Source organism: Scatophagus argus, chromosome 7 (assembly GCF_020382885.2).
Source record: "Scatophagus argus isolate fScaArg1 chromosome 7, fScaArg1.pri, whole genome shotgun sequence".
NCBI lineage: Eukaryota > Metazoa > Chordata > Actinopteri > Scatophagidae > Scatophagus > Scatophagus argus.
Genome location: NC_058499.1, coordinates 10668171 through 10809411, shown reverse-complemented (window position 1 = coordinate 10809411; position 141241 = coordinate 10668171). Strand labels below are relative to the sequence as shown.

Sequence of the window (141241 nt, the reverse complement as noted above, 5' to 3'; positions counted from 1 at the left end):
AGCTGTATGCCTGGAAGCAGGTGGCACGTTTCTTACATCCTGGCTAAGAGGGATTAGGCCTCTGAAGGGAGAGGGAGCATATTTGATTAGCCTGTTCAAAGGTTTTGGAGGATGGAGTGCTGTTCATGTGATTAGCCAGGCATTTGGAGCCGGGCTCCTGATTTCTGTAGAAGTACGTTTTGTAACATCTTGCGAAAGACAAAAGCGTTATTTTAGCTCTCTGCCTCCCCTGGAATGTGAATAAGCTGGTCAGACTCTGCTCTCACATGTGCACACGGTATGACAGCATTATGAATTCATGCATACTGAAGAGCTTTAATGGATATATTTTGTAGCATATCATCAGAGTAACTGCCAACTGCTACTCACTATAGTTTTTGCTGTAGTTATCTTTGACTGTAGCTATAGCCACCATTAGCTCAGATCACGGGGGAGTCACCCTGGGCAACAGGCTCAGCTTTACAGCCTCCCAGTGAACACAGCTGGACACCAGTCTGGGACCAGACAGCCTCCATGACTGGCAGTTAGACAACAGTGGGCACAGTACAGGTGGAAGCCACCAGTTTCGTCGCAATATGATATTATGTTGCTTCCTTGAACAACAATTTAATATGATGACATTTTCACATCTCACCTGCTTGATTGCAGTCTCGACCACACCAAACCAAGATCATTTTGGTTTTATTTTGGTTATGCCTCATTTTAATGAGGTGTGTATTATGATGAAATTAGAAGGAAATTAATCTGTTTATAGTTTGGTGAAAGAGAGAAACTTGAAACTAGTTGTATTTTTCTGTTTCGTAAGGAACTAAAACGAGCTAAAACTACAGAGGGACAGGACTGGCTGGGGCTAGCTGGTCAGCATTGTGACATCAGTAGGAACCTCTATGCCACTATACATAGACGTCTTTGACATAACGTGTTGTTACTCCATATTTTGTAAATTTTCAACTAAAATTCTGGCCATAACATATAAATTTCACCTTTAATCAGGGGAATGCATTTTTTGTGATTTGTTCATCAACAGCTTCCCAAGGTCTTAATCTGTGTTTGTGAAGTTTTCAGACAGGTTATATAAATGAGCTATACTATAATGTATAACCTATAGTGCACTGTACACTTAGACAATACCATGCTAAAATAAATTTCAGTTGTGTCACATACAGTTTATGAAAAAACCTTCCCATAAAAAAAAGCTTATGGGCTTATAAAATCAAAGACATGGGGTGTTGGTGCATGTGTTTGCATCTCTGCATTTGCAGGCAGAGTGGATTGGATGATTCCTGTGGGTGGAGGAGTCAGGAGGTGACCCACCAGCCCACACACAGCCCCTCCCTGGAGGAGAGACTCTCCATTGAGCTCCAGGAGCTGCAAGCCTACAGGGTGGGTGAGCAGCTAAAAAGTACCACCAAATAGGATGAAGTTATTGGGTAATGTTCCGTTGACTCGGCTTCAGATTGCTAAGAACATATGATCTGTCTGGGTCAAATTTTACTAAATTTCTATGGCTCAGGTGATTTTAGATACCAGCACCTTTTGAATTTGAATTAGTATGCGGCACACTAAAGGCTATGATTAGTTTGATTCAATCTTTCTCTGTCTGATGCTCAGGCATAGATTTGTCTTTTAAACCCTTAATTGGATGCAGGAGAGAAGGAACAGGGTGGCGTTTATTTCCGTATTTGTAGTTACAGATGCATAAAACTGTTCTGAATGCAGTGCTCTGGAGCATAGCATTGTTACCCTCACTGCATACTGTTAATGCCGTGCTCTCAAAGGAGTTACCAGCACAGGACTGATATGTGATATTGCAGTCAGTTGAGATCGTGGCTGCAGTGCAAGCACTCAGTCGTAAGATTATAAGGATGTTAAGGGATAGTAATACAGTTAACCTTTCAAGTACTGACGGAACAACCAACATCAAGAGACGAAAAATGTAATCACATCACGTGTGTCCGAGAAATTATTATTTATATCCATCTAATTTGCAACAGGAAATATATTTACAGATAAATAAACATTACATTTACAGGTGATGTTTAATTGACTGAATGTAACACTACATTTATGTGACGCACCAGATTTGCAAGCAGGTAACTGACGTGGATGGCAGGCATTCAAAGTGCAGGACTCTGACTCTGACTCGATTCGAGTCCAGACTCTGGTCTGAGGTTAGGTATAGGCAACAAAGCACTTAGAGCTGAGAAAAGATAGCATTTTGTTTACTTTTAGGCAGCAAAATCAAAGTGGCGATGGATAGGGAAACATCATGTTTTCAGTTAGACAGCAAAACACTTGGGTTGAGTTTAGAGTAGTTTATTTTGTTTGTGTTGTTTTGATTTGTTTGGTTAAACAAATTAAATGTGTTGTCGGTGAATATTTTAGTGATATCAATTTATTTTGTGGCTTGCCACATGCAGTAATTATTTACATTTCCTTCTATGTTAACAGAAATGTGTATCATGAGCGTAACGTTTCCTTTACAAACATATTTGCTGTTGCATATAAACGTAATTTCCTGGACACAGGGCTGTGACATTGACATATGTGTCTGTGAAGTCTCTGCCACTGAAATGAATTTGGAGGTGAAATGTTGGGCTTATGCTTGTGAGAAACTGTTGCACTTGACTGCCCCCTTTCTGGACGTTAATGCGACATATTTCCCTCTGTGGTTTGGAGGAAACATTGGCAGCAAAATATGTATCTATGTAAAATAGATTGGCTCGATCCACTCCCCGGTCCAGGAAAAGACTTTAGCTTTGACGATAATTGTTGAGTAAGGGTGTGATCGTTCGCATGATGTCTGCCTGTTAGGTGACAGAATAATTACACACAGGGCTAGAATGGACTCTCAATGAGCGTGATAGCAGTGGATGTGGAGGGAATACTGATGGCCCAACAGAGGCAAAGCGATGTTTCTGAAGCCTGCTCCCTTTGTTCGAGTTCCTGCTTTATTTGCCTACGTCTGCCTCCTCCTCTTCGCGGCGAAGCAAGCTCATTGGAGGACAGCGACGGTCACGAGTTGACAATGAGGTCTGCAGCATGACAGATTTCTAACTGTTGCTAAGGTATTTTGAATGGTTAGTTGACCATTAGAAGGGTTCGTTTGCTGTCCGTGGCATTGAATGTGATGCAAGTGTGAAATCTCAGGATTACTCCGTATCCCATCAGCAGGCCAGACAGTCTACACTATCAGTCGCTGTCTGGGGATGTTGATGCTTTCAGGCAACATTTGTTATTGAGATTTGACCTGCACCGTGTTGGATTTCTTTATACTGAACGTCTTCTAAATCCTCTGCCAAGAGAAATTTGGCGACGACTCCTGCTGTCTACAGATAGGCCTCTTTTAAATAGAAGCAGAGAAAAAAAGCTCAGGTTCACCCACAGTTCAGAGCTCATATATAGGGGAAAGCTATTTCAGTACTGCAGACAGAGCACATTGTTGAGCACAGGAGTCAGAGGAGCTTCCTTTAAAACCTGCGTCTTATTGTTTGTGCTTGCATCTGTAGTATTAGTCAGAATTTCTGCATTTCTGGGAGCTAATGGTTTTTTTTTTCATTTCTTTTTTGTCTTTACTTGTATGGTATCAAAAATTATGTTCCATGTATTAGATGACTTACTGCAGATTAATTTATGCTATATGCATGTTTTCTCTTTTACTATTTTATTTTATTTGCCTTTATTCTGCAGAGAAATCCTCATTTAGCTCAAAAATCTCTTCTTCAATGTAGCCTGAAAAAAAACAATTTGTTACAGGCAAACGATATAGGACAGGTGACACATCTTTACCTTCAGTGATGGTGCTCATTGTGGCTGATAGTCATCATCTCCACCCTGTAGCCCTTGCACTGTTACCATTTGGAGTGAGTCCATATGAGATCACCCCCTTACACACAAAGACACACACTCTGCAGTCTCTTCCTGGATACCTCACTGGTGCACAGAAACATATTCAGTGCATGTTACTGCGCTGCACTGAAGATACTAAACATTTTACTTACCCTCCACCACCTCTCTCCTCCTCCACCTGTCATCTGATTGTGTGGCAGATCCTTACTCTCCATCTGTGTTACTTCCTCACCTACACACTGAACTAAAATAAGCTCAGTCAAACGCCGTCAGCACTCGTCTCCAGCTACGTCTCTGCTCGACTTCCCTTCTCCTGGTACCCTATAGTTTAAATTTAGGTTCACCTCAGACCACACGCACACACACACACACACACAGACACCATCATCATCATGTCTGACTATAGAAGGGCGATGAGAGCCGCTGGCCCTGTCTGCGATTCTGGGGGAGCTCATCACGCTGGCTCTGAGTAGCAGCATGAGACTGAGCTGCCTGGGACTGTTGGTATTGAGCAGGGAGAAGAGCCCCGGGCACAATCCATCAAAAGGAGCTGTTTGCACTGTGGGAGTAGACATGAATAATCCATGCTTTCTTTACCCTTTCCTCTGTTATATGCGTATTCTGTTACATTCTCGGTTGCCTTTTCTTCAAATATCCAACAGCTGTATTTGTATTAACTTTTTTCAGTGATGATTTTGGAATATCTAGACCATATCTTTAAAGTATTATTTATTTTATTTTTTTTTTAAAAAGAATAAGAAATATCATACGCTGAGTAAATCAATATGTTAGTGGAATCTTTAATTAGTTTTACTGAAATCAAGACTTCGGTGATATTATCTGTTAAAATAAAGGATTTTGGGTCAATATATAATATATATTGTCAATCATCACCAGATCATCAGCAATTTGAGACGAAAGATTTTTCAAACATAGTGTGACTAAACCTCTGTTTTTAAACTAAAACAACCTGCATATCTCAAATTTTCTTACCATATTTCTTATTTCACAGTCTTGTGTCTGTGGACTCACGATTACGATTCTTCAAGATTCAAATGAATATTATTTCTGTGCTACTATTATAAGGGAAGTAAGTCAAGGTGAACAATCTCCCAGGGTAAAGGACTGCAGTCACGTGCATTATGAGTTGAATGCCCCTGAGGTTAATCTTTACGACTGCTTTGTGTGTGTAACTTTTTGCGTTTGCTTTGTAATTTTGCTTTCTGTTAATTTATTCCTGGTATATGTAATACGACTCACCAAATGTACTTTTTGCATGTATATTTACAACACAGTGGTAATCCCTTGTGCTATAAAGACTACTGAAAACACAATAAGGTAATTTAATACAGTACTAGAAACTACAGTATAGATAAGCAGCAAGGGAAAAAAACAGCAGAAATGAAACTCTTTACTTGGTAGATGAGTTCATACAGCTTTGGTCTTATCTCCTCTATACACTTACACTAAACAGCAGTAGTGGTGATACTAATGATACATTTCTATGTAAAGGCCAGTATTGCTGAAGGGAATAATTCCACTGCCTCAGTGTTTGTGGTTCTTGGGACTCAAGTGCAGGGTCAGCTACAGCAGGGAGTTGAAGGACTGCCAGTGGGCCGACTGGTTTCAGGTTAAATCAGCTTAAAGCCAGCTGAATACGGTGCGTAAAGAAGAGACTTTATGGATGAATCGGGCTTTGGAGGCTTTCTAGTTTGCAGTTTTTTTTATGATGGTCATAAACATTGATTTGTGCGGCGCTGATAATGGAGGACCCTCTTGAGAGCTCTGAGCTATAATCACTGTTTGTGAAGCCCCCTGGTTTGAGTGTTGTTGTTTTTTTTTTTAATTCCCCAACGACAGATGCTAGACTTACTGACCATCAACACTATTTCTTGCCAGGTGAATTATGCAGTGACTGCTGCTGCTTAGGAGATTTCATACTATAATATTGGATTATAGCTTAATGGACTACTGCCCCACTGTGGCAGTAATATTGCTGTGCCACATTGTGTCTGTTTCCTTCCACTCTGTTTCAGTCCCCCCCACCAAAACAGCCTCACCTCTGCTTCACTGGTTTTGAAGTGAGCACATGTTTCTCCGTCCAGCATGAGCTAGTTATTTATTCTCACACCCATATTTCCCTCTGTTTAGCTGATAAATGGATTAAATCCTCTGGCGGTGATGAATATCCATTGCAATGCGAGAAGGGGTTTATGGGCTCTGGATTTAAGCAATTATAATGTCGACAAATCATTTTCGCTTTAATTAGATCTTCCAATATCTGATAAGATACCCGATCTCAATTTTCCTCTTTCACAGCTCTGTGCCAGCAAGATGAAAAAGATGCTAACTCAATCAAGCAAAGTGAGAATTTGATATTAACTGAATCTCTCTATTGATCTTTTGCCCGCCAGGTGGTTTTGAATAGCAGGAGTTTAAACGCCTGCATGTGATACTGCATAACTTAAAGAGACTAGTAAAGATGTGCCTCGTTTGCAGATTGGACAGTTTAAGGGATCTGTGATTTGCACGCTCTCCACCTCGTCCTGCTCAATAAGTCAGTCTTGCTTTTGGCGCCCCTGCACACAATGGAAAAGCCCAGTGCTCGATGGTCTTCTGCCCACCGTGGAGATATTGTCCCTTACTAAGAAGGTCAGTCAGACAAAATATCCTCTCTGCTTTTATTCTGCCTCAATGAGCAGTATAATCAATATGCTCAGGCTGTATTCTGCAGCTGGTGGGTGAAGCTGGGCGCTCCTTACAGAGAGGGCAAATGCACACCAGCATGGGTACATCCTGTAACGCACTAATGCACCTCAGGGCTCTGACAGCAATTAAGAGAGACAATGGACAAACGTCCTGTGCATTGCAGGCTGAAAAGCTTTAATGTGTGAAGCAAATGTGGGCATGTTTATGTTGTAAAAGGAGCTGCCATTACCGATTAGACCCCCTGTTGAAGAGACATTTTGTCACCAAGGTTACTTCTGACAAATTTTTTGATAGTTTGAATCATTTGACATTTTGGGAAATCCCAGTATTTGGTTTTGATGGGCTCTCACGTCTCTATGCTAAATATAAAGCTACAGCCTTAGCTTAGCGTAGACTTATGGCAGGTGAATTTCCTGACAAACTGCAATTTTTCCTTCTTTCCTTCTAGGTTATTATATAGAATTAAAAAAACAAAACTAAACAAAATTCATTTATCCACCAAAAGATCCAGAATGGTTTCAGTGTTTATGCTGGGCGAAACTAAGCTACGTAGGTGCTAGATGCTCTGCTTCATATTAAGTGTACAGATATGACTGTGATATCAAGCTTCCTGTCTAACTCTCGAAAAGATAGCAATAAAGCACATGTCCTTAAATATCAAACTATTACTTTACAGACTTTAACGCCCTTCCCACAAAGTAATTTCAAAAAGGAAAACAGATTTCCTTTACAGTATTCTGCACTAGAAGTTTCTAATTATTAGTAAATCTGTTTCATCTCACTTTTCTGACACGTGATAATGACAATAGTGAATGAAGAGTGTGGAGTCTTACACAGCATCACTGGTGTGACAGTCTCATTTTCAGACTGGGTTATGTATGTGAGTCTGTCCTGTCTGGACGCAGCTTTTCCATCTCAGTCCCCTAATAATAGTAAAGCTGTTGCCAAGGTGCAAATGGTGCAACTCAATGTTTTATTTATTTTGTTCGCTCAAATGGATTTTCTAGCTGAGTGTCAGAAGCTTAATCTGTGGCAGGGATGGCGGTCGACACCCACATGTTTTCATTTATGCCTTTTGTGAGTGGGGGTGGCCATTACAAATTCTTATTATTCTGGAAATTGAGGAGCAATTCTCTATTTCCACAGAAGCCATGTTTCCATCACTCAGTTTAAGACATTTAGCGGCAGCTGAACATTTTCTTTTTTTTATTTTCTTGTGTATGGAGAACTAGTAGTAGTATACTAGTATAATTCTTTAAATATCTAATTCTTAACATATATATTATTAATGATAAAAATGCAATAATAATGTTGTAATTAAAGTATTTTTTATGTGTCATCTGGTTTTTGATTATCATGATGCTTTCCACCCGACGAGCATCAGGACTGGCTTCAACCACATATTTTCCACCCTCTTGCCCTCCACACCTCACTGCACAGGGCTGACTTCAGGTATGCTTGTTGTGCTCTTTTTGGCCCATTTTAATTGGGTTTCCCCCATGATGTACATCCAAAAAGACGACAGGATAATGTTTCGAAAAGCCTCCAGATCAAATCAAACGCTCTGTGTTGCTCTTGATGACTGTAACTGAGAGAGGATGGGCAGGGCATGGCTCCCATCCCAGAGTCGTGGCGGGGAGCTGGAGTCTGGAGAACCAGTATGTCTTCCTCTCCTCTCTCAGCTCTGTTTGTCACTCGCTATCACCGTCTGTCACGCCACAGAGCGCCGTGGCCCCACACTCTCCTCTCATCACATCTTTCCATCCTGGCCATGATGGCATAGCCCTCCCTCAACATACTCAGCACCTCCATAGAGAAACATGTCATCCTTTTCTTTTCACATGGTGCTAAAAAGGCCTCACTCCCCCTAAGGGACCTCCACTCTTCCTCTGCCGATCGATCTGCTGAACCTTCGCCTTCATTCATTTACCTATCTATCCGTCTTCCTGTCTCAGTGCCACACTCTCTACCACTCGTATGTACACTCAAAGAGGATGTCTCAGTAGCTTGTAATCAATATGTCGTGTACCTCTCTGTTTAGAATATAAATAATGAATATTAGTGCTTTTACTATGGATACAAATAGCTGGACATCCTGCTGTCTGTAAAGAGCGGGATACCTCCCACTGATGTAAATATCTCACTTTACAATGTATGCTGCCTGTTTGGATTTTGCTTCCCCTTGCACTTCTCTTCCAACTCTTCCTTAGATTGCTTTTTCCTCTGCATTCAACCCCCACATGAGGAGTATTGATCGTTCCAGTGGACTAATTATCCTGCTTGGCCTTGGATGTCTCTGTGAACTGCAGTCAGCCTTTGATCGACATGTCTGGTTGTTTTACCTTACCTTTTAAAAAAAGGAAATAAGCTGTCTTGATTACCAAACCAAGAGTGCGTTGGATTTTGACTCCTGATCTTTGTAAAACAGGTGTGACACCTTCTTAAATGGCCCGTCTGTCTATTTGCAGTCACTTCCTATCATAGGATGGGCTCTTAACTTGGCTGATCAGCACCTATGTGTTTGTGTGTATGTATGGGGCCACTATTTACATATGCATCCATGCATATGTGATTGCTCTGTATGTACATGTGTGTATGAGTATGTTTGTGTGTGTGTGCATGCACTCGCATTGGGCAATAGTGCAGGTCAGTACATCCTGCTCTGCCACCATCTGTGCTCAGGCAGGCAACAGGCCACTTCATACACACTCACCCTCTCCATACAGCCACACAGCTCTGTTTCTGTTTGTGTGTCTTTATAAATATCAAAATTTCTCCTGTTCTAAATAACAAACATGTAGATTGTGCTGTTAGGATTGTGAAGGGAAAGCCAGCCTGATGCTAACACGCATTTAACTATATTGTGGTATGAAAGTACAGATGATATGATGATGTACAGATTTCACTTTACAATTCTGCAGCCTGGATCCTTTACATTCGTAGCACAGTGACAGATGGTCACATGGAATATTTTATATGTCTTGTCTCCTGTTGTGAAGTAATTATTTGCATATCACATTTTTTTTTAATTTGTCATGGATTAAATTTGATGGATTAAGTTATTGTGATGGTAGACATTAAAAGTATTAATGCTATCATTAAATCACCAAACATGTTGAAGCACTGGTGGGATAATGCTCACCAACACCCAGAGGAACCCCTGACCTTAGTTACACATGTATTTGCCTTACATTACAATTCCAGATACGTCCTCCCACTAAATGTATTTCCGTGATTAGAATTTCAGTTCCATCCGTAATTGCCAGGAATAATGGTAGTAGATTGGGAATCGATAAGGATCTCTGGAGCCAGTGTCACTGGTGACCTTTGTCTGCGCTGAGAGGAGACTCAGCCAATGACATTTTAAGCTCAAAGGTCCCCATGGATAAGCACTCATCAGGCGGTGTGTAAATGACACTCTTGGCAATCTCTGTGTGTTTCTAAACAGTGGTCCACATGGCATAATATATAGATGCGCTGAAGCAGCCTGCTGTGTGTGTTCACCACGAGCCGCACCTTTATATAATAGCATGTGGCAAGAAAATGCTGTGAAAGGGTTAGAGACAGGTCGCAGAGAGATGCAGACATTGCAGACATAAATAATTTAGTTGTTGGACAGTAAGCATGCAGACCTGCTTCATAAGCCCTAATGAGCTGCAACATCTGTCTGTCATGGGCAAATATGACCCTTCTAGCCCCTCTCCAGCCCAGTCCGTTGGTGTCCCTCAACCCCCCCCCCCTGTTTGGCAACCTTTCCTCACCCGCAGGTGCCCTCCTGCTCTGCGCTCTCTCCGAGGCTTAGTTGTACTCGGTATATGAGGATGCACACCCCAGAGTCAGTACCATCTGCCAGCTCCCCTCAGGGCGCCAGCCAGGTGCCGGGCACGTTCTCACCCCAGCTATGCCACAACAGCACTGCCTGCTGGGATCAGCCTCGCTGCGCCAACTGTTGATCATTGTGTCCTCCCTTTCCCGTCCAGAGACTCATTATTAACCCAGGGACAAGATCTGCTTAATATAGATTTACAGCAGACTGATGATGAATGTTTTAATTTTTGAAGAATTCAGATATTTTCTTGAAGCTGCAGTGTGTCTTTTTGTGCATTGCCTTGATCTTCCTCTGTGTTTGCTACACGTCTCCTAGGATGTTTCCCTCGAGATGCAGCCTTGGTGGAAGCACAGCAACATTTATTTATTTATTGAATGGGATGGTCCCACTGCTTAATGGAGCTGTTGCTCTGTTGTTGGAGTACTACTCCAAAACCTGGGGAGTAAACATGGGGAGTAAAGTCAATCAGTCAGCGAAACTGTTTCAAATCAAAAATGTTTTTAATGCATCCCAGCAGGGCCAAATGTTTTTTAAAACAGGGCAGAAAGGGAGCAACATAAGCTGCTTAATTTCTCATGATTCACTTGGTAGTACTTGCTTCTGTACAGTTCTGTTCACGTGTTCAGTATGTGTTGTTAAAACAACACTGAAATAAATCATCATGACAACAACCATTATTTGTGTCTCTTGTTGCGCTCAGCTGTCAGTACTGTGTCTCATTTAGTCAGAGTCCTGTCACAACCAGTCAAAACACTGCGATATCGTCTTACCTCTTCGTTTAATATGTTGTTCTGTCAGCAATATCTACACCCAGTGGCCATTTTATTAGGTACACCTGTGCATTCGGCAATTCTGTCATTTTTGTGATGCCAAATAGCATCAATTTTTTGACACTATCATAGATATTAAATTTGTATGTTATATTAGTAGCTCACTGTATAAATAGAAGTTAAATGTACACTCTGTATAATGTATGCAGTATCCAGCACAGCTCGTTTAGTGCACACATCACAGCAGGGCTGTTGTACTGGACTGGTCACTGAGCTACGGTGGATTTGATCACCGCTATATTCCTGCATTGATACTTTTATACTCCTCCTCATTTTATCCCTGTGTCCAGTAGAAACTTGTATGTTATAGTCCACAGTGCTCTGTGTTCAATTTGAAAAACAGTATTTGGTTTTTTCTACTTTGTTGTAAGTCAATTTCCTTTCATTTCTTTCCACATGGAGCCCCTCACATTGTGTTGGGGCTGCTGGGGCCTCACTTCTCAGCTCACTTACTAAAAAAATTATGTGCGCCAGTTGCCTGGAGAGGGTACTAAACATACTTTATTGCTCTTTAATAATTGCTTTTGAACAGTTTTATTTTAATGCAGCCCATTTTATGGAATCTGAGAAAATACCATTTATAAGCTCCTTGGAGCAGAGTGGCAATCTTGGATGTAATGTGTTTTACCACCAACGTACTGGGTCTGTCTCTTTCCTGCTGTTTGGCTCCTCAATGAGGCCTGATTCATTGGCAAGCCATAACCATGTGATATTAATAGATCTCTTCACTGCCAGGATGACTCTCTTGTGTATTATGTTCCTAAGTGTTATGCTCCTGGACAGTGATTCTCAAAAAGGTACTTCTTGACTGTCACTCCAACTTTATATTGCAAAAGAAGGTGGATTTGTGTTCCTTTGCACTGGAAATGTAGAAAATAGGGAGGCCTTGGTGTTACTGTGCAAACCTCGCCCTGTGCTCAAGGTCAAAATCTATAGCTGCACGGAGGGGCCTTCATGCATAATGTATACAATATAGCATTCATTGCTAATTAGCACTAACAGGAAAGGATGCCCCCTGATTTCCTCTGATTTTAGTCTCATTTGCATAAATATAATGGGACACAAGAGAGTGTAAAGCCCAACGTCTGTCCTCCCCAAGGGGAGGAGGAGAGGTGTTACTGGGATCTGGGTGCACAAGTGATAATTGTGAGAGAGCTGTTATTCTGACGCCCAGCTCATAAACTAGCTGGTGTGAGGGGAACAAAGAGACTGTGGCTAGTAAACAAATGTACCATGAACCTGAACTGACTGAACAGATTTGGTAAAATGTGTAGCTCAATTAGTTTGTGTTTAGGGTGCTGGTAGAATTTGCTTTTTAGTTTGACAGGTGGACATTTTCTACTGTTTTAATAGAAAGTCGGCGAATGAAAGCTGGTTTTAGAGAAATATGGTAATTGCTCAAGATAAATGTCAATGCTTATGAGCACAGATTAAGATCAAGCACCAGTGATTCATCTTTCTGTAGAAATGTAACAGGCTATGATAGAAAACTCTTTGTTGTGCTACCTAAAAGTGCAAATCAGAAAAAGAGGTTGAATAATGATGGTGATTTGGGGGTGGGGTTGAGGGGGTGATGGTGGAGAGAACGGTGATACATTATTCACAGGGATGGGAGCCTTAAGTGCCAAATTAATTTTTTTTTTTTTTTCAAGTTGGATGACAGAATAAATGGGCGCTGTCAGTCATGCAGTAAAGTGCCGTGCATTCATTTAGACAAGTGTTATTGCTGCACTGGAGCAATACAGTTTTAGCAAAGCAGGCCAGGCCGGTGGGCGGAGGCTGTGTAATTATCTCTGCTTCCTATGATGGCAATGATTGCTAAAACAGCCAAGTGGTCCCAGAGCACAGCAGGTGTGACTGTCAGGCTGCAGGTTGTGCACATGAGCAGTCTGGGTGGCTGTGATTGAACAGACCAGTGACTAGGTTTAGTTTTTGCTCATCTGTGATGACAGTAGCACACTGGTAGCTGCTCGTGCAAATGAATTAGATTAAAAGAAAATCGCGTGAGCTTGATATATTGCATGGTGACTAATGTAGCCATTAAAACCAAGTCTCTTGAGGGATCAGGCACCATATATCACATCATTCAGCCTCAACCTCAGCCCACTCCTGTACCTTCAATAAAAGCATTAACACATTATTTTATTTTTCATCTTGCAGTGTTTCACATCTCTGTATATTGATCTGAAAAATATTTTGAACAGAGTAATGTTGACAGGTATGTCGTGGCACTGATTACAGCAGACCAAGCAGATGTTCCCATTTTTTTCCTCTCTTTCCGTAATTGCTTCTGAGCAACTCTGACGATGTGCAAATGCAGAAACACAGACAGACTGCTGTGTTTCAAAGGGATGGCAGAACGTTTAATGAATACTAATGTTGCTGTATCGTATTTATGTCTGACATTCAAAAGAGTGAAACGCTCTGCTTATTCTCTGTAATCCAGAGGAAACTTTGAAACATGCAGGACTTTCAGTGTTGGGAGTCAGATAGTGGACATGACAGATGTTTGCCAAGAGATATGGTTTCTATTGATGCTCACACACAGCTTGGACAGACAGAGATATTTCTTCTGCTGGTTTATTTTCTCATCCCTGTGTCAGTTTGTATTTGTGCTGCAGTGGCTGAAATACTGTGGACAGACAGAAGCAGATAATAACTTTAACAGAAGAGAAATTTTAACTAGTATGACTGTTATGCACACAAATTAAACAAATACACATGAAATTTATATATATAAAAATGCCTCTTCAGTAAGTAGGTCTCTACATTGCAAATACTCACTAGTGCATCCTAACAAGGGTGCATTTTTTTTTATCTATGATGTTGCCTCACTTCAGTCCTCTCAGAGAGTCAGAAGAAGATCTGTTCCTCCTCATGTGGACACTGTTTGAGATGATCAACGCTTACTGACTAATGAGGTGGATTCAGTAGGGGCAAAGGGTTGGGTTGAACGTCTTTGTCAGACAGGCCTGCAGCCCCCTTCTTTGCAGCCTTCTCCCAGGGGAGGCCTCACAGACTGCCTAATTGAATCAAGTACACATGGCGCCTCCCCCTTTCTCAGCTCGGCCCCTCCCCGTACGAGGGGAAGAGCGAGGAGGAGAGCTCTCGCTTTGATGCTTTTGTTCTCTTCAGCACCATGGACAGCGTCAGGGGGACTTTGCTGCAACTAGTTGCCTGCTGCTGGATGAAGAGGCACATCTTCAATGCAGCACTCTGACAGTCAGTGTCTGTGCAGCTGTTCTTATCACACTCTGGTGCTGAGGCAGGAGATTGGTGTGTCAGGTGCTACAACAGCATAAATTATTTGCCCAATTTTGGTAAGAGGGAGCTGGGCCCAGCCAGGAAGATCGAAAGGTTCAATAGCCCATTAAATCTGTATTTGACAGAACACAGAGTAACATCCCTACAGTATAATTCATGTGTCAGTGGGCAGGTGGTTCAGACAGCCAGAACAAACAAATGATCAGAAGTCAAAGAGAGGAATGTGTGACTACGCATAGCTTAGTGTCTTATATTTCCTCAGTGGCTGTCTGTCTTCTTCCTCAAACATGCCCAGACACAAACCACATGTCCTCGGTGCTCATCGCAGTTCAGCACCCTCATTTCGGAGACACAGATTGAAGTTGTGCTTCAAGGAAAAGTCTGCTTATTAGATGGCCTCCAGATGCCAGGTTAATGAATGAATCCATTTGTGAGCCAACACTGAAATTGCAGGATACAGAGCAGAGTCTTGCTGGGCTCTGCCTCTGTGTGCAGCCTCATCCTGCTCGCTGGGCTGATTTCTATAAATGTCATATAGTGTGTTTATTTACATAAACGTGTCTCTTGTGCTCCAGTTTTTAAACTTTGATCGACTCCCTTTAAAGGGTATCTGCTACAGTGCATTATAATAGTATTTTCTATGTTGGGTTGAATTTTAAAGCAAACCAGTTATCTTACCAGGTAAACACAGAGAATATAATACAACTGTTCTTAAAATGTTAACTCTTTTACAGCACTTCATCTTGTGTAATAAGTCATTTAAATTCATTTTTCAGCTGTTACTAATATGACTATAATAATATGATAAGTGATTAAAATAGGCAGGCCAGGGTTGTCGTCATCTTAAATTTGGACCATCTATTCACAAGCCTAAGATATTCAATAAAAATAAGATCATTTGTGATGTTTACATGGCTCGTAAGTATTTTTACTCGGCTCCCTTTCCAGTCATTAACCTAATCATTAAGTTATTCCCGGAAAGCACTATTGCAATGAACTTGGGTCAAATATGTCTGAGAGGCTAAAATGTAATTGTGGGGAACAGCTGGATTAGTCCAGGCCGTGTATATCCGCCCCATAATGATATTAGGTAGGAGTCTGGAGAATACACCTTCCAGCACACAGCTCTGGTTTTGCTGAGCCACAGGAAGACTGGACAGAGATAGCTTCAGTCATACACGGTACAGGCTCTCTCTGCCGGACTGCCATGTTAAGTCAGGCACCGAATCTCTCATTTCAAGCATATCAAGGTTACATAAGCACTACAACTAACATGAAATAATTTCTTAATCATGTTAGTACTGCTGATTTCTGTGAAGTCAGTATGGAAAATGTCCAGGAGTAATGCAGTTAGTGTGATGGTATTAAATATCCATAATCTCTATCGACTGCTCCATGCACTCTCCCAGTGACTGTACTGTCTTTGCTGCTTGAGGCAAATCAGGAGGAGGGGTCCTTCATATTGTCCCTCCCAGGCAAGAGCACCACACCCATCTCTCTGCTGCCGTAGCCTTAGCGTCATGTGTTGTCTAAATTTTATTTTTTTTATTAGCTACAGCACCTCTGCTTATTAAATGCAACATTAACACTGTTAACAATTAAAGTTATTTTAAAATAGATTAATGTTGATGTTGTTGACATGTGTTTTCTTTGTGCGTTTTGGATTTATAATAGTAGAGTTATGTGTTTTAAACTACATATCGATTGTAAATCTACATGGACTTTCAAAAGTCTTTTGACTGAGACTGATCAATATCCACTCTGAGTACAAATTTCAAATTCATCAGGCCTCCTTATATAGTATTGATTTTGTGCAATGGCTGCCTTGAAAAGAATCTGATTACTCCCCCCCCCCCATCAGTCAGAACAAACAGGAGCTTGATAGCAGCAGTCAGGTAGATTTGCTGTGTATTAATACTTCAGCTTTGTCCTTTGGCGATGCATTACTGAAAGGCACAGATATATAGGAGGGAAGGAAAGAGAAGAATAGCATTTCTATAAATTCTCCCTTTTGTGTTTTTTGTCTGTATCATTACCACGTGTGTGATTGTCAAACTGCTCCACTGCAATTATTTCAATAGTAGCAGTAAGATTGTGTGAAAATCCTTTATGTATTTTTTATTGGCATGGCTGTGTTACTCCCTGCAGGCAGGACCTCAGGTTCAGATGCAGCCTAATGTATGCAGTCCTACTCCAGCAGCCGCTGCAGCAGTACAGTAATTTCCGAGCCCCCCGCCGCTGGGCTCTGTTGTGGTTTGAGAGTATTGCAGACACAGGGATGGGAACTGTGAAACTGGTCCTGAATAGTAATAGCTTTGCAGACACTTTCCACACATTGCAGCTGTGCGGTTTGGACACAGCAGAGTGAGCTTGCATCCCCTTACAGAGGCAGGCTCTCAGCAGTTCTCACAGACACACAGAGGGAGGTTGTTGTCGGTCAGTCAACTGACAGGAATGAAATGGGGCCACAGTGACATCTAGTGGCTTTGTGTTGTCACTGTGAGGCGTGGCTTGTGATCATCTGGTTTTGTTTTGGTGACTTTGACCATTAAAAACTCATTATCCAGTGATGATGTATTTTCCAGTACACTAATGTGTCAGAAAATATGGGCTGGGTTTTTTACTTATTCATTTATTTATTTTTTATTGCAGCAAAACCTGTAAAAGCTTTTTTTTATGTGAAATATATCCTTCTTATTGCTATGACTCCACAACCTTGAACATCTGGCTTCTTTCTTTTCTCCCATGCTGTTGTGATTCCCTTTTCTGTTTTTTTGGGGGTTTTTTTTAGGCTCTTTTGTTCCACAAATTGAGGACACCAGGCCAACAGGCGCGGGGTGTTGTGCAGTATACATAGGTCTTGGACTGAAATGTAGGCAAAACTGAGGTGATACAAGGTGGCCTTGACAGACAAAGGCAGGAAGGCTAAAGGAAGACTCCCAGGTGTGTGTGGGAGGAATGTGTGTGTGTGTGTGTGTGTGTGTATGTGTGTGTGGGGGGGGGGGGGGGGGGGGTTTGGGCAGTTCAGTCTGAGTGTGAGTGGAAGTGAATGAACATAGAGGGTCATCATAAGCTGATATACTGACAAAAAGACATGGAGGAGCCCCAAGGACATGTTTATTGTTAGTGTGAGTGAGAAAAATGCCGTATTGACTATTCATGTAAATTTACAGTTGATTTATACCTGACATTATCACATTCTTTCTATATTTAATGAACAGCAAATTGATGAAGACAGCTCTTTCGGGGCTTGTTTACTGTTAATTCCTCAGTTGTTACCTTGTTGTCCTGTTGTTCTCTGATAAGGGCGGAGCGGGTGTGCAGGGAGCTCCTGGGCTCCCATCTGGTGTGCAGGTTGGGTTGGGCCGCTCTGTTTGAAGTGCCATGCAGAGGCTTGTATCTGTATTCTGCAGCTGGAGCAGACCATGCAGAACAGATTTTAAAGGTATTCTGTTATTCCCACCTCAGCTAAATATGTAACCACACGTTTGCCTCTGAATGCAGATAGGCTGCTGCTGTCACTTCACAATGAAGCTGTTCTAGCAGTGTCAGCTATTGTCTAGCTTGTCTTGTAGCAGCTCAGTTCCAGCTAATGGCCCATCATCTGTCTATCATCTGTGGCTGACCATCATGAAACCTTGAATGAATAGCCCAGCGTATCATTAAGGATCAGAGTGTTGTCCTGCACAAAATGGGGTTGGAGGGTTAATGTCTCTATTTTGTGTTCTTATCTGATTTTCGAAATGCAAATTATGTACCTGGAATGCACAATATCCTGTTAGCTCTCCATTTCTTTGCTCCCCGCGGTCGATATGGAGCTAATGTAAGTCTTTAACCCTCTGATGGACCCCTGGCTAATGCCATTAATTCCTTTCTACACATGATAAATGGTTTTTTTCCAAGGTTGCATAGAGGCTTTCACTGATGAATACACACCAAGCAGCAGTCTAAATTGCCATCTTATCCACAGTAATGTATACACTGGAATGGGAACAATTTATGCGGTCATTATTCGAGTCCATTGACCCTTTTCTTTAGAGCAGTAGCTCCACTGACCCATATGGGATAATTGAGATGCAGGTCATGGGCTTTCAGACACAAAGTGTTTTCAAGATATCCATCTCCTGACAGGATCTGGGGTGGAGGTTGTCGCTTCTCTCTCAGCTTTGTAAGTCACATCGGTTGACTTGTCTGACCTCAGACCCATGTTTTCGGGAAGAGGTGTGTCCCTGGGTGTTGACATCATTGCATCACTTGTCTGTCCTCTGATGTTAATTCGATCCCTCTGACAGTCCTGCCAAAATAGGAATGATGTATGGCACAACAGGCACGCCTACCACTCCCTCATCAATCTTCATGCCCTTTCACAGCCTCAGACACATTGTGGCGTGCTTTTAATTTTAAGCTATGATGTTTATTTCATTTGGATGTGCTTGTTTTTAGCTGACAGACATTGCTATAACCACCCAATATAAATATAAAATAGATTTTCAACAACAAGCCCCTTGAGATCAAATGATCTTTCCAAAGCCTCCTGGAAAGTTTGCTGTTACAGTTTAGTTTCAGATGCTGTTGCTACACTATGCTAAGTTTCATACATATCTCCATACCTTTCACTCTTGGGGGTCCCTTTTGGGTCCAACAACATTAGCTTTTTGATGTTTCTCTAAAGTATTCCACAGCAAGCTGGCTTCGCTAAATGTCAACTGGTCTGTAAGTCATTAAGCTCCGCTTGTATAGCGTTTTGAAAAGGTCATGTGCAGCCGTGGGGAAAAGTAGTCACTGATACTCAGGGTGCATGGATACCAGCCTGCTGCTGGCAAGGCTCTGGGGCTGGTTTAGATTGCTTCCTTGTCCCCAGAGGCTTAATCATGCTTGCTGTACATGTTTGCTTCTTTGATTAGGATTAGGGAATTCTTAGGAAACACAAGAAGAATTTATACTGCAGTAAATATAAGTACATTTGTACATAAGCAGAAACTGAGTGGCCTTCATGTGCTATACACTTAAAAACCACAATGTATTTAAAAATCTGTTTTCAATTGTAGGTTGGCTCAGTTTCTCTGCATAAAAATGGATTTCTCTGATATCATTTGGACATCACCATTTGGATAAAACAGTAAAATTGTTGCTTGGACATTGATACATCGGTATTAACAATCTACTTTTAAAAAATGTCGCAAAAATCAGTCGCAGGGAAGCTGCTCAACAATTACTTTGATGTTTTGATACTTCACATTTATGATGATGTGTTGTGAGCTGATAATACTTGTACTGTGCATTTTAGATGTGCATTTTTGCTTAAATGTGTGAAATTGGTGTTGTTACTGTTATCATACATAAAGTGAAAGATCTGAGCACCCCTTTCACCCCTGACTAAATAGTTAAATTACAGTCCTGGAATCTTAAATGCTTCTTAATACCTCTCAAAACCCTTCTTCCATTCTTCCATTTTTGAAGTTTTAAACTTTACTTTTGGGGCAGAATCGAGGGTCTGAGGACAGAGGCCGTCGTTCCCTGTACCAACTGTAAAGCCCACTGAGACATTGTGATGTGTGATTCTGGGCTTTATAAATAAAATCGACTTGACTTTGATGATCTTGCAAGAAAGGCTATGGTTCTTTCAGGGATTGGTGACTATAATATGCTGCAAGTTCAGTATTACAAGTTAGTGTTAGACATAAGAATTATTCAAAAAGTTCAAACAGTTCAGAAATACTCAATACTACTGTCAATAATTCTGAGAAGTGAATGTGTGTGTGTGCTTTGTTCAAATGTGGAGGTCATGTTTTAGTTGTTTTTTCCACCACCACCACACTGTATTTACTGTGTTTGCACTCATTCACCCACACTGTTCATTATGCTCAGGGCCGACCCCGCTTTTACGTGCTTATCCTGTTTGTTTATGGAGCTCTGTGGTTTCACAGCAGCATAACCTTAATTGACAGACGTTGATTTACTGATAATCCTTGGCTTTGCTCTCACGTTGGACCTCATAAGGAGCGTCATTGGCTGTCAGCCTCACGCGTCCTTGAGTCAAAGCTGCGAGTCGCCCTTGACACTCAGCCCTCTCTCTGCCTCTCTCTACTGCCTCATTTTAAAAACCTTTATAACCACAGAGCGGCTCACTGCAGTCACTGCAGATGTGATTTTATTTTGCTGATCGGGCACAGATATGATTACATACAGAGCAAAATGTCATTTTCTCCAGGGAGCCCTGTAATTACATTATGTTTTTGGTGTCACGAAATGCATTTTAGTCACAGCCGGTTGAAAAGCAAATTAAATTTAATTTTGCAAGTTTCGATGTAATAGCATGTAGAGCCCAAATTTAGATGTTTATTACCAATTTAGCTTTAATTTTAACTGGGATTTTCCCAGATATAACTTAGTGCTACAATTAATGAAGGATTCTATTGCTTGCTAAATTCTTTGCATTTTAAAAACTATATTTAAACCTGAAGTTTAACTTAAAGGTCCTCTTTGCATATCTTAATACTAATCTATAATAACTATGAAACTGCATTATCTTGTCTCATGTTATAACTGCAAGTGTTTCGCTATATGAAGATGTTGCAAAACTAATTATAAATAATACAGTATAAAGGAGGTTTATATGGAGAGAAAAACAGGAGGCCTGTAATGGAAGCTGCATAACTGTTGTTGATTAGCAGAGACAGACAATTGTATAAATCTGGTCACAGAGTGTATAAATATGAGCAATTAAAATGAAAAAAGAAAAAGAAAAAGGGAGAAAATTCTTCTTGTTGGAAGCAGTAGAACCATTTAACTATTGCTTCTTTCTTCTAATTCCATTACTCTTTGACTGAGATCTCCACAGACATGAAAGAGGAGCTGAACAGGCCTTTCCTGTGGTGAAGAGAGTTCAGCTGTATAAACCACCTCTTCCTCTTTTCTCTGTTTTTTTTCCCTCCTTTCCACTTCAACTGCCAGCACTTTTCCAATATCCCTTGTACCTCCGTGTCCATTAGCACATTTCGAGCGTTTCTGCTCGGCTTGCTTTGGCATGGGAGGGTTGAGAGGGGATGGTTATTTTACGGGAAGGAAGGAGTGGGAAGATGCTGTGGTCAAATGTGGGAAAGGGAAAAAAGGAGTGAAGTCTGGGTCAGATGAAGGACTGAAGGGAAAACATGAAAGGTGGTGCACCGGAAAGGTGGAATGTGTGGATGTGGAGAAAAGCTCCTGGGAGCCTCGCTGCTCTGGCAAGCTAATTGAAGCTCTGTGTGGCAGCAGACTCAGAGCTGTCACTCCAATGTAGAGCCCATTTGCTGCATTTTGCAGGCTGTGTGCTGAATTCTGATGATGTTACAGAAAGACAGATCGGCAGAGTGTCAGTGAGACTGCGCGCACACACACACACACACACACACACACACACTGAAGTGGGACACACATCCCATTTCCCTCCCCACCTCTAAACAGATTATATGTAACAGGGTCAGAGCAGCGACAGCAAGGCCCAACATGTGAATATGAATTATTTTGTTCTGAGGATTTTGTAAATTTGTCAGCCAATCTCATGCATGATAATGTGATATTAGAGTCCATGGCAAGTGTTTTCAGTTGTACAGGTTTTCCCTTGTTGGATTAGAGGAGATTATGTGTTCTCACAGAGCACATAGCTGCAAGCATCCAGTGAATTATTCATCATGAATTAAAGCATATTTATTGAACAGGGTTTTTATATGTGAGGCTGTAACTCAGATGTTCATGAGTATGATCATCATTAGGCTGCTGAATAAGATTTAATTACCTGCCAATTTTGAGTTGATTGATACTACGCAGTTTTTAGAGATCTCCACATTTAAAGAAACATTTATCAAAGAAATGATTATCTAGAATATATTTTGACATTTTCATCAGAGTTGTTTTTCAGTGCACAGTCATTGCCTTTTAAAAACACCTGTGAAAGGGCAGGGCAGGTTGCTTAATGCACTGCATTATTGTAAGGTTTAGTGAGTTCACTATTTGCCTCTCTTATGCGTTCAACATGACTTAAATATGTAAACAACAGAACATATTTTCATAACCAAAAATGTCACGATGGTGTGTAAAACATAAAAATTAAATTCTTGGTGAGTAAAACTGTTTGCTGACAGTGATTTTACAAAGAGTTCATGGGTCCATGTAATAATATCCGTTATACAATCGGATGTTTTACAAAGTGCTGAACCTCGCCTCATCCTTGGTTGTGAACTGCTGAGACTTTCAAAACCAGCCATGATCCTATATCACCTGTTCGCAATGAACCTGTTTACCTGTGAAATGTTCCAAACAGGTGTTTTGAGCAGTCCACAACTTGTGTGCTGGCATCAAATTGAGAATAAGCATGTATTTATGTGAATGAGGCAGGACATTTTTCAGTTTGTATATGTCAGTTGAGTATATGTCAAAAAGGACTGACAAATTCCCACACTGACTTTTATTTAGGTTTGTGAATTGTTTCCACAAGAGGCAGATGAAGTACATATGGACATTGTAAAGTGTAAGTCTTCTAGATTATTGATGACACTTTCCCTCTCCCTGCCCCCACTCTTATCATTCAGGCCCAATCCGATCTTGTGCCATCAACAATCGTCTGCCCAGCCTCCAGCACTGATGAACTACTCAAGCAGGGCAGTTATTGATCCACGCTATTGAATGTTCCGCATACGTTTGCATATAAGCATGTGCACAGGTTTAACTTTAATTGGTGTATATAGCGCTGGAATGGAAACATGCAACAAGCACATGCACAATAATTACTTCAAGCACACGTGACATTTATAATGGCTAAAATGAACACAGCCATGTGATTCTGAAGCAATTCATGATGCAGATAATCCAATGGTTTTTAAATGGTTAGTTTTCCTTAAGAATTATGAGAAATTTCTTCGCCACAAATTATTTTTTGACAGATTGTTTGTGTATACTTTGTTCTGTGTTCCCCAAAACAATCTTCTTCCTCACCTTCCTAAAATTCAACTCCTGTTGCTGAAATGTATTGAAAATATTTTTGTTTCTGCACAGTATGAGTGATTAGTGATTCTGAAGACTATCTGAGTGAAGCTGGGAATTAATACTCAGGGGGAGCCACAGGTGCTGCACAGCGTGTCACTTAGAAATCATTAGCCAGTCAGTCGCCATCAATCTGCTTATCCAGGCTAAGACAGAATTCATGAGGGGGCTGGTATTTATGGAGCAGGAACCTCCCTTTGATTCCATTGATTGTTTCATGCTGCTTCCAGGCATAAACACAAGATTTGATTTTGTTTGTCATGTGCCAAGATACAAAAGCACAATGGTGGCAAAAATACTCTGATATTTTATTTAAGTAAAAGAAGCAATATCACAGGCAAAAATACTCTGATTCTGACATTCAGAATTCCTCTTCAGTTTAAGAAGCTTGAGCATAAAAATACACTTGAAGTACCCAAATTTGTCATATCAATTATGTATATTCATCCATTTCAAAATAATGTTATACTATTGGATTAGTACTTTAATGTTGCAGCTGACAAAGTTGAGGGTAACAGGCTCTCCATATATGTTTCAATATCAGAGGGCTATTTGTATTATTACTATTAGTTTTAACTTATTTAAATCTTTGCTTATTTGACTTTTGGGGGAAAATGTTTCCACAGGAATGTGGACAAAGAAACTTTTTTTTTGCTTAAGGGAAGTTGGTTTATTATAAGGAAGGCAAAAACTATACATTCAAATAGTATGTGTATCTCAGCACATATTTACTGAAGCAAAAAAAAAACAACATTATACAGAAGTGCAGTAATTAAATAACTATTGCAAAAGAGGATTTTAGAAATGGCACATGTACATGGTTTTGTTCATTGTTTTGCTTTGAGCTCAGCTAAATATGAAATGTGATACTACAGTCTTTTGTACATAAGAGGAATCGCTCTCATCAGCCCTTAAAGTCACTAAGGTTTTTGTTGTGGTTACAGGTTGATTGTTCCAACTTGATGACTGAGCGTCAGCATTCACTTCCACCATCAGTTACGTGTTGGCTCTCCTGACAAACACATTTTTCAGTTGGATGAAGGCCTCGAAAAAAGCTAAATCACTCAGCAGCCCTGCAGCTACAAAGGTAGGCAGTGACATTGTGGAGGAATTAGTGTTGGAGGGAGAGCTTGTGGGAAGATCGTAGATAATGACTCTGTTTCATGTCATTTCTTTGAGTTTGTGCTACCTGGTAACCGCGATCATTGAGAGTGTACAATGTACACGCAGGGCTCGTACTTCAAGGACTTTAGAGCTGTTGACTAAGAGCCCTTTTGTTACAGAGTGGGTACTGTGCTGTGTGCATAGTGATGTAACAGCCTTTATATTCAAGCGATGAACAGGTAGAACAGGTCGCATTCAAGCACAGCGAGCACTGAGAGGTCGTAGCTGCAATGTTTTTTGAACAAAAGCTTTTATTTTCTGTAGAAAAAAAAGATTTAAGTTTGCCCACATGTCAACAACATTTCTGCTTGCCACAAGCTGAGGTTGAACTTCAATAACATTAACTTACAATACAAGAATAACGCAGACTAGTTTGGGATTTTTTTTGCAAGGAAACTGTGCCAATCAAAGATATAGAAAGCATGTATTTTTATTTTCATTGCATTTACTTCTTTTTAGGAGAGAGACCTAAACAGAAATAATGAATTTCTTCAGCAGATTTCTGAAAAATGTCATCAGTTAAAAATCATGTTTTCAAACAATTCAGTTCTCAGAAGAATATAGTACCTTTGAATCAGTGGATGAAGTATTGCCTACTGTCACATTACAGATAGCAGATAGAATACAGCGGTGGAATGTAGCTAAGCTGATAAAGCTGGTATTTTAAATTATAAAGAGTCTATGGGGTCTCCAGGTCCACACACAGAACAATGTGGGGATATTAAACACAGTGTCTGTCAAGACGGTTTCCAGCTCAGAGTGGAGATAGATTGCACGAATGAAAACAATATAATTTGTCTTCGATCTCCTCTGTAGCTTCAGAAGAATGGAAACGACTTCCCAGCCTACGATGCCCTGGCACAGATCCTACCAAAACACCACAGCTTCTCCAAGGGAGCGCAGATTGAACTCCACAGAGAAGGCCAAAACAAACAGGACAGACCAGCTGAGAGGCCAGAGGCTGCACAGGACAACAAACCCAACATAAACCACACGTATCAAGTTCATCATCCACATAAACGGTCAGACAGACAATCTCATGTTATTTTAACATGACTTAAACCAAGATTTTTATGGATTCATTTCACTTATGAGTTTATTTATATTACATTTCGTCATGCCTTAGACCCCCTCTGCAGAACTTTGAGGATGATCCCCACATGGCAGAAATCACTGACCTACAAACTAAGGTGATTAGATACAATCAATACCTAAACTCTTGAATCAATCAGTGAAGCTGCCCACACTGTCATGTTTGGTTAGCGAACGGAAAGGGAAGGCTGACGGCTATTTTGATAGTTTCACCTTTTTCAGTGAAAACATTTCATGATTCAAGCTTTGCCAATGGGCAAATAGGCTTTGCTCCTTTTTCTTTTGCTTATTATAATAATTGGATTTCATTTTTTTTAATTTTGAGGTTTGGACTCTTGGTTGAACAGACAAACATTGCGGATGTGTCACTTTGGACTCTGGGAAATTGTGACAGCATTTCTCACTTTTTACAGAATTTTTACAAACCAAACAATCAAACCATTAATGAAGACAATAATCAGCTGATCGATCTGCATTTTTTAAAAAAATCATTAGTCGCAGTCCCATACAAAATAGTTTCTTGAGGCTGTTTTCTGGAAGTCATTTTTACTGTTATTTTTAATAATTAATAATTTTCTTTCTGAGTTATTTTTACATACTTATGAGGCAACATTTTCAGTGCTGGATTTTTGTATAACAGAGCATTGAGACCGTATGTTAATAGTGCTTTTACTGCAGTAAAGAATCTGAAAGCTTCCTCCATCACTGGAACAGATTAACATTTCTCATTCTGATTTCATTCAAGGAGATTTGAGTTGATGAGGCTGAAATTTGTGTTAACATCCCAGGGTGTTAGTTATGCATATCCTGACATTTTTCTCCTGTAACTGCTAGTTGTTCTTCAAAAATTCATTTTCTTGTTCATTTATTTAATTTCATTTAAATTCACTGCTCATGCCTGTTTATAGGAGATTGAACTGGAGTTCCAATCCAGTAAGATTTTATGTTCATTTGAGTAGATTTTGAAAAAAATGATAAAAAGGTGGAGATCTGGGTATTAATTGGATTATTTCATAGTGACAGTACACCCATTTACTGTATAATACTGTATATACATAAACATAATGATAATGGTTTGTAAAAACCTAATAAAATATTAGCCCTAACAGTCCGATCCAGCTGTCTTCTGTCTGTGACACACTTGTCCTAAAGTGACAGGATGCGTGACAGCAAGGCCACTTTAATGTCTTTAAAACACAGAGAAGGGAGGGAAGCTCCAATATTCACAGGCAGACTCGCCTTTCTATTTCTGACACATGATGGGACTTTCCAGGCTCATCATGGAGAGCCGTCCTTCCCATCATGCCTTTGGGGCCCCCCAGCAGAGACACCATCTCATCTGCAGCCATGATTGTCACCTCGTCCCTGCCCTTTCAATTAGATGCTCAATTTCACCCTCGTGTCCCCTGGGAGTCACAACCACACTATCCAAGATTGCAATCCCCTAATCGTTGCCCCCCCACCATACATGCAGCTGGACCCTGTTTTCGGTCTCCATTCAGTTCTGTCTCAGTGTGATAGAGGAGAATGTGACAGAGGAAAGAACAATCAGCATATACATGATAAGACACACACTCACACACACACACACAGGTCCTACACAGAGAAATGTCTTGATAGCAGTATGATTCCTCGAAAGCCGCTGTGATGGAAGCTAAATTCAGTGAGAGCTTTGGTATCTTAATGAAGGGAAAGAACACAACAAGAATATGAAAAGAAAAGGCAAAATGTAAGATTCTAAAGAAAGTTTTTTACAAAATTCAGTGTTTTTTATTCTGTCTTGCTGAAATACTCTCATGAATTTGTCATGAGTTTTGCTTCCACAGTTCAGCAAACAGGCTTTCACAGGAAGGCAGCTCAGTGGATGCACGACTAGGATTTAACTAAAACCCCTGGTTAAAGCGCCCATGACAAAAGACTTAAACAGGACAGGGTGTTTTTGTCCCTTTGGATTTGAGGAGCCAGAGTCATGAATTCGTTGTGCCCAAACCTGAGACAATTGATAGCTGGAACATTATGGCATAATGTTGTCTTTCGCCTGCAGTTATGTCCCATTTCTTACGTCATGTTCTTATCCCAAACCAAGAGAAATCAATTATTCATTGAGACACTGAGCATCATGACAAACTGCACATGCAATATGTATTTGCTGCTGGGATGTTTTTTGATTCTCTTCGTAACAGACATGTCTTGTTGACTTCAACCAGGGGTCGTATTTTTTAGCCATCTGCACTTCAACCTTTACTATCGATTTTGATGGCCTTCATTAAACTGAAATTGGTGCAGTTTCTCTATGAGCTCCCACTTCTGTCCACATCTCTCTCCATCAGGAGGTAGAAAACTATCGTACAGCCATGACTAAGATGGCGGAGGACATCATAGCGCTGAGGACACACGTGGCGACGTTGGAGGCAGAAAACAGCCAGCTCCGCATCGATTTGTCTCTGCACCGAGACCTTGGCCGAGACCTGCTGGACGACACGGACGTTGACGTCATGACCAAGGCTGAGATTGCTGACCGTATAGGTAAGCCTCAGCAGAGTGCTCTGCACCCTGTTTTAAAGTGACCCTGGACCAAAAAAAGCACTCAAACACAGTAATTAACATTCTTTCTGCTCACCACGTATTGAAATCAAATGTAGCAAAATGTCAGAAAGTTTTACTATTCCGCCAATAGCCGCACCTTCAGTCCACGTTGTTATGAATTTAAGGCATTTCATTGGCAGATGAAGCAGTGATGTGGAATGTGTCTCACTGTGTGCTGGCTAATCCTTGTGAGTGAATGTCTTTTCCCAAGCAGACCGTGGCGTTCTATGATAAGACAGCTCGTTTAGGCCAAGGACCCTGATAAGCTCTGTGGGTAGTGCATCCCTTATCTCCTGAAGGACAGTTAGTGACCCTCAGTAAAAGAATGTTTCTGAAGGTCCCTCGGCTGGCATTAAAGGGACTAGATTTAAGTCCCGTGATCCAACAGAAAATCCATTCGAATTAAAAAAGTTTTAAAGATGGGACTTTTTATCGCTACTGTTAAAATGTCCGCCCTCAGAACTGGTTAATCATTCTAAACATGAAAAGTAACTGAAACTCAAGCTGCAGACTTTGTCAGCCAAATATTGTCATTGTTGTAGGTGAACTGTCCACTGTCCAAATTGACGAAATAACAAACACAATCTGCTCTCTTGAAGCCTCTTTGAAAGTCAAGCTGGCCAGTGAGACCAGTAAGGCTGTCTCGCAAAGGGACAGGATCCAACAGCTGCAGAATGACCTGATCAAGGTTAGGAAATATGTTAAATAAAACTTAAATAATTCATGTCACTGTGTATGCATCGTTCATACAGTTTACTGTGTTGTGCAGAAGAATGACAAGGAGAAGGAGCTGCTAAAACTTCAGAGAGTTCAGCAGCAGCAGCAGGCAGATCTGCAAAGCTACCAGAGTCGAGTGGCAAAGATGGCATCTTTGGAGGCCACCGTGAAACAGCAGGAGAAGGTGAAAAGACTCTGAGGTCTGCTCTGCAGTGTCTGGTGTAACTATATGATTTCACACCAGGGAGTGCTCCTTCCTCTGAATAACAGCTCTAACATTATATTGTCTAACGACAATATCTTTTTTTTGTCTTTTGTCTCATCCTAATTTTTCAGATAATTGAGAAGATGAAGAAGGCATTAGAAAGCAAACTCGCAGAAAAGAATAAACAGAGTGAAGGAGAGAGAAGGCAGGTGGTGAAAAATCAAAGAGGTAGGTGGAATCAGTGAATATGAAACAGAAAAAATGTGTTCACAGTAACATTTGAAGTGGCCTCTTCATGCTGCGTAGGTGAGACCAGCCACAGGAGGGAAGAGGCAGAGTCGGTCATGGCAGCAGAAAACGCTCGTCTCAGAAAAGAGCTGGACAGGATTCAGCAGCAACCTGCCCTGGTTGTTACACAGCAGTCGGTGCAGGTGCTTCCACACATTTGAGCCAGTAATAGAGAACGTGAAAATGGCTTAAATCTCACATGAGATTTAAGGAGCAGAGGACTGACTACAGATCAGTCAAGATTTCATGTCTTGAGAAATATATTGTAACCATTGTCTTATCCAGATGTTGATATGAAATTACACAAATCTCAAATTGTCATGTGTTGTGTTGCGTCCTCAAAAGACAAAAGACGAACTGCCACTCAGGGAGAGACTGTGTTTACTGGACAAATTGGAGAAGGCCGAGACAAGAGTCCAAATACTGGAGGCTCAGGTGAAAATTGCCTACAAGAAAAAATAATGTGTTGCTCTTGTACTATTGAGTCACTGATCAGTTCTTCATTCATGGTTTCATGGATGTTTTGCCTTCGTTTGCATGTATTACAGCTGGAGGAGAACTCTAAATTGTGGGGGAGAGAGAAACAAGAAATGTTGACCAAACTGAGTGAGCACAGGCATGGCTTTGTCCGAACATCCACCGCAATCCTGCATAACGTCACTTCTGTCAGTTGAGTGTTGTTAGTCTTTGTTTAGCGTAAAATGAAATGCTATATGTAATCGTTTTACAAAGCATTTGACATGGCATGATTTCTGTTTCTTGCAGAGGTCTGTCATTGTGTCAGAAAAGCAGACAGAGGAAGCAAAAGCCTCCAAAATGACCTGCAAATGAACTATACATGTGTAATGAAATGACATATAAGAAAACATATTTTCAGTCTGTTCTATTGTTTTATTCATCACTGGTTTATACAGATAAGTATTTCAAAATACTTTTGCCATATGCACATACAATAAAGGTCCTGTACATTCGACTTTTCAATCTTTTGTACACACAGACTACACATTTTCATCAATACTCACTAAGTAATATACATATAATTAGTTTAGCCATTAGTTCTAAAATTGCTGAGGTAATTTGTTCATGCACAGTTTAGCTTTTTTCTTTCCTAATGTTTTTTTTTTTCTTGTTTTCCATCATCATCTGATCAGATTTCATTTAGTGTTTGAACTGCAGTGCTTTGTGAAACTCTTTACAATTAACTGTGATGAAGGGATCCAGTCGTCAGCCTCATGCTTATCGTGCAACATAATTTCCTGTAAAACTCAGTGTTATCTAGTTGTATCTAGAGGCTTCAAAGTCAGTATTATTGGCTTATCTGGTAAGAGAATGAGCTCAAAAGTACTCTGCACTTCCACATGGCGCTGTTTCTCCACTCTGAAGTTCTCAAGCATCTGCAAAGACAGAGGATAATGCACACAGTTAATATCCTATGCAAATAAGTCACAGAGTACAGTGAAAGTTGGCTCTAATCACTGTTATGTCTCACGTGGATCAGGAAGATTTGCATCTCTGCCTCAGCTATTCTGCGTCCTAAGCACTGACGGGGGCCAAAACCAAAGCCCAGACTCCTGAAGTAGTGTGTCTCTGTCCTCAGCCAACGCGAAGGCTGATATTGCTCTGGACGAAAAAACACTTTGGGGTCTCTGCCCATTGCATACAGGCCTAGCTGGACCAGAGTCTGAACACAAACATATGAAAACACAGAAAAGAGTCTCAAAACTGTGCTAAACTGGCTGTTCAGTTTCTATAACAATGCCCAAACACAGATTATTTATTTTTTTTAACTTACCCCAGCAGGGATGTGGTAGTTTTGAATAATGATATCTTCTGCAATGTATCTTTGCAAGCTCACTGCAACCGGGTGCAACCTGAGGGATCAGAGTCTCTTAGTGACAGTAGATGGTAGAATTGCAAGAAACAAACTATTTCCTGTGCACCTCCATTTTGTTCACCTCAGTGTTTCCTTCAAAGCGCCTTTGACCAGTGGAATCCGTTTCAGCATCTCCAACATGTCTCCCTGGCTTTCGGCCCGAGCTGCGGCCACCTCTGCTCTCAGCTCCTCCTGCAGGCTGGGGTGCTTGGCTAGTTCGTATAAAGTCCAGAGCAGCGTTATAGAGGTCTGAAACACAAAGAGAAAGAGGCTCTTTTAAGAAAGCCAAAAATCATGGAAATACATTACTTTTGCCATTTTTTTTATTTCCTCACCGTATCAACTCCTCCAGCCATTAGCTCAGTTATGCTGGCCTTGATGTCTTCAATGGACAGTTTATCCAGCATGAGCAGGCTAGCCAGGACTCCTGGGTATTTCTTAGGAGTGCCAGTCTCCTGCCGTAACTGCCTGTAGATATTTTGGATGCAACGGTCCGCTGATGCACCAAAATTAATAACAATTCATCAATTAACTGTGCCACTGTACCAAATCAATATTTAAAGTGCTCATTGTGCTTCACCTCTGAGCCCTACCTTGGTTGAAGATCCCATCCCAAGCCTCCACATGGTCACGCCACACCTTCGCTCCAATCTGCCTCAGCAGACTGGGAGGTATGTACAGCATGGGTGAGGTAGTCTTAAACATGAGGGTTATGCAGTCAATGAAATGTTGAGCTTCAGGGTCAATGTAGTCCAGCATCAAACCTAAACGCTCCCCATACAGCACTGAGCTCACCGCTGTGGAGGACACAGCAAAACACGGGACAAAGACAGTCAATATGTAAGGGGGGGAAAGGGTTGCTGGCCTACAGAGTGAGTGAAAGAAATTATGCTTGAATACTGAGAAAGATTAAAGCCAGTCTTACACTCTAGTGCATATTTAAAGAGTTCTTGAGAAAGGTCAGTGGTCCATTTGTTCTGGCCACTTCGCTTTATCTTTTTGTGAACTCTGGCCACAAAATCCTCGCCCACTTCGTTCAGCAAAGGCACAAAGTTTTCCAGCACCTTTGGGGAAATCACCTCCTTGTTGAGAATCACACGGTTTGATCTCCAGTCTTCTCCATTCCTGTGGAAAGATTGAAAGTATCTGTCTCAACACAGAGTTTCATACACAAAGACAATCTATTATGCTCTACTGATGTTAACTAGCAAAACAACTGGCAGGCACAATTTTATAACTCAAGTTAAAGTATTTGTAAAACATAATTTTTACATGTCTCAGCAAATCACGGAAACACCTACTTTAGTAAAACTCCATATTTGCGATTCCTGTAGTCTCTGTAAGATGTCCAGGCTTCCACTTTCAGTCTTTTAGGATAATGACCCTCCGCTTTGAACAGGATAGCAGCGTCTTCAGGACTGATGATATTTACACTTTCATAATAGCCTATTTTTTCTCTGATACACAGACAGTCAGGGGGGAACAATGGAAATAAGGTGTCAGCTGCTTGTTGTTAGAAAAGAGGACCCTGTGGATTATCAGCTACAGATATATTTGAGGAACAAAAATGTTTATATTTAGACCAGAGTATAGTTTCCCACTAGTGACACAAGTAAAATTCATTTGTTTTGTCTACTTATGTTATTGACTTAAGATAAGGCACCAGACGATTAGCGTCATAGTTATCATTTTTACTTAAGATTTATGCAGACTGTCTTGCCTTCCATACCTGTAAATGGGTCCAAATGTGTTGAAATTCTGCAACATTATGCGGTGAAGGTTTCTGAAGCCATCCATTTTCCAAAAATTGTACAAGCTGGCCAACCCATTCTTCCACAGTCCAGGAATCTCACTGAAAGGCCTGACGATGCTGCCGCTCTCTGAGTAGACATGTCTGACCACCGGCAGACTGCTGCTGCAGCGCACACCTGTTGTTGTCATTGCTTCCATCCAGGACAGGGGCAGCATCATAGGGCTGCGCCACACACTCCACCTGGCCATCCTAACAACAAAAAAAAACACTCACTCTGCTCTACTTCAGCAGCTGCTCTGGCTCTCCCAGGGACATTTGGTGCAAAACAAGGAGGCTGGTCTAAATAGGCAACCCCCCTGCTGTGCTGATCAAGGCTCTCCGATTCAACTTTGGAGATGTGGTTTAAAAAAAAAAAAAAAAAAAGAAGAAGGCTTTCAAGTCAGGTCGGGTCAGAGGAGTTTGAATGTCTGGAGACAAAGCTTTACATTGATGGAGAACACTGAAACTACCATCCACCAAAATGTGTACTCAGTCAGCCCCAGGTCGAGGACTTCTGAGAGACCAGGTCATGAGACTTCTGAAAGTTTGTTGCCTTTCTAAACAAGCATTTGCTTTAATTTGTAAAGAGATTTGTGTGAGAGAAAATTCAGTTTATTCAGTTTATATTACAGTACATACATTAAGAAAACTTTCACTTTACACTTTAAGGATTTAACATTATTAAGGATTTAATAAATATTTAGAAATGCTACTGTGATCACTATTTCTTAAGGAGTTTTATGAGTTCTTCCAACTTCATGGCAGTCTTAATATCTCCCTGGATTTTAAGTCTGCCACTGGTGTAAGCGGCAAACGGCCGTAGCTCACCCTGGAACAAGGCCAGAAGGTCCATATCACTCATACTCAGTGTCACATCTGGTTCTCTGTACAAGGTTCCTGCTCCAGCTGCACCACTACCTACAGAAGAGACACAGAGCAATGATAGATATAAGATATTTATGTAACCATAGCTTTGAGCATAATTAAACAGTTTGCATTCAGTTGCTGGATTTATCTTGAAGGCAATGCTCTTGTGGAGTATTTGTGGAGTATTCACAGGAATACATCAAACATCACCTTGGCTCAAATCCACATAGTAAGTGCGATTCTGTCCATTTTCAGAACTTATGTCAAACTGGAAGCTGGCCCCAATCTGGCAGACCAAAGTTTCAGAGAGCAGGAGCTTGACCGCATCGAGCAGCTCTTCAACAGAACCTGGTGTGGCCACAACAACGTGGGGTACACTGCTGAGCTCATCTGTAAAAGTTATGCTGTCTTCTGAGGAGCAAAAGACAAAGATGTATTGCACAACGTTAGTATAATGGGCACATGTTAAACTAACAGTGTGTGTGGGGGGGGGGTGGGGTCTGTGTGTTGGGTTCATACCTTGTTTATGCTGTGAACTGGCACTGTGGCCCAGAAAGTGCATGGCCAACTGCTGAATGGGGCCAGTGAGGCCTTCCAGTCCAGGCACAGAGGGAGGCATGATGAGGGGTCCAGAGGTGCCATCATCTGGAGCTTTCAGTAGAGAGCCCAGGGTAAGCTCCACCCTATCCACCTCCAGCCCCCAGTGCCGAGTCAACTCATTTATATCCATCTGTACAGAGCAAGACAGGGTGTAAGTTTTACGTACTATGACAGAAAGGCAGCAGAGAGGAGCTCCAGTGTAGTCTCACCCCGAGATATTCTCCCAATTTAACTCTCTCAGTTTGGATCTCCCTTGCAGTCTTCCTGGCCAGGCTGTGGGTCAAAGCATTCTGTGCCGTCATCCTGGTGGAGGCATTAAGGTCCTGGACTGATACTACTGACATGACAGGGTTCCAGATCCTAAATTGAATGTCTGCTCCCACTGATAACACACCGCCATCCTGTGTAGTCACCTATAGTATATACAAAATTGCATTTCATAAAAGTGTTAGACCAAACACTGGCCATGTAACATTTGTAACAGTTCAAAGAATATAAAGCTGGAACTGACAAGTCATATTCACTGTGTAAGGATGAATATACATTTAGAAAAAGGCTAAGCAAAGCAAAGACGTAGACACAACACTGAAAGCAAAACATTGTTCGACTGGTCTCCCAGGATTAGTTTACTTTCTCCAGTTTCAGCTTCACAGAGGGAAAAGAGTGCCCCCTGCAGGACACAGTAAATCACACTTTGTCTTGAAGTTCACCAGTGAGCCGGCATGATTCAGTAAAATCACACAACTCTACAGCAAACATCTAAACATCTTCAACAGGGGCAAGAACTACAGTCCTCCGTCCATGCAAAAATATATTAAAAAGTTTATCTGAAGCTTTCATGAAGCTTCAGTTGTCTGAGTTAAACACACCAAATTGTTGTTTTCCAGTATAAGCAAAGTGAATAATTCCAACTATCAAAACTTGTTTCCAAGTCCACATGGGAACCTGATAATTATGACTTCAACAATGAACCTATCCTTTACCTTTTTAAAAATTTCTCTGGTAAAGCTGTAGGAGAATATGAGGGAAACTGCTCATGACCACAGTTGTCTGACCACAGTCTGCATTTTTTGGCATTTAGGGACTTGAACAAGTTGTCTATTACAACAGCTGACAGAGAAAAGTGGTTTACCTGGCAAGGAGGGATGTTGAAAGCACGAGTACGCAGGTCTACTCTCTGCCACTGGTCAATGAGGGGCAGCACGAGAACAATACCAGGGCCCTTGGGAGGGCACACTCGACCCAGACGAAAAACTACTATCCTCTGGTAGTTAGGCACAGTCTATGAACAAAATGAATCACATCTGTTTGAATTTATTCTCATCAAGTGAGTGGACATGTTGTTGGTGTAACTGATGAGACATCATTTCAGCTTACTTTCAGGACAAACCATCCTGTTATAGGAAATGTTATAAAGGTGCAGATGTAGACAAGGGAGATGACAATCAGATTGCAAAACCAGGACAGCCATCCTTGGGAGGTATCTTAACAAAAAGAAAGAAAAAAAAAGAGTATCAGTCTCAGTCTGAGCCTTTGTACTGCGTTTCACCTGTCTGCAAGAAAAATAAACTGCTTTGTGAAAAATGAAATTAAAGATAACCCAAACAACTGAAGAGCTAATAGGAACACGGTGACATCTGTCGGTCATAAAGGGTAAAAACACTCATATTTAGACACAGAAATCGGTAAAGTGGAATACTAATTATATTAATTAGACTATTTGAAGCCACTTTGTTAAACTTAATCCCACTGCCTTGCCCATCCTTAAAATAATTTATTACGACAGGACTCTAAATAATCATAACTGCTATAGTTAATGTAAGTGTAATTAACTGCTGTTTTCTGCCTACCAGTGAAGTCATTTTCAGAGACGTTGGGCATGTTGTCAAAAGAAAGTCCTTTATGGTAGCCGGGCTCGGTAAAGCCATCATGATCGACAAACAAGCCAGGACTCCTCGTACTTCTTGGGTCCCTCTGAGGGAGAAGCTGATACGACTTGCTAAACATTGTCTGTAAAAACAACAGCCATTTCTTTTTTCAGTTCATATTAATTACCAGCTGTAGATCCTAGCCAAATTCGCCTAGTTAACGTAAACAAAATAGTTACGTTTATTACTACAGCTTTAGCTAACCAGCTAGCGTAACGTTCTTCCGTGTTTTGTTCCAGCTCTTCTTCTGGGTATTTACTTACCAACACATCTGTGAACGTGGTCATTACCGCCACCTAACGTTAAATAGCCGAAACTGTAGGGACTAATCCAGGACATAGCCCCAAGTTGACATCATCCATGGTCTCTAACGAGTATTTTAGTGGTCAGGTTTTTACTGTGCTGACTGCACAGTGAAATTTATTCTTTTCTTTTTTCCTCCTAGGCCAGGAAAAGTTCCTCCAACAGTATCCAGGAACCCTGTCTGGAAAGAAAACTGCTGATCCTATCTTTTAGTAGGCCTAAGCCTCTTTAGCTGTGATGATTGTTGTCATATTGTCCAGCAGACAAATCAAATTAGATCCAAACCAGCACTGTATTTCTGAGTCTAATATTGATGTTAAAGAGTTTTTAGAAAATGATTGTAGAGTCCTTTTTTCACGACAAACATCCAAAAATATGGTTATTAAATATTGGTGACCGAGACATGTTACTAAAGAGTGTGACAGTATGTAACAACAGTCTTATTGCATACTGACTAACATATACAACATTACCAATATATCTGTAACACACAATAAGTAGCTTAACATTAATAAAATGACCGGATGTGATCTGCATAGTGTCTGTTATTGACTTTTGTGTTGTAAAACCAAATAAAGAATGGAAACAATGACCTAAGATGAACATGCTTGTCAAATGTAAATAAAACAAAATTTCTGTATTTATTTGGGACAAATGCTTACACATGAAATGCATAGGCTTATTTTCATATCTCACTGTGATAAAAATGCTTTTCCATGCAACTAACCTACAACTACCAACAGAAAATAATGTATTTCTGTGGTTCTTTACAACAAAATTCATGAGGAAAATAATGACCACTTAATCGCTATGTGCTTACTTATTTAAAATGGCATAAATACAAAATATACAGCAAGCCAGCATGTTACTTGAGGCCTGGTATAGTATGTTCTCTTAGCGGGGTTTCCCTTGACGTGTGTTTAGTTTTTGAACATGTCACACAGCAGCTTCTCCATGGGCGTGCTGCCAGTGGTCCTGTGAAAGAACAGCTGCTCTATCTTCTCAGAGCTCACAAAGTGGAGGGACGGCAGCAGAAGTAACAGCCTCCCAAACCTTGATGAACAAGAACAAAAGGGAGTGAATTTTTACATGACTGTCTCCAAATACTCAATATTTTATGTATTTATGTTTGAAGATCTTTGCAGTCTGTCAGAGTTGCGGCAGGCTTACCTGGCACTTTGGTTTGGGTATACTGAATGGATGTGCTGGCCTAGCAACACCTGTGACTGGTCCTGCAAATTCTCCACCTGCCCTGGGTCTTTGAGGCTGCTTGTCTCTGTGTCAAACAGCAGATATTAGTTCCAGTGTCCATTCAAAAACATATAAACGTTGGTGAAGGGATAACTCATTACCTGGTTTGAACAGCACGATGGCTTTCAGGCAGGCAAACTCAGTAGGGTCAACAGCCAAGGCCTTGAAGCGATTAAACACCTCTTCCAGAATTCGCAGGTCAGCTGTGGGCAAGCTGATCTTGGCTTGTTGTGTAGGAGAAAGATCTGGTAGAGACAGAAAAGGACAGCTGTCCATAGGCAAGGACCACTGGACGGCATACAGAAGAAACATCTCACTCCAAGCTTCCTCAAGGAGAATCACCTGCAGATGTCACAGAATTTCATGTCATCAGTCTCACACAAGGTTTACGTGTAAGTAAGCCAGTTTAGTAAATATACAAAAACATATTTCAGTCAGTCTCACCTGGTCTCGAAATGGCAAGTGAGCAAAAACAGGCAAATTTTTTGCCCACTTGACAGACATGAAGAGGAGTCGTGCAGATGTCTCATATATGCTCTCTGAACATCTGGAGGCGTATGGGGACATATGGCTGTCAGAGGGAGTCCGATCTCTCTCTGAATCATTGGTAGTCACATCAATATTCTCCTCCTCTGTACATTAGAAAATGAAACACATTCAGGTGATTACACTGCTGACTTTATAGTAAATAATTCATGACTAGTATTGACGTAAGACGACTATAAATTTCTACAGCTTATTGTGTTATGTTTAGAGGCAGAATTAGCAAACCCTAATCATTCTATGTGACATGTGCCAAGTACTTTCATTTTAACTCATAACTCAACTCAAGTCATAGCATCTCACCATCCTCAGGCTCCAGTTTTGCGCAGGTCTCTGCAGTCAGCAGGCTGACCATAAAGCGGTGGTTATTATTTGGGTTGCTGCAGGTGGTGGCAGAGGAAGTGACAAGAGGTCTGCAGAGTACTGAGGAGTAGGTGTCTGAGGAGACGAGCTCCCGTGTGGTGGCGAGGTGCTCCTTCTTTGTGTCCACGCGTATAGACTCCAGACTGACATGTGCAGTGCTTCGAGGCTGTCGCTCGTTCTGCACGGCTGCCAAAAGCACAGGTAAATAATACATCGTCTGAAAACAGTCAAAGCAGTGTATGTGCTGATAACATACTCTGCACAGTCAACCTATTCAGAGTTTCCTCACCATCTTTATTCATGCCAGCTTGGAGACACTTCTTCAGTCGACAAGCTTGGCACTGATTCCGATGAGCCTTGTCAACAGGACACCTGCCGGTCCCAGCCTGACACCTGTGATATTGACAAAAAGAACACATTTCTGTATAAACATAAGTGCTATATATATTAAAAAACAAGGACTTACTTGATACTAGCTGTAGCTCTCCCTTACGGTAGGTTTGCTCACCTGTAGATGAGTCTTCGCCTCACACTGCGCTTGAAGAAGCCACTGCAGCCGTTGCAGGCGTAGATGCCATAATGTTTACCGCTGCTTGAATCAGAGCACACTTTACAAAGCAGGCCCTGGCCAAGCCTTTTACCTGGAACTGAACTGTTTTCTGTGAAGAACCAGAACCAATCCAAACATCATTTAATGCTCCAAGAGGAAGCAGATAAACTGAAGGTCTAATTGTACATTTGGGTTTTTGACTAAATCATTTATTTATTTTTCTGTCTTTCTTTTTCTAAATTGTATATGCAGTACACAAAAATATTTTTATGTTGTTTTTCCTGACGTTATACTATTCAGAAAAAACACAAAGTTTTGATTTTTGATTTTGTTGTCATTGATTAGCACGTTGGGTTTTTTTTAGGCTTTTCATATTACAGTAGTTGCGTATTAGAATAATTAATTACTCACCTGCTTCAGTCCCATCTGTGAAGTCGTCAGAGTTGTCAGGAGAAAACACATTCATTCTGGTCTTGTGGAGGTCCATTCTGAAAAATGTTCTAATATCTGACCTTCACTTAACAACTTGTTTCAGACAAATATAAGATTATTCCCTGTAGTATTTCCTCTTCTGCTTTAAGTGATTTTGGTGTAGTTGCTTGGCTGAATCAAAGCATTTTTTCATGTGATGCTCTGGCACATACTGATGCCCCCAAAACACAAAAAATGAGGAATTTGAAATTGTTTCCACTAAAGCTTAAAGTTAAAGCAACATCACAGAATTTCTCGGGAATGCTCGATGATATTGATCCAGTCCTGTTGTCCTTTTACTGGTCGTTTCTGATGCAATAGGAGGTCAGTAGAGTTACTTCTTGTCTCCTTCTTTCCTTGCCAGAATGAATGTGCAAGTCTGAGTCGTCTGGGCTCTTTCTGAAGGAAGACAAGGAGATTAGCACCAGGCGCTGTGTAAGCAAATGCTGATTTGTCATCCTCTTAATCTTTACCGTCTCTAAGGGTAAATCAATCAGTCACACCACATAACCACATCCAACAAGGGTGAACGCTGAAAAAGAAAAGGACCAATGTACTATCATAAATCATCACCTCTCGTTTGACACTTTATTACTGCTTTAAGATATTTTGAATAATTTCTCTTTGTTGTACTACACAACCCATCTTCTGCTGATTGCTCCAGAGGGAGATTTATTTTCACATCCAGTACATCCAGAGATGTCTCATCCGAACTCCAGGCTCTGTAATCTAATGGAGATTTATCATATGGTGTGAAATCTAAAAATAAAAAGTAAATAATACAATTGTAGTATTGTTAGAAACAAAAAAAAAATGACAGTAACGCATTTAATATTGTTGACAAAATAATACTGCAGTGATCTGCAAATTCTTTCTCTGTCATTCAATTCGCTACTCATTGACTAGTTAAAGTTTACTTGTTATCACTGATCAGACTGTCACCAAAAAAGACCCACAGGAGGCCATTCTGCTAACTTTTACTTTTGGATACAAGTGCAAATGAAATTGTGTGCACGTCTGTTTAGGTGTGTAAAATACAGATTTTGTTGACATTAATGGATATGACAAGAAAGTTTAAAGTAAATGTACACAGGCAAAGATGCCTGTTTTTATTTTTATTTTTTTTAATTTTTTTGGTAATTGACTATTAGTTGCAGAGAAAGGACACAAAGCCAAAGGAGTGGACTCAGAGTGTGCGAGCTTTGAACAGTGAGTGCTAATGGGGAATGAGCCAAAACTGTGTGACGAGAGCTAACCAACAAGAGATTCTGCCACAAAACATTAAATTATTTGTGCCACTGTGAGTACAGTTGTGCTCCTTGCCTTCCTGTTAACAGTGCAATGTGGTTAACAGGGTAGTTGAGATTTTCCCTCTGTGCCATACTATCCTTATCAGTGATACTAACAGCCTCAGAAGAATACATCCACTCCAAATCAGCAAAGTAGCTTACATGAAATCCGGCCTCCTTCTTGAAGGGGGATAACAAAAGGGGGTGTTGAGAAAAAAAAACAATTAGTGCAAAGATTGAGGGAGCAGCAACAAGTTGACCCTTAATTCCTTTCTTCTGCCATATGGTGACTTTTCTCCAGAGGGTTCGTCTGCCTAATTAGTGACCCAGGTACACTACTAACAGAGGCACACTACAATGGTAACTGTTGTGATTATTGCATACGGTAAGCAACATCAAGGCCAACTCTGTAATCAGATCAAAAGTAGCAAAGACACTAAAGATAGTGATGCCCCATGTCCACAGATTGTTTCTATCAAGTCTGCAATCCTTTTTAAGTCACTCTTGATTCTGAAGAAACAATGTGGTACTGACAACAGAGTTCTTTCTGTTAGCCTAAACTGGTGTATAAAAGGATTACAGACTAGTGGCTATCTGAATGTAGCACATACACACACACACACAAAACTGGCTGACAATTTGGGAGTGAGACTTTCTTTCAGCACAACTGACAACACAGTGAAATGTCCCAAAGGCAAAATACTAATCAGAATCAGATCAGAATTCCTTTATTAATCCCTGGAGGGAAATTCTTGAATAAAAAAATGATAAGAAGAATAAAATAAAACAGAGGAAGAGTGCAGTATCTGAGAGGGATTTTTCTTTTATGAGTCTGTTCTCTGTTTGTTTGCTGTTTTTTTAAGGAAAATGCTGCATCATAAATATTAAAATTTTAGCTCAGATCAGAACACACTGAAACCGCATTTAGTGCACGTTGTTACTATGTAGAAATGAACTCCATAATGACCATAGTTCTGCCACAGGCCTGTTACTTTGTATCCAGACTGGCTGTGAAGCCATTAAAATCAGTTTCACGGGGTTCGAAACTGGCATCAGCTTGTATTCTGGTTGTGTTCAGTCAGACAGCCACTGAAGAGAAATGTGACATTTGACATAATAAACAACCACTGGAAATCCCATTTGCACTGTAAATGTATATTTACATTCCTCTATTTGCTTGGTCGCAGTAAGAATTTACACTGAAAACATCATCTCAACCCCCTCTGTGGCTAAGCCGAAAATACACATTTATACTGACCTAAGCGGTATTGAGCATGTTAATCTGGAGTATCATATCAGATTACGTAACGCAGGTGTTACTCACATGTCAGGTGTGAGCTGATTATCTTGTTCTTCACACTATTAGGAAGGAAATTTGCCTCTAAGGTGCACGCTCAAAGGTCATCTTTGAGGATGAACTTTAGACGCTCATTTCAACTCTGAACGTGATAAGTATCAGTGATATTATGTGTATTGCCTCAGTTGGTTTGCGTAAAGCGAAAGCATAATGTTCACACTTTACACCACAGGCATGTAGTAATCCGTTCTGTCTTTTTGGCTGCCTGACTCTCCAGTTGTCAGGACGGGTTAAGATGCTGCTGCCATCAGCAAAGTGCTACTTTGAGATTTTGCCTGACAGGGATAACTGTCACGTTTCTTCACTCCACAGCTCTGTGATTGTTGAGCAGATGCGACCAATCTTTAGCAGCCTGCTGCCATGGGCCAGATGGATGATTATGTATTTAGTGAAAACATTTCTGATGACAGGGCCCTGACAGCGACCCGTTTCACGTCACCGATAAAACCCTCGCTCAGTCGCTTGGCAGATCAGACAGATCAGCTCCTCATTAGAGTGCTGTTACCTTTCCACATATTTTCAAATGTACATTGAAGGCACATGCACTAGAGCAGGCACAAATTTGCAAGGTATAATTTTATTGTCCTTCAGGTGATGCCCTTGAATGCCAGTACACAAATCTTTGTATCAGTATAAGCAGCTTTTTGATATAATCTCCTTCAATGTCAGCTATCGTCAAAGAGTGAGATTAACTTTTAGATTTGTTGCTGTCGTCTTTATGCAAAGGAAGCAGGTGTCTCAACTTTGTAAGACACACAACATGCCATAATTGATCATGTACTTTTTAATTATATTTAATTTTGAGATTTTCTTTTAAATTGTTGAAACAACCTAAAAGAAATCTGGTTTCCTTCGCTTCTCGCACTTTAACTACCATCAACCGAATCAATAAAAACAGACATTTAATTATGCTAATCTACTTTTAGAACTATGGTAAAACAATGTATCTAGTTGTACAACCTCTGGCATTACAAAACCAAAATTGGACAAAATCTTCATTGAAATAATGTGTGAAAAACCTGTTTTGGTACAAACCTAATGGTTTATGAATGCTTAACCATTTAAGTTAAGCTTTGCTACATTCAGTTCAGCATTTGCTGCTAACCCCCCAAGTCTGATGTAGTGGAAGGATTGAGATGTCAGCACTATGGCCCCAACTCCGCCTCGCCATCTGCTGCCATTACTGTAATCCACACAATGAGGAAATCAGTTGTCTCAGTCCACATCAAACGTCTGGTCAATCCAACAGGTAAATTAACACCACAGTGACTGTAAAACCCATGTGTGTTTTGTGCTGTCCTATGATATTCTCAGTACATATTAAAAAGAGAGCCCAGCATGCCCTGAAGCACTAATGAAGCAAAAATCTTTATGTTTGAAATAAGATTTGGATTCTACTCTCACTGACAGCAAAGTAAATTATTTAACACAACTCAAGTCACCACACAAGTGCTTCCAACAAACCAAAAATCAGCTACAATAAAATGTCTCGGCCTACATGTTCTTTGATAGAAGTACGACAGAAAGTGAAGGCAGAAACTGGTCCCTCTCACTTTGCTGAGATATCCAGGAGGTTTCACGTAACCAGTCACAAATTAAGATAATTATTTGTGTCTTGTGAAGTTTAAGTCATAGTGTAATCTCAGCTTCAAGTATGGCATGATACATTTTCTGCACTTGTATCGAGGTTCCAGATGGTGAGTCTTGAAACTTGTCACTTTTGAAGGATAACATCTTAATCAACACTGTCTATCCCGGGCTGGCCTCTAGGGGGAGACAGACGCCACTTGACTCTGTTTTCAAAGTGTGATCTCAGGCCATGCAGCTGTTGAGAGCTGATGTGTGACTGGGACACTTACAAATGAAAGTATAGTTACAGTAATAAGATTTTTTTGGGGTCATATCCATCTTTAAAATTAGACCCAGTTTGTTTTCCCTGTTGCTCAAAACAGTGTCAGGGAAAAATTTAAGATTGAAGCTTTGGTTGACCTCCAGAGGAGAAATTTATTGGGTGCATAAATACAGATAAAATAGAGAAAGTAATAATAAATAAATTGGAGGTGTGACAAAGAGTATAAGTAAAAATGTACAATTACAATTAAAGAAAAATGTAAAACAAAAAATAGATCAATATATGTCTTTATCAGAATCTTCTATGTGTATGTTCACACATACAAGGAATCTGACTCTGGTCACACTTGCTCTCAGTATCTGCATAGAAAGACATAAAACTATAACAAAGTAAGGACAAATGAGAAGTACTAAACAGACAAAGGAACAATACTTTGTACTGGGTGGAGGGAGGATGGATGAAAGTGTACATCATTTGCTTTACAGTACTATATACAAATCCCTTATTTACATATTAACAGTTTAATAAAGTGATGGCCTGGGGGAAGAAACTGTTCTTGAGTCTGATTGTTTAGGCACACGTACAGAGGGGAGAAGTTCAAACAGGGTGTGGTTAGGGTGTGGTACGCCCTGGAGGTGTACAAGTCCTGGATGAGGGGCAATTTGGTACCAGTGATCTTTTCTGCAGACCTGATTGTCCATTGCAGTCTGTCCCTGTCCTTTTAGTTGCTCAACCATACCAGACAATGACACATGACTGTGGCACTTCTATTTAAATTAGCAACCGCAATATTATTATTTTTCACTGATTCTTTTTCTCTCACTCTCAACGTGTGGCCATGACATGAGGTGCATCCTGCCCTTTATATCACTCTAGAACGTGGTTTCTGCATAGAACCTGCTGGACCGAACACTTGGCAGGCACACAGCGAACTTGTAGGGTTATATGATATTTTGAACTTTGATAGAGCAGGGACTTGTCTTGTCTCTCTTGTCTTGTTTTGCTGCTGTAGATTTGGTTATTGTTACTTTCATGACACCTGCAAGCCTAGGAAGAGGTCCCCTCTTCCCAGTGAATGTTTCCATTATTCAGTACTTTCCTTGTATTTTAACTGTTCACAGAAGGGTGTTTCCATTATTCAGTACTTTCCTTGTATTTTAACTGTTCACAGAAGGGTGTTTTCAACTTAACCCTTTCATTTTTAAATACAGTATTGCTGTTGTTGCTGTTACTACCTGTTCCTTTCTTTTTTCCTTTCTTTCTGAGGATTTTCCCAGTTTTTCCCAAATAAAATGTGGAGTTCCTTATTTGTTTCTGAAGGTGAAAATGTCATATGTTGATCAACTTATAGAACTCTTTCAAACAAACAATGTTTTATAGCATATTTTGCTATAACAAAAATTAATTTGACTTGAGTTTCTTTGTTTAGTGCGTAAGTTCTGGGTTTCCTCTGTAGGCTTTTTTCCTCCACACAGAAGTAATAGATGGACAACCTAGAAAGCTGAAATTCCATTAAGTGTGATAAAGGCCATGTGTTTATTTTTATTAGACTGGAAGCCTATCAAATCACAGTATGCGCAGGGACAAAGAGAATTGGTATAGGATTTTTTTAAAATAGCTACAATAACAGCTATTTAAAAAAAAAAGACATTTTCTCCACACCAACATTATCTTATTACATTTCCATGCAAGACAAGAAGGTACAGCACACAGCCAGTATTAATATTTAAATCTAAAATGTACATTCTATATTTGTCATTCATTTGCTTCAATTAAAATTCAACATGGCATTGCAACACCTGAGTTCCCTCTAAGGAGGGCTTTTGTAAACGCGTCTATATTGTGATTACTTTATATGGAAAAAAAATCATATTACTCAAATACTTATTCCAAAAAATGATAATGAGAAAATATAGATAATGAGATAACTCCCTGAGAAAGCAGTGCGTACATAATGGTATTTTACTTAACACTTGGGAAACAATACCACTTTAAATCCATCACACAAGATTTTTTTCCAGAATCAACTAAAGGTAATTGCTGTATGAAACTGAATAATTCAAACATCCTCCAGAAAACTCTTGCAGTGTTGATCCATCCAATATCCTCAAATATCCTGGTACTCGTACTTGCAGTGTCCAACATACAAAGGCTCTGCTTGGATGCCACGCCTTGAGAAGAAAGGCAAGCAGAAATATCACAATGTGATAAAGTAAACATTATAAGAAAAAACCCAGTATTTTGTTGAGGTATGAAAGCATTAATGTCTTAAAAGGTTCTGGTGGCAAGAAAAAGTACCTCAGGAGCTTGCAGCGAAAATTCTGCAAACGAGGAAATGCCTGGTCCACGCTGGATGTCTGTTTCTCATCACTCCACAGCCTCTCTGCTGCAGCACTTGCTCTTGGCCTGTGATTTCACCAGTGATAACCAGTGATTATACTGAATGATTTAATTCAATTGTTGCTGCGCTATCTCAGGTTGTCTAGATTGGTGATGTTATTGTAGATATGTTTTCAGTCTCCTACCAAAGACGTGGAGTGAGATTGGCGGCATCAACATATTCCCCCCACATGCAGACCTCACCCCCTATCACCAACTTCTTCTGTTCCTCGGTACCTGTGAATGAACGGTGAAAATATTTGCTTCAATAGCACGATGTGTAAAATAAACTGGCAATGAGTTTACTACCAAACAGAACCTTCACGTCAAATTTTCCACACCACTTCAAGTCAAAACTCAGCAAGTCAATCTTTGAATCAGCCCATATAACTAATCACCAGCACTACACTGAGTCAGTTATAATAGTATGTGATACTGTGTGGCTATGAACACACCAGAAAAGTTCTGTGGTTTCACAGTGTAGTAGCTGCGCCAGTCCTGCCCATAGGAAATATGGTTGATGTACCAGGGAGCAGCCAGCACAACCCTCATGCCAGCTTGGGTCATCCTGCTGAGCTCTGCTTCATATTCAGCTGGGACGCCCTTCCAGATGTGCAGCACTGTGTCCTTAGGAATCTGAGCAGAGTGACAAACAACATGCTGTCTTGTTCTTCTGTGCTATGTTGCTACTGTTCTGTCTGCCTGCTGTATCTTTGTATTGAATAATCTGTTTAGAAGCTGTTTTCTATTGATAAAATAGACCAGTTTAAAAAATCTGTAATGATCTTTTACCAGTAAAGGCAAGACATGCTTCACCAAATTTGTAAACCTACAGTAAGAGACAAAGGATATGAATTTTGGATTCATTAAATTGGTTTTCATGATGCAAAAGCATATAGTGTTCTTTAAAACTAGGCTGTTAACACACTCTTCAGAATATCCTTTCTCCAAAGTGTCACCATCTTGGAACATGCTGCACACACTACATGATGGAGCTAACCAAGGAGAATATAAATCTAGAGGTCAATGGTGAGGACTGGAGCATGTATGCGTGACAAGATCAAAATCAAAGAATTCAAAAGAATTTTCCAATAGGCCGCAAGTTTTTATAGCTTGAATATTTAGTAAATCAACAGAATGGCAAAAGGTTTTTTTGGCAGTTCATCTGATAAGCAACCTAAATGTAAAACATCTATAGTCAGCAGACACACATCTGTTGTTCTTTTTTGGTTTGCCTTTGATTTCATCACACATGTTAGCCACAGGGCTGTACAGCATTGTGAGCATGTGCCACAGCACCTCTCTGTAGCTGTGTCCCAATACTATACTGATGCTGAGTACTATTTGTTATGTATTCACAATGTAAATATGAAAAAAAAATTGATTTCTATGCACAGTACTTTTTCTATGCCATTAGTATACCATATAGGATCGGGACACAAAATGTCTGCAAAATTGAGTAATGGACAACAGCATCACTGCCACCTACTGCTGTATCTACAAACAGAAAATTCCATGGTGCCGTAACAGTCAAAAGGAAACCAAGTTTTATCTATAAAAAAATTGTTATCAGAGACAAAAACCACAGCAGAAAGTACAACTTCAAGCAGCCACAGCACACAGGTTCTTTTCTGACCCTTGAAGGCGAGGGGCCACACAGTGTAGTAACGGGCCCAGTTGTGTGTGGGTCCTGGCTTGTCCAGATACCATGGAGCGGCTAGAATCACCTTGAGCCCTGCTTTAGCCACTCTGCGCACTTCACACAGGTAACAGCCCTCTCTCCATACCTCCACCACTGATAGAGAGCTACGCTGCAACACAATGCTGTAGACTATCAGACTCACATGAAGTGCTTGATACGTTAGCTCGTCTTTATGAAACAATGTGCTGTTAAAAAAAATGTATTTTTACAAGATGATTTTTTTTTATTATTTCTACCTGAAAAAGCAAAGATATTGAACATATTAGAGGATGTTTAAGAAACATTCTGCAATTTTAAGTTTATGTGAATACATGTTGCAAATTATCCCTTGGTTCGCTTTGATGTTTAGCTCTGAGGTCTAAATATTCATTTTCAAATATTCATAGCCAAACAAAAGTATTTTGAGTAGAGCTATAGAATCTTGAAGTTTTCAAATGAGCTTTTTTTTTAAAAGAAAATCCATTACATGATCTGGGATGTCTTATGTGCATCAATATGGAATAACAATATAAATATCTAAAAAGCTTCTAAGCTTACATGAACACAATTTGTTTTGTTTAATAGCAATATTTGCTGGGGTGTACTTACTCGCTCATGGTAGTCAAACACATCCTGCCACACAATAGAGGTCTTGTTAAGAGCTGAAGTAATATTCACAATGCTGGAAATAGAGACATTAAGACATTTGTATCATTAAAGTATTGAATGCTGCGTTTACCCTTTCTATTCCCCTTTACGACTTACTTTTCTATGTAGAATGCTTCCAGTTTGGTGAAGTCTGCTCCAAATCCCATCTTCTGCATGAAAGCTCGGACATCAGGATTAGATTTCCTTTAGAAACAAGTAGTGGAAGTTATTTATCAGTATGCATTATGTTGATTGTTTATGCACATTTTTAAAGCTTAAAGTTCAAAGGGTCAAATCAACAGAATTGGACTTCTACATAGATATCCATTAAAAGTAGATATTTTACTTTTGAACTGAATCCACTACAAGATGATGATGACAAAATGTGCTCAAATCACGAAACTGCCAAATCATGGCAATGTTGAGTAGCCAATTAACCTAATGTGCATGTTTTTGGGATCGGGGGACGAGGCTGGAGTACCCGGAGAAAACCCACACGGGCACAGGGAGAACATGCAAACTCCACCCAGAAGGGCCCAGACCGGGATTCGAAACTTCAACCCTCTTGCTGTGAGAAGACATTATGAAAATTGTGGTAACAACATCAAGAGATTATAACTAAAATCATATTTAGATCAACACTTGTTGCAAATCTATGAAAGCAAGAGAGAAAATTAGTTTGTGTGTGAACCAGTGACGCATGCTCCAGCTACCTGCAATACACCCACGCTTTTGCAGGTTTGGCCTTAATGACTTGTTGCTATGACAACAGATGAGTTCAGATTCATTTTAAACATCTTCATCATGATAAGTGAGTTGTCCGCATACAAAGAATGGGACATGCTGAAATCATTAATCAGCAAGAATTTAAATGATGTGTCACATTTCAGCTCACCAGCAGGTGAAGTCCACCTCATCCCCTCCTAGGTGGATATAGTTATCAGGAAACACTGATGACACCTCCTTAAATAGTCTTGCCATGAACTGATAGGTGGAGGGTAACGTTGGATTCACAGGACCAAAAGTACCTGAAGGGATGCTCCCTCTGTAGCAGTGAGTCAAGAGGTCGGGTTGTCCTGAGGAACAGATGGTAATCAATAAAATACAGTTTTGTTTACATATATCTCTTGATTTGTCTGTTGAGTGCAGGCGCTTGTTGCTACTCGTGTAGCCATTAAGAGTCTTCCAGATATAACGTCAGTCAAGCTCAAGATTTGGGACATTTCCATTTAGAGTCTTGGCCTGCCTGCTTTGCAGACACGGCCCCTGTTAAACCAAACCAGGCACAATGCCAAGTACTTAAGATGTTGAACATCGAGAAGCTGAGATCACTTACATGAAATCATTTATAAGTAAATGCGTCTTGTGGGTTCTGACTTTTACCTTTGCCCCAAGATTTGGTGTGGCCGGGTGAATCAAACTCAGGAAGGACCCTTATTCCCCTCAGCCTGGCATATGAGATCACCCTTCTCACATCTGACTGTGTGTAGATGTGAGTCATCGGATGGAAAGCCCCCTGAATCAGAGCCAGAAGCCTTTGTTCAGAGTGGATGCAACTTTCAGAATTTTCCAACCTCATGAAGGAGGCCAAGTTAAATAAACTATGATAATGTAAAATAATATAGTTAGAGATAAAACAGTTTTATCGCCTGAAATGTGGATTAAAATGTTTAAACGTTGTACAAGGTAAATTACAATGAATGTGCAGAGTCATAGTGCACATGATTTGAGGTACTTCTTGTTATTTAAGGTTGGCATGACGTACCTTACTAGAAAGATCTGGAAAAGTCCCACTCTGGTAAGGGAAGGAGGGATCATCGACAATATGCCAATGAAACACATTGAACTTACTGTAGGCCATTGCATCCTAAAAAGAAAAATGTATGTTAATACCACAGATGTGTGATAAATGAAACAGAAGGCAGAGGTTCATATTATGTTATCTGTTTATTACCAGGGTTTTTAAAATTGTCTGCACAGGTAAATAGTGACGTGAAGTGTCCAACAAAATTCCCCTGAACTGAAAACGGGGGAAGTCTTCAATCTCAGTCTTGTTCACAAAATACTAAAAGATGAAACAACCAGAAAAAACGTTACTTGCTTTTATTGATCCATCCCAAACATCAATCAAGCTCTATAAAAACATGTTACTACTGCTTGTACAAAAAAAGAAGTAATGACTAATGAGGCCCAATAAATTTGAAAAATTCTGACTTACTGAGCCAAAATCATCTTGATACACCAGCTGACTGAAGGTTTCCAGACCTATGCTTAATCAGAAGATACACAGTGTATACTCAGCAATCATTATAATCTGCACAGATAACAGTGGGATACTTAAATCAGTTATTAAATGGTGGGTAGCATAAGCAATCATGTATAATTTGCTAAACAGGCTTTAATGGAACATAGCCTTTCCTTTGCTAACTGTATTTGCTGTATTGTATTTTTGCTCACACGTTCTTATTTTGTTTGTACGTTTTTCAATAATGTATCGGCTACAATCACCTCTTACAGCACCCCACACGGTTTCCGCATTGAGAGATGCTTGTCCGCCAGAGACATTCAGACTGTCTGGAACACAAATGCGAGTAAGTTAAATAATGCATCTAACTCTACCGGTTGGGTTGCCATTGTTGCCAATGTTATGTGCAATGAGCTGGCTCAGATAACTGTGTTGATACTTACATCTCTCGGAAGATTCCTCATTTGGGTAACTCTCACAGTCATCATGGTCAACACTGATGTCAAGTGTGAATGGCTTACTGTCACTGAATCGCAGAGCACCATTTGCTGTAGGCCATAAAAGTGAAATTATTAGACACTAGATGCTGCCTTTAAGTTTTATAGAAGTGCACCGTTGCACTTTCATTTTGACAATGATACAGCAAAACTGTGGGCCATTGTCATTGGGCGGGGGAGGGGTTTACAGTAGGTAAACTTTCACTATCTGACTGATGAACTGCTGTCTCTACAAAGCCCATTGATCAAATTTAAAAGCCAACGGGACAAACAGAACATTCAAAGAACAACAGCTAGCCCTTTGCTCTATTTGTTTGTCCCTTCATAATGCTGTCTCACACATGCAAATTCCCAAATCATCTACCCTCAATGCTCGGTCTAGAATTTAAAAAGCCAGAATTTACATTACATATAATTTATATATTCTATATAAAATTAAAAACTCTGATCCTGTTTAAAGTATGATATATAGACTAGTGCTGTCCCAATATTTAGGTATCAATATAACACCTGAATCGGACTACCTTCGTGAGTGTTTTGTCAGTATGACCGCACCTTTCACCCCATAAAGGTTTAAACTCTCTTGTTTAACCACAGTCTTAATTCCACCTCATTTTATCACCTACCAGAAGTGTGGTCTGGAAAAATAAGAGAAAAATATCGCTTGAATGCAGCATCCAGAACAGAACAACCCGGTTGTGCGGCTGATTGTCTTCCGTAACCAAAATAGAAAGCCTGTGAATTCAGTGAGTATCGCTCCGCTGAGGAAGTGATGGCCTGTGGTAATGGCCAAACTCCCTCCACTGTCTGCAGTACAAACTGGAGTATAATTAATAATGGTAAATACAACTTTGGACGAGTATGTCGCCCAGAACTAACCATATACATAACGTCCATGATATCGGATGATACTGCACTGTCAAACTGTGCTGGTGTCAGGTCAGGTGCCTCACGGCACGCAGTCACATGATCACATGGGAGCCACAAGGTGTGGGTGTTGTCTTCCCCCCCCCCCCTAATTAAAAGGTGAAATAATTGTTGTTTTTTCCATATAATTCTATATTTAATTATGGAAGCTTATTCTGTGGGTTCATTTTGTTTTTGTATAGCTTTGCAGTTACATAATTTCAACAGAAAATTGTTGGAAACAAAAAAAATCACCACGTAGGCTAGAAAATAAATGCTTGCTTGAAAGCATATTCGCTGATAAAATATGACAGTCATTTCTTTTGACTTTCTCAATCCAACTGCAAGCGATGTCAAAATCGTATAGTTCGGCTATTCGTCGTCATTTTTGAGTATTTTACAAGTTACCGTTGGAAGCCCCGTAACTTGTAAAGTTTCAGTTGAAAAAACACTCACTTTTTAGCTTGTCGTATTTTAAAAACGTTTTGAAAAATATCAATGTGAAAACAAAAATGTGTCATATAAAAAAAATATTTTTGACATTTTCTTGTACAGCCCATCTGACGTAAGGCCGGCGTCAGTTGGTGACGCTGTGCCTCTTTGTTGGCTTAGCAGCGGCGACGTTTTGTTGTTATTTTCGCTGCAGCTGAAAAACAGGCTCGGATAATTTTGATTCTCGTATTGTTCCGCAATCAAGATTTCACACACTCTAGACCTTTAGGTGTGCTTGTCACAAGTTGATAACCACCCTAGGAATGGACTCAGACGAGGGTTATAACTATGAATACGACGACGAAGAGGAGGAATGTAGCGAGGACAGCGCCGAAGAGGAGCCCGAGGACGACACCCTGGAGCTCGGAGAGGTGGAGTTGGTCGATCCCGTGGTGGCCGGTGGAGAGCGAGATGAGTGCAGTGAGACTGGTGGAGGTGGCCACGGTCCTGGTGAGGAAGAGGAGGAGGACTACCGCTTCGAGGTTTTGACTGCCGAACAGATCCTCCAGCATATGGTGGAGTGTATCAGGGAGGTCAACGAGGTCATCCAGGTAGGTATTTTGGCATGTCAGTGTCAGGAAAAACCGGGGTCCAGATTTGGGTGAAGCGTAAACAGGCCTTGGACATTAGCTTAGCGGTTAGCTTTGGAGGAATAGTTTACGTACTGGAAGTTGGCAGTTTCACAACAGTGATAACATTTAGGTTTTTTCACGTAGAATTCCCTTTAACTGTGCAACACTTAATATGGAAATATGGGCAACATTAAATGTGTATATTTAATAATCAGTTTCGATACATTTTTCCAGGAAGTAGTCTAATCCCTATTGAAGTTGCCAGCAACGTTTGCTAAGCTAATGTTAGCCTGCAAGTTAGCTAGCTTGCTTGCTAACTAGCCAACTGCAACCGTTAACCTAGCACCTCACCGGAAAAGCACAACGTTAGTGTCTTTAGTTCTAGAATTAAAAAACTGCCAACTCCTCCTAGACGGCAGCAGGGGTTTGTTATCCAAGGAATAAAAACTGTACGTTACAAAATGTGTGAACTAACATAAACGTTGACGTTATTGTAATGTTAGACGAAAGGCTTGGTCATCGAGTTGCTTAGCAAGTTATATGCTAGCTTATTTATGTTGACGTTCACAAGCTATCTTATCATGACATACAAAATAGTTTGGATGGATCACACGAATCAACGTCATAATTTGGCAAGAGCTGTATTTTAAATTAAGTAGATGGGGTAAACTCAGTGGAGCCCTTCGGCTTATCGTCAAGTTGGGCCTCCATTTCCTTTCAGTTATCTACAGTTGGGTAGATAATAAAAAGGAAAGTGGTCTTGATAGACCTGTCATCATTTGCGATTGTAAAAAATAGCGTTGCATTTTATACAAGAAAGTGTCTTTGAATGTCATAATTTCGCCCCAAACGACTGCATATTCCAAAATGGGGAAACCAAAATGGTACGGTGGATACAGTACAGCGGCATGGCAGTTGTTTCCACAGCAGAGACAACTGACATGGTGATTCTTCTAAAAATAGTATTTAGGTCTACCTAAGTATACATAATTTTTAGGTTTTGCTGCACCCGCAAATAATTTTTCCTAAGTAGCCTAAATGTTACCATCATTATTCTCCTTATTTTTTATGTGGAGAATAGGCTAGTTGGATAGCCTTCACATGTCGAGTGAGACTGGCTTTGCCAAGGCTCTGAAGACACCACAAAGGCTAAATTACAAGTAGCCGATGGATTTTTGTCATCCGTAGAATCTTCGTAGACTGTCGGAGATTAGTTAATATTGTCTATGAATACACTGAGAGATATTTCCAATGTTTTGCCTTTCCCCATGTGTCTTCCCTGAAACACCTCGCGGTATCTCAGTGCAGTTCAACAGCACCACGAACTACAGTCTCTTAAATTAGTATAAAACTGAATGAACACCCCTTTAAAACAGTATCAATAAAAACTATAATAAAGGTAGTATTCATTGCAGTTCTCTTGTATTAGACTGATTTAGTTTGGGTAGGTGGATGTAAACTGGAAACTGAGTATATTTTCATGCTTTTTCTTGTCATATGTTATTGATACACTCAAATGAATGTCATGCTTTGTTTCATTGAACTATATCCAGCTTTAATTGCATGTTCAATTACAGTGTTTATCCAGAAAGTGTTATTCTTTGTCACAGCTCAACCTCTTTAGGTGACAGTATGTGTGTTCATGTGGCTGTATGTTAGTGAAGCATTGTCACTTCATTTACACAAATAATATATCTTCAACTAACAGGTTTTCTGCTATTGCACACGTTATTGAACACTGTACTGTAATAATGTTGTGTTTGAATTTCCCTGTGATTTCTACACCTAATTACATCAGGGTGGAGTGAAATAAACACTGTATGTTTGAAGAGGTACATTGAAACATTTCACTTATCTAATCTTGCAATTTGCTGAGAACAGTCCCCAGTGCTTTGCTTAAACAGTGGAACTATGAGACTGTACAATAACGTACTCAACCGCACTCTTGTTCCAGTCTAAAAAGGGAGGTTTGAAATATAATATGTAGCATTTGTGCAATAAAATGTCTAAAAGCTATCGGTCATTTGTTATATTTGTTGTTGAGCCGTTTACTTACGTTATTCCTAAAGAAATCCTTTATTTAATCACAGTAACAATGATTAATGTGACTTCTGCTTTTAATGTGGAGCGACTTTTTAAAAGCTGGTGCATTGTGTTCTCTGTACTATACGGCTCCCAAAAGCTAACTGCATTCAAACACAATGCAAAACAACTTTTTGTCCTTTGTTATTCAAGGGAATTTTCCTGCTGGAGCCCTGTCATGAGTCTGCTGGCTACAAAAAAGAAAAAAAATTGGATTTTTCTTGACCAATAGGATGTTACTGTTTCTCTAACAATGCACACAGACATATGTGAATTTGTAAATATATAGGTGTGTATGAGAGCACATACTCTGATCTAAAATTTAGTGAAACTCTAGTTGTTTTTACCCCTCCAGACCCTTTTCTTTTTAATCGCTGTACAGTCTCTTTCGCTTAAGAAAGCAGAATTGTATATTACAGTTCATATTATCTGCAGATGTTTTGTTTTAGATTAAACATTTTCAACTTGATGAACTTCAGTGATTAGTTTGCATTTGTTTGCATCTTTCCAATGACTTTTCAAGCCAGCTTTAAATTTGAAACTTATCTGCTTTAGCACATCATCACTGCTGTTGCAGTGCTCTACAGTATGGTGCACGTCTATGGAGCCGTCCTAAGATATGGACATTGTGGGATCAGTGTTGCAAATATAAATGCAGATTGGATTACATCAGAAATAGGGCTGATGTTTGGTGGTTTTTTTTAAAAAACTATATATTGGCATTGTCCATAATTTATCTAGAGGTTTGTGATGTCATAAACATTTTACCTGTGATATGTCTATAGACACAGCATAGCATTTCATATGGAATGTAATGCTGGGCTTCATTGCCTCCTCTTGAGCAAGTACTGTTAACAGAAAAAAAGAGAAAATGAAACTCTTCTGCAGTATAATACAATCCAGTAGAAGGACCAATCGGTTTTTAACAGTTTCTTGATTTGGTGTCGGAGAGGAGTGGGCTTCTTTGGCTGCAGTTTGTAATGACATTTTATTTGTATGTAAGTTCTTATGACTTGAGAGTGTGGTTAATTTTCAAATTCAGATTTATTTATTACTAACCATTTTTTGCTCCTCTAGAATCCTGCAACAATAACACGCATCCTTCTCAGTCACTTCAACTGGGATAAAGAAAAGCTTATGGAAAGGTAAGAATGACTTCAGTGCATTCTGTCTTTTTCTGCCACTTTTAATTTGCTAACTAACGGCTATGTTAGCTGAGAATATACTGGAAGGGCTCATATTTTTGTGCTTTTTCTAACACTGTGATTTTCTTTTTTGACTCAATTTATGCAGGTATTTTGATGGTAACCTTGACAAGCTTTTCTCAGAGTGTCATGTAATTAACCCCAGTAAGAAGCCTCGGATCCGTCCTCCAATCAACACTAGATCATCGGCACAGGACATGCCATGTCAGATCTGCTATCTAAACTTCCCCAACTCTGTGAGTACCATTATGACACAAAGTTGTGTTGGCCCAGGTGAATGTATATTCTGGTCTAAATTGTGAAGTTACAATAGGCATTTTGTTGAAAATTGTTAGACAAAAAAAAGCTGTGTCTTGACAAAATACTGCAGTGGCGATTTAAGGCATAGTTTACGTTGCACAGGGCAGTCCCTAACTGAGGCTTTGTTACAGATGGTGACATTTCATTCTTTTACCATTAGAGGTTGACCGATTCATCAGTTTTGCCAGTTAACTGGCGTCAATAGAACATTTAAAAACTAACTTAATAGATGGAACTTGGCTGTAATTTTTGTGTGTGACGGTGCAGCTTCCATCAGACATGCAAGGACTTAACGTCACGGTTTTGCATGGAGGCTCCATACACAAAGTAAAAGTAATCTCGATGTGGGACTGACATCAAGTTCACTCCAAGATTGTAGTATCCAGAGTAACGTGTCAACAACTTTGCTATGCAACTGTCCCACAGAGATAGGTTCACAAGCAGCACTCCAGCATCAAGCAGCATGACAATCCATAAAGAGAGCACAACAAAAGTTGCATCGACTGTCCTTGTCTCTGTTAGTCCTATATGTAGTTCTATGTTGTTATCCTGATCATTTTTTTCTACCAGCCCACAGTTAGAAGAAAAGGAAGGCACCGTATGGCAAAACTCAGAATTCTATAAACACTGCATTTTTAATACTTAGGCTCTAAAAGTTATTTTATTGCAGTGTTTTTAAAAATAGTCATATCCAATATGCATACATTTTGTTTGATAAAAAATACGAAATATGTTACTCATCTAAAAGTCAACTTAGTTGGTGAGTCAAAAAGTTATATCCAAGTAATATATTTACAGTACAGCAATAACTCCCATACAGTCGTCATACCAGCGCTTATGGGAATGCACTGTTTTTCCACCTTTAAGATGGCAACGAATATAGTGTGTGAAAAGGGTGAGAAACCCAAGAGAGGACACTTGCTGTTCTGTTAGATGGTGCACCTATTTTGTTATCTAAAAATCTAAAATCACATACTGGGGCAACAATATACTGGTGTTGTTAGGTTCAGTGTAAAAAGGAAAAGCTGTAGTAATGACGGTGTTTTTTTGTGAGAGTGTTACAAGATCTCTCTTAACGAGGGTCTACTAACACTCAAAGAAAAAAAATTAAACCCAAATTTAAATGAGGGTACTGACTGTGTACCTTTATCAACAGAAAGAACTTTAACATCATGGAAAGACAGATCCCTACCATTTATTGAAATGGCAGAGTATGTGTAGTTAAAGTATATTGTGAATTGTCTAAATATTATGAAGGCCAGGCTGGTAAATGTTTTGGGAATGGTATTAAGTTGTTGTTCAGGGAGAAAACAGAGTGATCCAGATGATTTTCATCTAGAATATATTATTTTTTCCTCTGAATGGCCTCACTCTAAAGGCTTTAACTTGCCAGGTTAGCAGAAGTACATATGCTTAAAACGGTGTGGTGTCTGGTTGATCATATTTACTATATGTATACTATACATATATACTATACTTCCTCTTACAGTATTTTACAGGCCTTGAGTGTGGACACAAATTCTGCATGCAATGCTGGGGAGATTACCTGACCACCAAAATCATAGAGGAAGGAATGGGACAGGTACCAGCTAATATTTGTTTTATAACACAAGTCACTGTTAGTATATTATTAGCCATCTAAAAATTTGCCTTGTGTTTTGCTTTCTCAGACCATCTCTTGTCCTGCTCATAACTGTGACATTCTGGTTGATGATAACACAGTCATGTGAGTATCTGTCTGGGCTTCTATTTGTTTTGGTATCTCTTTGCGCATCGGTCAGTAGAATACGTAGGTGCAACTGATCCCTTCTGGCAATGAAAAGAGCAGGAAATAAATGATTTCTCGTTTTTGTTTTTTCAGTTATGAAAAACATGAACTGTGACATGAACTGTGGACACAGACAGACACCCTTCACTAACAAACTACTACTAATTATTGCCAAAACAGCTTGAAAAGTCAGTCATACAGTTTTATCAAATAATAAGGAACTCAGACTTAATTATTAAATCCAAATAAATTGAAAGTCAGCACTGTGAAATCAAACATGCTTTTCTATTTATGCTATAGCTTTTTGTGCATTTAACAGGAATAGAAACTAAATTGAAAGAACTGGATAAACAAATAGCCTTTTAAGTTTTTAATGTAGGGCCATCTTGTTACATCTCCACTTTTGTATAATGTTGATGCTCAGTCTGTTGTGCAGTGAAATATACCTCCATATTGAAAGCATGGACCCTAATCTCCTAATGTACCAGCTGTTAAGCTGACAGTAATTGTCTTGACCTACATTCTGATCTGACCAGCTAGCAAGACACCTAACCCTGATCAGTTTAGGGTGTAACACTGCAGAAGAATATTCATCCCATGTCGGTATTTTGTTTCATGAAATTAAATATTCTCCCCATGAAATGACACATAGGTAGTAACCTGTATTAATTAAAATGGTTAGTCAATAGTTGGTCAATTTCAGAAAAATGAATATTTTTACTGTAATCTGAATTCACAATTTCATTTCTCTCAGTTAATAAATGATTTGACTTCTCCTTTAGGCGCCTCATAACCGATTCAAAAGTGAAGTTGAAGTACCATCATTTAATTACAAATAGTTTTGTAGAGGTAAGCTTTGAGATTTTTCACTCCTTAACAATATGTTGAAATGGAATATAAAGTATTGATTTATAATGCTGAGCTGTTAGGTTACCCTGTGTTCACAACTTGAACAAACAGGAACCTTCTTTGTACTTAAGCGTCCATGAAACTATGAGTTTATATTTTTGTCTCTCATTACTCTTTTAAGTGCAATCGACTGTTAAAGTGGTGCCCTGCACCAGACTGCCATCATGTTGTCAAAGTCCAGTATCCAGATGCCAAGCCAGTGAGGTGTAAGTGTGGCCGTCAGTTCTGGTAAGAAATCTTTTTAAAAAAAAACAGTGACTATTGACTAATGTGAACTAAGGGTTACAGTTCACTCTGTAAGTTTAATCATAACTATTACATACTGTGTGAATTTGACTTCTTATGCCTCCTATTGGTGCAGCTTCAACTGTGGAGAGAATTGGCATGACCCTGTGAAGTGTAAGGTAAGCCAGTCGGGAATTAAAGAAATGCCAACCTATTTCTCCAGCATCTTGAGTGAAATTCTGTTAAGATTAGCATTCGTTGTCAGCATGATTATTTTTTTATTCTTATTCAAATCCTTCTGTAGTGGCTGAGAAAATGGATTAAGAAATGTGATGATGACAGTGAAACTTCGAACTGGATTGCAGCAAATACTAAGGTATGGAATCAAAGTGGCTTAGGCTATATTCACACTTGATTTATTAGGAGGAGTCGTTTACTCAAAACTGGGGAGCATTTGAACCCAGAGATCACTTTGTTTAGGTATGTGTGCACACAGCAGTAGCATTTGCATGTGAGACAGAACAAGTAGGTCAAGATAACCAAAAAACAGGGTGATCTCACAGCTCATCTCCAGCCTTGGGCATTCATCAATCACTCACCACAGGCAAATTTTTCTGCCAGTCCGGGGTGGAATCAAACCGGCGACCCTTGTGATCATGAAATTGTTCAGGAAGCAATGTTATAATTGATCTTTATAATCATTACTGTACAAGACACCTTTTCTTGCTGTCTCTGCCTGTTATTTATTTTTCGTAATGTGGATGATTTGCCAGCACTTTGTGACACCATAAATAAATATAAATATATAAATATACACATCAGAGGTATTAAAGTACAGCATTAACTTGTGTCAATCACCAGAGTTTGTTTTCCCCGTGTGGGTCCTGATGGTGACAATCACGAAAACTATCGGGTCAACAAGTCACCTATCAGTCTGTTTACATCTGTGGCTTTGTAGTCGGTGTGAACAGGAACTGCACCAGAACTGAACTGCAACACTAAAATGAAACCACAGGTGTGAATACACCCTTTGCTGTGATGATCATATAAACACATAAACATTTCAGATGTTGAATTACTGATCATACTGAATAGTAAGATGTAAGACAAACAGTGTGCCTATTTTTCCTTCATATTTTTACGCTGACTGTGTCAAGTGTTGACCCAAATGAAACAGCTCATTTGTTTGAATTGCATTTCTCTGGTCCCAAGTTATCAGTCCCTTATTAATGTTTCAGACCCACCTTTAGACCCATGTCATTTTTAAATTTCTTAAATCAAAAAATTTACAGACTTTTAAATAAGTTTTTTATGAAACTTAGACAAATCATTACTTCTTCTGACAGGAGTGTCCAAAATGCCATGTCACCATTGAGAAAGATGGCGGATGCAACCACATGGTTTGTCGAAACCAGAACTGCAAAGCTGAGTTCTGCTGGGTCTGCCTGGGTCCATGGGAACCTCACGGCTCAGCATGGTAAGAACCAATGGCTTATAAAGTAATTGATTCTGATGGTGTCAGCTCCACTCTTTCCTGCCATTTCATGTCTAAAATACATATTCAACATCTGCAATGTTACAAATTGCATGTGAGAAAGTATGAAATCAGAAAATACTTTCAGAAATAGTAATGTGTCTTATGGTATTCTGGAAAACATTGTTGATGGTTGTGACCCAACTGGTATTTCAGGTACAACTGCAATCGCTACAATGAAGATGATGCAAAGGCAGCGAGAGATGCTCAAGAGGTAATAAATTATATATATACGTACACATACATATGCATAAATAATATATATATATATATTATTTATGCATATATATATACACACATTTTAGAACCTTTTGTACTAGTGTTGACTAATAAATCATATTTAATTGTCATCACCATATAAACATGCGCAATAAATATACTCACTGTAGGTGAGAGGTGGGGTCGCCAGTCACTCGCAGGGCTGACACACAAGACAGACAACAACTCATGCACACACTCGCACCTCGGGGCAATGTAGAGTTCTGTGTAATGTAATGTGCATGTTTTTGGGGTCGTGGAAGTAAGCTGGAGGACCCACGAGGACACACAGAGAACATGCAAACTCTGCACAGAAAGGCCCAGACCTGGAACCTTCTAGCTGTGAGGTGACAGTGCTAACCACTGCACCACCGTGCCAGTGAAATATTTGTATTGAAGTTGCAGTACTATATAACTTTCTTATAAAAGGTGATGGCTGAGGAAGAAGAGAAGAGATAATTTGACTGCTTGAATAGTTGTTTATCGTTTATTTATTGCAAGTATCCAGTTTTGAGGAATGTTATCGTACATCTGTATGCCATTTTATTTATGTTTTGTATGTATATGATGCTCTTCTTCAGTGTGCAGCATTTATCTATATTTGCCACAGGTGAGAATATAGAATTATGAGAATGTAGCCCATTTCAGCTAATCATACAACTGACAGTTTTTCATGTAACCTGGCTAAGTTTATGTAAAAACAGTTGACTCATTGGGGTGTAAATAATACAGGAAATGGTCCTATTTTGGCTTTATTTGCTGAAATACCTGCAGAATACAATTTAGACCTTTCATTATATGTTGCTGATGATTAAGTTCTCAGTGTGTTTGAAGTTTTATGGTCACTTACAAGTCATGTAGTGTGCTTGAGCTAAAACCAGCTCCATGCTGTGTGTGCAGCGCTCCAGGGCCGCCTTGCAGAGGTACCTGTTCTACTGCAACCGCTACATGAACCACATGCAGAGCCTGCGCTTTGAGCACAAGCTCTATGCTCAGGTCAAGCAGAAGATGGAGGAGATGCAGCAGCACAACATGTCCTGGATTGAAGTGCAGTTTCTGAAGAAGGCTGTGGATGTGTTGTGTCAGTGCCGCTCCACACTCATGTTCACCTACGTCTTTGCCTTCTACCTCAAGAAGAACAACCAGTCCATTATTTTTGAGGTATGATAAAAGAGAAAGTGTTGGCTCAGATGTCATGAATGTGAGCAGATGGTGATAAACAGTTTTTCAAAGTAGTTATGATGTGAAATGTTAATATTGTCAGTAAACCGCCATTAAATAAGGAATTTATCCTTGTACTAGAATTTTGTTCAGGAAGAGTGTTTGTAGTGCCACATCAAGGCAGCACTACATGTGCAACAATAACGATCTTCTTTGGCAAACATTTTCTAATCATAGATACTTATGTCATTCTCAGATTACAGGCACTTTTAAAATTTTAAACAATTGCAAAACTAAGTCTTTGCACGAATAGACACTTTGTCAAACACAAGATTAGAAATAAAAATTATCTTAGTGCATCATATTACATCATGCCACCCTTTGCTTTCTCTGACACACATCTCTCACCATTTCTTTGATTCACACACAGTGTGATCACTTGGTTGTTACGTGGTTACTTGAGAGATGGCTGAATGCCAAAGACTTTTGCCAGCAGAACTAGTTCACTGACAAAGGCTCAAAAACAAATTAGTCATACTATTGTTGTTAGGGGCTTCCTGCAGTCTGACCTGGATCTTGGGTAGGTGAACTACTGAATTTTAGGGCACATTATCATGAATAACTGATAATGATAATAGCCATAATTTATTTTCTTTTGTTCATCAGAACAACCAGGCAGACCTGGAAAATGCCACTGAGGTGCTCTCTGGCTACCTAGAGCGGGATATCTCCCAGGATTCCTTGCAGGACATCAAGCAGAAAGTACAAGATAAGTACAGGTCAGTGAAGGAAGAATTGTAATCGCTGCCTAGTACTGTTATGCTGTTGTGTTCTTGGACTCCAACAATGTTTGCTGTCTTTACAGATACTGTGAGAGCAGGCGAAGAGTGCTGCTACAGCACGTGCATGAAGGCTATGAGAAGGACCTGTGGGAGTACATTGAGGATTGAGGACACGTCCCAATGCAACGGACTCTTGAGTATCTTGACAAACTAGAGCGCTGATGCAATTTAACAGGGCAGCACGGGCCTTCTGCCGCCTCTCCTTTGGCAAACCAACCACTTTTGCATCGTTTTTTTTTTCTTGGATTTGTTTAACAAAATCTTCAAAGTAAATTATATTTAAAGAAAAGGTAGAGTAATAAAAAGAAAGTGTACTACAGTATTGTTAGCAACAGAGTGGAGTCTTGAGAAAGCAGAAAATCCATCTTAAACAAATACATCCCTTTGGCTTGTATTGTAACATCTTCCCTGAACTATTATTATATTTTCCTGTTTTTTCTTTTTTTTTTTTTTCTTTTGCTTGTGAATCTTCTGTTTTGATTTTGACTTATGTTTTCCCATTTGTGTGAAAATGTTTTCAACACAGCTTTAATTGTCCTGGCCATGTCTGCAATATGTGGTGAGATCCTTGTCTGGGTGGTTGAATGTTGATAGGCTGATTACAAAGGGGCAAAGACATTTCAGGGGGGAAAAGCCGAAAAAAAAAAACATCAAAAGAACAAAATAGAAAGTCTGTATTTTTCAATTTGTAAATAGTCCATATGCATGGAAGTTAAAGAGCAAGAGTGGCACGTGTTTGCATAATTTTTAAATTTTGAAATATTTATTCTTTACCAATATTGAAAAAGGGTGTACTTTTGCCATGTAGGTTGAGTCTATGTACTCCCTCTACAGTGTGTGGGAGTTTGGAGGTCTTTGGCAATAAGGCATTCGCCCTATCATCCCCAGTCTCTTCAGAGCAGTGCACAAGTTACACCTTATCAGTAACTCTAAATGGGGACTGATAGAAAGAATTTCTCTTGGTTGCCATGTGATCAGATGAATCAGATCAGTGAAAAGTGCACCGAAGAGTTAGAAAACCAAGAGCAGAAACATTTTTACAGTTCAAAGGTAAGGTAGAATGTTCCGGCCCAGTGTCCCTCTATTCTAACCTTTTGCCGTACCCCCTTAGTTGTTTTTAGAGGTGTTTAACATTTAAAACACATTACTAATTGTTTGCAAGAGCCAAACTGAGTGACATTCACTCTTTTTCTTTTTTTTTTGCTCTCTTTCCCGACGTGGCTTGAGGTAGCCCTCGTAAAGCTCGGCTTGCACCTTGGGGATTGAATGAGGATAATAGAATGTACTGACAGCACAGCTTTGTAGTGCTGCTAATTGGGCTGGATCACTGTCAAACAGAGTCAAGCATTTGCCTCTCTCTTGCAAGGAAATCTTGGATGGCATGGGGTTGATAGTGGCCATGCCTCTTTGAAGAGATCTCTCACCTTGCAGTGAGACTGAACATTGCTTTTGAACCAAGCGGCACAGATGGACTTGTGTGATCCTAAGGCAGATGATGAATATAGGGCGAACTTCTAAAGGTTATAGGACTGTTTTATAACGCTGTTCTGCTTTTGCATTAAAGACTATTTTCGCACATGGGTTGAGGAGGATTCGACATGGAAATGTCAGTGCCCCTCCAGTTTTTGCATTGTTCAATGTGGTGGTTGCACTGGTTGTCAAGCTCTCTGCTTGTAAATGCTCGTTCATGTCTCAGTCTGCAGTATGGCAGTCTTCACACGGTTGAGTGGAGGGGACATGAATATACAGGCACTGATGCAAGTCAGATGATGACACCAAAGTGTCAGCTTTCATTAAAACGCATCCTTTAATCCAGTTTCAGATATTTGGGGAATTCTCGCCCACATGCTTCTTATGTGTTCAGACTTATTATTTTATCCTAGCAAATTATGAACTGTATTGTTTATTTGAATAAATGTCATGAGAAATCTCATTTTTGGGAGTACTGTGTGAGTCATTAGAGTAGGTTTGGTCTCAGTCATATTAATTACCCAGACATCCATGATGCATTTCTGCGCTATGTATTTTGCAATGTAGTGTCCTACAGACCTTTGCAGAGCTGTGTCTTCCAAAATCGCTTGCAAGTTAATTTGGTAACTTTCACTGAGTAATTTTGATTTTAGGCAAAATGTTAGCTTTTATGCACCACTTTTACTTGCCGATTGTATGATACAGATCAGGTGGTTGTTTGTATGTCACTTTTGAATTCATTTTTTCTCAAGTCACAAACCAATGACGACACAAGTTGAATGGATAATAACAAAGGTGGGCTATTTTCTCTGAGTTGTCTTGCAGGTAACACTCCAGCTATAGCTGTGATCATAGACTAATATCCTCTCCAGGGCTCACTCTGTTCTCATTGTGTCTGCTAGTAGTTCATAAACATTTCAACATAACCTTTGAAGTAACAGAAGCAGCTACTTACATTAAATTGAGACATCCAAAAACTTTTAATACTTTTCTACATATCTTTTCTTTATGCTATCAAAGGTGTTTTATTTCCTATTAGTGTAAAAATGTGGGAAAAAAAATAGTTGTCTGTTTTTGGAGAAAATATTAAAGTACAAAATGTTACAAACATTGTTCTGGCATGGGTGGTTGTTTGAAAATGGACGCAATGTTTTTGTTGTGGCAGCAGTTGGTTCCATTCGAAAAAAAACCCAAACAAAACAAACTTTTCCCCTGTACTCAACATGTAAGCTGTGTTTTAACCATGTCCTTAAGAAGAGAAGCCAAACCCACCACTGGAAATGCAATTTTCAACTTAACATCTCTTTGGACAGTTTAAAAGGGAACGTGCAACTACAAATTCTGCCACAGGATGGGGACAAAGACACGCATTAACTGATTTTTCAAAACATCTAATTTTCCATCCTCTAACTACTGAATTGAGAAGGTGTCGCTGGTAATGATTAGGGGTTGGAATTTAGGAATTTAACTTGGGAACAAAGAAGAAGTTGTACAATGTAATCCCAAAGGGGGGAAAAAAAGAATCACCACAACCATTTATTTAATACAGCTAAACAATGAAAACAACGTTTTAACATTTCACTCTGCATAAGTGCAGTGAAATGATAGAAAAAAAATTTAAAAAACATCTGACTTGAGTTGAACGTCTTAAGGTTCAGTGATTACTCACATGGGGACATCTCAGACTTTGCCATTAAAAGACCTCTTGAGCAGCTTGGTACAGAACTACATTAATGCCTATCTGACTTTCAGGTATACACAGTAAAACACCAAACACCATCTTCAGCGTAAAAATCACTCTATAATGACATAAATTTTGTACTGTTACTTTAAACCTATATACATATGGCTGGCACTGTTTGACAGTAAAACCCATTCAAAAATGTCCTAATGTCATTTGCTGGTTTCTCTTTTCTTAATTCCAAAAAACTATCTAACAGTCACTAATATTAATCAGAATAACTTGTCTTACAAGTGACACAACTAACTTTATGGTTACTTACAATTAGAGTGAGGGGGTCACTTTTTTCTGATTTTCAAATTATGCAAAGTTGTGGCAATTCTGTCACATAACCAGAATCCAATTTGTGAGTAAACATAAAAGTCATTGACACACACACACACATATATATATATATATATACACACATAAAAATAAACCACCCTGTAGCTATCAAGTGACAAAGAATATTTACCCGACCTCATTACAAAACAAATATCCAGTCCAACTTCATTCCTGAGGAAGATGATTAGACAGATATTAGCCTGTTGTTTGCAAGTACAAAAAGAAATCATTAAAACTGTCATTGCACTCAGTGATGTGACAAAAAAAAACTTGCACACATATTTGTGTGCAGAAACTAGTCTTCAATCTTGAGCCAGCCTTTTTTGTAGTCTATCAGCAGCTCCAGGTAATACTTCCACTCTGGCTCACTGTCATACCTGACCTCAAATATAGTCTTCAGAGGGTTGGTGTGGGCCTCATGGACACGCAGCACTTCTCCTCTGTACCACACTTCTGATTTGTCATCTTCTTCATACAGATGGCGGATCCTCTTTCCCACCAGGTCTGGGTAGTAGAACCTCATGACCCTCTGAGCTCTCTGGACAGCTGAACGCAGGACCCAGCGCCTCCTGTGTTCAGCGCTGTGGCAAGCAGACAAGTAAGGGCAATATTTTATCTTTAAGAGTGATCTGTGTTTTCTTTTAGAAGAGCGGCTAAGGGGTCTTAAGGTGTGAGAAAAGCCTCCTGTTCTCTGCCACCTGTGGGCTACTGAGGGCGTCCTGCTGTGAAGGTCCATCTCATTGCTCACTTCTCCCTCTCTATCATCAGTCTGCGAGAGGGAAGAATCAGCAAATGTCCCTGAATCTGAGACTGCTTGGTAGCGGGCCTTTTTTCTGCCTAGACCTTCGCTAAACATCCTCCTCAGTTTGAGAATCACACCTGAACAACTGTTTGACTTAACCAGAGATTTGACTGGTTCTGAGGACTGACTAACGGGCTGCAGATTGGAGGATTCTCTTGTCTCTGAGTCACTGGGACAAGGAGATAGCTCGTCCAAGATTAAAGGACATGTCCATGAATTCTCGGAAGTGGTGCATAGTGGAATGACTGAAGAATTCCCCTCTGAATCTATCTGGTCTTTTCCTCTTTTGTCAGTCCCTTCAGACTGATGGCCACTCCCATCACTCACACCTGCAACATCAAATGCTTTATCCTCATCTGACAAACTGTCGTCCAGAAACATACGTCTTGAACGGCTCTTTACCCTACGTTTTGCTCTGTTCCTGTTCAAATTAGATTTTGCTTCTTTGTCCTTCAAGTGTCTCAGTGGGTGCGACTCTGCAGGTGAGGCTGGAGAGGCAATGAGGTCATAAAATCCAGGAGTTCGGCTGATAGTCTCCTCACAGCCTTTGTCTTTTTCTCTGGAGGCAGGATCATCCACATCTAATCCTGAAAGACAGGGAATCTGGTGATTAGGGGAGGTCAACATGAATAATAATGAAAAAAAATCCCAGTATTCCAGATATATAAAAATGAGGTTACTGATGGACTGGAAATGTAAGAGTTTAAAGAATTCATGGAGTAATCAGAGAACCATAAACAAGCAGATGTAAGGAATTCTGACTCAAACAAATATAAATTCATTAATCAAGCTAGCAACCACTCCATCACCTCCACACAGGTTGACAAATCAGTGCTCCCGTAGTGCCTATTCAGCACATAAAGAACAACAACGAACTACTGTATAAAGATCAGCAGACATGGTGATTGAACAGTGTGATCCTCCACCATGAAACACCATTTCAGCAGAGACAGACGGCTGTGGGAGTACACACGAAAAAGGCTGGGGAAAAAGTCAGCTGCTCCAAGGTGTTAGGGTATGTTCAGATGTCAAACTATGTGAGCAGTCAATAATGCCATAAGAGAACAGAAAGTCAAATGCACAAGCCAAATAAAATGACAGTTGTTAAAGGACTAAAAGCGATTTAAATGACAGGCCTGAAGATATTCTATATGTTTGTTAACGTCACCAAATTCCAATGAAAAGACAAAAACCAACCCCTATTGTTTAGTCCCACCCCTCTCTATGACTAAACACAGATGCATGTTGAAGACGATGATCTGCATCTTCTGAAAACATGACCTCCTCTTCAACTCGAAGGGTTGCTGCGGTTAATCTCCCTGTGTGTGGCAGGCTGTCACTTCCTTCCTCTGATAATGTGATGAACAACCTGCCTCACATTCCTTAAGGTCCACTAATGCTATCAAAGAGAATCATGGAAAAGCACAAATAGCCCAGCTCAGTGCCCTTCCCTCCACCCACCCATTTAGTATGTGTATACTAAAAAATTATCATGCAGCTTTTTGTGATTAGTTAATTCAATAAGTTAGCATAAGGGTCCTGATTTCTAATCAGAAAAAGCAAAGAGTAGAGATTAAGGGACAACATAAAAAAAATAAATATACCTGGGCTCTCTTTTGGACATCAGGTGAGGTTGATTCTGTAAAAAATAAATGGATTTTATATTGAATATTTATTGTTGGTTGTGATTCATTTCTTACAAAAAAAGGGCCGCTAAGACTGTTTGAGGGGACACCATGATACAGTAAACAGTCAAAATATGATACTTCTTATTATCCAGAAGAATCAAAAAAAAAAAAAAAAAAATTCGTACTGTCCACTCATTGGGGATTTTCCAAAATCTACTTAGAAAGGCAGGAAATACTGTTGCAATATCACTGTTGTTGTTCAAATGATCAAATTGGAGATATAACATTATCATGTGTCCAAAAAAGATTTTATGGAAACAGTATAATGAATTACTACAGTGAGTCCTGTGATCTATCACGAATAACAGTAAAAACAAATGACACCTAAACCTTACCTTTCATAAGTTATTTTATACTTTTGATTCATGACTGAGGTGAAAAGTTGATTATTTAACAAAACTGTTGCTACCTCTAAATTTATCTGGCTTGATAATACTAGAAATATCATAAATGCAATTTTAAAGGGAAACTAGATTAGACTGTCCCAGTAACTCAGAGTAAGCACTTACCCAGATGTTTGCAGACACAGGTGTAATACAAAAGGTTGATCACGTCAGCATAGACGTCGGGCAGGTGTTTGAGGGACATGAGTCTCCTAAGCCTGGAGGAGCACGCTCGTTTATGAAGCTGGATGAGGATCTTTTCTTCAGAGAGCGTGGTGGGCCGGAGCTCCACTTTGTGTTCTTGCAGGACCTGGTTGATGAGGGTGCCCTGGACCATTGGAAACAGCAGCTCCTTCACTACCAGCATGGGGAGGAACACTGCCCCCGCCCGCATGACGTGTGGAAAAGGACAGTGTTTCTGGGCAGTGTACTCTCTCAACCTCTCGAGGAGCTTATGGAGTGCTGACTTTATCTCCTCATTGAGCCACTCCTCTCTGGCTTTTATCCCCAACAAACAGGACACTTTCTGGACTTTGGTTGAAGGAGCAGATGGTTCAGTCATGTCTAGCTGAGACAACCAGGTTCTGAGCTCCTGCTCTGAAGAGGCCTGCACACATTTGGACACTAGCTGGTAGAGGGAATGGTGCAACTCAAAGAAGTGCTTGCGGACTGGCATTTGAAGCTCTAGTTTTGGTGTACATTCATTTGTCGGCTGCACAGGTGGCTTCTCTGGGGGTTGAACAGGGCTAGAGTGCTTTGTATCACAGAGAACAATATTGTAGGTGGAAAGCTTCAGACAGTGTGGAGGAATGTTTTTGAAATCTAGTCTGCGTTCAGGTGGTTGAGGTTCAGTAATGGATTTGGGTTGTTGGGTCAACACCTGTTCAGGCGGTGTGTTTATATCACTGTGAGGAGATGAGTTCATGCGTGCAGTCACTTCACCAGGTCTGGACTCATCTGATGTCTCGGTTTTATCCGTTAATGATGGTTTCCTTTCAAGTTCATCGGGGTCGCATTTCTTTATCACCAACATTTGCCCACTGTTGGATGAAGCAGTCTCTTCAGGCTCTTTTTTGATTGCCATTTCACTGCAGTCCCTCTGACTCACAGGCGTCTCTACAGAGTTATCGGTGTCCGACTGATCTTCTTTTTCTACTTTAATATTTTTAGGTTCAAGGACTTCTACAATAGGCTTCTCTGTTGGCGTATTAGCATAGATTTCTTTGGAAACTTGACAGGCATCAGACTGCTGTTCATCTGGATCTTGTCTTTTCTCTTTGATGTCTGGCATGATTTTGACTTCAAGCTGCTCAGACAACTGGATGGGTCCCTGTGGTACTCTGCCTGGAAATAACACGCCAGAGGCCTGCAGGTATGCTTGGTAAGGTGCCAAACTGAAGACATTGTCAATAACTGGCATAGGAGGAGACTCACTTTTACTTCCTCCCTGTACATTCTCCATTTCTACCTTTTGTCGTTTCTTAAAGAGTTCCACTTCACATAAATATCTATCCTCTTCTTTTATTTTGATGGGTGAAGATGAGTGAGAATTACTTCTCTTCAAACACCCTTTAAGAACTGTGGGGCCTGAACTAGACAATGGGCCACTGTGTTTATTTCCTGGTTCAACAGCGGGCAAATAATTAACTTTTCTAACATCTGCACTACTACTATGCACAGGTGGGTTGATTCGATCTGAGCCCTGATGGGGTGACTGGGGCAACTGTGCCGCTGGGGAAACAGGAAGGTCTTGTGGCTGTTTTGGGCACCTAACCTGGGTTTCACAGGAGGAATAGTTCAAGAGTCTGTCCATGTTCAAGCCAGTTGATGGAAGGACAGGTCGGTGTACGTGCAGGCCAGTGAGTGGGGGAAAAAATCTGCTAGATTGTATGCTGGACGGTGGGATGTTAGGAAGGCTTGCGTGTCTGGTAGGACTGGTTTGGTCCACACGCTGGAATGGTGAGTTGGTGTGTGACTGACCAACAAGCAGCCTGATGTTGGGGTTGTCTTTGTGTAGCTTTGTTGTAGAGGCATTGGGGTGATCCACACATTGCCTGGATGGGGAAACATTCATGTGATTAGAGTGCAAGCTAGGCGATGCAAGTAGCCTTTTTAGGGGTGGTCTGATGTGGCTTGCATTCAAAGTAAATCGAGGAACTCCATAATATGGATAGTCAAAACCCCGCATTACGGAATGATTTTGCAGTGTTTCAGGGCTAGGGAAAGGCAAAGGAATTTCACCATGAAGCGACGGAGGCACAATGTAATGCTCCCGGGGGGTTGAGATTGCGTGTTTAAGAATAACCGAGACATCTTCTCTCTGCTTACTGCTGATATCTTTACACTGTGTCCTGTTTTCTACCTCTACATGTGCCTGGGGGTAGTAAAACATTGGGTGCTGTGTTATATGACCATATTTGGACATGGGAGAATGTTCCTGATAAACCTCTGAGGTCATATGCTCATATGTATGATTGGAGGGGTATAAGCTAGGGTAGCCTCTGGGGGAGGTCTGCTGACTCTGTTCACTTAAAGAACCAAATAGTGGTCGAGTCAGGGTGCAGGGGTAACTGTAGCTTGGCTCAATCATAGCAGGCAAAGTCCTTGTTCTACCAGGGCTGTATGCCTCCACAGGCATCCTCTTCAGTGGTTCTGCGCTGGGTTCAAACTGTAAACCTCTCTGTTGCGGCAATGCGTTCTGTGCTTTCCTCTGGATGGGTATTCTTTCACCATAGCGAGCATCACTTTGCATCCAATCATGCTCATACAGAGTGTTTGGTATCCTCGGAGAGCCACGTTCGAGGCTGTATCGTTGTCCTATCACACAACCCGGTTCATCACAGCATGGGTTATGTCCATAAACTGGCTTAGGAATAGCTAAGTAAACAGAGTGTTCAGATGGGGGAGATGAAGTGCCACCTCCATTTTTTTGTTTTCCAATCACTACTGACGTAGCACCTACAGGACTGCTGTTACCAGGACTTTTATTGTATAATGTAAAGCCCTGTTTCACTGGGGCGTGATGCAGAGATGAAGAATGAGAACTGCCTTCTTCTGAAGAATTGCTGTCTTGCCTGTATATTATGTGGTTTTCTCCCTCTCTGCCAGAGAGGTGACTCACAGGATTTCTGCCATCCAGCAGATACATCTTTGAGCTGCTCCAAGGAGGAATGAATCCTGCTCTGTCTTTTCCTCTGTTGTCATAAGTCCCGCTGTACTGCAGCGTGTGCTTACCCAGGAAATCAGACATATTTCTTGGTTTTGACAGTCCTGTGGGTGCTAGGGTCCTATCGAATAATGGCATCTTGCATTGAAACTCCGGGTTAATGAGGTTCTGCATCGACTGGCTGCTCATCATGTAGTAACTTTGTTTTGACCGTGCAGGGATTTGGCTCCAGACCTGAGAATATAAAAACAACAATTAAAAATCTGTCTTCATTAATTAATTTCTATGAAAGATTAGTTAAAAAGATCCATGTTTTTAGCTAGTTCAACCAAACTCCCATCAGCAGAATACAGGAAGAGAAACACATAATGGAGTCAATGTTGGAGAACAACTAGCTTGAGGCATCATCACATGTATGTCACATACACCCTCGTCAGTTGATGCACACTGATGGAAACAAAATGCAACAAGTGGCAAAGAAATTAAAGTAGGAATGTGTGGGGATGATCTATAACTTCACACTCATGCAAGAGATATTAGTGAATGACAAAGGCCAAGAGCCAATGTGACCACTGCTGTGTTGCAATAAACAAACCAGCCTGCGTGGTGCAGCCTCTGACATTACCAGTTATGGTAATGATATAATATCCATGTGTGACTGAAAGCGGTCTTCACTTCAAGGCTGCATATATGAAAATTATGATGGGACTAGATGACTGTAATACTGTTATCTGACTCATATTCAATGCACTGTGGTCTTAGTACTGCTCATTTGGATGTCAAAATGTGTCATCACCATCACATTATACATATATGTGTATATATACATACATATAGTCTATTTATAATTTTTTGTTCTTGAAAATAATGTGAAATAAAAAAAGCATCAAAGCATGTCAACTAATCAGTAAATTAGCTTATCATAAAAATAATCAGATGTAAATAAATACATTTAACTTTTCTGACTTGAGATGCAGAAGGTTCCCTGTTTTCCCTGCTTCTTCTCAAGCTTTCTGCCCCTCGAAGTCTGTGCCAGATAATGCAACATGTGACATCCCTGAGAGCTTATGAACAATACACAGATTTTTTTTTATTTGTTATACTGTTTACTGGCTCTATCAAGGTCTATTAAAGCACCTCAAAGACACATTTAAACGTTTACTTTTATCTCACTATTAAATCATGATATCAAGTTAATAATGTAAGAGAAAGAAAAGCAGCAAATCCTCACCACTGAGAGCTGTAAGTAATGTGAGCTCAATGAGCTAAGAAAAAATGACATAAATTAGTGATAAATTATCAAAATAGTTGCTGATTAATTTTCTGTCAATTAGCAGATTATTTAAAATCTAATTTGGAAAAATAACCAGTGAAAATGCCTGCTAAATCTGTGTTGTATATTGGATAGCAATAATGTGAAGATGTTCAAAAAGATCTCCGCTGACACCTTCTTGCTTGTAAAACAAGTTTAGTACAAAAAGCTCAGCATCAAATTAAGCACGCGCATGTGAGAGGATCCCGGCCAATATGGATCACTCTACATAAACATCTCGAATCACCTGCTTATATAGGTTGGTTGTTTACATACAAAGGGGAGGATAACATCTGGAAATTGACCAATGACCTTCCCAAGACACTGAAAGAAAGGAAATTCCATTTTCCTGTGTAACATATACCTTTGGAGCCGAGGTCATACATACCAAGAGGCCCCAGAAAAACATCACTCATCCTAATCTCCAGATACTACACCTGCATGTGCCCCTTTCATGATAAAATCTCTGTATACATAATGCCTAATTCTGGCTTTTCCAACCGGCAGTATAATTCACCAACTACGGCCGATGACCTCACGACATGTGATGAATATATAACTTTTGCCACACAGTGCTCTCCAGGGCCAAACATCCCTGTCAGCCAAATTCAGAGCACAGCCAACATATATTGAAACAACTAGATCCATTGAACGCATCTAACAAACTGAGTGAAAATGTTTAATAAAAATAAAAATGACTAATTATTCTCACATAGACGACATATCTGTGTAGGCTGAGATGAGCCCACACGGGTTACCTTAAGACCAAGTCAGCCTCATGCAGCAGCACACAGACCCTAACAGATGTTATCACTTCATCCTGTTGACACCTTTCGATTAAGTACAAAGCGATGGCTCATCTGCATATAGCGAGGAGAAATGCAGTTTTCATGTGCGCGAAGGAAACTGCGGAGGACGATGTTCACGGACTGAAAGCTGCACACTCTGAAGCGTGTGTGTGTTTGTGTGTGTGTGTGTGTGTGTGTGTCGACACTCTTAGATCCGTAAAGCAAAGGTGATGGAGAGTTCCGAGAGCTAAACAGTCCAAATTGCTGAGCTTCAAACCACGTTGGAAAGGAAAGCTATTTAAAAGCTACAGGCTAAATCATTTAGATCACAAGTAGGGTCTCTCAGGTCGTAGAAAAGTTCACATGACACGGGGACACGCAGGGGAAAAAAAGCAATAGTTTCTATCCGGAAAGCTGCTCATAGTAACCAATAAAAAAATGACTCAGCTCACACATAAAAACGGAACTTAAACCCTGCGAAAAAGTTTCTTTTTTCTTTCTTTCGCAGTTTCTTTTGCCAGGCAGGGAAGTCATCACACACACAAACATATTTTTTATACGGGATAAAGGCCATTACCTTTTTGTCCTACCTGCAAGAACTTAATAGGACGCAAATAAGATGGAAATTAAATACGCTCAAGAGCTCGATCACAACAGTGCATGTAATTTCCTTACAGGCAGCGAAAGCGACGTAACCCACGGTTCAAGTAAACCACACTGAGAGGGGGGGACAGTTTCAAACACTTCAGGTGCACTGATTTGCCTGCGATAAATAGTTGATAATCTGTTAAGGTTCCTTAAAAAGATACGCTTGTGTGCGATCCGCGTTCATTTGGACATTTCAAGGTTGAGAAGTAAATATGTTTTCTTACCACGCTGCTGTGGTGACAACAAACGATTTCCACAATGACTCCATGAAACACAACTTCTAAGAAGAGAGGGGGGAAAGTCCTCTTCTGTTGCGTGTTATTGCACTCGGTCAGCCCGGATGTGCCAGAATTTGACCCAAATGAAAGCCTGCCAAAAGGTTGAAGCGGCTTGCCCGAGGTCCACGCGGCTTTTCGAGAAGTTAACAAACTGAAAAAAAGACAAAAGGGAGGAGGAGGATGGTCTTTGATCAATAGGCGGAGTCACACCCACTGTCTATCCATGCCTGTGTTTTCTACATATGTAGGCTAACGTTTTCCAGCTGGCCACTTTCTCACTTTTATTGGCTGTGTCTAATAACCAGTTGCCAGCTGGCTGCTGATGTCACCTTAAGTGAACTCATAGACTTTTTACTCATGCGGCGAAAGAAAACGCAAGAGTGTGTGTTTGGTGCTGTTGATTTCTGTAGCCTGATTTGCACAGTCCTCCCTGTAAATACCAAACCACTCTATGGAAGTTAATGTAAGACATCTTTTTTTCTTTTTTTTTTTTAATTTGGTGCTCATTCACATACGGTTTCAGAACCTGATCTTGAATTATTTTTGGGGTTCACCGTTCAACCAGCACAGCTTTTGAACCACAGAACCAATGAACCAGTGAACCACAGAGAGTTAAGGAAAAGGCACTAAGTAAATAAAATAACAACATAATGTAACTTATGTTGTGAAGGAGTGCTGCAGCTCAGAATCACCACCAGGTTTCCTTACCTAGTTAATGGTTGACTACGTTTGACCAAAGTTTAAATCGGGTCATCCATTACCTTGGGCAAGCTGTGTTTTATCTCTAGTAAAACCCTGTAGTAGTGTAGCATTACAAAGCAATTCCGATGTGCGATTTTTAGCAGCATGAGTTCTTTTAAAAAAGATCATTCTAGTGAAATGCTGCCAGTCCAACATTATTTTAAACCTAAATTCTTCCACTTGCTTGTTTTACCCTGTGGATGAGTTCATTTCTTGCTGCACTTGCATCATACCAGTCCCACATCACCTGCGAACTGGAGGTTTATTATGTGCATCCTGTGGGACTGCCACAGTTTAGTCTAGACAAGTTGGTGGCTTCCATCAGTCCCTGTGGTCTCGCAGGTAAAGAGGCACTCATCAGGGGGTTTGACTGAGGAGAACAAGCAGGGACCATTCCCCACGGAGCTCTTTCACATCTCTCCCATTTCCAGTTACCATGGCATTACAGCTTAAGGCTAACCAACATAAAGCGTCAAGGGTCTAACTGTGTGCTGTATGGGTAAAGCAACACAAATCTTCAAACATACAGGGTGACAATGATGCACTAAAGACATTTCTGAATATTTTACTCTGTTATTAGAAACCTGTCTATAAATTGTCAAATCAAACATGATGTTATAAAATTAAAAATTATTTGTTTTTCTTTTAAAGAGACACCCTTACCTTTTATCTCCGACTGCATTGTTCGCAGCACTCTGCTGTTAATGTTTCCTTCCTTCCGTGAGACCTATGTTAAATATCTAATATGCATAAATACATAATAATCTGGAACAAACATTTAGCAGATAACTTCAACTGTTTCTAAGGCAAACAAATTATATCGAAAATGGGTTGTTTTTCCCTGGGGCTATCAATATGGGTAACATTTTCAGTTCAAAGAGTTCATGTCGTGTATAGAAGGAGTTATGCTGTTACAAAGAAAAGTAAAATAGTTTGTTAGTTAACTGTATTTGTTCCATGTGGAGCTCAGATCTTTTTCACCCATAGCAGTGACACAAAACATAAAACAAATCACTTTTACCATAAATTATTTATATTTTGAATGACGGTGTAATATGTATGTAAAGTATAATTGTAAAGTATACCATCTTGAAGTGAATGCACAAGGTGTTTACCACTTTTAAACATCTGAGAGTCAATCAGGTGAGTTGTGGTGACACATGGAGTAGAGCAGGTGATCTCTCAGGATGTCTGATGAAACACTGCTCCAGCTCCACTCTCCCAGAGGACTGAACCTAGACGTTGAGCCTAGAGAGTGTATGAGTGGCAACCAAGACACACATACTGACACAGAGAATCATATGATGAAAAATATGAAAAATATGAAGTAGCTACTCCAGTATTTTTAGCTAATTAAGTATATTAAGTCTAAGTATATTCTGGTACATTATAGCCAATAAATAAAAAACTAAATACATTTTCAAATTCACTATGATGTCATGAATCTCTTTCTATATAAATTTAGGGTTATGTTCAGTTAACTTCAGTGAATTCTTATCTGCGCGTCTTACGATCTCCATGGGAATACCTTATAAACTGAAGTTAGTAATATCTGAAAGTATGAGTGATCAGCGTCAACACATTTGAACAGTTCTCTCAAATTGAGATTAGAATGATAATAATAATTAGAAAAATAACTGAGCCAAACATAGTACTATATTGTTTAAATAGCTCATATACATTTAAAGGCAAAATAAAAATATTATTTCTGAATGTTTCACAGCAGATACATTCTAAAGCACAGATAAATATGTCACGTTGTGTAAATACAGTCAGAGTTCAGGTTTCAACTTCTCCCTGTGTGCCTCTGCTCAGCCTGACTGAGCGGAGGCAGGCAGACATCACGGAGTCTGACACTTCTGTTAAATATCTAACATGGCTAACATATTATCTACCTGTCATTTCTCGACTACATAATTAGCAGTACTTTTAGTTCCCTTTCGATTAAGACTGAACAACCATCACTAGTGACAGTGAAGTATGAAAGCAGTTTGATGATTCTTTGGTATGGTGCTACATCACTTTATTGCATGAGTGACGCTTCATCATTTTTTATGATTTATGATGTTTGATCATGTTACATTAGCTTTCATTTGAAACTATTTATTAAAATTTGAGCTTGTAATATTTTCAGCAGACTGTACAGTAAGTAAACATCTTTTGATAAATAAGGTACTGAATTGGCAGCAGAGAAAAGAGGTATTAGTATTGGTCTTGAAAGTGTACAACTGAATATACAGCATGGAATCTCACTACAGCCTGTCTGAAGTTTTGAAGGTTTGTTCATAGCCGTGAGAACACAGTGCTTATTCCCAGTAGGTGTGCCTGCAGGCTGCACACAAGAGCTGCCAAGGCCTTGATGACACTCCCCACTCGGTGTGGCTGATGTAATGTTCCTCTGGCATGATTAACAGAATCACACGACAGCCAATAGTAGTGGGATAAGTTATGGCTCAGGGAAGGATGTTTTGTTTGGAGAGCCATTCACATGGCTCCACGTGCTGCAAAATCAACTGCTCCACAGTTTCAATGCCCCCGGGTATTTGCAAGCCAAATTTCCCCCATCTCCCTTTAATTTGGTGGGAAGAGAGATAAACTAAGATAAAACATAATTACCTGGACAGTATGGAGGAAACGAAAGGCAACATAAGCATCCACATGTTGGTTTACTCTTTCAAGGAAGAGAAATTTCATTGCTTTAGATAAATAAATGGGTTTACAGTTTGATTACAAGGAAATGCAATTTGTGATTCACCAGTGATGCGTGTGACCTGGAAAACTTTTATGTTTGCTTGAGACTGCTGTAAAACAATAAAAGATATCTAGCCGTAAGGAAGAAGAATTTTATTTATCAACTTTATACTGACAATTATGATTCAGATTATATTTGAAATCTGAATCTACTGTACAACTATTTTGTTGGTAACAGTAAGTATTAAGTATTTGAATCTTGACCTCTTATGAAATACATATTCTAAAGTGTTACATAGTACTACTTGTCCAAGGAGATAATATTGCAGAGGAGATATACCTAGAAGATTGCCACCTACAAGGTTCAGTTCCTTTTCGTTTATTTCTTGTAAAACAATTGTTACTGTCTGCTTCCACTCAATAATATAAACAAACGGGTGTCTGGTTTGGTTTGACATTCCCTCATCTGTCTCCTCATGACAAAATCCAGACTGGTACATTTCTCTTTGTTAGGAGGTGGAGGGTTTTTACAAAGATAAACATGCTGAACACTATGTGAACCATGTGAACCACGGGATTCATGATGAGTAACCACTGATGTTCGAGGCATTTTTAAAATACATCTACCTCTCCTTGGTACATCTTTTAAAGCATTAAGCCACAACACTGTACATCTTTCAAAAGTATTAAACATAAATACTGCTTGCACAAATAAATAAAAAAAGCGCATATGTTTACAACAATAAGACGCTACCACTGCTCAATAGGGACTAAGTGTGGGACACCCATCCTTCAGATGACAAGTTTATGTTATGTGTCCTGCAGTCAAGCCAGTGTGTCAAAGTGCCTTGTGGGAAAACAGTTTCCACTGCTTTATGTCACATAATTAACCCCCTAGGAACCGTGACAGCTTCTACAGACTCAAATACTAATAATGTTGTTCCTGACTTTTTGTTGCATTATGCCCAAATTTCTGAAGTATATCTGTGTCGCTTTAATCACAGTGAACATTTTGGTTATCTCTAAAAACTACAAAATGTCAACCAAATTGTGCCACTTATTGCCAGTGAAACCCAATCTTTTAATACAAAACTAAAAACAAAAATCAAGAAATTGAAAATAAAAATCACAAACATCATTGAAGCTTTAATTTGCAAACTGTTTATTTAATTATTTATTTTTTACTTTTGACACTGACAGTATTTATCCAATTCTGTTGTGACACACACATTAGCAAAGCAATGTTAACATCCCTGGAATAATCATCCCTTTTTCGAAAAAGCTAGAATATTTGAGTTGAGTTAGTTTTCTATTCCATAATTATACAGAAATTTGAACAAACAAATAATACGCCCATATTTTACACATCATTACTAACCAACCACATTGTTTGCTCAGCTATATTAAACAAAAAACAGTGAAAGAAAAATTCAAAGGAACACAATGTTTTCCTTGAAAAGCCTTTTCACAGTGCTGCTATCGGGAAGTGATGCAAAGAACAGTCAGTTTTCCCTAATGTCACCAATGACATGCTGCTTTGTCAACAACACAAATATACACAGAAATCACCCACTGTAGTTGGGTCAGTTAATGGGTATTTTTGCTGCAACAAGAGATTAATTATGTGAGTAGGAACCACATGAACAAATGATACATATAAAATCAAGCACTAAACTGTTAAAAAAATGAGCTCCAACAGCCGCTGGCAACAGCTAAAATGTCATTCTTTTGTTAACATGGATACTAAGGTTGCAGAGGTTGCTCTTGAATGAGCAACGAATTGCATGAGGCCACCAAAGTCCATGAACTAATAAGAAGAGTAAAGGTGCATGATGCCCTGCCCTAACAGGTGCAACAAACAGAGTCAGGGAAAGGCCCATAAATAATCATCTGCACACATTCATGCAATCCCATAAACTACTAACAATGAACTACTAACATAGTTGAAAGCAACAGTGTTTATCTTGGGTGTATAGGCCCTTGAGGGTTTGAACACAAACTAATTTTGAAAACATCATGTTAATTTTCTATTTGTCTTTGGTGACAGAGGCATCTGCAATATGATGTGATAAGTCTGATGTGGGAGATGACTCATCTGGTGTCTGAAGATACTGTTTGACAACACTGACAATCGTTGATACCTCTGCCATGGCCCCTTTACCTGCAACAAAAAGAGAATCAGAGTTACATATACATGCTTCAGCATACGCACTGTATCCCATAAACTCTCATCACCTTTGTATCGTGAAAAAAAAAAAGCTTTTCAAGAGCCCAGAGAAACAACCTTGTTAAGTACAAGTACACTATATAGACAAAAGTATCCAGGCACATCTATTCATGGGGCTGTTTTTCCAGGGGCTTGGCTTGGCCCCTTACCTCTGGTGAAGGAAAATCTTCATGCTTCAGCATACTAAGACATTTTTGACAATGCTATTCTTCCAACCTTATGGCAACAGTTTGGGGAAGGCCCTTTTCTATTCCAGTGTGACTGTGCGCCAGTGCACAAAGCAAAGTCTATAAAGACATGGTTGGATCATGTGGAAGAACTTGACTGGTCTGCACAGAGCCCTGACCTCAACCCCATCAAACACTTTCGGGATGAACTGGAACGGAGATTGTGAGCCAGGCTTTTTTGTCCAACATCGGTGCCTGACCTCACAAATGCTCTACTGCATGAGTGGGCAAAAATTCCTAGAGCAACACTTCAAAATCTCATGGAAAGTCTTTCCAGAAGCTGTCAACGTATTTAGAATGCAATGTCGTTAAAGTCCCTGTTGGTGTTTTACAGTGCAGTATATGTACAGCAATATTCTGCTACATTATAGAAACAAAGATTTTGTTTTTAATTTAGTTCTTTTTTGTTGGGCAAAAGAAGGGTCTACCGATATACATACTGCCAGTATTGAGCATGCATGTCCAACACTTCCTGTTGCAATTGTTTCATGTAAAAGTTTTCCAGTATGGGTATCCATGGGTTTCCCGGGTCTGACTTCTTTGGTGTTTCTCATCTCGCAGTTTCGCATGGATCATGTTTGGACCTCCTGTTGTGGTCCTGCTTGACACCAACTACTGTTGTTACCACTTACTCATATTTCTGATTGTCATATTGAATTCAATTGAATGAATATCACATTATTTTTAAGATTGTGCATGAGTTTCTGAATGCTTTTCCTCTTTCTAAAATACAGTTTTTCTTCAACAGACTAGCGCAGTATAATCTATCAAAATCCATCGAAAATAGATATTGGAAAGACTGGACCACACACACAATACACAGGTTTTTTCTTTTTTTAAAAAAACATTTTCAATAGTGCCTTACCACAAGACAAACAACAAAGAAGTTGTTATCCATGCCTAGGTGGCAGTTCGCCTAACAAGGGAGCACAGCCATAAGCGCTGCCATTTCTTCTAAGCTTTTGCTGACAATCCCGTGGTATTGTTGTGGCAGAAAGAGATGGATCAACAGAGGAATCAGATGGTCGAGACACAGGTGTTGAATGGGGATTCTCTTCATTCACAGCAGCCCTTCTAACAACGTAGTCAGAGAATCTTTCAACAATACAGAACGTGACATCCCTTTTTATACTGTAACAGGCCCTGTGTGTGTGTGTGTGTGTGTGTGCTGGCTAGGCTTCAATTTTATCAGACTCTTTGGCTCCCAAAATCTAAAGAAGGGGGGATTTATCTTTTACGCAGTTTCGTTTATCTTGAGCTATGGCCAAGAGATCGGAGGTGAACATTTGCAGTAAACACTCCCAAATATGGCACTAGTACATTGCCATTTCTAGACAACAGATCGGCAACCTATCCCTATGTGTGTGTGTGTGTGTGTGGTGTGTGCTTTTGCTCTTTTCCAAATGTGACACCAATTCAACATCAGTCCAGGCCATAGTGACCTGGCACTCACTCTGGCTCTCATATTCCAGATGTTTCCTATCTGTTCGGTTCTCAAAAAAAGGCCTGGCTCTAATTCTCCTGCAGTATTCTGAAGTCAGATTGGACATGTAATGCCAAACGATTACAGTAGCAATTGAAGAGGATTTAGTCAAGTATAGGGAAATCCAGGCCATCTTCTTAACACCTAGAGGCTGGGCATGCCCAGGGCTATCACAATGTGGACACCACTATTGTGTAGTCCCACCAGCCACAAGAAAAGGTAGTTTATAAGGCATACATGAAATTGTGCAGCATGTTGATATGCGTGAAAGACTACCTGCACAGACGAATATTCTTCCCAAAAGCAACATTCTTGGCAGCAGTTTGTCTTCTCCTGTACCCTCCTTGCATAGCTGTTTTAACCCTATTTATACTTTTCGTCTCAGATGAAACACTCCTATCCTGTTCATGGATGTTGTTAGAAAAAAGGAGTTGCCCATCCTACAATCTAGGCCAACCTCATTAAATTTGTTAAAAACACAGATAAGTAAGGGACAGTAGAAGCTGTACAGTGTACACATGGTCTTCTAGTCCAATTATCTTGGAGTGAAGAACTGATCAGAAACATACTGGGCCATTTGTCTATCACCATCTCCTCATCTCTGCACCAGGATCCATACTGGAGCCAGTCTCAGAAAACATTAAACAGGGTAGACTGCCGCAGCATGCCAACAACCTGACAAACAAGACTTTCCAACCAGACTGACTCGGAGTCACCTCTGCTGATATCAGGCCAGCTGTTTTGTTATTTAGCTGCTCTGGCAATAGTTTAACTTGTTCCTGTGAAGAATCTGACAGTGTCTATCTTAACTACTTATCTTTTTCTCAACATTATCCAAACATGAGTTTCTTATAAACTGATTACCTTTTCCCTCTGTTCTCTGATGGTAGTTCCTGAGGTATTCTGAAGTCAGAATGGATATATAATAGCAATTGAAGAGCCTTAATATACGGGATTTTGTCAAGAATAGAGAAATCCAGGTCACCTTCTAAACATTTAGTGCCTGGGCATGCCCAAGGCTATCACAATGTGGGCATTACTACTGTGTAGTCCCGCCAGCCACAAGAAACACTTTGGTGAAGTGCCAGCCAAGTAGAAGGTGAAGGCACAGGCCTTGGTGTACTGACCCAGGGTTATGGAAACAATGTAGTTTATATCTTTATTATCTGTATTTTTAGGCTATAGAATAGTTTTACGTCTGTTGCACCTCTGACAGAGGTGTCATAGTGTACTGCCAAACTCTGGAGTATATATACTTCCACAAAACTACAGAAACCACTGGAGAAGAATTTTCAACTAGTGTTAAGTTGCTCTACAATGTACATCAAGAACAACAGCTAACATACATAATATTTTTGAGGAAGTCAGCGAAACTGGTCTCTGAATCTGTTGTTTGTTTTTTCAATCGGTAACCCATTTCAGTACACAAATGTGTATAAATGTGACTGGGTCTTGTTCTTATTCCATGTTTTATTCCATGTCTTACTAGTTTACTTACATTTATATAATTGAAGTGAAATATCATGTAGTTCTATTACTACTGTTATTTTACAATGACTCTCCTTAAGGATGACTTACGTGTAATTTAAGATAAGAATTAGTTCTTAATTGACCTGCATATTTAAAAACTGTTAAAATGAAAAGAATGATGTATGCATGATGAATCTATAGAGAGGAAACAGATCATGCTAGAACTGATCAGCTCTTTTGTTTTTGTTTATTGTTTTTTTTTTACCTTTCATGTTTCCAATGTATTTTGGTTTTGGTCATACCAACAGGGTCCTGCACTCAATAATTTTTTTAAGGTGAAAGTAAATACTGGTAGATTCTTAATATGTTTGTGTTTCCTCTGGCATTAAAACCCACCTTCATCTCCACATACTAACTTCTTGGAAATGCAGGGAATTTCCACGTATCCAAACTCTGTCAGCCTGGATACTTGCTGGGCTGTAATGGGATGCTGCCACATAGCTGTATTCATTGCAGGGCAGAAGAGGAGAGGACGACTGGTATCCCATGCTCTTACAACACATGTCTGCCAATGACAGAGATTAATGAACTTGAAATTATAGAATTTGCGTTATTAATTATCTGCCATAACATTTTGGAGGTAACTGGATAACAATGTCATATCCTCACCAGCAGATTGTCACAAATTCCATTAGCAATTTTTCCAAGAGTGTTGGCATCAAGGGGGGCAATGACAAGCAGGTCTGCCCAGCGCCTTAGCTCAATGTGTAGCACAGGGTCAGATCTCTCAGTCCACAGCTAGAACACAGACATGCAGTTAGGCACAGCTAAACTGAAAGGCTTACTTCCTCACTTCCTTTCTTGGTGATAATTTTGACCATGGTTTCTCAGTCTTTTCTGGCAGCTGACCATGTTTTTAGGTCTAAAAATTCTGATGACCTCAGCAGCTGGAAAGCCGCCATGAAAACACTCACCATCTCATGCCACACTGTAACTCACTCGGTGTGATTTACAATTCTTTTATATTTTAATTTCAAGAGGCAGGCAGCTTCAAATGGACTGCACGAACACAACGATACTCTGCATGCTCATTTCACATATTATTAAAATATATATTTTTTAGAAACCTTGCACAATGCTTATACTTTGCACCAAGTTTGAGAAACTCTGCTATAGACTGTCAGCTAACAATGGCTATACTAGGACATTTGACAAGTTCATTGTTACCTCCCACTCATCCTTGTCACTGTAGATTTTTACTGAAACCTCTGCAGGATTGTAGAAGTGCTTGGCATGCTCTGTGGTGACCACTCTTACATCCACCTAAAGCATAAAAAAAGACAGTGACTGCCTCAGGGAAACTTCCTGGTTTCGCTATAGTGCTGAAGAGGTGGAAAACTAAGGAGAGAGACCTAAAAATGTGAAGTAACATGAATACTTTAATTGCTTTGTACAATCACCACAGTTTAATAACAGTAAATATTTCTCAGATGTGTTTAGTTCAACAATAAAAAGTCTTAACACCATCTCTTTTTTATGCATTGCAAAATCTATAGTGTATAATAACCCAAAAAACATTTTCACTTCACTTTTTTAGTTTCCCCACTGACAACATATTTAGGGTTTTATCAGTATGCAGCTTTTGCTACTTCTCCAGACTGCAAGCATTGTTTTTCTAGTTTGCAACCACTGTTTTGCTACTTTAATCCCAGTGTACTTTAGGCTCAAACTGCACCTGATTGCAAACAATATCTTTGATCAATTCAGAACTCATAACTTGTTTTAGGAAGAGGGATTTTATTTGACAAGGAAACATGGTGACAGGGAAACATTCAAACAGTTGAGAAATATCAGCAGTATCAAGACCCAGAACAGAAATGCTGAATCCAGTGAATACAAAGAATGTATAATGGATAGTTTCAAAACAATTCAAAAGTAAAAAATATATTTCATACCTCAGGCGAATGTTCCCCTGATGCTGATATTGCTGATACTGAATACTGAATGATCTCTACACTTATTTCATGTGCATTCAATCAGCATTTTTCAATGAATGATTTATTGCATGGAGAGAAAAGCAGAGTCACAAGCACCTGAGGGATGGAGTTTGTGGTCTTGGTGGACTTAATGAGGGAAAATATAATGGAAATTTTATAATAAGAAGTGTGAAGCAACAGGTTATCAGGAACTGACAAGCATGGGACAAGGTTAGGATTGCTCTGTTATATCATTGAAGAACCTGTTTTACAGCAGTCAAAGATAATGACTAATACACGCCTTGTTCGCCAGTGAGTATAAAAGAACATCTCCTGTGTTCATTGCTGAGCTCATGCCTTTGACTGTATGGGTGGGTCCATCAGCAGATGTTAAATTAAACTTAGAGAAAGACAAGTCTCAGCTTGTCAAATATCACTAACTGTCATAACTGATTAAGAAATCAATCGTTTAATATTGTTATTATTGTTAATAATGATCAATAATCAGATCCTCTTTGTAAACCAGTAGCTATTGCAATGACAATTTTCTGTTGACTGAAACACAGAGCCAACTCATCTTCCTGCAAGTTCCACTCAAACATTTGAAAACTGTCCCACAGCACTCACAAATATGAGATGAGCAAATGAGCATTGAACAAAGGCATGTGTTTCTTTTTTTTTTTGTAATTGTTTCTGTGAGTCACTTTGTCTATCACAGTTACACATTGTCCTGCCCGTGTAAGGCAAAAACAGCATCTTAAGACACAATATGGTGGCAATCTGTTCTTGCTGACACATGGTACACAGACAGAGAGTGAAGCTCCCACAACCAGCTTATTTGCTAACATGTGGACTAAGACCAAGGTGCTCAACCTGTGGTTACAAAACATGATGAAATATGTGGTATTTCATAGTAAGATGCTAGATGCTAATTTTGAGAATTTCCATTACACTGTCTAACAAATGGTAAAAAGTTGCAGTAGTTGTGTCTGCTCTAAGGTCGTAACCTTTTCCTTTTGCTCTTTCTTATTTTGCTTGTTAGTTAGTTTGGTTCTTTGTTTGTGTGGAGGTGAAAAATCTTTGCTTGGGCCTGACAGCTCAGATCTTCATCCACATTATGGTCTTCAATACAGCTCAATAAGTGAAAGAACTATCTCTCAGAGTTCAGTGTAGATGAGTTCTTATTGCAAAAACAGGGTACAAAGAAACCAAAACGAGTTCTGGACAGCATCTGATCTGAAATAAGAAAATCAGTCATTCTTTTACTCTTATACTTGAACTTTTTGTTGTTTACTTTACTACTTTACTTTACTACTACTAACCCTATACTTTACAATATTCACAACATGTGCTGGCTGTTTGTGTTGTTACTGTTGCGTTACATATCCCATCGTATTGTTTTGTTTCCCATTTGTGAGAGTTTGTTTGGGACCTCCCCTTGAAAACGAGATGATACATCTCATGAGGTTTATACATTTCTAACCAAAAATTACCGGTGTACTGCTGCGTTTTTATCCGGCTGTCTAACAGCGGCTAACAGCTACAGCTCCATCTTGCGGTAAAGGTGGGTGAATTTATGCGCGCTGTGCCAGGTAGAGAAGCAATGAAATGTGCGGTTAACTGGGCATATATGTGGTGTATAGACAAAGTAACCAGGCAGTAGAAACGGTGATTAAAAGTAGGCTCAGAGTACAAAATAAATAAAAACGAGGCACCTCACCCCAGGGAGCTGAAGAAGCTGCGATACCAAAAGAGGCAGTTTCAAGGCTGCAACACTTCCTGTCACGCCAACAAGAACACGAAATGTCCCGCAAGATCTCAACAACTCAGTCTTTAGACAGGGAACACGACTGTCTGTCTGCATATTAGCATATCATCAGGATGAGATTGACAAACTGCCATATGGCGCTAGTGTACACCACTTCCGTAAATATTTTTCGCCAGCCAATCAGAGTGGAGCGCAACAAACGGCTCTGCCTCTTGCACGAGCACGTCCGTACGCTGACAGACGGTGAGCGCGCCCGTTCACAGAATATTCTGGGTATTTTGCTGTAGCTTCTCGGGACGGCTAGCATGAGGAGTGGAGGCTCCATTCATTGCCTGCTCAGCCTGTTATTTTTTTGAAACAAAGCTTAATAAAAACAGAACAATGATACTAACACCTCTCGTTTACTGGGCTCAACGCCATGAAGAAATTTACCTCCGAGTGGAGCTGACAGACGCTCAGGTGAGCTAACTCGATTGTACTGGACAGAGTTTGTGGTAACACGAACTGCCTACACTCACACCCTCCATCCGGAATTAGTGTTGAACTGTGAAAAAAATCTTAAATGATGCAAATGAAGGGTGTAGATTTTTATAAATGCGACACCGTTGAGCAGCTGTACACTTTGCATATTGGATAAACAGAGAGATCCTTTTGCGCGATAGCTGGTTTTTGCAAACCTACCTGCTAAGATCTGTAATCGTCTGTCAAGGGTTGATCCCACCTGTTCAGTTATGCCTTGAGTTTATGAAATTTAATCAAAATCAATATTTTTTTAAAAAAGTGACTTAAAAAAATGCCTGTTGCAGTACGCATTCCCATTTGAATAAAGAGGCAATAAAACTCGCAGGTGTGGGGTAACACTACCACATCCCTCCACTCATGAGTTTGGAGGTGGTGTATTCACAAAGTTGTCACTTCAGTCTGCAGGAGAGATCCTTTTTAACCCACTTTTATTTACTCCTGTCTAAATTTGTAGCGTAGTAGTTATATGGTTTGTTTGTGCAGCCCTGTGTATCGCTTCTTTGTTTAGTGTTGTGCACAGGTAGTAACAAAATGACTGAATTCTCACTCTGTAGGTGGAAGTAAACTCATCATCTGCCTCTCTGTTTGTTTTTGCAGAATATTGAAGTCCATATACATGAAAAAGTGCTCCAGTTTAGAGGTAACACACATTTTATATTTGTTAGAGAATTATTCTAATCTCATACAGAGTTATGGCCCTTTCATAGAGACTTATGTCTACCTCTGAACTATGGAGCCCTTAGTCTCTATTACTATGCCACAGGTCTTGCTGGGGCAGTTCATCTCAAGGCTAACTCCTTGGAAAGGAGTAATAACATTTCCCTGTTATCTGTATTGCTTAGAGATAATCTCTAATCTCTTCAGAAGTGCATTCCACTGTTCAGGTGGCAATATCTCACTGGGGCGCCACCTGTCTGGGATTATAGTGTGGCAATATCTCACTGGGGTGCCAACAGTCTTGGTGTATAGACTAATTGTGCTTTACGACTTTACCACAAATCCTAGTGGGAGACACTCTTTCACGCTTGTCATCTTTGCTGGGGGCAGAGGTTTGTAATGGTGATATGCAATTAATGTCTAAAGTTTAGTATACATGTACCCAAACTGGAAGAGTAGAATACAGAACAGAACTGGCGTGGCAATGCGCTGAGTAACATCGGCTCTATATTAACGCTATTTCTTCTTGGCCGAGTGTCATTAAGTACTTCATCATAAGACATCAGTGTCTCCAGAGTCTCCTTTTCTCATCAGAGTTCAAGGTTTTCCGCAACAATATTCATTTGACGAGGAAAATATTTTTGAAAAATTCATGATTTGTGACATAATTTATGGTATTTTGTGTGTAGCCCAGGGCCATGGTGCAAAGGGACAAAATGAATATGAGTTCAGCTTGGAGTTTCTTCTGCCAGTAAAGACGGAGGTGTGTATCCATTTTAAAACCAGTCCTAGATTTCTACTGTTTGTTCCTTATTTATGTCTTCTAGTTTTGCAGACTGTGCTCATTAAATCAACCTGTGTGTCCAGGTGAGCCATAAGTCCACACAGCGACAGGTAAACATTACAGTGCAGAAAGAGCAGCGAGGCTGGTGGGAAAGACTGACGGTACAGGAGCGCAAACCGGTCTTTCTGGCACCTGACTTTGACCGCTGGCTGGATGAGTCGGATGCTGAGATGGAGATCCGGGAGAAGGTGAATTTTGGGTTTTGACATCAGTGGATTGTTTTATTATTATCATGTGAAACCCGGTTATATTTAGCATCTGTGTTAATGCCATAACATACTCAATATTGCAAAATGTTAATATTATCCAATTGCACTATTGTTACTAAAGGCAAAGATTGAACACTTGTACAAATATTTTTGTTATTTTTCAACTTTGAAAAGGAGGAGAAAAGGAACAGGCTGAAGGCTTCAAGGCATAAAGAGGAAGGTGAGTACAAATCTGTCTTGGTGCATGTCTCTTTAAAGTCTCTAAAGAGCTTTTTGGCAGTAGATTTTTGTCATATCTATGGCCTAGTTTACACCTGGCATACATATGCATCTTGGGTGATCCGATCACAAGCTGATGCCTCTAAGCAAAGGTGTTGATGCACCCAAGATGTGCAGAAGCTTAAACACTTCAGACCACAGGTGGTCTGGGGCACACAGATCCACATTTGTTTAGCAGTATGTATGCAAATGTGTCCTGGGCCACACTGAAGGACTGCCAAATCAGCTGATGTTCTCTGTAAGTACACACAGAGCATACTGTCTGATTTCCATTTGGTTCGCTGTCATGTAAATTAGGTGTTAGGGCTGTCCTTCCTGTCAAGACAAGTAGTAGATGTTTATGAACGCACTGTTTCTGTTTCAGCTGATTCGAATAAATGAGGAGTTTAATAAACACAATATTCCTGGATTTCCTCCAAAAGTCATACAGTTTTCAGAGATGTGACTTTAGTCAATTCATAATCGTTCAAGCCATCTTTAATTAGACCTGAAATGCAATCATTAAGTTGTTTCTTTCCTTCTGAAAAACACTGTAAGTGTGTTGCAGCATTTCTACTGGCCTGTCGGCTACTACGTGTCTAAATTTTAAAAAACATTTTCTGCTGATTTCACAATTTATACCAAATTTTGAAAGAAGATGACACTTAATTGATGGTAAACATGGCAAATTTTTAAAATACACTAAAGAGTAACCAAATGGGAATTCAGATCATATCACAAATGGTCACTCAAGAGTTATGTGGAGATTGCATTGCATTAGATTGTAATGCTAAGTGTGATCTGACATACTTAAAGCTGCCCACCTCTGACTGGATCACTCAAAATGCATGTTAATGTGTATAAACAGCATCTTTGTTAGTTGCACTTGCTAGTTGTTTGTGTCAGGTGCCTCAGTGAGATTTCTTTTTCTCTTTAAAATGTTTCAGGGTTTCTCAGCCCGAAAACTGGATTTTTGTTTGTGTATAACCTGGTACAGTTTCTTGGTTTTTCGTGGATCTTTGTCAACATGACTGTACGGCTCTTCATTTTTGGCCAAGGTGAGGAAACACGAAACAGTTATGGCTTAAAGTTTCTCATTGTTTTTCCTTCACTGATTAGTTACTTCAAAAACTTTGTAAGACCTGTCATTTTTACCACTGCTCTCATTTCAGATTCTCTCTACGACACATTTCACACCATATCCGACGTGATGTTCTTCTGCCAGATCCTGGCAGCAGTAGAGGTCCTCAATGCTGCTTTTGGTGTAGTCCGCACAGGTGTTACTCCAACTCTTATTCAGGTATGAGATGCTCATTTGAATTTGAATTTCATGATGTGCAGTGACACCTGCTTTTCACAGAGAAGAAAAAAAATGTGTCTAACAGAAGGAGTACCAATGCATTTCAAGCTTAAGTGCTAATTTCTTATTACGTGCCTTTGTGAATTTTGCTCTTTTGTTAGGTGGTCGGAAGAAATTTTGTCCTCTTCATCATTTTTGGTAGTTTAGAGGAAATGCACAGCAAGCCAGTTGTGTTCTTCGTTTTCTATCTGTGGAGTGCCATTGAGATTTTTAGGTGAGTATGAATCTGCTTTGTCACTGATGATGGTGAACAGTCATGCAAATGGACTGAGTAATATTTTCCAATCACGCCATTGTTGTTGTTTACATGATTTTGTTGTCAATATGATTTAGCAGTTTGTAAATAGATTGTAAATAGATTATTGTCGTTTTCAGCTTGATACTACTTGTTCAAAAACATTTTGGTCTTAAAGTATTCCAACTATTATTCAGTTGACTGAAAGAGAATTAATTGGCAACTATTTTGATCATTGATGAACATTATTTTTGGGGCTTTTTAGCCTTTATTGGATAGGACAGCTTGTAGAGAGTGACAAGAAACATGGAGAGATAAGAGAAGCGGCTAAGGGTTGCAGGTTGGAACTGAACTGAGGCTGCTGCTGGTGCACACACACTACCAGGAGTCTGGTCCACGAAGCAAGCTAAGAAAAGCATGCATTAAAATCCAACGCCTGAAATGAATGAACCTAACATATCAGTTGTGACTAAAGTGGTTGCATAAAGGTCAATAGTTCATGCTATTCTTAAGCACCTCGAAAGGTCAAATGTAGACCAACAATGGCGATAAAGAGAGTGATTATGTTAACAGCACCAAGCAGTGCTTACTATCACAAATACATGAAGAATTCAGACACCCAATAACCAAAAAAGGTAATACAGCTGGGTCTGCTGTGTCAGTGTTACAGGAACTCCAGTAATGCAACAACTCAGGCTTAGCTTGACAGTTACTCTGCCCGAACCTTAGTTTCCTATCACAAGTTGCCATAGTAACTGAACTTGAACTGTGCTGAATTTGCTTTATGGAAAGAAATGAACTGGAAGATGAGTTAGAAATAAGCCTGGCCTCTTTGAGGAACAGACGTTAAGTCAGCTATCAGCTTGCCGAACGTTATTTGTTTTATTTATTTTTTTCAACAAATGACTAGGGGAAACCTTTGCTGTGGGATACTGTGATGAACATTTTACACTGTTTTCCGAGTCAGTCAGTTAACATCCATTTTCTATACGGGGGGGGGGGCAGGAGCCTATCCCAGCTGACTGTGGGCAAGAGGAAGGGTACACCCTGGACTGGTCGCCAGTCAATCGCAGGGCTGATACACAGACAACCACTCACGCACACACTCACACCTAGAGGCAATGTAGAGTAGCCAATTAACCTAATGTGCATGTTTTTGGTATTGTGGGAGGAAGCCAGAGTACCTGGAGAAAACCCACACTGGCACAGGGAGAACATGCAAACTCCACATAGAAGGTCCCAGACCGGGATTTGAACCTGGAACCCTCTTGCTATGAAACTAACATGATGATTCAATTTCAGGTATCCATTTTACATGCTGGGCTGTTTCAATACAGAGTGGAAAACTCTAACATGGCTGCGGTACACAATCTGGATACCACTGTACCCATTAGGTGTTGTAGCTGAAGGTGAGCTTGTTTCTTTTTCTCAGAATTTGTAGATATTCTTCACATTAAAGTTTGAAAAGTGATCTCATCTCCCAATCCCATGCAGCTGTTGCTGTGATACAGTCCATTCCCATCTTTGATGAGACCAAACTCTTCAGCATTCCTCTGCCAAAAGCCATCGGCACCTCTATCAACTTCTCTTACTTCCTGCACGTTTATCTAGTTCTCATGTTTCTGGGTAAGTGTCCAGATAAAACATTTCATATTATGTTATGTTCTACTGATGGCATTTTTTGTTCTAATAAACCTTCTGGTCATAACTCCCCCTCTTCAGGACTTTTTATCAACTTCCGTCATCTTTACAAGCAGAGGAAGAGGCGTTTCCGTACCAAGAAAAGGAAAGCAAATTAAGCTTCAGCGTCAACCACACTTCTCAAACACCCTTGCTGCCTACTTATTTCTTTTTTTGACATGATTCTTGCGAACAATCTCCAGTCAAACCACTTATAGTTTTTGTTATGAAGAAGTTAATTTTCCACAACCTGATTGGTCTAAAATATTTTCATTTATGGTCAACATGAACATCCTACTCATTTGGTGACTTAGTTCTCTTAGACATCAGTCTGTATTTTGTAGAATAGTTAAGAGCTGTAATAAGCCATATAACTTGATATCCTGTGTGATACTGCTTTGTTTTTCTCTTTGATCTTGATTCTTCATTTGTATATGAATGTTCCCAACAAATGCTGTATTTGTTATCATTCCAGATTTCTGAACTGCCCCACAAACCTCAGGGAAGGTCGTATTGTTGATTAAGAGCATTTTGTCCCCCTTATGCTCAATAATAACCAGCTATGACTTTTTTTTTTTTTATTTATGTCCCTTCCTTGTTCTGATACTTAACTGAATTTTAAACGCCAACATAACCATCATTTTGCAGGTTTTCTGTAAATGTGAGTTACCTGACAATGAATAAAGACAAAATTAAAATCTAATCAATTTGTGAAAAAGATCCTACAAAGGAATACGTAAAAAATATACATATATATACATGAACATCTTACAAACACCTTATTACGTATGTTTTGCCTTGTGTAGGCAGCGTCAAAGAGGAAGTGTAAGTCAGGTTTCCGAGTTCTTTAAACAACATTCAGCGCACACAGCTGCTGTCTCCACCTTGGTCCACACAGGCTGAAGCTGCTTCACATCAGTCCATTTTAACTAATTCAGACGGAGCTCAGCTTGAGAAGTCAGTGTGCATGGGAGCAATGTTGTGATCAAAAGCAGCATACTGGGAGTCACCAGTGCTGGCCAGTTTGAGTTGCTGCGCAGCATGGGAGAGTTGGAAAGCAGCATCTGGATGGGCCGAATCCGGCAGCAGGGTGCACTCTCTCTCCAGAAGGTCAGCCACCCCCTTCAGGAGCTCCCAGAAACCAAAAGCTAAGGCAGCCTTCCTGAGACGGTTCAGCTCCTGAAAGATTCAGATACAGCAATTTAAAATATGAAAAATATCAAAGATTAAAGTCAGTTGCAGCAAAGTTTACCTTGTAGAAGGTTTGAGTTTTATCTGGCAGTTTCCTTGCATTCCTCAGGATCTTCTGCACATCAGTCTGTAGAAAGACAGCATAAATAAACTTAACTCAATGACCAGAAATGACCCACAAAAATGTTTTGACTCAGTAATCAAAATGGTCACAGTATTGAAACTGAGGAATAATCATCATTTAAGAACTCCTTTAAACTATGGTTAAGCCTCCAACTGAATATCTCACTAACCACACTGCCTTGTGCCACATTCACATCACATGAGATAGATGGTAGAGATGGGAAAGATTCCCATGATGACATCAGGATGTAGAGCTGGTTGCACTGAAATACTGTGCATCTATAATATAACATCATATCCATTAAATGTAGGTTTAATTACACTGACTATCAGACTTGGTCTCAGCTTCCACATAGTGTCTGCTAGTCTTCATAAGGAACCACTCACACTGTGGTTAATACTAGATCTGAAACGTACTACCTACAATACACAATGGGATGACCGTCTCTCCAGTTTCTCTGAAGTACCATGGCTTGTGGATTTTGGGAGCACAGACTATGGAGACACCTTGTGAAAATGTCCCCCTCCAACTGAAACCAATCCTCATTTCTCACTTCACAATTTGTTTATAGATTATAGATTTTTCTGTACCTGTAATCCACTGGCCTTTATCCACACTGTAACATTTTGGGCATAGCTTCGTTTGACCTGGGGCTGCACAGGAAACGGACTTTTACTGTCATCCTCTCCATAGGGATTTTCAACAGCCTCTGAAATACCACAAAGGTCACAAAACATCAGGTGAGAGTCAGCTTCATGATAAAAGCGGTCCAACTTTGTAATAAAATGGAGTAAATTATTAACTGCTTGAGCATACGAACACACAGAGAGGCCTTTGCTCTTCAGGAATAAACAATCATTTACCTGTACATGGGTTAGTGTGTCATAAGCTACATTACAATACGATGAGTTTAACATCCCAAAAAAATGATGCTTTAAGGAATAAAGAACTATCAATGTCTTTCATAGCTAAGGAGACCCTAAAGATGTTTTAAATAAGTAGAAACCAAACACTATAAAGTAGTAAGGTGTCACCTGATATTGGTCCCAAATGTGAGATCTTGCCCAGCCAAGGCAGAGGTTCTGGACCAGGCTCAAACACAGACATCATCAGGTTTGATTTCTTCTTGCTGTCTGCTTGTGAGTACAGCATGCCATACCACTCTGACCTGAGAACAAGCAAATTCAATTTAGGCAATTGTCCATAACTAACTCATTTTATTCTGCAGGTGTCTTCATAATGCATAAAATTCCAAGTATAACAGAATTGATGTGTGTTAATTATAAACAGCTCTGCAGCATCTCACCCCAGCTGGACCAGTGCCACCATACCCTCAACTTTGAGACTGCCATGTAAGAGCACACAAAAATTTGGACTTTTGCCTGCCATTTGACTGGCAGAAGGTTCCTCCTCAAGCTCATCTGTAGCTCCTGTGCCAACGTCATCCACCTCTGAAATCAAACAAATAAAATACATTGATAATACCAGGATCTGAAAGGTAGCACACTGAGGGCTCACTGATTTTGAAATTTTCTGTTTAATTTGAACTTTGAAGGTAATGACAATATGAGTAAGAATGGGGGTTTAAAAATACTTGGATTACAAACACTTTGCATTTCCTTTAAAGAAATTCAGGGTATTTTCTGTGAAAATCAGTTACATCAATAACAATGAGCCCCTGGCATGCTGTACAACTGATATGTCTACGTCAAGTTTTTCTTGAGACAACACTGTGCAACACTAACCTTTGTTCACAGCAATAGGCAGTACCAAGTGTCTGGATATAACAGGAGGACTGGAAATATCAGCAATTTCAATGAAACCCACAATTTCCAAATCTGCAACAAGTAAAACAGAAAGATGAAGACGTAATATAGAAGATGATAATAATCAGAATTCCTTTATTTATCCCCGAGGGGAAATTCGTTAAGGAATAAAGGATAAAGACAGCTTAAAGTAACCTTTAAATCATGAAATTAAAACTAGCTGGGTACCTGTACTGACTGCTCGAGGTATGGGCTCCACCTCTTCATCAATCACAACAGGCTCGGGTCGAGGGAACACCTGAACATCTGAGGACAGGTTCCCACAGTGCAGGACAGCATGGAAAGGAGAGTACGCAAGATCAATCAGCCTCCTGAAGACATACAAAGACAAACAATGGAAAGGTTTCTCAATAATTACGTAAAACATGAAAAAGTAAATTTTTCTGGATTATTTCCCCAGTAACACTCATACCCAAACATGGCCTGTACACTCTTCATGCAAAGGGGTCCCTCCATAGTGAAGATCTGTCCATCACCTCCACTGAGACGAAGCAGCTCCTCCAAATTGTCCATGGCATCTGTCATCTGTAGCTGTAATAACACAACACAGGAAGCTGCATTTTTTGCAAGCACTAACTTGCCATAAGCTTAAAATTTAGACAGATGACAGATTTCCTGGGCACCCTAAAGAAAATTGTTGCCCCATGACACAAGCGACCGAAAAGTATGTGCTTATTTTCTTCCCAAGTGAAGCTAAACAGTAAAACATTTAGCCCATGAACACTATAGTTTCTAGGAGTCATTGTTATATTACAGTCACTGACATTTCATTGACATAATCATGTACATTCATCACTATGATCTCTCATCCTGAGATTTTATCAAAATATATCTAAGGTATAAAGGCTCAGCAGAGGCCACCGCATTAGATCTCTTTTCTAACAAGCTGTTTCTATTTCCATGGTATCAGATTAAGTTTCTTCCATGGTTTTACACTGTCTGTCTTCAGACCAGTTAACAGTTACAAGTTAACAGAAACTAGCCAACAAAAAGAGGGTGAACGGGTACCTCCTCTGCATTGGCTACACACATGATGTAGAGCTTGCAAGGGAAAGGGAAAGGAAGTGGAAACTTTTTGTCATCCCCACGCTGCTTTAGTGTTTGCAGGGAGTGACGTAGAGAACCCTTTCCAATACCCAGAGATCCATCAGTAACTAGCACCACCTATGGGACAAAGGAAGGAATATATGAATATGACCCCACAAAGAGAGCCATAGCAGAGATAACTGAATTCAATAAATACACTGACTGCACAACAGCTTAACTGAATCAATAATAAATTCAAAGGTGTGATGATACTGCATAAATGACTCAAAATACCTGACAGGGACAGGCACTGCCCCACTCCTGCTGTACCACGTTACTAACCCCTTGAAGAGCTGACTCAACACAGGTCTTGTCATAGTCTTCAAGGGTGCTCAAAGCCTCCTGCACCAAAAAAGACATTCATGAGTTAATCCCCAGATCTCCTCCAAAGTCATGCTCATTTTCTGTGTCAAACTCGGGCAGTGACTGAGGAGATGAAACTGTATTATTTTTAGAATGACCTCTCATATCATGCAAACTTTACCTGTAATGCATTGTAATCTCTGGTGAAAGGCACCAAAAGCTCCCAGAGAGAAGAAAATGCCATCAGTGTTGTGAACTCCAAGCGGTAGTTTGAGGCCATGTGTTCAAACAACATATTAAGTCCGTGGACAGCGAGGTTCTTCCTTTGAAAGTCCTCGCTGCCATCCAGCGACACTGGCCGTGTCATGGACAGAGACACGTCCATTAAGACCACAGTAGGCATGGCTTGCTATCGATCCGCGATAACACAATGGAAATAAATTACCCTCCAACGTGCTCCCACTGAAGGAAAAGACGAAGAAAAAAACACATGTGTGAGAAGAACAGAAAAAAATGAGAAGTTAGCTAGCTTAGCAGCTCTTAGGCTCTTCCTCTCTCTGGGGGGTACATTAACAACATAATTCATCAGTTTCGTAGTTTATTATGTCATAAGTATTGATGTCAGCATCAAAACTTTTGAGAGTATCGTGGTATGGTTACTGTAGCTCAAACAACGACTACAACGGCGTTCAACTCTTGCTGGAAAGATCGACCCACAGCCGAGGACTGTTAGCTAATGTGGTTGGTTGTTCGGCTAATTAACGCTAGCTTTCTGCAACATGACGCCAAAAGACCCCAAAAAAGAAACGCTCTGGTTACTACTTAACAAGTGGTGGAAAATAACTATCCATAAGTTAAACAATAAGTGAATAATGAATGTGACAAATATTAAACATGTACGTGCCATTCAACGTCCCACTCGCTGTCCAGTGTTTGTGTTGTAATGTGCACCACTACTTCCGTCCGGGTTGAAACAGTATACGTTGGAATACATGGTTCCTTTGTTATCTTCCTGAGAGAAGTTTGCAGAAAAACCCACTAATTTCATCAGTAATTCGTACATACATGTACTCACATATATTTAAGAATAGAATTTCTATACAGGAAATATTAATGCTGAATTTAATTATTCCAGTTCAAACAAACGCAAGCGGAGAAGAAGATAACTGGGTGTTGAACATAAAAAGTTGTTTATGTGCAGTAAGTTGCACGACTTGTTAAGGAAACGCGTAAAAAAACGTTTTCATCTAGCGATCGGGTCAGCACTGAATTTGAATAATTTCGTGGATAGTTTCGCACAGCAACCGGTGAGAAGTAGTCGCACTTTTTATGAGGTAAGCCAGCTCACACTTTGTTTATAACCGTTACATTAACATCATACGCGTCTTCATGCTTCAAGGACCATGATCCATGTTTTTGTGATCAGTTACGCGCGAAAAATTGATTAAACACATAGCATATATTACTTTTAGGAGACTTCAGTATAACTGTCATTTTTTCTATTATTATTGTTACTAGAGCCAAGGATGTAACATGAAGTAGCGCCATTGCCCATTTATGCAGCTTTTTTTTGCTTTCGCAGCCAAAAACACTTCTTTGGGGAAAAAATGAGTTTTGCAAAAAGGAGGGTCCTGCTTCTCCTCTTTGGGGTTTTCCTCTGTACCTTCTACCAGCTCAGCAGCAGTGCCAGACTGTACGAGCCTTTGCCGATGAAGAAGGTGGGAAAAGACGGGGTCGAGGAGGCTACAATAAAGTCTCAGAGGCTGGAGGAGCCCGTCACTGCAACACATGAATCAGAATCCACATATCAAACAACATCAGAGATTCACAGGGTACATCATACGAATACAACTTCAGATTTTACAGCATCCACCTTCCCTGAATCTCCACCATCGCCAACTACAAACCAGACTACTGTCCTCAACATCTCTGTGGCCTCTGAACCTCCACAGGAGACCCCCACACCAGCTCCCCCTGTTACCACCATTACTCCAGATTCTCTTGGTGAAGCTCCACATATTAGGACCAAATACCTAGCAGATTTCTTCTCTATTGAAGACCGCAGACGAGGCTGGGTGATCCTCCACATTATTGGGATGATATACATGTTCATTTCACTTGCAATTGTGTGTGACGAGTTCTTTGTTCCTGTGTTGGGTGTGATCACAGACAGGTTGGCCATCTCTGATGAAAATTTGCTGTCCCTACACCACTCAACCAGAACTTCCACTTCACCTCCTACTTCCACTTCTTGTGGGCCATCTCTTCATTGTGTGAAATCAGCCCAGTTATTGTCTTGTTGTCTGCTATTGGTGTTATGGAGGTGGAGATGTCAATGTGGGTGCAGTAGTAGATGAAGAGGGTAGAGAATTGTATTTCTTTTAATTTTTATTAGAGACAAAATGAAAGTGATGCCATTTTGTCTGTCATGTGTTCTGTGCTTAAAATTAAAACATTAAAATTAAACATTTGAAAATGTTGTGAATGTTCCATTTGTTTGTCCTGGTGACTTTCACAGTGAAAGCTCTGTTGTGTCTAATTCACCTTAAACAAAAAACAGTTGTATTTCATGTTTAGACGGTTGAATCAATTTATCGGTTCAGTCATTAATTCGTTAAATTAATGCAGCAGGTGAGGCTTTAGGTGTGGGGTTTAGCCTGCTTGCTGATCCCTCTCAGTCTCTTTGGTATCTGAATGAGATTCTTGAATGACATCAGTGGCTTTGTGGATTTAATGATCGGAAAAAACAAAAGGGAAATTTGGGAAAAGAGGATTGAGAGAGAAGACTGATTAGGCCTAAACTATTCTTGACATGATTATTGACAGTGTTGTAATGTGTGCCACTACTTCCACCCGAGTGAAAACAATGTACCAATAAATAGTTTCTATATTATATATAATTTTCTTTAAATTGGAAATTCCATATTAATGTGCTGAAGTTGGCCCTAATGATCACAGAGGAACACTATAATTTCAACAATAATGTTATGCCTTGTGTGCATTTTACATTCTGGAGTGAAGTTTTTAAATTAGCCGTTCAATTTCAAATAGTTATGTGTCTTTAGATAATCAAACTGTTGGTTTCAGGTTTCATAAAATTATTTTTATGCTACAGTTATGCATCATAATAACATAAGAACACTTTTCACTTTGCATTAAATTAAATATTGCTATGGTAGGTTCATAATAAAGTGAGAGTGAGACTATGCACATAATCCTCTTAGAAGACTTCAGGTATTAGGTATTATGCTGATCCATTGTGAAGACTTGTCCTGTGTCCTACATAACCCTTTGGCCACAGGCAACAGTTTGGACTATAGCTTGTGCCACAATACCCAGCTGTGGAAATCTGCTTTTTGCACACCTGACTTCACAAGACATTCATTGTATGGTAAGTCTCCACCTGTTGTTATTGTTTTTTTGTTTCTTTTCTGTGTGCATTGATGTCTTGCCTTTGCTCGAGTTTATCTGTCACTCGTCTTGTTCAAGATGTTTCTCAGACACCTGGAATATGCAAAGAAAGTCGTCATAACAGCTTCTGAAAGGGCTTACCAGTAATATTATGACAGATGACGATGATGATGATCTCTTTCTGTCATTTTCAATAGGCTGGGATTTTCAAGGAGTTGAGGATATGACATGAATCACACCGCTGAAGTTTTGGATTCTGTCACCCCATGGTCTGCTGGGGAGAGAACTGGATGTGTCGTCTACCAAAGTCCATTTATGCAGCTTAATTCTCCATAGCCAATAGCATCACTGCTTTGGAGGAAAATGTATTACACAAGAAGGAAGCGACTGCAGCTGAGCCGGGTCCTGTTTCTCCTCTCTGGCGTTTTTCTCTGCACCCTCTACCATCTGACCATCAGTGCCAGACTGTATGAGCCTTTACCAATGCCTCAGATTGGAGAGGACTTTGGAGAAGGTTCAACAGAGGGGGTTGAGGAGACTACAGTAGAGACTCAGGGGCTGGAGGAGCCTCTCACTGTAACACATGAATTAGAGCCCACAGACCAAACAACACCAGAGATGCACGTGGTACATCGTACGGATGCAACTTCAGATTCTACGGCATCCACCTCCACTGAATCGCCACCATTGCCAACTACGAACCGGACCATTGTGCACTGCATCTACGTGGCCCCTGAGCCTCCACAGGAGACCCCCACGCCAGCTCCGGCGCCTCCTGTAACCACCATCACTCCGGCTTCTCCTGGTGAAGCACCACATGTTAAGGGTGAATACCCTGAGGATTTCTTCTCTGTTGAAGACCGCAGACGAGGCTGGGTGATCCTCCACGTTATTGGGATGATGTACATGTTCATTTCACTTGCAATTGTGTGCGATGAGTTCTTTGTTCCTGCGTTGGGTGTGATCACAGACAAGTTGGCCATCTCTGATGATGTGGCAGGAGCCACTTTCATGGCTGCTGGAGGTTCTGCTCCTGAGCTTTTCACCTCGCTGATTGGAGTCTTCATCGCCCACAGCAATGTGGGCATTGGCACAATCGTTGGTTCAGCAGTTTTCAACATCTTGTTTGTGATTGGAATGTGTGCTTTGTTTTCACGGGAGGTACTTCATCTAACCTGGTGGCCACTTTTCAGAGATGTATCTTTCTACATACTTGACCTCATATTACTCATCATCTTCTTCTTGGATAATGTTATAATGTGGTGGGAGAGCTTGATGCTGGTTACCAGTTACACTCTTTACGTGGTTTTCATGAAGTTCAATGTGCAAATAGAGCAGGCCTTCAAGTCCCAACTCCACAAACATAAGAACATTGTCAAAGTCATTGCTGTGGAAGAACCTGAAAAGGTAAGCACTCATGTGACAGAACCTGAATCTAAAATCTGATTTTTCATGTTCTCAATTGACAGAATAATGAGCAAGTTATTATACAATTTTATCACAGAGTGTTTTCACAAGGGTGGAAGATAACCTGAAGAGTTACTAACCAACAGTTTGCAGGCATTTGCTCAAAGCTGTCCTAATATGTCCAAGCTTATTAACATAATTACTTCATACAACAGTGGCGTGTAATTCAGAGCAAAGTTGTTGAACTTGAAAGAACAACATAAACAGCTACTGAAGACAAATGCATACTTCTTGATGAGTTGCATATTTTAAATTGTTCACTGGCACCATTTTTGCTAGTTTAGTTTTACTGTTTACTCTTATTAGCACTGCCGTGACAATGTTGATACGACTGGCCGTGAAACATGCATATTCTCAAAAGTCCAAAAGTGGTTTGAAACAGCATCGAAGCAGAAAGTCATGTTGTTCATCCCTCATGACATTTTCAAATCACGTCAAACGAGTGAAATGACACTAGCAAAAAAGCTTTTAGGGACCAAAGCTGATGAGCCACAACAACCTAATCCTTTGAGGATCTACAGCTATGCACAAACTGTAGCATCAACATATACTGTGTTTAACCTTGGTAAGCCTGACTGAGGCTTAATTTATACAAAGTGCATTTGTGTACTCTCAGGGTATTTGCTGAGATGGATATGTCGCTGGAGCTGCGTTCCTAACGAGCAAATGTAATTATTTCATCCAGGGATGCTATTTCACATCATATGTAATCACACTGTAGTGTTTCATTTTACTTGTTTGTTTGTTATAATGGAGTTAACAATAACTTCACAAATTTATAATCCTATACATGACATGCAACTCCACCTTTTATACTAACAAGACTAACAAAACCTGCAGAGTGTGCAATGTGTGAAATAGCAGTGTTAGAATGTAATGTATATACTGACATTTAAGCTCTGGTCTATCTTTACCGATGAATAATTATCACTGAAAAACATTGCTGCATGCAGACAAGTGGAGACGATGAAGATAAAGCCAGTCCTGCTCCAGAGGACAAGAATCGCTTAAAGGTAAAAATCAACCACAACAACAAATCAATCAACTGTAAATAGAAAAACATAAAAAACCAACATCCTCACACTCACAGTGTTCATTTATATAATTTTACATGACCTTTCTGCAGTCCCCCTAATGTACTGGCCTCCCTTCAAGTGATGGCACATGTAAATGCACTATGATATGATTGTCTAACACTAGTGTTTCAGTGTCCACTACTGTGAGCAGCTGTCGTGACCTGAACCTTCTCTTTCCCCAGCTGAAACCATCCCTTCAGCGAGGGGGAAGTTCAGCTTCTTTACACAACAGCACAATGAGAAACACCATCTTCCAACTCATGATCCACACCTTAGACCCTCTCGGAGAGGGTGAGTACCATATCACCAAAAGGGTTGCCTGAATTATTTGAAACTGCTCTTACAATGAGTGTCTGGGGACTACATCCTTCTCATAGTAAAATGGATTAGCAAAGTGTCCCATATGAAGGCAGCACTAAGTCCAGATTGATACTAAGCAGATAAATACCTACCTCAGTCTGTGGAAGGATCCTTCTGTAGGCCCGCAGTCTGAAAAAAGATATTTTTTGGACACAAACAACTTTGGTCTTCAGTAGAAAGAGTATTTTACATGCAGAAATTACTATTAAACAATGTCTAGCATGTGAGAGGGATACTAAAAGTGTTATTATTTCTGCTAAAACAGTGAGATCACTACAAAGTAATCCAATCTGGTAACTATGATGTACTGCTGGTTGGTTAAATAGTACAGTGATGGACTGGTCCTGTATAGTTTCCCCAGTGGTTTTCCCTGGTAGGTTAGTAGTGCATCATGCTATGGTGGCACAGCAGCGTTCACATTATCCTGTTCTATGCTTGCCTGAGGCAAGACCACTATACAGTATATCCCAGTGTATGTACCTGCAGACCTGGCTCCCGGTTCAGTCGTCTCTGAGGCTTCCAGACAGAAAACACTCCACTCTTCCAGCTCAAGATTCATTTTTCATATTTTTTGATTTTGTTAATCAAAGGATTTAAATTTAATCCCAAAATGGATATTTGCAGCAGCTATCCATCCTTCTGTGCCCTGCCTGTCTATAATGACTTCTGCTGTTGATTATGCTTGGTTAGAGTATTCAATGTGAGACACTGGATCAAAAAAAAAAAAAACCTATTTGTCTACTGGAATCAAATCACTGGTTCTAATAGACAAGGAGACATTAGAATTGATTTAATGGGTTTTCAGTGAAGAGCAAAATGAGATTGAGTCTTGTCTTATGCTGTGTGGTGCCTCTTGTGCGATTCCTTTTATGAGCTCTTTCTTTATTTCATGACATTGCTCTGTGCTGCAGGAAGGATTATGATGCTGCTGTTGTTTTTGATGCTATACTACCAACTAACTCATGAATGTTGTGGCTGCGTATCCACTGTGAAATTGTTGTAATTGCTATCACATGACTGGGTAATTAATCACTAAATTTTAAGTGTATTTCTGCTTGTTTTGATTGTTCGTAGGGAAATTTAAGGATAAGGCTGAGACTCTGAATAATGTGGCTAAACGGACAGCAGAGAGCAAATCTCAAGACAAAAGTGAAGGTAAAATGGAAGGATGTGATGGTCATCCACTGATCAGGCGCCCTTCATTAAGCTTTCAGACTCGGCTCATGAACCAAGTCTGAAAACTGCTCATCATCTGGGCTGCAAAGCTCTGTTTCACATTGAATCCATACAGCCAGAATACTCCAGCATGTGAGCTGAGTGAGTCGAGCCAGTTCTGTCACAACAAAATGATACAATGTCCTCTATTATAATAATGTAAGACAGCTTAATGGCAGCCAACGGGAAAATCTTTAGTCATTTTTTCATTCTGCTTGGCAGTAAAATATGAAGTGTACACAGGGTAGTATAAATAAAACACAATTAATACATCAGATTGTGCACAGGTACACTATACTGTCTAAAAACAACATAAAAATGGTAACAAAGAGAGGCCCTCAGGAGTGTGTAATAAAACACACACATCCGTGAAGGCAGTGAATTCATTTGGTCCAGTCGCCATGAGGATGATCTCATATATCATGTAAGTCCTAACAACATTTTCACCGTATGTCTCCCTATGATCGGGCCTAAAGTCTTGTAACATGAAATGCTGGTTCCTTGACATAGCTGAATGAGTTAGTGGCATGAGGGAAACGCACAAGATCTTGGGGATTCCTTTTGCAGATGGTGGGGGAAAAGCTGAGCAGACCAAACAGCCAGAGGTTGCCCCATCGACAGAAACAGAGAAGAAGGAGCAGCCAGAGGACAAGAAGGTACTCTCCAACCATGTCCTGAGGGTTATCAAAAAGCCCAGAAGTCAGTCTTTGATACCTGTCTATGTAAGAGTCAATGTTCAGAGCTACAACCTTAGGCAAATGGCTTCTTCAGGTGTCTTTGGCATTTTCTTTTATTGTTGTCTTTTCTGTCTTTACTGTCATCCATCATGATGTCTTTCCCGAACACTTCAGGAGGATGTGCCTGCAGGAGAAGATGGCTCAGGAGCATCTGAAGGCTCTGGAGATGATGAAGATGACAGTGGCGAAGAGAGTGATGAGTCCAGTGAAGACGAAGATGATGATGAGGATGAAGATGAGGAGGAAGAAGAAGAACAGGAGGAGAAAGAAGATGAACCTCTGTCTTTAGAGTGGCCAGACACACGACGTAAACAAGCCACCTACCTCTTCCTGCTCCCCATCATCTTCCCTCTGTGGCTCACAGTTCCAGATGTCCGTAACCAGGTAAAGACCCCGACAGAGTTCTGAGATCAGCTGTGGTAATCTTAAATGCCTCACTGTTTTTTTTGTTTGTTTGTTTGTTTTTTCCATCCTGCAGAAATCCAGAAAATTCTTTGTGGTCACCTTCCTGGGCTCTATTTTGTGGATTGGTGTCTTCTCCTACCTCATGGTGTGGTGGGCCCATCAGGTCAGTTATTGTAGTGACGTGAATCCAGGTATCAGTGGATTTTTCAAATCCATCTGAGTAAGTGATTTCTGTAGCTTCTGTCCACTCAGAATTCTGGTTTTCCCTTGCAGGTGGGTGAGACTGTTGGCATCTCAGAGGAGATTATGGGCCTTACTATCCTGGCTGCGGGGACGTCCATTCCTGACCTCATTACCAGTGTGATTGTGGCCCGTAAAGGCCTGGGAGACATGGCTGTGTCCAGCTCTGTGGGCAGTAACATCTTCGACATCACTGTGGGGTGAGCTCTGATAACCTGATGTGTCCCACTTGAGAAAGAAATGCAGATGAACACTCAGTTGTCTTACAATTTTCTGTTTATCGCTCTGTCACTTGCAAAAGCCTTCCAGTCCCGTGGCTCTTGTACTCCAGCATCCACAGTTTGGCTCCAGTGGCCGTCAGCAGCAACGGACTCTTCTGTGCCATTGTGCTGCTCTTCATCATGCTCCTCTTTGTCATCATCTCCATTGCATCCTGTAAGTGGAAGATGAATAAGGCACTGGGTTTCACCATGTTCCTGCTCTACTTTATCTTCTTGGTGCTTAGTGTGATGCTGGAAGATCGCATCCTTATCTGCCCCATTTCCATCTGAACTTGTCTATAGCAGGCGTTCTCTTCACTTGTGACCTGAAGCAGAACTTACATGCCCGTGCAGATCTCGTGAGGATGGATCTGAATATCTGTAGAAACTGTGCAGAAAGCTACTGTAGTTGCTCTGCATTGCTGCCATCGACAAGTGCCAGCTATGTCAGCAGCAAAACACACACTACAACATTTTCTAGAACTTATTTCATACTCACTTTTAGTAACAATGGCAGCTTGTACATTTATTTTTTTTGATTGTACCGGGAGATGCAAAACTACTACTTTCACTGTTTACAAAAGAGTATCTAAAGAATATAATTAGAAATTTAGAATATGTGCATATTTTGGAAAATGAGGTCTGAGGTTTCTAAATGTGAATTTTGTACATGTAAGCATACACATGCACCAGTGAGTGTTTTATAACATTCACTCTAGAGAACCTGAGCTTGCTTGAACTCACAGTTTCATGCACATAAGTTTTTATGAAAAGGTCAAGCATAGCAATAGCAAAAATCAAACTCGATATCCACAGAATAAACGTGTTTATTCATAAATGAAAGCAAACTATAGATCCAGCCAGGAAATACATTTGATTTCTTTTTTTTTATATAAAAAAATCATACAAATTAGTATCTGTGTTACAAATGATAAATAATACTTCATAAACATTGTTAAAATTGACAAATTGTGTAAACAACATGTAGACATCAAATAACGTTTTGGTCATCAGTGTTGTTTTTTTTTTGTTGTTGTTGTTTTTTTTTAGTCACAACTTACAAGGTGATTAAAACCTAACTGTACATACTGTAAGGCTGGTGTTTATTCCAAGCACACAGCCTTGTCTAATCCAGCATCATATTATCATAAGTTATTATGGTGAGGTCCAGTAATAAGCTGTGGAGCTGCATCACATTTAGGCAGGCTGTTTGTTTTTTGTCAGTTCAAGGTGAAAAACAACGTAAACACAGTGAACCATCACACTCATTTTTGGAAGTGATTTTAAATTTAGGACAAATCAGAGCTATTGTTCCAACTTAACTCCTGTAATACATAATATACTCAATGTATGCGCTGCCGTCTATCAAAAAAGATGTAAAATGTTTAAGCTCCATATGTCACATAAAGCAGTGCGCTGTTGTCCAAACATCTAAACTGAAATCTACACTATACAGTGAAGACTGGAAGGACATATACAAAATACTAAAATCGAATACTCTGTACATTTTTATAGATCCATTAAAGTGTCAATAAATTAATTTCTTTATCAAAACATTTGTGTCGATTAAACCAACAGAACATGTTTATTTTCAGTTTTTATTTGTTTGATTGTACTGTTATAAAGGAAATCTATCTTTAATGGTCCCATCTAACATCAATTATTCAACCCTCACTTTTCAAAAGGTATTGCTTAAAAAATTGTAAATAAATCACAAAAATCCCTTTTGGGTTCTTTTGGTACATTGTACAAAAACAAATATTGTGCATACGCAAACTGACTGTTCCCTTCTTGATTCGGAAATAATATTGTGTTTTATAATTTTTTGATGTTATCATCTAGTTTAGTGTATTCAGACGTAGGAATATGTCCCTGCTGGGTGTACAGGGTGAAGATGAGAATGAATTTCTTTGCTTTTGTTAACTGTGGGTAATGGAAGTATTAGACAGAACAGAAAGCCCTGCAGCTGTCAAATAAAAAGTCACTTAAGCGTAGGCTGCTGGGTCACAGTCTTACGTAAATGAGAATGAATGGTATGAGCTCATCTTGCCAAAGTGCTTTGTAAAAACATGAAGGTTCAAAAACAAGTACTTATACAGCAAGTACTTATACACACACACTCAACAACAGTCTAAACAAGGTCACCAGGACCACTTCTGAATTTAAACAACGTAGTCACACACTTACTTGTACATATGTACTCAAAGCTTTAACAGGACCAAAGTCATAAAATAGACTGTATAATAACTGTACAAACATTTTACTGTAGTTATACTGAAAATACAATGGACCTTCTAAATATTTACAAACACTACGTCTGTCACTCTACACCTCTCAGCTCTAACAGTATACAAGAAACTCATGGCAGTTGCTTCACATTAGATCTAATTTTCCCTCTGGGCTCAAGAGCTCTGTGCTCCATTCTGGTCATGAATCTCTTGAGCAGTCCAGAAAAAAAAAATAGCAGCAGTGATCGTGGCTGAAGGAAAAACATTTTGAGACAGAAAAAGAGAAGTAGTTCATAGACTTGGTTCCCCAAAAGTTTTCCTGCACTCCATGACCCCTGCTCCAGGGGGCCGGTCACAGTTGTGTGTCAGTTTAACCTGACTGGGTGTGAGGCGATCGTATGCCAACTTGTACTCCCGGTCAAAAGCATCTGCAATGAGATGGTGGCAATTTAACAATGTGGACTAAGTGTGTCATTATCAGCACATTAGTTTAATATGAAATGTTCACTCAATGAAAATGCTAACATGCTAGGAGGTATTATGTTTACAATGTCAACCATCTCCAAGTGGTGGATATAAACCACTAGCATGACTATAAACAGGATGCTATACTTTAAGACTTACTGATGTTAATGTTGTTCTTGCCCAAAGCCACCAGAGTGAGGAACAATAAGTCCCGGTACAGGCTCCTTTTAGATAAAAAAGAAGAAGAAAACAATTACACTTTTCATTCATATCATCTTTTTCACATAGTTTTACACCAAAATCTTCCTCCCCTAACCTCTGTCTTTTAAAACCCAGCTCTGGCCCCAGCAGCTGGATGATCTGGCTCATGGGCTGATAGACATCACTCTTCTTAATGCTCCTCACAAAACCCTGCAGTAGCTCCACGGTGAAGAGCTGGCCTTCTTCACACAGCCCGGAGCGAACAAGGGAGGTGGCACCTGCAGAGAAAGAGAGATAAAAGTCACCCTGATCAAAGGCTCATCCATCTCTATCACTCAAAATCTGCTCGGAAAGTATTGCACTGATAAGGGAAGCATGAACTGAATTATGCATGATTTAGTTACTTCATATGCATCATTTAATATACATGTAAATATCTGAACTTAATAAAAAGTAATTTGAAAGTAATTTCACCTTTTGAAACAAATCTCAGTCTGTTTAAAGTGAACTCTTTAATAACTTACAATGTGTGTTCCACAGGACATAGCAGGGTTGAACTTTGTCTTGGTGCAACTTCAGGTTGTCCCACATATTTCTCACAAGCACCAGCTTACTGTCCTCAGATGAGACGTTCTGAGGAGTCTGCAAGGGGTAAAACATGTGGAAGATTAATCCCTCTCCATGTTAGCAGAGTAGAATTTCACTTTCACTTAAAAAAAAACAATGTATTGTTTATATGCTGCTTTTATGCATTGCTATGTTTTGACAGTAGCTTCAATCACCACTAGGAGTCACCAAAGTCCAAATTTTTCAAACCCTACATACATTATAAATTGTGAAATTGTTCAACATTTTGGGTGATAGGCTAATTCACTAGATCAGTACCTCTCTTTACCCATCCAAGAAGTAGTCTGCTTCATAAAAGCCCCATCAAATCAGAATGTTTTTTTTTTTTTTTAACGTATTAGATATAATGTGTTAATTAGTGAGCAATCGTCTCTGTCTCTTCGCACGGGAGATCGGCTTTGTACAGATGTGTGTAGTGGTGTCAATACCATCTAACTCACAGCAGTAAATGTGTTTATTTCCCAAAATGTCAAATTATTGCCTTTAAAACAGACTTGATAAAATGACAAATTTATGATGAATTTAGGATCAGTCTACACACATCTATATGTTGGTGAGTTTGACTGCATGTTTACCTGGTCTCCGCGGCTGCAGTGCTGGGAGGCCAAGATAAGAGCTGGCAGGTTACTCGGCAGTTCCAGCCTTCTGAAGTACCACACCAGGTTCCAGAAGACAATGGGGTGTTGGTCGACAACACTCGGGGAGGAGAGGGCTTGGTCGCCCTCATTCACCAGCAGGCTCTCCAGCTCCTTCCACAGCACCAAAGGGCTCAGGTAGGGCACCGTCACTGGAGCTGAGGCTGGTGCAGATGGCCTGCAACTCCCACTGCTCTCCTGCTTCCGCGGGGGAGCTGCAGATGACTGCGCTGCACAGTCTGCTGCAGACATTTTGGCCTCGGGATTGAGTGACGCCAACATGTCCTCCTCTGTAACAGGATTACTTTCCTTAGCAGACCTGACGGGGAGAGACAGAGTGGATCTGTTTAAAGAGGCCACAGGGATAACGTCTGAGTGTGCGTATGTGTCGAAATAGTGCCAGACAGTTAGCGAGACTCCGTTAACCCTCATATTGTAACTGCATTCAGTGTGAAATTTTTGATTAACTATTCAAAGTGTATTTTATGTGAGTATATTATACTGTATCCATACTATGTGGGTCTGTGTAAAGGGAGCATTTACCTGCTCAGTGGTCTCAGGTCTTTGATTTCCACATTGAGGAAAGGCAGGAAGGCCGTGCCGCAAAACGGACAAGTACTGTTGAGGTTGGAGTCATTTGCTGTCCAGCCAGCCATGATCTCCTCATCATACACGAGACAATCACAGGTCTTACAGAGCGAAGAGCTGGACATCAGCACCTGCAGAATGAGAACATGGTGCAACACTCAATTGTGATAGTCTGAGTCTACAGATGAGGTTGGATAAGGATTTCTATATGAGTAACTTACCTCTATGGTGTAATTGGGAGTGGGTTGGAAGCGGCTGGTGTCGGGGGAGAAATCTGGAGTGTGAGGAGTTTTAGAGGGAAGTGCCAAACCACCTGGACACAATAAAGATTAAACAATTAGACACAGAAGGCAAGCCAAGATTTAACACAGCTTCCAAAAGCCGTGCATAGCTGGATTAAATAAAGCAAATGTGGTAAAACGGAATCAAAGCAGCAACCTGTTTTTTGAAGTGTACAATCAGTCAATCAGTGGACATTTTTTTTGTGATGCAGATTTTGCATTTGTGTGTCTGGAGTGTGCACGTGAGTGTGCATGCACGTGTGCGTGTACACGTGTTTATGTTTAGCATAGGGCTTGTGGCTGAGTGCCTACACATTGAATCAGCCCTTATGACTGCTGGCCTAGTTTCAAACAGAACAACACCCGACTCTCCATTACTGAGTCCTATTCTTACTCTAAATTTAGATCTCCATGAAGCATTTTGCTGTGAACCGACTCAACGCTGCAGTTAAAAAAGCAATTTAACGAGCATGGCTACAAGCCATGACTTCTTCACATCAGAGATGCTTTCATGAAGACTAAGACTAAGCACAATATAAATTAATGTGGATGGTGTTACTTGTCTAAAACAAATATATCAACACAAAGGCCAAAATTAACAGCTTTATTGCAACAATATTGGCTATTCAGAGTGATTAAGGGATGTGAAACAAACCAGAGAAGGAGTTGTGTCTGAATACTCTGTTGGGGGTACTGGGGCTGCCCTGGCTGGTATGACCCACAACCGGACTTTTCCTGAGTCTGGACATGCTGCTGTGCTGGGGGGAGGTAAAGCCATCTGGGTCCAGACAGGCATCATTATCCAGCAGCGAAGAGCAGTCTGCCTCTCCTGAGGTCAGTGAGGATACGCTAATCCGGTCACAGTTTGTATCCTGCAGTAAAGGATGGAGACAAACATTAATTGTGGAGGCAGCTTGTTTGAGAATATTAGGGGAAAATGTTGCACTACCAACCTGTGTTAATGAAGTCTGGGAGGACAGACGAGAGTAGAGGCGGCTGGCCTTTTCAGCCACGCCCTTCCCTGCTGATATGACGCTGCTCTTGAAGACGTCCAGAGTTGGTGTGAAAAGAGAGTCCATGGAGAACGATGAGGTGGAGGGAGTAGGTGATGAGGGTGACACCAAGGAGGAAGGCCTCTCCCTGTCTTTATTGGAGACATTCAGAGGCAGAGACGGTGATGACCTCAGCCTCTCCTTGGATTTGACAGGCAGTGGGAGGTGTGTGCTGGAACGGAACAGAGTGGAGGGTCGTGGCGAGGTGTGAGGAGACGAGGCAGAGCGAAACAAGGGGCTTGAGGGGTTCTGCAGGTCCGTGCTGGGTGTGCGGCTGCTCAGAGGGCTGTTGCCATTATTCATGTACATCTCGATCTCTTCAGCGAGGTCGCGACGCACCGTGGCTGCGCTGCTGTTCTCCCGATCGCAATCTTGTACCATATCTGTTGTCATCAGTGACAGAGGATCAAACCCCATCTCAATATCTGTTCTCCTCACAGTCCCAGCACTGCAGCTGACACTTTTCATCACCTGAGGTTTCTGTTTATCAGTCTCTATCTCCTCTTCTTCTACACCATGCAGTCTGTCAGCAGCTAGGTGATGCTGCTTTGTGGAGCTGAGGTGAGGGACAGTGAGCCTCAGACTTCCTTGTCCACCAGACAAGTCCAGAGATTTTGGCCTCTCTGACTTTGGAAGAATTCCACACAGAGCGTTGTCACTGGATGGACTGGAAACCAACCTGCCGCCACTGCCTGTGACAAAAGCACAAATGGGAATGTATTCATCTTTGGTACAAGAAGACTGAGATCTTTTGTTTTTATATACAATTATAATGGCATCCTGACAATCTTAAAACTTACCTGTGCGGACATCTGTCGATTTGCAGATTTGAGTAGGAGGAGAGGTGCTGCTGATTGGAACTTCAGTTTCAGGTGCTGGAAATTTAAATGATTCCAAATTGTTAAGAACATAAGAAATCTCTAATAGACCTGCATTCATCAAAATCTACATTTAATCAAAAAAAGCATTCATTTCATTTCTATAGAGGCAGCCATTTATGGCAACATAAAATTATTGCATCAGAGAACAGTAAACCTGGCTTGTTTAATCCCCCAAAAGTAAAGTAAAGTAAGCAATTAAGCCTCTGATAAAATGTTACAGCAATTGATGAGGTTGCATCAGACGCAGCATGCTGTTATTTGCAGCAAAATTCAAGACAAATTATGTCATGCAAACACCAGTCACCAGGTTACATAACGTGTTCATCCAGCAACAGAATCTGTTTCTCAAAAACATCTAAATATAACAGCAAATGGACGGGTGGAGAATATATTACACCCACATTGGTGATGTGATACCCCAGCTTTTAAAGAGAGAACGTTCCATTTTGCTGCCAGTAAGCAGTGATTCACTCCTGCAGAAATGGCATCCAAGTGCCGAATCTTAGAGACAGAAGCTAATCTATAACTCACTGGACTGCCTTGGGCCTTTGTCGTCCACCAGTGTCACGTTGTCACTCTCTCTGCTGCACATCCTCTCCTCCTCCTTGGACAGCGAATCGTAGCCTTGATCCGACTGCCCCCCTGAAAAACATAAGAAGCCTTACTCGTCTGAGAAACAGCGAGATATTTTTCCTCTTTCAGAAAAAGCTGAGTGAATCAAAAAACTGGTATTTAGTCTCTATAGATGCTTTATAAGAGACAACCGATCTGAGATTTTTTTCTTCAACAGAGCATGGTGACATTCCCTACAGTTTACAGCACGCAACACTCCCAGAATAGAAAAGCAGGAGCAGCAGTGAGACGAGTAGTGCCTTTGAAAACTTCCATCATATTCACAAGGTCAAACTGCAGGAAAAAAAAGTGCAAACCTGTTCTACTGTGATACATTTTGTTCTCACAGAATTTCTGCTTTATTCCACTGTTTGCCACTGAGGTATAAGAAAAATTAGACTAGTGTTTTGAGCCAGATTCCACACCAGGATATATCTCAGTGGAACAGCTTTAACCTGCTGATACACCTCTATAAAGGAGAAATGAACAAAGTGTCACCAAAAAAACAGTTTGTTGTCAAAACTTAGTTTACAGTTTTTCTCAAAATTGAAATGTAATTGGCTTTTTATTATTTTAAAATATTAACATGATGATTAAATTATTATTACTGTTCATATGAGCTGCTGTAACCTTCTTGGACCTCAGTGGAGACTTTGATTTCTGTCTGTGGGTGTCACTAGACTGATGAAAAGCAGAATATGTGGTGTGCAGTGATGTCCAAACTATTTATTTGAGTACAGAGACATTTAAAGCAGAGAAATGCAAGATAGGTTTATGAACCATGTGTGTTTATGAACCACTTTTAAGCTAATAAATTAAATCAAATCAAGTTCGTTTTTTCCAGAGAAGAAGCTGAAACATGAGCAGCAATGACACAATTAAAAGATGAAACGGTGCAAAGAGGAAAGAAGCAGCGCTGTGGGTTCCTACCTGTACTAAATCCATCATCACTGGAGTCCATTTTAGTGAAGTCAGTGTCGATAGAGGTGCGCTCAACAGAGTCATTAGCGCTGTCCAAACTGCCATGACTGACTGTGTCAAGATCGCTGCCATCTGAAGGGAGATAACAAAAGAGGGAGATTTTAAATCAAATGACAGACAGCCAACAGAATCTTAAGACCGGAGGCCAGCTTGGCTAAGATTGTGTTATCATCCCACTGTAAAGATGCAGGAATCTTTTGAATGCCACATATCTGCCATGATGACTGAACATTGCTCAACTTTAAAGTATACCAGAGTGCCAAAAGTTTAATTTTAAGGTCTTATTTATTTATTTTTTTTTTTTTTACTCAAAGGAGAGTAAAATGAAGGTTGAATTAATCTTGTTAAGCTGCACATTTTCATTTCACAAACTGTTAATTCAACAAAGCATTATTCCCCGAAACAACTAAAGGATCATGCTCCTAAACACGATCACATTTCCACTTTTGGAATTTTGCACTTTTGTGGTGTAAAGCATGATGTTTTCATTAGAGCCCCCTCACACAACATGTCATTATTACTGTCTCACTGGGCTGTTGTGGGAATTAGGGATTGGCATCAAGAGCAACCTGTGTGCTGTGACTGCTGGGGAGGAAAACCTCTTCACTCTGTTTAATTAGTGCCATTAAGAGAAATGTGGGTTGGGAACAACGTGTGCTGGAAGAGGCCGGGGTTGGGATAAACCTAATCAAGAGACCGGGGGGAAAAAAAAAAGCTTTGAAGAAACGCCTGCTCCCACAGGGGCACACTCATTTACATTTGTCTCATTAAGAAGACAGGAAGTAAGAAAAATTATCTACTTTCAGTCTATCATTTACTGAGTTTAGTTACCACTGAACTTAATGAAATCTCAAAATGACCGGATTAGTCTTGGGTGTTAAAACTGTGACTACTGTTATGTGTTTTAGTTTGAGGATAGGATATGATATGCTTTACCAGTTCATATCATACTGACAGTGGGTGAAGCTGCACAGTGATTTTATATTTGGATGATTCATTTGTTAGTTTATAAGAGTGCGTTTTTCATTATTGTGTCATCTTTGTGATACATTACTATCCATAAATCAAACCAATTAATCCGACTTTCAGCACATTTTTAAAAAGATAAGTAATTAGTGTAGATGGCATATTTTTAATATTTGCAGAACTTGTTTGCACCTGAGGCAAAAGTGCGACAGTCAGGCTGCATCTGTGCCGGGAAACATTCGAGGATTCAACCAATAAATAATGGAGAAAAGATTATAAACCACATGTATGTGGAAGTATTGCTAACAAAATTGAAAATATCAGTATGGTTATCAGTGTTATAGTTGAGTTGTATATACTTTATTAATTGAATAGTTTTCCTACCTGAAAGCTGAGGATCTCTGTGCAGAGTTGGTTGTTTCTTTCCTACTTGTTTGAACTGGAGCACACCCAGGATCACGTTCCTCAGCTTTCCCCACAGAAAGTAGCCTCCTCGGGTGGTCGAGGGCCAGGTGCTCTCCAACACCGCCTAAAGCAACAGACACGAACGATATACGTGATTATAGATTCTTAAAATTTAACGATGCAATTTAGGATGACATTAGCTTGTTTATTTTTCCTTGTATGAACAAACAGTGCATGGAAATAGCACACACCTTGTTGTAGTAACCATAGGTGATAGCATTGGGTTGAACGCCAGCTTTCTTCATCTCAAACAACACCCTGACAGCCAGGACTGGCTGGCTGTACTGTCCACACAGCTGCAGCAACACACGGTAACACACCTTGGACAGACAACACCGAGATTTAAAAACCAAGAATGTGCACTATAACTTAATCTAGCAAAATCTATACTGCTAAATATGCGCACAGTTGTGTGCTTGTCTTATACTTTTCTCACCTCATCTGGAGCCTGCAACTTCTTGTCCTGCATCTTCCTCAGCACATCGTAAGCTGTACGCAGAGCCCGGACTTTAGAGTGGCAGGAGCCAACAAAGCCTGGTAAACAGATGAACCACAGGCCATAGCAGTGGCGCAGCAGACACTTGGACCACATCTGAGGCATAGATGAATACGTTTTGGCCATCCTTTGAGCTGATTTGATCTCCTGAGATAAAATAAAAGATCACATATATAGATGATTCATCGAAATTTAGCAAACAGATTTGCATTTTGCATTCACATTTCACTCGTCATTATGTAGCATTAGCACAGCAGTGCAAAAAAAAAAAAAAAGCTTAACTTGTCAATAGAAAAATAAGCAAATAGTCTCATACATCCCATTAACACATAATCATGTTTATATAGTAATCAGAGGCTAAATTAAGATTTTCTTTGGTATTTCTAGAAAATTAAATCACTACTCAGTAATGGCATTTATTGGTCTATTTAAAGGAAATCTCACTATTCATATGCCTGACCTGTTTAGAGCGTCTAAAGATGGCCGTAGGGCTGGCTGGGCTGCTGTGGCGTGAGGCCACGCCTGCTGATGGAGGATTTGGTCCTTCTAGTGGCTGCAAAAGCTCAGCATTCAGCACAGGAAACCCACTGTAGCTGTAAAAAGACAAATATTCACTCAGATACCCTGACATGAACTGAAATAGACACCAATACAACACAAACACTAGCAAACAAACAAACAAACAAAGTACAATAGTTTGGCTCTGACCTCCCTGGAAGCTTAAGCACTGATGTAAAAATCCAGAAGCAATGTGTTTGTGTAATCACAAAGACCGACACCAGTGACAAACTGTTTTACAATAGAAGCAATTTACACTAGGGCACTCCGTCTGGAGCTGTCGGTGAGAAGTTCTCTTGAAATGTGTGTCTGTGTAAGACAGTAAAATAAAGAAACAGCCAATCTTGTATCTGTTGTTTAGAGATTGATCTGCTCTGAGGTACCTATAGCACAGAGGATGCTCTTCTCCCTCTGGCAGTGGAGGCAGCTCTGGAGGGTTGACGTAGACTGTATGCTCACTGCGGTGGGACTCATCCAGTTCGATCAGTCTGGTTTCCTCTGGCCGTTCACTGTCCATCTGGTTTTGAAGAGAAACACATGCTCATCATTGTTCTTCCTTCTGTTCTTCAGGTTTCCTCTTAGTTCTGCTATAAATAAAAACCTATAGGTGCTAATGCTGCCTGCAGACTCAAGTGCATCTGATACTGTAACATCCCTCACATCAGATGAGATACAAGGGTCATTGAGGACAGATGGACAGTAATGAGTGTGTCTACATCAGAAATATGGCCTGTGTCTCCACTCCATTTATCTAAAGGCCACTGCCAAGGCACAAGCGTGATCCTATGAATCCTCCAAGTCTAAATTAATCCAGGCTGCAGTGACCTGGACAAAATTAATGCCATGTTTCTCTAGGGACATGAAACCATTAAACTGTACCGCTTTGGCAGCAACGCTCGAAACTAAATTGCCACATTTCCCTCAGCTCAGAACTGACTGACTGATGTGCTACATGGAGAAAAGTGTTCAGTACAAAGCTCCCACTGCCTCCGTGCCTGTCTGAGAACAACAGCAGTGGCACTTCTTTGTATTGCGTGGGGATGTTCTTTTTTGAGAAAAAATCACAACTGTATAGCCGTCTGAGAGATCATTAAAAGCCACTTGGCTTATCGGAATCGATTACCCGCTTATCTCAGACATGAGCTTCACGAAAAGGCTTATATTATGGCAGCGGCTGAGTAGCTCTCCAGTGCCACAGCGTCACAGGGTTTGTTCCAGTCAGTCGAGTGGATGATTCAGTGAACTGACCTATCAGCCCCCACTTTGATTTTGCTCAGTGTTTCTCCACTAGCTGCCCTTCCTCTTACACCCAAGAGGTGTTTCTCAATCACACACTTGTCAACTTCAGCAGCAAAATGAATCAATGCTTCCACTTCTCAATAATAACCGCAATGACCACTCGTACAGGAGCTCCGCAGGATGTAAATGTGACTTCCTGATTACACAAGTTTGCAAGCACAGAAACTTTTTTTGCACGGGGAGCAGGATGTGTTGTCTTTTTATGTGCATGTTACAAAACACGTGTAGGCTGGTTGTGTTTATAAAAGCTGCGACATCCACAAATAATTCACGCTCTAACTGACAATGAGCAGTCCACGTCTGATGGGATTTTAACATCAAAATTCTGAACTTTTTGACAAACAGGGATTATTGCCTCCGTCTTTGTCTTCCCCATCTTTTATTTTATATTTCAGGGAGACCTTTGGAGTCAGGATAGTGAGCAGTCATCTTAACAACAAGCACATGTGATTAATCTCACTGTCTCAGCATCACTACAGAGTCTCAAATGGTTCTGCATAACCTCCCTGTGTGGCTCATTCTAATGGCACCTGGTTCAATAATGCAGATTGCTGACACACACACTGACAACTAATGCACATCTTCACATTCAAAACCTTTCCTGCACTTTCAGCTTCACTCCCTTTGTCCCTCGCTTTGATTTATTCAGTACGCGCACGTAAACAAAATACTGAGCTGAGTCACGCCCTAAGAACAACGAAAAACACTTTGATTCGGTTCATGTCTGATGATGCTACGGCTAAGAAAAGGGAAAGACATGAAGTACAACAAAAGCTCTGGTAGCTTACCTTGCCTCCAGTGGTGAAAAGCTACCAGACAGGGGTCATGATGAAAAAAAAGAAGAGCAGCAGAAAAGACAAGAGGCAGAAAATCAGAGAAGAAGAACACAACAACAGACAGACTGAAAAAGAAGAGCACTTTTAAAAGGACTGAAAGTACATAGGACAACATAGCTGAGAAAGGCTTCATGCTGATGCTGATAAGAGGCTCAAGGGAGATGTTGGAGTGTTAATTACTCTTTGTTTATTTCTATTAATTCCTGTGATTTGCTTATTAGCTCCTTCACATTAAAGCAAGACCTTATCAAGACATGTTAATTGAAAGGACAGAAAGTGATTAATCTTTCCGTTGAATGCCTCAGCTTTATTCTTCTTCGGCAAATGGGTGTCCTGACTAAATTTTGTAAAGGCAGCATTTGTTCCTACACACCAGCATGATGCAGTTGTTTGTGACACAGAAAATCCATAATAAAGATTAGCTGCAAAACTCACCTTATCAACACACTCATCAAAGAAAGCCAGGCTGGCATCTTTATCACTGACAAATGAGCACTCCTCTATGAACCGGCTGAACATTTGAGTCTTGATCATGAGGGAGTAAAACCTCTGGTGGGAGCGGTCCCGGCTTTTCAGGAAGCCTGTGAAACATTTTCATTTCACATTGAGTAACATTATGTAAAGACAAGCACGCCATTAATATCAGATTACAAAACATTAACTTATCAAGCAGCTTCAGAACGTTTGCGGGGTCAACATGCAGACTTCACAACATTTACAGGAAATGAATACTGTGGTATTATAAGCTGCTCCATTGCATAAGAGCACACAGATGTGCGGGGACATTGTGCTATTAATCAGGCGATTTCTCTAACTTGTCATCCAAGCCTAATTTCCACTGAGGCTTAAGCTAAATCACCGCTGTCATTTCAGCAGTGATTTAAGCCAAACTCAGCACTCAGACGCTAACCCCCTGACCTCCTATATCACTAAACCACATATAGGCGCGGCCACAATAGCTTGTAAGCATGTTTTTGAGACACAGACATATTGCAGACTGAAGTCTACCTTGGAGGTCGAAGAGAGAGCTGGCATCGGTGGTCTTCTCAGAGGGAGCTTGGGTGATGGGTAGCAGGTAGGAGCGGTAGCCTCGTAGAATGGCCGCCATGAAGCGCAGGAAGGCCTCCTGGATCTCCAGCTCCAGAGTGTGGAGGCTTTTCCCACCACTGAGCTCACTGTCAGTTACTGTGTGCTCCGTCTGCACATCATCACGGTTCAGCTGACCACCTGAGAGCACATAACGGTAGATCAGCATGTAGAATGTAATATCGCAATTTGGAAACAATACTACACAACTGCAGCACAGATGGAATTTATCACAAAATATTCACAGCTGTAACTATTCAAACCATCTGTTTTACCTTCTTAAGATGGAGACAACAAATATTGTCAATATTACTATTATTTTTCACGCTAGCTGAAGTACATGCAAAATGCAACTAATTAATTTCATACTTCAGGTTCTGTGAAACTATACTTGTGCACAATGGTGCTTTCAGATACATACAATGTTTATCACGTTCAGCATCTTAGTTTAGGCAAAAAAAGTTTATTATTTGCTAAAAAAGTTTAAGTATTTGTTGGCCCAGTGGCCCATAATGGAGGGCCAACCAGAAATACCAAAAAAGCCACACTGCTCGCCTGATTAAAAAAATGTACCCTTAGACACTGTCACAAACAATTAGCAAGCAATTCATTTTTGGGCGCGTTTTTCATGTTTCAGTGTAACTGGCCAAAAATAAACCAACTGACATTAGCCTACATCATTATGCTTCATAGAATGTGGCAGCAGACAACATCAAAGTTATTCTGTCACTTTCAAAGAGCTTCTTTCTAGGCTGGGATTCATTTTGCACTGATGAAATCCTTGGTAGAAAAGGCAGCTATTTTCTGTTTTTACTGCAGACAAACAAACAATAACAGACCCTAATACATTCAGCAATGTGACATGCTAAAACTTCACTTAAGGGACCAAGGTAAATCTGGCTATCACAGGAAATTAATGGGGCAGGTTTAGTAGGGGTGGGTACTGTAAAGATTAAATTACACTTCATCCACAGTATCTCCTGGGATGCACTAAACATTGGACGTAGGATAAATATAACAGTGCAAGCAATGAGTGCATCGAGTTTTTCTGTAAAAAATGACTGTACAGGCTGACTCAACAAACTCAAGAAGACAACCTAAATTATTCATCACACTGCACATAAAATAATACAGCATCAAACTGGACTTACCCTCGGTGAGCTGCTGATAGAGCTTATTCAGTGTGTTCAGAAGATGTTTGCAGGCTCTCCTGGGCAAAATTTTCCATGTTAAAGCCTTCTTGTCGTCTTTTCTGAAAGCAAACCATGTGGTTTTCATTACACGGGAGGGCAGTCAAGAAACATTGTAAAGTGATATGAGGAGGAAGACAGATTTACTGACATCAGCACTGACAATTTAATCTCTCCACAAAATAGCTTCTGAATTAATGTGCAAAACCAGCTGTACCAAAATGTGTTTTTGTGTACAGTAAGAATATTTCACATTCCAGCTCCTATAGTTACATCATAAGCTCTCACTAATAGATACCCTAACTGGGGGCCTTTTATCATTCAGGCTATAAAAGCCTAAACCACGAGAAGATGATTTTTGGCTGGCTGTCTTAGAGTTGAACGTGGCCATATATCACAGAGTGGTTGCGGTTAGAGGTCACTTACTGGGAGATAGTGTTGGTGTCCAGATCCACACAGCTGATGTCAGCTGGGGGCACATAAAGGTCAAAGTATCTGGAGTCTACACCCACAATGAAAGGGCATGGTGCACTTAGCACATCGGCCAGAGCCAGCGGGCAAAGAGGGATGTAAGGGCATGGCCAGTGGAAGGGGAAGATCATCTGTAAGGTAGGTGACAAAAGAAGATATGGAAAAAAGGAGTTAGTTAGAAATCTCTCTCTCATTTCCCACTCTTTACTGAGTACTTCAAATGCAGATTTCTTTAAAAAACGGTTTGCAAAGGTAATTGTTCAACATCCATAATACAAGAGGGTCTTCTTTGATGTGATTATGGGCAGCTCTGCCTCTTACCTCATCCACCATTGTACCTCTAATCACATTTAAAACCATCATCCTTAGCGTTATTATCAGGAAATGTGAAAAGGAAGGGAAAGAACAAAAGCCTTACAGACACCAGGGCCTCCGTCACACTGGTGAGCACAGCCGGACGCAGAGAATGAACCAGGATCTTGTGCTCTGTGACAGCCAGCACCAGCAGAGTGGCCGCGTTCTTTGGGCCCAGATTCAGTAGTAACGTGGAGAGGCTTCCACCACTACAGCACAAACAGAGACAAATGGAATGGCTCCAAATCAAAACTACAGCAAATAAAGTACATCTGCATGTTATAATTTTGCATTTTACTAACATTTTCCTACCTGAGAGGCAGTGGAGAGGACACGGGTTGGCTCAGCAACAGACTGTCATGTGGAGACAGCTGTGGAAGACACAAAAGAAGGAGGATCAGTGGGTGGAAGATTTAACTCATGACTTCAGCATACAGAACTGAAGTCATTACTTCAGTCATCAACTTTAAGCTCACCTGCACGAGGATACGTGGTCTCTGAGTGGAAGGAAATGGCACAGTTTGCATGAAGTGAGAGATGTGCCTGTGTGAATCAAAAGATAATCACTTAAACAAAGCGAGAAGGGGACCCAAACCTGTCTGCATAGACGTCACTCTTTGAAGCACAATAACTTAAACAAAGACGATGACTCAGTAAAAAAACATAGCTCACTTTTCAATAGGCAGGGCATGTGGTCCAGAGATGGAGTATCGGTAGAGGAATGTCAGAAAGCTCCTGAAGGACTGGAAGAAGGGCCAATGGGAGAGCAGACAGATGCTCTTGTTGCTGTAAACACTCCTGGTCCCATCAGGTCCGAGATCAGAGCTTGGCAAGCCGAGCTGTGAGCGCTGACGATCAGACAGGCTCTCCTCTGAGTAAGGCTCATAGAACTGGATGGCTGCTCCATATACCTGCAAGCAAAAGGTTTTTATGGTCGATAATCAGCCTGAATATCCAATACAGGCACACACAGAGAGACTTGTTGACATCCTGATGTAAACTTTCCAAATACACAAACATGCAAAGACACAGTAGTCAGAGGTCCTTTGAACCTATTCAGGTAAGTAATCTTAGGTGGCTCCACAGGAGAGTTTTGATCACAATAAATTCAGCTAAATCATTCTCGGTCCTTTGAAGTTGTTCCTCTCAAATAAATAAGCAAATCCTTCCAGGCATGAAGTGCCAGGAGACTTGTCTGCAGACTAGAGGTTGCAAGGAAGAAGAAGTGGGCACTGAGGCATTCAGCATTTAAAACTTTTGCACCATCTCATGTGGTGCGTGATGTATCCATTATTCAAAAGATGAGCCGCAAAAAATCTGTCATGCTGCATTGCTTTCAAAGACTAACAGTATTTTAGCATTCCAAACACAGCCTTTAGAACATTTTTGATTCCAGTCAGAGTTTAGAAGTTGATTAAGATTGTCTGGTATTGTTTGAAATACTACTGCAGTTCATCAACCAACTAATCCAGAAGGGATACTAATACGCAGAGAGAGACAAAGGAGGAGATAAAGATGGAGAGGCCAGCTGAAATGAGGCAATTAATGGAGAATTTGTGTGTTAAAGGCCAGAAAACTGACGCCAACTTTGGAGGAACTGCTCAACTAATGATGATGTAAATTAAACTCAGCATGTATGTTTGTTGATTCCTGTGTGTTTTGTATAACACAAAAGAACACAAAGAGATGTGAAACACAAACAAAGCCAATTAAATAAAAGATTATTGGTAATTGCTCTTGCAAATAAGGAATTGGTTTCACCTTTTCTCCAGAGGCTCCTGTCAGGACAAATGTGGAAAAAACAGGCAGGGAGTGTTTGGTGTGAGCTGGCCAGCACTCAATCGTAGCCCCCATGGGCAGGCAGAACATAGGCACTGACTCAGGGAGTGGGAAGGACTCATAGTCCTCTTCAGGGTACCTACACAGCAGACCTGCACACAAATTCACACAACAAAGTCAAACACGGTTGAACAGTCAAACACAGTCCTCATAATTCCATTATACGTTCATTTATAGGCAGGCGTAAAGCTGACATTTCCACAATCAGATTACTTGAACATCCTGAATTGGATTTAGCTCATAATGCAAATTCTGACCGCTACTTTACCTGCTTTGTATGCAATTGTGTTAGCTTTAGCCAGAGACTTCTTATAACACAGGTACACCGAGGATCCCCACTGGAACATAAGAAAAGACCAACACATATCAGTCAAATCTGCATATGTATAGACACACTAGAGATCTGGCTGTGTGTGCTCAGAGCTCTGTCCCACCATGCTGCTGTTGAGGTTCTTGTCCACCTTGCAGAAGGTATGAGGGGGAGTCTCTCCCTTGCCGGGGACGATGATGCAGACATCAGTGACAGCCAATGACGTGTGAGGCTGGCTCTTCGGGGCACGGCGGTAGGTGATGTAGATGCGTTGGGATGAAGAGTTGCTGATGTTGGCAGGGCGACCCGAGGGTGTGGTCTGGACAATGTGACATCCGGGCTTCAGCTTCTCTTTCCACTCATACAGAATCCTGAAATACAAGGAAGTGGTAAGACTTTTACGTGCTCTGTTTGAAACAAGACAATTTTAAAAAATAGATTACAGGAGAGCTTTGACAATAAATTCACTGAAGAGATGTCAGAGTAGAGGATGTGTTTAAGAGCAGATTATAGTGACCCAAGGCAGAGAAGTGATTAGTGGTGCTGGGTGAGTGAAGGGTCAGTGACTGGGGATTATTGCTTACCCAAGATCTGTCAGTGGAGGCTTATCTCTGCCTCGCTTAAAACACAAGAAGATCTGTGGGCCTCTGAGGCTGGCTCCATTGAGCTCTGCAGAGAGGCCTGAGGGGGTGCTTTCCACACAGGTGAAACCGGGGGGCACCTCTTCACCCAGGGAGCGGATCACAACAGCTACGTCGGTGATTGGGGCTTTGGGTTTCACAGACTTGGGACCAACGTCATCAAAGTGGAGCTCCTCCTCAAGAGGCTTGGACAAGTCGGTGAGGCCAGCAACCACAAAGTAGTCGGCTACACGAGGCCCTTTATCCTCCATCATTTCCCATTCCCACACTGTGGGCTGAAAAGTAGAGAGAGGGGGAGAGAGGGGGGGCTTTCAATATGCATTTTAATCATTTTGCTAGATGAACCCCAGCTTAAAAAGAAGAATAAAATGGGACTTCAGGACACAACCGACAGGCCGACATCAGGAAACAACCTCGCTGCACAGATTAGAGTGGCCAAGTTAAATTGGACCTATTTCACATTCATATGAGAATATAATAATAATAATAATAATAATAATAATAATAATAATAATAATAATAATAATAATAACAAAGGGTATGAAGGAATTTTTTTTTGTGATTTTTACAGGGGTTGTATGTTTTTTCTCATCCCATGCAACTCTAATGATTTTATACCCAAAGTTCTTGCATGAGGTGCAGCAGGCTTCAAATCCACTATTTTCAATAGACTTCAGCCGAGCACAACATTTGCTGTTTTCAATCCAGATCTTGTTGAGCTTACACTTAGCCATATTAGATGAGAAGTTCACAGAATTGGCTGGGGGATGCCTCAATAGCACAAACACTCTGATAAACTCTACTGTGGCTGCATAGTTTGAATGATTGCTGATTCCGGGTTTTTTTTTTGGTAGCTTTGTTAAAGCATTATCAATACAATTTTTTCCTAAATACACGTTTAAAAGCTAGACTGAAGTTTATGCAACCTTATAAAAATAATGTTGACTTCATTATCCATTAGTTTTTAAGACCTGTCAAAAATCATATTCAAGGTTTGAAGTTATTGGCTTTTAAATTTTTTAAGACTTTTTCATCACTCTCTGAGCACCCTGTATAAAGTGTGTCACTGCTGAAGTTAAACAGGGGAAGTTAAAAGCATTAAACAGGGGAATAACAATACCATGTAGCATGTAAAACAGACCCACATTACAAATGCAGAAATAAAAGAACATAATGAGAGCATCTGGAAGCATTTAGCATACATTCCTGTCTGCAAAAAACATCATATTTCACCAAGAAATATGGGAGGGCGTAAGACCAATGACCTTGCTATATGCCATGACCGGTTAGGTAAAATAAAACACATGCCTTTGTAGAAAAAAGAAAAAGCAGTATGTGGAAAGGAAAAGTACCTGAACAATAACTGAGCATTGGGAGAGAGTGCACTGTGGTGCAGCAAAAAAGCTTCTGCGGAGCTTTTAGGAAAGTAATATTCACACATTCTGTGCTCAACAATGTCAAAAAGAAAGCAATAGAGGAAGCACCTGTGAGTCAGCTTGTTATAGCTTTATCACGAAGCATGGAGTCCTGGAAGCCCTCTCAGCACTGGGCCGGTTTATTGTGCTTCAGCTGAAGAGTCTGCTTTATCTCTCTCAGCAGTTCCTCTTCTCTCACAAGCAAACTGATAAACAGCTGCCCATTATTTCCCCCACTGGGATGTGAAGAAGTTAGAATGAAGTTACCCCCCACCCTCCTCTGAGCTGGATGTGTCGATGCTAGGAACCATGACACACGAGAGGCAGTGACCATATCACACCCACTTAGGACTTTAAAGCTATTGGGTCTATGTGCCGTTCCCCATGTGGCTAAGCTAAGCACCGCTTACAGGCTTAGGGCGTGAAACTGACCGCTAACACGAGAACATGGAAAAGTGAAGATAATCTACAGTAGCAAGCAAACTGCAACACGGTCATGCTGAGGAACGATTCTGTCATCTGCAGCTAGACAGTCAGAGACAGTCCTAGATACGCTTAGTTACAATATATTTTCTCTTTCGTAAGCTTGTTTGTTCTCTTAATCGTCACAAGGATGCTGATTGTGTTTTAGCCTACATCTGTTGATGACTGTTTATATCCAAGGTTCCCTCATTCGCCAACGGTTGTTTTGACGTCAGTTGTTTATGCGCTACAGTGTTGAGCCTTGTGGGTATACCCAATGACTCAGCATGCCAAGCAGCATAAAAAAAAGAAAAGCTTTTTTTTTAATCTCCTTCAACGTCAGATTTTATCAAATGGCAAAATATGTACAAACACATTTAGAACATATATGAATTAGTGTATTTGTTTTTCTTAGACAGTGTTTCCAAATTGTATTACTATTATTGTTGTCACTGCACAACGACAACCGTATCGTTTCCATTTTCCTCGGGTAAAGCAAAAACCTATCTGCTGCCAGTTTAACTTGTCTCTTTTCAATGCTGGAAGTGGCAACACAACATCTTTATGGGAAATAATAATAATAGGAAAACTTTATTCATACATATAATGGTATTTTTTTCCCTGTATTTGATGGATTAGATTTTTAGTTGATCATGGAGCTTCACTGGCTGCAGATAATGCCTGAAAACATAACACATCTCAGTATACAAAATCACTTTGAGAAAGTATTATCACTATTCAGATACTTGGTTAGAGGGTTTAAACACTTATGCCAAGCTGCAAAATGCCAGCTCTCAGTAGGTGTTGCATGAATGTTGCTAAATATACTGCTGATGGCATGGCAGATGTGTAGTATAATACTCGGAAGGTTCTGGATTAAATATAGATGTCATCTCCAGCTCCAACTACGAGAACATCTACTGCGTCTATTCCTCCCTCTCAACAGGAAGCAGAGGCCTAAAATTATATCTAATCCTCGCCATAGCAACGACATTAAAACTCAGGACTCATCCGAAGACTGAACATTTCTCCCTCTGATGCTGAAACGAGGCCAGAACATTGTTCTTGGTAAATACATGTCGACTAATGGGCTGTGTAATTACCACAGGTCTGTTCTGTTAAGAAAGAAAAAAGTGTTTTAAAGAACAGCTGCAAGAGATTTTTTCCATAGTTTATCTCATAATGTTTTTCCACTTTATTGGCCTTTCTGTTGTATTGACCTGGAAGCTATTAGACGATCATCACACCTCTTAGTGAAAAAGCCTCTCCACAGTTTTTCCCCTTGTTCCTGGAAATGTTTTTGTGAGTTTTATTTGGTTTTCCATTAGTGTCTCAGGCTGATATTGCTCCCACTAAATTAGAAAGGTTACCAGCCCTCTGCTGTAGTTTTGTGTTTGTACACTGTATTGTATGCCTCTGATTTTTCAGTCCATCAGTCTAGAAAGACTTGTCTTCTAAAATCCTCCGAGACCTGCTTCAGTGACACAAAGCCTTGAAATAAACCTGAATTGACCAGACTTGATATTTCATTTTCCACATTATTTTCAAGTATCCTCTTACTTTATCACTTATTGTAGGCAATCCTGTAGTGGCTCAAACTGGAAATGAGTGACTCATGTTCTCATCGGAAACTGCAATCTTTTCATTCACCACAGTTTTCTTCATAAAAGCAGTACAAATAAGGACAGAGCGGATTTCCTCTTTTTGCCAGAGAACAAGCCAACTTCCCTGTTCGCATCCATTATTGCTTTTGAGTCATCTTCAACCAACAGCTTTGCAGAGATGACAAACTGTCAGATTTGTTGTCCACACCAACATGTACCCAGCTTTCGAATTTCATTATGAAGGAACCACAAAGTTAAGATTTTCCCCACAAAATCACAGCCTTGACTAAAATCTAAAATAAACTATTTTAAAAAATGTGTTTTGTTTGAAACAGAGACAAAAATATTTCTAAATGCTTACTGGAAAAAGCAATATGGAAATTAGAAATGTGACTCTTTAGATCTGAAATATCATACTAATCATTTAACTCTCACGCCTTTTGATATTTTGACATTAAATAATCTCTCTCCGAACCCTATGTGACTTTGCTTTTGAGCATCGCACTGCTGTTGTAATTATGGCCTAAGAAACATGGGCAGGGGCTGCTGGATAGCCAGTCCCGGGCTGTGCAGGGATTAGAGGGCTGTATTAACAGCATGAGGGGCAGGGAGGATGGGCAGCCTGATCTGGGGAGGGAACCACCACAGCATTTCACTCAGCATCTGTTCCCTCTTAGCCACGAAAACAACCCTCAACCTCACCAGCCATTTGCATTCCTTATGTTTGACAGGGGGGCTCTGCCTGTTTGATGAGGAAACCACACACGCCCAAGATAAACACAGCAGAAAGATGAAGGACAAAATACTCCAAGGTGGCGCTAGAAAATGGAACAAATACTAAAGAGCAATACATGATGAGCTTGCAACGCGGGCATCTCGTGCAGTGGCAACATTTGGCTTCCCACCACAAAGCGACAAAATGGTCCTTTGAAAAAACACAACTGACCATAGCAACCAATGATTCAGAGGGGTTTTCTCATATGCACACACCAGAAGAAGCCATCTTATGGAGCAGTGGATGCAATGAAATAAGCCTCCATATGACCTCATTGTAGCCAATGGGCGCACTGTAAATATAGTGAATTACACACCAGATGCTCACTGTAAAACATTAAATTATTCCTGCAGCGCATACAGCTATAAAAGAATATGATCTATTTTTTTCGGTTAATTGCGTTAATCAGCCATCAAATATTCCAAATATAATTCAGAGGATCCCGTTTCTAACGGTAATACTCATCACTATGCATAACAAACACAAAATACTTTTAAAGAAAAAATATGAGAAACGCCGTACTTTAAGGTGTGTGAGCGTCTGTTGTTTTTGGTTTTTTGTTCTCTTTTGTTTGTTTGTTTGTTTTATTCTCAGTAAATTACTCACATCTCAGAATCGCGACGATAAGATGATCTGACGAATATGAACCCACGTCGATGTAAAAGCCAGACTTCTGCTGGAGGGAAATATTAGTGCTCAGTGTTTTTGCTAAAATTTTGTTTCCCTCTCTCGCTCTCTCTGTTCAAATTTGTTATATTTAAAAAAATAATAATAATTCACAGTGGGTTGGACGAATCCGAATAAACCGTGTAGTCCCGAGCAGCGCTTTATCCAGACCTGCGCGGTTCACGTGACCGATTACAACCCTCACTGACGTCACTGATGACACCGCAGGCAGCTGTGACAGGCGAACAACGTCTGTACATGTGAGGAAACGCTCGGGTTTACGTGCAGCCTACACGTTTCGACTAAACTGAGCAACTTCACACAGGAGAGAAACGGAAAATACTTCTTTGCAACAGCCTGTTCAGACTTACTGAGAAATAATGATAGCGATAGAGTTCAGAAAACTCCCCGCACTCGCATTTTAGGTCAGGAAAATTGCAGGGTTACAACTAATATAAAGTATTAGAATCTGCATTTTCATATGTCAGTTGTCCAGCTGCTAGAAAAGATGCAAATCTTCACAGTAGAGCTGAAACTAATATAATTGCCATATAATAATTCTTGATGAACTATTTTGTCTATAAAATGTCAATATACACACTCAAAAGTGCCTGTTACATTTCCCTGTAGTCAAACTCCTTGTGTGTTGTTTTCTCCCTCCAACGGACAAAAATCCAGAAATATTCAGTTCACCATGACATACGGCAAAGAAAAGCATCAAATCCTCAATCCTCATGTTTAGTGCTTCTGCTGAAAAAAATAAAAAGCTGACAAAATTATTCAGCTGATTATTGAGCTATCAAAATGCTTTTAGGTGGCATAAATATTCTAATTCAAACAAGGCCTATACTGAGTCTAAACAATATTATTATAGTCAGTTTATAAAATACCTAATATGCTACTTTTTAAACTGGAGATTGTGAACGCATTTGGATTGCTAAAAAAAAAATTACAAGAGACATTTCCAGCATCCTCAGTAATCATAAAAACAGCACAGTTTTATTTTCAATGTAAAACTCAAAACTGTTTATATTATTTCCAGACTTAGCAATGTCTCTCTGCTCTCTTATCAGTACATGCTTTACTGTGACGAGATATTTTTCTGTACATATTCTAGACTGTGGGGCACGTAACAGTTACAACACCGTGTGTGCTTGTTTTTCTTCGGCAACCAGCTGGTAGCTACAGTCAAAACAGACATTCAGCATGTCTCATGGTTGAAAGGACCGAGTCGGTCCAGTGAAGTGGCAGTCCGTCCAGAGACAACGTCACCAAATGTCTTGCCCTCTACTGCCCTTGTGTGGTGATTATCAAGACACACAGTTTTGTTGAAACTTACAAATCACCACATCTGAATACCAGGTCACAGACTGCTTGGACGTACTCCGTTTTCTCCAACATTTTTGCTGTGTCATCCCTGAGTCACTAAATTAAAAAATGTTAGGCATGTGCTTAATTTAAGGAATTTGTAATATAAGAGGAAAGTGAGAGATTGGATGAAAAAAGAGGATGTAAGACAAGTAGAGTAGAATGAATGATCCCATCATACTTTGCATGGTTACATTTGTCCCATTTGAGTTAAGAAGCGCTGGCTGAATAATAATAAAAAAAAAAAAAAAAGATTATTGGAAATTACCAGGAGAGTGCGAATGACACTTTTAACACTCCAGACTGATTTCATAGTCTGCAGTAACAGACAGTGAATCACACGGAGGCTGAAAGCCCCTGACTCTGGTCCGAGATCTCTGCGAAGACAGAAAACTCATCAGTCTTCCTTTAACGCTTTCTCTTCCCACAGAAACGTTGCCTGACAGTTCAGACGTATTGGCGTTCACAGAAGCTGAAATGAGGTACTCAGGATGAGTGTGAACAGGTACAATCATTCATTCATTTCTAGTCCATCATGAACAAATTGGAGACCTTTGCCTACAAATCTACCACGACAGTGCTGTCTGGAAAAAGTTCAAGGCCCAACAAGTTCAAGTTTCTCCCTCTCAGAGCTACAAATATCAACTTTCCCCACAATTACAATCGCGCATCATTTTCTGCATCTTGGTTTGTGGCTGCAACACAGCAAAAACGCTGATGTCTGATTCATCATTTTTAAACACTTCATCTTTGTTGTCCAGCCTACAGTCTGACATCTGTGAACACCTTCAAACCGCTTTGGGCTTGAACAGCTTGCCCACACAGCGCTGGTTTGTAAAGACAGAACCGCTGAAGGGTTTGTGAGGTGAAACAGATTCAAATTTGACTGAACTACAAACAACAAGTCAGTTTTGAAGGCGACTTTCTTTAGCTGACTATAACCTCAAAGGTTTCCAGTCTTTCTTGAGACAATATTCAGGTGTGTACATGTAGGACGACACCAAAACAAGTTTTACTTGCTGTGATGATTCCTTTTATTCATGCTGGCAATTACAGATGTTCTTTCCTGAAGCACTTCCAATGTCAAAAATGGAGGACAAAATCCACAGCTCTAATTCTGTGAAAAATATATTCAGAAGTTTAGCTGAGTCTTTGTCTTCTTCCATCTTCCCCAGACAGTTTTTCTTCGCCGAGCTGCGCTGGAGGGATAGCAACACAAAGAGGGAATTTTGTACTGAAAAGACTTTTGGAACTTCGGGAGATACTCGCTTGGTTTATAGAACTCAGACTGCTGAAAGCTCTTATTACCAGATCATCCTTTAAACACATTCATGCACAAAAAGTGTGGATTTTGTCCCCCACCGCTTACATTAGAAGCAGGTTAATGCAGCATCTCTTAATGTGATCCGTAAGTAGCATTTAATGTTCAGTCAGCGCAGAACTCCAACCTGCTCTGCTTTGGTTGGTGTCTAAAACACGAAGTCTCTGCAGAAAGATGAATGCATGGCACTGACATCGCATGACGTGTTTTGATGTCGGCGTATAGCTGCAGCATGAGGTTGTGGGCTGCAGATCAAAAACAAAACAGTGGGCTTCTGTAGGTGTCACACTCCATCAAACAACGAAGAGAGAAGTAAAGATGAGGTCTGAGATGAAGCCTTGTAATAGCTACAGTGCTTTAGCTGGCAAAAGAGGGGAACAGAGCGTCTGTGGCAACAGCCTTTACATATCAGAGATATTTTGAATGGGTAAACAAAGGGACCTGAACAGTCTGGGTGATAATTTCGTACACGACTTAGGAAAATCAATTGTGCCATCACAACAAGTAAGTGATAAATTCTGGTTATTATAGGCCGTGAAGGCAGACCTCAGAATAACCTGAGTCTCTCTTTTTTTTTTTTTTTTTTTTTTTACAGGAACAGCATCTTCAGTTTTCACTGGGGACTACACTGAAAAAAAGAAGACCCATATGTGTTGAGGTTATTTTGAGCTTTGAAATCAGTTGAACATTGTGACAGCTTTTCTATCGTGACATATTTTTTAAATACAGTCTTTAAGGTGTCAGTCAGAGAGAAATTTAGTCAATATGCTCAAAAACCTGGTTTAAGTTACCTTATAATGTGGCTGGTGTTCTGATGATCTGAGCCTGTTGCTGATGTTAAGTCACATGTCTAATAGAAATCAAAATTGTTGCTAAAACTGTTAAAATGAACACTCTAATGCTGGAGGAACATTTCTTATGTGAAAAGAGTTTCTTTCAGTTAAGTTGTTAAAAATCAGCCAGGCCCATGTATACAATGTAAAATACAAAAAGTTTGACACAATGCTCATAATTTACCACAAGCTTGATCAACTGGTCATGCAAGGTGTTGTGACCTACTAAAAGGCCACATGGAATTTATCTCAATATCTTTTCAATTAAATGTACTGCTGAATCCTATAGATAAGATAAGGTAAGACAAATCCAAATCCAAAATATACACAATGCTAAAAATATAGACAGATAAATGGTAATGAAGAAAATTTCATGGGAATCCTCCTTGACCTTTTCGTTGGTGGCACAATTAATTCGTTCTGTTACAACTAAGTTAACTTTTTGGTAACAATTCATAAACTTTAGGCGCTTTAAGAAGTTGCTACATTTCCACATCCAGTGTTGTGTTGTTAAGACGACGGAATTGGTTGCACAGTAACCATGAAAAACCAGGTCCCACCGAGATTTGAACTCGGATCGCTGGATTCAGAGTCCAGAGTGCTAACCATTACACCATGGAACCGGACACGCTAAATGCGTCTCCAAATTACACCTGGTGATTGAAACAAGCAAAAAGAAAGGAAAATACTCACTTGCCATACAGTGGCTGACCAGACTGCTGCTGGATAACCTGTCACTCTCACTTCAGTCTAACGAGAGCCGTGAGGACAAAATGAAGTGAACGTCAAACATTCGGGGTGTCAATAAACCAATGGTATGCCCCCTGGTGGCCGCTAGGTGGAATAACAGGGTTTATCACTATATTAACTGCTGTGTTTTCTGTTACTTCAGTAGAGATTCTGTTGCTCACCACAGACGGGAGGATTAATGAACGCCATTTTAATTAGGAGTTTCATAATGCCGGCACTGTGAAGCCCTTTGAACTGTAATTAAGGCCTACACAAGCAAGCTTGACCTGATTATATTGGTCCTCAAGCATGATTAATTTGGACTAAATTTATAATATGACTTGGATAAACATTGACATTAAAAGAGGGTGAAGAATTCAAACTCAAAAGATGCATATACTAAGACAGTGTGTGTCATGAAATATTACTGATTTAAGTTTGGAAATGAAAATTTAATAAGGATGCTTTTGCATGCAGTAGCTGGCACCAAACCAAACCAACTACTACAAAAGGTCTGTCCCCCCATTCTTCAAAAATAATGACCAGACCTCTTTTTCTCTCTTTGAATTCAGCAGTATCCAACTGCATCTTGTCTGTCTCGAGGAGAAAAACGTAATTTCTAGGGACCTCAGCTGGAAATAAATGGGCAGAGTGTTCTCACAGTCTTCCATGTACTGACGTCTTTAATTAAACTGATTTGGACAAATGTTTTGTCCACATCAGTGTGACAGACTGACTTTGTTAAGGGACTTGTTTGTGGGGAGATGAGTGTGTCAAGGTACACTTTGATCTGAATTTGGGAGCAGTTGTAGACACGGAAGAAGTGAAAATGATCAGCCTGGCTGGGATGAATACTGATTATGCATTAAGAATGGCTAAGTAAAGATCCAACTCTGGTCTGATGGATCCTCACAGTTCCTGTAGCAGGACGTGACTGCAATGAAGATCTGCAGCTGAGCTCCCCTATGGACAGCGGCGTGCAGTCAAATGGTTCATGTTTAAATAAAAGCATTATTGCACTGAGCACTGATGAAGTTCCTGATGGCAGAGATTCAGTAGGACAATATAAATTTTAAAAGATGTAACAGTGTGGCAGTAATTTTAAAAATGCTTTATGTTCACTAAGGTTTTTCCTCCGGCCACATAAAATCACCACCCTGGATCTCGATGTCAGACTGAAGTGAAAGTGACAGGTTATCCGGCAGCAGTGTGGTCAGCATCCAGGTCTAGCCTATTGAGAATAAACCAAAGGTGCAACTCTGTCAGGGCATTTAGAGGTATAGCCTCTTCCTGGTGGCAGCTCCTCTGAAAAACAGCTTCGGCTGAAAGATATAGCTGACAGGCTGACTGCGGCAGAAAGGATTATTCCTGAGGCCTGCATTAGTAAGGAAAAGTCCCTGCAGTTCTACTTTGCCTCTGCAACATTTAAATAATCGGTGCAGAGATGGTCCAACTTGGAATTAATATCCTTTCCAGGTTGTTTTAATGAAATATATGCACTTATTCTGTATGAACCCACTGAAGGATATTTTTACATGAAAGCTCATTGTTTAGAAAATGCTGAATCCAAGCAAACAAACTTGTACTCTTCTGACTAACTTTACTCAGCGTGCTGCAACTCCATATTCTGTTACTGCAGACATTTACATAAGCAAAGACTTTGCACTTGACTACTTAAAGCACTATTTTCCCCACAAACAGGCTGTAAAATGTTATTCAAATTGTTAATCCTCACACTTAATCAAGGTCATGTTAAAGTACTACCTGCTTCTGTGATGAGAAGAATGAGGGTTGATGTGTTGATATTATGAGCATATATTGATATTTAGCTTGCAGAATCGCATTATTGCCTGTACTAGTTAGCGTTTGAGTGATGAACGTGGGGTTCACTCTCTTTTTGTGGCTCTGTGCATTTTCACTGTGATTTTGTACTTTGTTGAGATTGTATTTATTGTATTCTTCTGTACATTATCGCTGCCAATGCTCGTTGTTTGTGCGTTTAAATAAAAAGTTATAGAAAATTTTGATATAGTCTGAATTTTTTTAACTTTCTTCTTCTATTGTACTTTGTACACAAGAGAACTGGTTTGTAATTGATTAATTTGTATAGACTTTGAGTGTATGGTTTGTAGATAATGAATTAATTCTGTTAAAACATGCAAAAAAGTTTTGTATAAGTTCAGTACATCACTCTTAAACTGGAGTGGGCCTGTGAATATTCTCATTCATCCAGGTCATGGTTATCTCAAGGAAATTCAATCGAATGCAACTGGACTTAGTTATTTGTCTTTGAAGACGTTTCACCTCTCATCCAAGAGGCTTCATCAGTTCATGCTCGCTTGACTAGGCTGGTCCAAATCAGACTAGTCCCAGCCTAGTCAAGCGAGCATGAACTGATGAAGCCTCTTGGATGAGAGGTGAAACATCTTCAAAGACAAATAACTAAGTCCAGTTGCATTCGATTGAATTTCCTTGAGTTAAACTGGAGTGCTAACAGAACAGAATATATTTTGTTCCATCTGCCAGGATTAATGTTATACCTGAAATCCAAATGTGTAAGAAATGAAAACAAAATGACTTTCACTGAGGTCGTAAGTTGATGCTGCTAAATTAGAAATGATGGAGTACAGCTGTGTGGACAGATGTCCATGTGTCAGTGAGAATATAATCACTGGTGCTCAGGAGGGAAACACAAGTTACACATTTAATGTCTGTGATACTTTTCATCAAACCCACTTAATATTGGTCCAGGAAGGCTAAACGGTGAGTCCAGAAAACGTTTCTTTTACTGTTCCAGTGACTCAGCTGTTCCAGTGACTCAGCTCCCCAGCAGCAGTAATCATACCTGCATTTGAACACAAAGTCGTAGCTTCGGCACCCTTTTAGTGGGATGTCGTGCTGGGAGGACTGATTTTCACACAGCTTGGAGTTTTCTCCTTCCAGTGTCTGTGCTGCTCTCAATCTGCCGTTTGTAATAAGTTAAATAAAATCTCTGTGTTGTTGCTGTCTTTAACTCTGCCCCCTCCGAGCCTTGAGAAATCCCTTAAATTATTTCTGCGCTGAGAGGACATTCAACAAGCTGCAAAATCAAAACCTCTTGAGTGCTCACCTCACTGCAGTGTTACCTCGTCTTTTCACGCTCCTCTCTCTCTTTCTAGCTTTCTCTGAAGTACTCAGCTGTATTTGGTCCATTAGCTTCTTGACTTACTGGCTGTATTTCCTTTCAGTGCGGCATCACTCAGGCCTTGTTGGCTGTCAGCAGGGCAGCAAGTCCATCATCTGTAGAGCTCGGGAAGCCTGCTTCTCACCAACCGAAGTCCTAACTTTAGTGAGCTGATTCAATGGCACGTCTTCTCCCAGTTCCCAGAACACGATAGTCATCCAATTTCAGTAAAATCAACTTTCTTAATAATTACCCACAATTCCACTATGTCTCTTTATGCATTGGTTCATCAAAGTTCAAGCTCAAGATTACACAGAAAAGCACATTGATTTTTACTGCACAAGTCGAGCGTTCTCGACAGGTGCATTAAATTAAAATGAAAACCTCTAACATTCGTGTCTTTTGGCAATGGTGGCTGTGCCATGGGACGTGAAATACTGCTAGTCAGATTGGTGTTAAGTTACTCTTTAAATTATGCAAAAGTTCCCACACACTGTCAACACTAAGCTGATTAGAAATGCAACATTGGTGGGCTTGACTGAGCAACGGTGGAAGTCGTATGCAGAGCCTTTCAGTAAAAGGAGCCATTGTGAAGAAATACTGCATCACATGTAGAAGTATTTGCCATCAAAATCATTTTAACAATGTTAAATAGTGTAGTTGTCAATAGATGTATAGAAATCAATACATCATATTTAGCATTTTATGTTTCATATAAAAGTGGACAGAAATGTGCCATGAAGAACGTCTTGACAGGCTTTGGAAACAACACAAATTCTGTTCAAATCACAAGAATACAGAACTGTGAGGCTTACAGTGTGTACATCTAACCTCTGTGAAAACCTGTTTAATATGAGATCACTCAAAAATGTCTCCGTTAATGAATATGGTTTAACAAGA

The 141241-nt window shown here is 40.2% G+C and overlaps 12 protein-coding genes and 1 non-coding gene across 18 annotated transcripts; 4 read left to right on the top strand and 9 right to left on the bottom strand.

Annotated features, from left to right (window-relative positions):
• The first annotated feature begins 25799 nt into the window (after positions 1-25799).
• On the top strand, positions 25800-30433 carry ccdc33 (coiled-coil domain containing 33). Its single transcript, XM_046395000.1, has 9 exons — positions 25800-25853; positions 28086-28281; positions 28941-29029; positions 29111-29242; positions 29395-29491; positions 29570-29694; positions 29897-29986; positions 30100-30216; positions 30317-30433. Exons 1-9 carry the CDS (start codon positions 25824-25826, stop codon positions 30380-30382), a joined length of 942 nt encoding a protein of 313 aa, XP_046250956.1. The 5' UTR covers positions 25800-25823; the 3' UTR covers positions 30383-30433.
• Positions 30422-33571, bottom strand: LOC124062326 (cholesterol side-chain cleavage enzyme, mitochondrial). The gene is made up of 9 exons (XM_046394995.1): positions 33154-33571; positions 32726-32881; positions 32350-32549; positions 32018-32221; positions 31760-31920; positions 31507-31673; positions 31344-31422; positions 31041-31232; positions 30422-30945 (listed from the first exon to the last, which is right to left on the bottom strand). The coding sequence occupies exons 1-9, from the start codon at positions 33423-33425 to the stop codon at positions 30823-30825; spliced, it is 1554 nt and encodes a 517-aa protein (XP_046250951.1). The 5' UTR covers positions 33426-33571; the 3' UTR covers positions 30422-30822.
• Positions 33572-33805: 234 nt separating this feature from the next.
• On the bottom strand, positions 33806-36877 carry stoml1 (stomatin (EPB72)-like 1). 3 transcript variants are annotated; one of them, XM_046394998.1, is made up of 8 exons: positions 36816-36863; positions 36534-36693; positions 36061-36167; positions 35816-35965; positions 34893-35096; positions 34603-34813; positions 34294-34494; positions 33810-34134 (listed from the first exon to the last, which is right to left on the bottom strand). In XM_046394998.1, exons 2-8 carry the CDS (start codon positions 36688-36690, stop codon positions 33938-33940), a joined length of 1227 nt encoding a protein of 408 aa, XP_046250954.1. In that variant the 5' UTR covers positions 36691-36693; positions 36816-36863; the 3' UTR covers positions 33810-33937. The 3 variants fall into 3 exon arrangements, with proteins under 3 accessions (XP_046250955.1, XP_046250954.1, XP_046250952.1); XM_046394999.1 differs by having other exon boundaries at positions 33806-34134; positions 34294-34491; positions 36534-36877; XM_046394996.1 differs by having other exon boundaries at positions 33811-34134; positions 36534-36876.
• Positions 36878-37834: 957 nt separating this feature from the next.
• Positions 37835-40108, bottom strand: nr2e3 (nuclear receptor subfamily 2, group E, member 3). Its single transcript, XM_046394954.1, has 8 exons — positions 40033-40108; positions 39580-39730; positions 39352-39464; positions 39012-39281; positions 38610-38797; positions 38267-38507; positions 38085-38190; positions 37835-37967 (listed from the first exon to the last, which is right to left on the bottom strand). Exons 1-8 carry the CDS (start codon positions 40106-40108, stop codon positions 37835-37837), a joined length of 1278 nt encoding a protein of 425 aa, XP_046250910.1.
• A 5999-nt stretch (positions 40109-46107) lies between these two features.
• On the bottom strand, positions 46108-53008 carry hexa (hexosaminidase A (alpha polypeptide)). 2 transcript variants are annotated; one of them, XM_046395446.1, is made up of 14 exons: positions 52667-53004; positions 51987-52091; positions 51807-51872; positions 51517-51563; positions 51253-51363; positions 51064-51165; positions 50682-50814; positions 50194-50374; positions 49416-49502; positions 49260-49332; positions 47425-47605; positions 47116-47206; positions 46889-46996; positions 46108-46761 (listed from the first exon to the last, which is right to left on the bottom strand). In XM_046395446.1, exons 1-14 carry the CDS (start codon positions 52935-52937, stop codon positions 46698-46700), a joined length of 1620 nt encoding a protein of 539 aa, XP_046251402.1. In that variant the 5' UTR covers positions 52938-53004; the 3' UTR covers positions 46108-46697. The 2 variants fall into 2 exon arrangements, with proteins under 2 accessions (XP_046251402.1, XP_046251403.1); XM_046395447.1 differs by lacking the exons at positions 46108-46761; positions 46889-46996; positions 47116-47206 and adding an exon at positions 48606-48780 and having other exon boundaries at positions 47464-47605; positions 52667-53008.
• A 505-nt stretch (positions 53009-53513) lies between these two features.
• On the top strand, positions 53514-66227 carry arih1 (ariadne ubiquitin-conjugating enzyme E2 binding protein homolog 1 (Drosophila)). Its single transcript, XM_046395448.1, has 14 exons — positions 53514-53989; positions 57170-57237; positions 57386-57533; positions 59087-59179; positions 59268-59323; positions 60148-60214; positions 60396-60502; positions 60636-60678; positions 60804-60875; positions 61846-61976; positions 62190-62247; positions 63192-63452; positions 64119-64231; positions 64318-66227. The coding sequence occupies exons 1-14, from the start codon at positions 53702-53704 to the stop codon at positions 64400-64402; spliced, it is 1590 nt and encodes a 529-aa protein (XP_046251404.1). The 5' UTR covers positions 53514-53701; the 3' UTR covers positions 64403-66227.
• A 1034-nt stretch (positions 66228-67261) lies between these two features.
• c7h15orf39 (chromosome 7 C15orf39 homolog) lies at positions 67262-77145 on the bottom strand. Its single transcript, XM_046395445.1, has 4 exons — positions 76841-77145; positions 70829-74102; positions 70236-70270; positions 67262-69218 (listed from the first exon to the last, which is right to left on the bottom strand). The coding sequence occupies exons 2-4, from the start codon at positions 74058-74060 to the stop codon at positions 69213-69215; spliced, it is 3273 nt and encodes a 1090-aa protein (XP_046251401.1). The 5' UTR covers positions 74061-74102; positions 76841-77145; the 3' UTR covers positions 67262-69212.
• Positions 77146-81471: 4326 nt separating this feature from the next.
• Positions 81472-89654, bottom strand: ppcdc (phosphopantothenoylcysteine decarboxylase). The gene is made up of 5 exons (XM_046394077.1): positions 89430-89654; positions 86961-87056; positions 86403-86531; positions 86130-86298; positions 81472-82487 (listed from the first exon to the last, which is right to left on the bottom strand). The coding sequence occupies exons 1-5, from the start codon at positions 89571-89573 to the stop codon at positions 82354-82356; spliced, it is 672 nt and encodes a 223-aa protein (XP_046250033.1). The 5' UTR covers positions 89574-89654; the 3' UTR covers positions 81472-82353.
• Positions 89655-89720: 66 nt separating this feature from the next.
• Positions 89721-95945, top strand: hacd3 (3-hydroxyacyl-CoA dehydratase 3). Its single transcript, XM_046394076.1, has 11 exons — positions 89721-89936; positions 90597-90639; positions 91346-91419; positions 91524-91688; positions 91884-91929; positions 92915-93025; positions 93140-93267; positions 93429-93541; positions 94865-94971; positions 95057-95188; positions 95285-95945. The coding sequence occupies exons 1-11, from the start codon at positions 89859-89861 to the stop codon at positions 95359-95361; spliced, it is 1074 nt and encodes a 357-aa protein (XP_046250032.1). The 5' UTR covers positions 89721-89858; the 3' UTR covers positions 95362-95945.
• Positions 95946-95978: 33 nt separating this feature from the next.
• On the bottom strand, positions 95979-100782 carry ints14 (integrator complex subunit 14). The gene is made up of 12 exons (XM_046394075.1): positions 100677-100782; positions 99954-100234; positions 99704-99811; positions 99392-99547; positions 98796-98914; positions 98552-98694; positions 98303-98395; positions 97864-98008; positions 97592-97725; positions 97148-97266; positions 96495-96560; positions 95979-96421 (listed from the first exon to the last, which is right to left on the bottom strand). Exons 2-12 carry the CDS (start codon positions 100173-100175, stop codon positions 96188-96190), a joined length of 1539 nt encoding a protein of 512 aa, XP_046250031.1. The 5' UTR covers positions 100176-100234; positions 100677-100782; the 3' UTR covers positions 95979-96187.
• Positions 100783-103486: 2704 nt separating this feature from the next.
• On the top strand, positions 103487-109454 carry slc24a1 (solute carrier family 24 member 1). The gene is made up of 8 exons (XM_046394163.1): positions 103487-104590; positions 105604-105663; positions 105909-106017; positions 107869-107957; positions 108153-108422; positions 108517-108606; positions 108717-108883; positions 108985-109454. Exons 1-8 carry the CDS (start codon positions 103547-103549, stop codon positions 109232-109234), a joined length of 2079 nt encoding a protein of 692 aa, XP_046250119.1. The 5' UTR covers positions 103487-103546; the 3' UTR covers positions 109235-109454.
• Positions 109455-109752: 298 nt separating this feature from the next.
• On the bottom strand, positions 109753-137268 carry dennd4a (DENN/MADD domain containing 4A). Of its 3 annotated transcripts, none has more exons than XM_046394161.1 (31): positions 137143-137268; positions 127949-128280; positions 127489-127735; positions 127323-127392; positions 126977-127146; positions 125888-126126; positions 125692-125758; positions 125528-125586; positions 125280-125424; positions 124817-124992; positions 124352-124452; positions 123123-123341; positions 122550-122695; positions 122067-122087; positions 120363-120496; positions 119882-120014; positions 119362-119568; positions 119117-119245; positions 118845-118989; positions 117444-117566; positions 116433-116543; positions 115821-115895; positions 114922-115712; positions 114624-114840; positions 113909-114000; positions 113643-113818; positions 113040-113418; positions 112362-112479; positions 111953-112115; positions 111796-111860; positions 109753-111599 (listed from the first exon to the last, which is right to left on the bottom strand). In XM_046394161.1, exons 2-31 carry the CDS (start codon positions 128257-128259, stop codon positions 111463-111465), a joined length of 5166 nt encoding a protein of 1721 aa, XP_046250117.1. In that variant the 5' UTR covers positions 128260-128280; positions 137143-137268; the 3' UTR covers positions 109753-111462. The 3 variants fall into 3 exon arrangements, with proteins under 3 accessions (XP_046250117.1, XP_046250115.1, XP_046250118.1); XM_046394159.1 differs by lacking the exon at positions 137143-137268 and adding an exon at positions 132868-133131; XM_046394162.1 differs by lacking the exons at positions 122067-122087; positions 137143-137268 and adding an exon at positions 132868-133131.
• Positions 137001-137072, bottom strand: trnaq-cug. The gene has a single exon. It is a non-coding gene; the product is annotated as a tRNA-Gln (tRNA).
• Positions 137269-141241: the final 3973 nt, after the last annotated feature.

Coding starts and splice junctions, on each gene's coding strand:
- ccdc33 (XM_046395000.1), top strand. CDS start 25,824: ATGGCAGAAATCACTGACCTACAAACTAAG. Junction 25,854..28,085: donor TCACTGACCTACAAACTAAG/GTGATTAGATAC, acceptor TCTCTCCATCAG/GAGGTAGAAAACTATCGTAC. Junction 28,282..28,940: donor TGAGATTGCTGACCGTATAG/GTAAGCCTCAGC, acceptor GCTCTCTTGAAG/CCTCTTTGAAAGTCAAGCTG.
- LOC124062326 (XM_046394995.1), bottom strand. CDS start 33,425: ATGGCCAGGTGGAGTGTGTGGCGCAGCCCTATGATGCTGCCCCTGTCC. Junction 31,921..32,017: donor GGATGGGATCTTCAACCAAG/GTAGGGCTCAGA, acceptor TTGGTGCATCAG/CGGACCGTTGCATCCAAAAT. Junction 31,233..31,343: donor ACTACCACATCCCTGCTGGG/GTAAGTTAAAAA, acceptor GTTTGTGTTCAG/ACTCTGGTCCAGCTAGGCCT.
- stoml1 (XM_046394996.1), bottom strand. CDS start 36,690: ATGTTTAGCAAGTCGTATCAGCTTCTCCCTCAGAGGGACCCAAGAAGT. Junction 35,966..36,060: donor CAGGATGGTTTGTCCTGAAA/GTAAGCTGAAAT, acceptor TTTTGTTCATAG/ACTGTGCCTAACTACCAGAG. Junction 34,495..34,602: donor CAGTTCACAGCATAAACAAG/GTATGAACCCAA, acceptor TTTGCTCCTCAG/AAGACAGCATAACTTTTACA.
- nr2e3 (XM_046394954.1), bottom strand. CDS start 40,108: ATGGACCTCCACAAGACCAGAATGAATGTGTTTTCTCCTGACAACTCT. Junction 39,282..39,351: donor GAATAAAGATGGTGAGGAAA/CTCTGAATAGGT, acceptor TTCAGACGATGT/ATTATTTACCTGTGCTTTTG. Junction 38,191..38,266: donor CATCGTGCTGTTCAAACCAG/GTAATGAGTTAT, acceptor TGTTTGACACAG/AGACAAGCAGCCTCAAAGAC.
- hexa (XM_046395446.1), bottom strand. CDS start 52,937: ATGGACGTTATGTATATGGTTAGTTCTGGGCGACATACTCGTCCAAAG. Junction 51,166..51,252: donor AGACAATTTTAAAAACCCTG/GTAATAAACAGA, acceptor TTTTCTTTTTAG/GATGCAATGGCCTACAGTAA. Junction 47,207..47,424: donor GAAACCACAGAACTTTTCTG/GTGTGTTCATAG, acceptor GTTCATTCACAG/GTACCGAGGAACAGAAGAAG.
- arih1 (XM_046395448.1), top strand. CDS start 53,702: ATGGACTCAGACGAGGGTTATAACTATGAATACGACGACGAAGAGGAG. Junction 57,534..59,086: donor ATCTAAACTTCCCCAACTCT/GTGAGTACCATT, acceptor TTCCTCTTACAG/TATTTTACAGGCCTTGAGTG. Junction 60,876..61,845: donor GGATTGCAGCAAATACTAAG/GTATGGAATCAA, acceptor TTCTTCTGACAG/GAGTGTCCAAAATGCCATGT.
- c7h15orf39 (XM_046395445.1), bottom strand. CDS start 74,060: ATGATGAGCAGCCAGTCGATGCAGAACCTCATTAACCCGGAGTTTCAA. Junction 70,271..70,828: donor CTGTGTCTGCAAACATCTGG/GTAAGTGCTTAC, acceptor TATTTTTTACAG/AATCAACCTCACCTGATGTC.
- ppcdc (XM_046394077.1), bottom strand. CDS start 89,573: ATGCAGACAGACAGTCGTGTTCCCTGTCTAAAGACTGAGTTGTTGAGA. Junction 86,532..86,960: donor GTGACAAGGATGAGTGGGAG/GTAACAATGAAC, acceptor TCTGTGTTCTAG/CTGTGGACTGAGAGATCTGA. Junction 82,488..86,129: donor GTTAGTATGTGGAGATGAAG/GTGGGTTTTAAT, acceptor TTTTTGTTGCAG/GTAAAGGGGCCATGGCAGAG.
- hacd3 (XM_046394076.1), top strand. CDS start 89,859: ATGATACTAACACCTCTCGTTTACTGGGCTCAACGCCATGAAGAAATT. Junction 91,420..91,523: donor TTCTGCCAGTAAAGACGGAG/GTGTGTATCCAT, acceptor CTGTGTGTCCAG/GTGAGCCATAAGTCCACACA. Junction 94,972..95,056: donor ATTAGGTGTTGTAGCTGAAG/GTGAGCTTGTTT, acceptor AATCCCATGCAG/CTGTTGCTGTGATACAGTCC.
- ints14 (XM_046394075.1), bottom strand. CDS start 100,175: ATGCCTACTGTGGTCTTAATGGACGTGTCTCTGTCCATGACACGGCCA. Junction 98,915..99,391: donor GTGTAGCCAATGCAGAGGAG/GTACCCGTTCAC, acceptor GTGTTATTACAG/CTACAGATGACAGATGCCAT. Junction 97,267..97,591: donor ACATTTGGGACCAATATCAG/GTGACACCTTAC, acceptor GTGGTATTTCAG/AGGCTGTTGAAAATCCCTAT.
- slc24a1 (XM_046394163.1), top strand. CDS start 103,547: ATGTATTACACAAGAAGGAAGCGACTGCAGCTGAGCCGGGTCCTGTTT. Junction 107,958..108,152: donor AGCAGCCAGAGGACAAGAAG/GTACTCTCCAAC, acceptor CGAACACTTCAG/GAGGATGTGCCTGCAGGAGA. Junction 108,607..108,716: donor TGGTGTGGTGGGCCCATCAG/GTCAGTTATTGT, acceptor TTTCCCTTGCAG/GTGGGTGAGACTGTTGGCAT.
- dennd4a (XM_046394161.1), bottom strand. CDS start 128,259: ATGATGGAGGATAAAGGGCCTCGTGTAGCCGACTACTTTGTGGTTGCT. Junction 125,425..125,527: donor TCCTCTCCACTGCCTCTCAG/GTAGGAAAATGT, acceptor TTTGTGCTGTAG/TGGTGGAAGCCTCTCCACGT. Junction 113,819..113,908: donor CTCCCAATTACACCATAGAG/GTAAGTTACTCA, acceptor CTCATTCTGCAG/GTGCTGATGTCCAGCTCTTC.